This window comes from Jaculus jaculus, chromosome 1 (genome assembly GCF_020740685.1).
Source record: "Jaculus jaculus isolate mJacJac1 chromosome 1, mJacJac1.mat.Y.cur, whole genome shotgun sequence".
NCBI lineage: Eukaryota > Metazoa > Chordata > Mammalia > Rodentia > Dipodidae > Jaculus > Jaculus jaculus.
This window is the reverse complement of record NC_059102.1, coordinates 133,458,820-133,590,018: the sequence shown is the minus strand read 5'-3', so window position 1 is coordinate 133,590,018 and position 131,199 is coordinate 133,458,820. Positions and strand designations below refer to the sequence as shown.

The following is a 131,199-nucleotide window of genomic DNA, read 5'->3' as shown; positions in this document are numbered from 1 at the left end:
GCCATTGATTGGATGAGGCATAGTTTACTTAAACATTTCCTACTGAAGGGAGATGCTGGTCTCTAAGTTTTGGGTAGCGTGAAATCATGTTGCCACAACATCCTCCTACTCTTCCATAAGAGCAGTCAAAACTTACCCCATTTCCTGAGGAAATTATCCAGCAGAGACAAAAGGTTATATTGACAAAGATATTAGTTGCAGCAATTTTTACAGGAATACAAAATTGGGAACTACTTTAAAAGTCCACAGTAAGGGGCTATTTAAATAAATTCCATTGTTTGATAAGATAATGTACAGTTGCTAAAAAGATCATTATAAATATACTATCAAGTGAATGCTAGTCATCTAAAGCTGAGAAAAGAATATATAACAAAATGCAGAAGGGCGTCACTTGTCCATACTGGCTCCCATGACAGCAGGAAGTGAAGCGAGGCAGCACATCCACATTGCTGACCTTGAGTGTCTGATCCTGTCCCATCACTGTGATGAGCGGCAGCCACCCTTCCTCACTAAGGAGTACACTGAATTGACTAAGGGTGCCAGGAGCAGTCTGCACAGGGAGAGATGGACTGCTCCCAGGTCACAAAAGGGAGCTGAAGTCATTGTTCTCTTAAGATCCCCAGAGGTGGACCCCCATCATCTCAATAGCTGTGGAACCAGTCATTAGTAGAGGGCAGGGTAACTTCATGTGATTGGTGCCCTCTGAATCTTGTACATGCTGTGCTGGAGTTCTTTGCAAACATTCAGTATCTAGGGCAAAGGCTGACTGTCAAGTGTTAGCTTTTACCTGCTGTACCTTCCAGGGGAGCAAAGCAAATATATTCAGCCACAGCAATGTGAATGCACTTAACTGAGCCAGTTATGTGGACCTCCTTCTAAAAAGTACACTTTCACCAGGCTGGGTGGTGCATGCATGTAATCCCAGCACTCTAGATGCAGGCATAGGAGGATCATGAGTATGTCATGAGTTTGAGGCCAGCCTGGGAGAGAGAGAGAGAGGAAGAGAGGGAAGGAAGGGAAGAAGAGAGTAAGAGAGGAAAGGAAAGGAAAGGAAAGGAAAGGAAAGGAAAGGAAAGGAAAGGAAAGGAAAGGAAAGGAAAGGAAAGGAAAGGAAAGGAAAGGAAAGGAAAGGAAAGGAAAGGAAAGGAAAAACTGCCAGCCCAGGTTCAATTCCCCAGCACCCATGTAAAACCATTCAGGGGCCAGACTCATTTGTCATGGCAAGAGACTCTGTCTCAAAGAGGGGCACAGACAATTCCTTTGACCTACATAAGTGTGCTATTGCATGAATACACATATGTATAGTCACATACAAATAAATAATTTTTAATTTTTTTAAACAATTTGTTAGAGAGAGATAAAGGGAGGAATGTAGAGAGGGTAGGAGGAGAGGAAAGAAAGAAGGAAAAGAGGAAGAAAGAAACAAAAAGAAGTTTCCCACTGTAGAATAATGTATACACTCACTGCCATTTGACATGCACGTGTAGCAAACCAATGAAGAACACAGAGCCCTCAACATTCTAATGGGAGAACTTCAGCCCCAGTGGAGATTGTTGGTTGGTAGCTCATTTCTTTAAACTTACGGTTTTGAGTTTGTTCTATGACTCTATATTTTGTATGAGTTATAATAAGTTATATTTCTGTCTAAACCCTATGCATATATATATAGTTTTTGTTAAACTCTGTATGAGAATATCAAATATATTTATTTTAGTGTGAAAAAACAGAATAAGGACTAGAGAGATAGCTTATAAGTTAAGGCCCTTGCCTGCAAAGCCTAGGGACCTAGGTTTGATTCCCCAGTACCCAGGTAAGCCAGATGCAAAAAGTGGTGCATGTGTGTGGAGTTCATTTGCAGTGACTAGAGGCCCTGGCATGCACATTCCTGTCTATCTGCCTCTTTCTCTCTCAAATAAATAAATTACTCGATTGATTATATACAGAATAGCTTCCAGGTTTTCTGCTATCAGCTTCCACTGAATCCACAGAATTGTGAAATTGCCACCAAAATGCCCCCAAGTTTAGGGAGAAATTTGAAGTTGTAGTAGTTGGTAGTTCCAGCTACAGTGCTGTAATAGACACGACATAATACAGGTCCAAACCTGATCCAAATTAGTTTTTATCTTCCAAACCTCAACAGCCAGGAGGGATTGGCGAGGTGATACCACTACAAACAGGCAGTTTCCCTGTTACGCTGCCATCCCCTGTGGTGGGGGGTGATCAACCCCTACTGAATCAATGCTAGGCTGCTGCTCCTGGGTAAGAAAAGCCAACACCCAAGGCAAGTCTGTAGGTGACCTGGAAACATGTCCACCTCAGTTCTTTCCATATGTATCCTGTAAGTCCACACTTACTCACATGGCCACACCCAGCTGAAGAGAGGTTCGGAAATACAGACCCTAGCTGGGTAAGTATGCTCAGAAAGAGGAAGAGAAAGGATTTGGGGGAATAAGTTGCCATCTGCTACAGAAGTTTAATTTTATAAACTTTACAACATAAATAATTATGCCACAATCTCATCGTGGAACTACTGACATTCTCTGTGGTGCTTCCCACTTAATATGAATATGCATGACATTTACAAAGGTGTAAAAATAATGTACATGGAATTTTCACATTCTACCAGAAATAAAACAGTATGATCAAATAAATAATACTCAACTGAGACAATGATGAACTGTTTCATTTGTGACATAGGGAAGATCTTTTCAAAATATTTTTTCTTAATTTTTATTTATTTGTGTGTTTGTGTATATGAGCACACCAGGGTCTCTTATCCCTACAAATGAATGTCCATCTGGCTTTACATGGGTGGCTAGAGAATTGAATTTGGGCTAGCAGGCTTTGCAAGCAAGTACTTTTAACCAGTCAAGTCATATCCCTAGCCTCAGCAAAGGTCTGTTTTAAACACAGGAAGCAGCATAGGTGTGAACAATGGCCGCTATCAGATGTTACTAGAAGGAGTACATGCATGTTTGTGCAAACTTTTCTGGAGTGCAAGTGGTGGTGTATTTGAACGTTTTTGCAAGCTTAACCTAAGGAGAACACTCAGAGGTGTGGCTTCAGATGTGTGTAAGCGGAAGGCATCAAAGCCTTGTTTATATTGCTGAACACAGAGTCAGCCTACATATTCAACAACATGAAACTGCCAAAATGGATTACTACTTATCCATGTGATAACATGCAACTCTTAAAGAATGTAAATAATACAGAAACTCTAGGCAGATACTGAGAAAAATACACTGAAAAATAGTATATATGTTCTAATTTTACTTTTTTGGCAAAAACTATCCAAAGATATGAATGGACTAGAAAAGTATACATCAAAACTTCACAATAGGGCTAGATAACATGACTTAGTTTAAGGTGCTTGCCTGTGAAGTCTAAGGACACAGGTTTGATTCCCCAGTACCTATGAAAGCCAGAGGCACCAAGTAGCACACGCGTCTGGAGTTCATTTGCAGTGGCTGGAGGCCTTGGTGCACCCATTTTCTCCCCACCCCCTCTCTATCAACCTCTTCCTCCCTCTCTCCCCCCCCCTCATAAATTAAATGTAAGAAAATATGTTAAAAACATTACAGTGAGGCTGGAGAGATGGCTTAGCAGTTAAGGAGCTAGCCTATGAAGCCTAAGAATGCTTGTTCAAATCTCCAGATCCCACACAGTAGCCAGCCGCAAAAATGACACAAGCATGCAGGGCTGCACATGCGCACCGCCCCCCCCCCACGCGTCTGGAGTTCATTCACGGCGGCCAGAAGGCCCATGGTGGGCCCATTCTCTCTCTTAAAAGAAAATGGTGATGATGATGATGATAGAAACATCACAGTGATCTTTCTGGGTGAGTTGTACTGCTGGTGAATTTTACATCTTTGTGTGTGTGTGTGTGTGTGTGTGTGTGTGTGTGTGCACGCGCGCGCAGGTGTTACATGCACATAATGTGCACGCATGTGGAGGCCAGAGGATAACCTCCGGTGTCATTCCCTAGCGCTGTCCACCTTTTCTTCTTTACTTACTTGAGACAGAATCTTCCATTGCCTGGAGCTTGCCAAGTAGGCTGACCTGGCTGGCCAAGTGAGCCTGGGGACCTGCTGGATCCTGTCTCCCTGGCACTGGGATTAAAAGCACAAGTCACCATGCCCAGGCTTTTTGTGTGGGTTCTGGGGGTTGTCATGCTTGCAGTACAAGTACGAGATCAACTGCAGTACCTCCCCAGCCCCTATTTTTACTTCTTTATTGATTTTAGTATGTTTCAATTTTTTTTTTTTTTTTTTTTTTGAGAGCGACAGACACAGAGAGAAAGACAGATAGAGGGAGAGAGAGGAAATGGGCGCGCCAGGGCTTCCAGCCTCTGCTAAGGAACTCCAGACGCGTGCGCCCTCTTGTGCATCTGGCTAACGTGGGACCTGGGGAACCGAGCCTCGAACCGGGGTCCTTAGGCTTCACAGGCAAGCACTTAACCGCTGAGCCATCTCTCCAGCCCTGTTTCAATTTTTTGTACAAAGCATACAACACATTTATACTAAAAGGGTTATTTAAAACCCTGCATTAGGTGTACAGAATCCTAACATGTTAGAGCAGGAGGACTCCTTCACAGCAGTGCCCTTGAGTTACAAATGGGGCAAGAGAAGGTGAGGGACTTGTCTAAAGTAACACTGCTCATCAGAACAGGTATTCTCTCTCCAGTCTTGGATTCTTTTCCCTATGCCATACAAAGAACTTTTCTAAAAACACTTTGACTAGTATTGAGGTGCAAACAAATTAGGCTTCAAGTAGTCTGATGACTAACAAACAAAATATCTTAAACCTCCCTGCCCCCAAAGTTCGGGTGTTAACTACTGTTGGCAAAATAAACATTCGCTCTGACAGAATACAAACACTTCCTTCATCTATTCAAAATACCTGCTGAACAGCACAGCATGTCATTGTTTTTGACTTGAGAAATCAAGAGGGACAAATATAATTCTTGTTTTCTTTCTCTTTTTTTAAAAAATTTATTTATTTGCAAGCAGACAGAGAAGAGAGACAGAGAGAATGGGTGTGCCAGGGCTTCCAATTGCTGCCAACAAACTCCAGATGCATGTGCCACTTTGTGCATCTCGCTTTACGTGGGTGTTGGGGAATTGAACTCCAGTTGTTAAGGCTTTGCAGGCAAGTTCCTTGACTGCTGAGCCATCTCTCCAGACCCTTCTTTCTCATTTTAAAAAAATATTTTATTTGTTTATTTGAAAGAGAAAAAGAGAGAAGGAGGCAGAGAGAGAATGGGTGCACTAGGGCCTCCAGCTACTGCAAATGAACTCCAGACACATGAGCCACCTTGTGAATCTGGCTTACGTGAATACTGGAGAATTGAACCTGGGTCTCTCCAGCCCCTCTTTATCTTTTTTGCATGTGTGTGTATGCCTGTGTGTGTGGTGCATGTGTGTGTGCATACATATGTCCATATGCTCATGTGTGTACATATGTGCAGAGCCCAAAGATTCACATTAGTGTCTTCCTCAGTCACGTTCCACCTCATTTTGAGACAAGGTCTTTCAATAAACCAAAAGCTCACCAATGCAACTAGACTAGCTAGCCAGCAAGCCCCAGGAATACCCCGTCTCTGCCTCTCCAGTGCTGAGATCACAAGCATGTTATACCAGGCTTTTATGTGGGTGCCGGAGACTGAACTCAGGTCCGCATGATTGCACAGAAAGCACTTTACCCACAGGTCCATCTCCCCAGACCTATGCTTCTTCTTTTTGTGGTGCCTACAGCATCTACCTTCTGCTGAGGTTTGCTGAGTGCCTACTGTACACACATGATATGTTCTCTCAGGCTTTTGTGTATTGTATTCTTCCAGAGATATAAGCTCCGCTTCCTGAGCTAGGGTTAAATGATATACACTATAACTTAATACTATTTCTAATTTCATAATAACCTGTCAGACAGGTATCATTACTCCTAGTCTATAGACAGTAGAACTGAGCATCAGCAATATTAGGTGGATGTCCCACAGTCACACTGACAGAAAGTGGCAGAGGTGTTTTCCAATGCACATCCCTCTGCCTTCAACCTGGGTTCCTTTCCAATACTGTAGCCACATCCTGCAGCACACCACGGAGCCTAAGAGTCTCCATGGAACTAGCAAGACCTACTGCATTCACTTGGATGAAGCCTAGGAATCCTCCATCTTCGTAACATCCCTATAGACATGGTAGCCTCTGCTAAAGATGAGGAAACATGTTGCAGTCAGGTTCGTATTACTGGTAGAAATCACCCAACCCACAGCAGCTTCTGGGAAAAAAGAGGTTTATTTTGGATTACAGGCTTGAGGGGGAAGCTCCATGATGGCAGGGGAAATGATGGCATGAGCAGAGGATGGACATCACCCCTTGGCCAACATAATGTGAACAACAGGATTAGGAGAGTGTGCCAAACACTGGCAATAGGAAACTGGCTATAATACCCATAAGCCCACCCCCAACAATACACCACCTCCAGGATGCATTAATTCCCAAATCTCCACCAGCTAGGAACCTAGCATTCAGAATACCTGAGTTTATGGGGGACACCTGAATCAAACCACCTCAAACCACTAATATCTGTCTCCAAGAACTACCCCCAGGACCCATTTAAAAGCATCAACCCTCTGATTCCACTAGGGGGAAGCATAAGTCAATAACATGTCCACAAAGAGTAACAGGGTTGAAGAATCACTGAGGACATTCATGTATTCATTGGACCTACAGTGCAGGCCTGCTGGATGCTAGGCATCGTGCTGGGCCATGGAGGATGATTCCTGCAATTCTCCTGCTATTGACAAACTGGAAAAGCTGCTTTGTAGCAATGGCGTGGGTTGGAAACAGAGCCATTTTTGGCAGCCTGTCCTTTGAAAAGGTGGAAATCTGCAAGCCCATCTTTTGATTGTGGGAGGTGTCTTGGCTTGTTCTGAGCAAGAGAACATAGAAGTGAGTCCTTAAGTTCCAGGGCGCAGACTTCCAAGCTTTACTGTTTCCACCTCTGCCTCCTTGGAAAGCTTCTACCATTGAGTGCAGAGGCCCAGGGTAAAAGATGATGCAGAGAAGTACAACTGTCCCTTGGAGGTGCCAGACATGTAAGCGAGTGTGTATATAACCATGCATGCCCAGACAAGCCACCACCACCCATTGCTGCCTGGGGAGGCTCAGGTGAGGCCAGGCAACTCATGTAACCCATGGAACTCAGCGAAATATAACCACTCTCTTATTGTTAAATAGATTAGGATAAAGCATTAAATAACTGACAGACAGAACTGAACAGAAGAGTTTTCATTTATTTAAAAATTATGGGAGCAAGAAAGATTGCTCAGTTGTTAAAGGTACTTATTTGCAAAGCATGCTGGCCAGGGTTCAAATCCCCAGTACCCACATAAAACCAGATGAATAAAGTGGCACATGGGTCTGGAGTTCATTTCAGTGGCAAGAGGCCCTGGTGTGCCCATTCATATTCTCTCTCTCTCTCTCTCTCTCTCTCCCCACAAATAAATAAAAAAAGGTTAATTTTTTTCAATATAGAATAACAGAAAAAAACACCTTGAGGCTGTCCTCTGACCTCCACACACGTGCTGTAGCCATGTGCACTCATAAAAAACACATCAGACACATACACAACATATCCGTACACACACATAAATAAAATGAGAAATTGCAAAATTATTTACTAAGGAATACTCCGCAGCAAGTACTATGTCATCCCAGGTTTGGGGGCTCTGTATCTGTGAAATACAGGATGAAAGCCACCAGCCTCTCATGAGGGAAAAGAGATAAGAAATAATTAAGCTCCCTGATCAGTGCTCTCATAGGGAGATAAGTCTGTTATGGGAAATAAAGCAAGTGGTTAAGGATGACAATGGATTAAGGTTTTGGACAAGGTGAGCATGGATAGTTCTAGAAAACTGAAATTTGAGGCTAGTCCTGAGTACCTAAAAGGAGCAAAACTAAGATTTGAAAGAGGAATGTACCAGGAAAATGTTACCATAAGCAAAAAGATCTCCAAAGCAGGTAACTTCCTAGCAGGAAGGAGAATAATCTAGAGGCCAGTGGGATTTGTGTCAGATAATATTTTAACTGACTTACAGCTCCTCACAGTTCCGCCTTCCTACTTCTCCATCCAAGGCAATGCCAGCCGTTTACTTTCCCGAGGTCCTAATTCAAGTGGACGGCATTCTAAAGCACTTGCTGGGCGTGGTGGCACACATCTTTAAAGGTAGGAGAATCGCTGTGAGTTCAAGGCCAGTCTGGGACTACAAAGTGAGTTCCAGGTCAACCTGGACTAGGGTGAGACCCTGCCTCGAAAATACCACCCCCCCCCCGCCAAAAAAAAAATCTCATAAAGCACTTGTCAGAATATGTTTAAAAGATTTTCTGGATTTTTGAACCAGCAAGTTATTTTCTACTTTTCTGTAGTCTTAAAACAGTAGAATAAACAATGGGGCCCTTGTTGAGAGGGTGAACTAATACTCTGTGCTTTCTTTCTCCCCCAAAATTCTTGAGACGTTATTTCAGTGAAATGGAGGGATGGAGGTTGGGAAGATAGTGAGTGCAGTCAGAAAAGTGCTTTCCATTCAAGCATGAATATTTGAGTTTGATCCCAGAACTCACAGGAAAAAAATGGAAAAGCTGGGCATGGGTGCACACACTTGGGGCTTGCTGGCCAGCCAGTTGGACCTACTTAGTGAACTCCAGGCCAATCAAAGACTCTGTCTCAAAAAAGGTGGGTGATATATGAGGAACAACACCTGAGGCTGCCCTCTGGCTTCCACATGCATGTACACATACATGCCTACATGCACATGCACACACACACACACATACACACACACACACGGAAAGATAGAGTTGAAGAACCCACAAGGTAAAATATAAAAAATGGAGGTCTATCTAGAACTAATGTGTATACCTGGGAGCAGGAAATGCAGTGTGGAGAGGTAATGGAGGTGGCAGAGAGAAGAGATTGGAGGAAAGGCCTAAAAGGTTGGTTACTGCCTGACCCGAGGTACTGTCTTTATGACTTCCAACCCTTTCCCTTTATAAACCAGCAGCAAAGCCAGGCCACATGGGCCACACAAGCCAGGGCAGCCAAAGGCTTAGCAGAGGGAAACAGTGAAGAGAGATCACACCCAGAGAGGCTGTGCCTGCCCCTGCTGCTTCCTGTGAGTTCAAGGGTGGATCCCTAAGCAGAAAATGAACCCCACCTAAAATGATGGCATTAGACTCAAGGATCAAAAGCAGTGATTCTGGAGCTCCTGGGGTTCTGTGACCTGAGCCATATCTCTTTCTTTCTCCTTAAATCTAGTAGGAGATACACAGACCAAAGCCTGATCCTCAGTGCCCCCTAAACACTGCCATAGAGCAGTTGTCCTGAGGGAAATGAGCCCACAAACCACACTAATTAGGCTCTGCAGGAACACAGTGCAGCTAGAGGACAGCAAACATCCACCACCCGCAGCAAGATTATTGGAACAGGTCAACCAAGAACGTGCATACACTGAAACCAGTATGTGCCCCTCTCTTCCTGAGTAAATGCCAGGAAAATAAGGACTTTCAAAATATGAAACAAGAATAGAAAACTCATTTTACCTCATCAATGAAGTATAATTACCATGTACATCTGAACTGTTTATTTTGATGAGTTTTTGTATCATATTTCTCCGTGCAACAAATCTGCACTATCATCATGATGATGAATACCTCCATCACCCTCAAAGGTTCCTCCTGCCTCTTCATCTTTGTCCATTTAAGCCGTTCTGTGCTTACAGAATACTAAGTGGGAAGCTTATAATCAGAATTTCATTTCTTACAGTTCTGGGAGCTGGAGGTCTAAGATCAATCAATTTGTTGGCAGCTAGCTTCTTCAGGATACCACACATTAAGGAAGGAACAAAGTAATTGGTCGGAGTTTTTTTTGTTTTTTTTTTACAAAGGCATTAAGAACTCCAGATTCATAACCTCACTGCCTCCTACAGCCCCACCTCCTAATCCCATCACCTTGAGGGTAAGAATTCAGTGTGTGAATTTGACCATGGGGGATACAAACATTCAGGCCACAGTACTCTAGCAAGCCATCCTTCTCTAATCCTCCATCCTAAATAACTGACATATGCTCCTCCTTTGTTTTTGCTGTTGGTGGTGGTGGTGGTGTTGATGGTGGTAGATATTGATTGTGGTGGAATTGGTAGTGGTGGAATTGGTAGTGGTAGTGGTGGTAGTGTTTGTTATTGCTGTTTTTTTATTTTTTTAAGTGTTTTTTTGTTTATTTTTATTTATTTATTTGACAGTGACAGACAGAGAGAGGAAGAGACAGAGAGAGAGAGAGAGAATGGGCGCGCCAGGGCCTCCAGCCACTGCAAACAAACTCCAGATGCATGTGCCACCTTGTGCGTCTGGCTAACATGGGTCCTGGAGAATTGAGCCTTGAACCAGGGTCCTTAGGTCTCACAGGCAAGCGCTTAACCACCACGCCATCTCTCCAGCCGTTATTGCTGTTTTAAGACATAGTGTTGCTACTGTGTAACCCAGGTTGGCCTCCAACTCATGACCCCCTTGCCTCAACTTTCCAAGTGTTGGGAATGACAAGTTTAAGTTCAGCTTGGAGATTAGTTTCATATGCAGAATTTTGTGTAAAAGAATCCTGTAATTTACCTTCTTTTGCCTGGATTATTTAGCATTATTTTTAATATCTTATTTATATTTATTTGAGAAAGAGAGAATGGGAACATAAGGGCCTCCATAAAAGAACTCCAGATGCATGTGTCACCTTGTGCACCTGGATTATGTGGGTCCTGGGGAATCAAACCTGAGTCCTTTGGCTTTGCAGACAAGCACCTTATACTAAACTATCTCTCCAGCCCTGTTTAGCATCATTTTAAGTCTACCCATGTTATTAAATATACAAATGTTTCCTTTTTCTTGTGAGGATCTGAGTTTGGTACCCAACACTCATGCGGCTGTGCATGCCAGTAACCCTAGTCCTGAGGGGAGAGCAGAGACTGCAGGCTTGTTGATAGACTCTGTCTCAAGGAATAAGCAGAAGAGTGATAAAGAACATCCCATGTCTTCCTCTGCCTCTGCACACATGTGCACAAAGCATGTGCATCTGCACATACACCAAAAGACCAATATGTGAGTCCACTTACCTGCTAATAAACACCTGGAATGTTTCCAGTTTATGGACTATTTCGAATAAACATGCTGTAAATTTGTGTACAAGAAATCCCTATTCCTTTGGGGCAATAAAAACTACAGAATAGCTGAGTCATGTGGTAGATACTTGATAAACTTTTTAGAAAACGGACACGTATTTTTCTCAAGTGACCGAACCATTCTGTATTCCCACTAGCAGTGCCTGAGAGCTCCAGCAGCTCCACTGCCTCACCAATACTGCAGTTAATCAGCCTTTTTAATTTTAGCCTTTCTATTGGATTGTAGTGCCATCTAGTGGCCTTTTGTTTTCCCTGATGACTGATGGTAAGCATTTAGGCTTACCCATGCCTATCCCTCCATTCTTGGCAGACTAGTGAAGATATTGTGAAGTAATCTGGTGGCATTCTGTCGTATTATGCATGTTCAATCAAGCCCAATGGGAATAAATACAAAGTGCCCATCCATCGCGGTGGTAGCAGGAAGGTGAGTGGGTACCTGCAGAGACGCTTCTCTCAGGAAGTGATGACTAGGGCTGGAGGGATGGCTTAGCAGTTAAGGCACTTGCCTGCAAAGCTAAAGGACACATACATCTGGAGTTTGTTTGCAGTGGCTGGAGGCCCTGGTGCACCCATTTTCTCTCTCTCTCTCTCTCTCTCTCTCTCTCTCTCTCTCTTTCTCTCTCTCTCAAATAAGTAAAAATATGTATTTAAAAAACTGTCTAAAAATACCTTTACAAAAAGTGATGACTAGGGAGCTGGCTCAGTGGGTAAAGCACTCACAGTTTAAGCTGGAGTACCTGAGTTCAATCCCCAGGCCCAGAAAAAAAAACAGGAAGCTGTGGTGGACTTCTGAATCCCAGTGCCCTGCTACTGATGGCGAGGTGGAGGGCACAGACAGGAGAATTTCCCAGGAGCTCAAGGCGAGTCCAGCAAATTACAGCAGAATGAGAGTCAAGAGTGAGAAAACCTGGCTGGAGGGATGGCTTAGCAGTTAAGGCATTTGCCTGCAAAGCCAAAGGACTCAAGTTCGATTCTCCAGGACCTACAATAGCCAGATGCACAAGGAGGCACATGTGTCTGGAGTTTGTTTGCAGTGGCTGGATGCCTGAGCATGCTCTCTCTCTCCCTCTCCCTCCCTCCCTCTCTCTCTCCCTCTCCCTCTCTCTCTCTCTCTCTCTCTCTCTCTCTCTCTCTCTCTCTCTCTCTCTCTCTTTCTCTCTCTCTCTCTGTCTCTTCTCTCTTTCTCTTTCCCCTCTCTCTGTCAAACAGATAAATAAAATATTTTTTAAAAAAGACTAACATGGGGGGCTGGAGGGATGGATCAACAGGCATGCCCACTTGCTGCACAAGCATGAGGTCCTGAGTCTCATCCCCAGCACCCAAGTAAAAACCAGGCATGTCTGTGGAAAGAAAAAAAAGAGTGAGAAACCCTGCCTCAAATGAGGGGGAAGGTGAGGACCAAAGTTGTCCTTTGGCGTACACGCACACTCACACGTGAACATGCACACACACATTTTTACAAAGGTAGGGTGATGACCCCTTCTCTGAGGCTCCAGGGGAAGCATGCCCACACAGCCTAGTGCTTGGAGCACTGAAAATGTGTCAACCCTTGAGAGATGTCCTTATCCTCTCCCCTCCACCATGCACCACTACTGACAGTGCCTACAAAAAGTTTCCAAGAGCCCGCATTTGAAGAAAAGAGGCTTGGACCAGAGTTCTCTGTAGTGCTCCTCAACCCAGCTCCATCCTCTTCCAGTGGTCCTGATTCCTGAGGAGGCACCTTAGAAATCCCACCCTGCTGCAGGGCGCTCCACTCTCACCAAGGGTTACGTGAATCTCCCTTATGGGATGGCTGGAGATCAATGGAAGCTGTGGCTTCAGGATCTGACAGACCTGTGTACTTGTCTGCTCTGTCATGAGCCACTTAGCCTCAAGCTTAACTCTCTAACTCCAAGCGCTCAAAATAGTAATGGGGACCACAACTTCTAGAGAAGGTCTGGTATAATTTATTTATTTATTCATTCATCCATTTTTAAAAAAATCTTTTTGTTTTATTTTTATTTATTTATTTGAGAGCAACAGACAGAGAAAGAGGCAGAGAGAGGGAGAGGACAATGGGCGCACCAGGGCCTCCAGCCACTGCAAACGAACTCCAGACACGTGTGCCCCCTTGGGCATCTGGCTAACGTGGGTCCTGGGGAATTGAGCCTCGAACCAGGGTCCTTAGGCTTCACAGGCAAGCGCTTAACCACTAAGCCATCTCTCATTCATTTTTTTATTCAATCACTTATTTATTTATTTTTGGTTTTTTGAGGTAGGGGTCTCACTCTAGCCCAGGCTAACCTGGAATTCACTATGTTGTCTCAAGGTAGCCTCGAACTCATGATGATCCTCCCATCTCTGCCTCCCAAGTGCTGGGATTAAAGGCCTGTGCCACCATGCCAGGCTCATTCATTCATTTATTTTGGACACAGGCTGAATTCAAATCCAATATGTAACCTTGAACTGGTGGTCCTCTGGCCTCCACCTCCTGATGCTGGGATTACAAACATACACCACCACACCCATTTATTTCTTCAGTGCTGGGAATGGAACTCAGGACAGCTTGTGCATGCTAGACAATATCTCTGCCTGCTAAGTGCTCTACCCAGCCTTGCACCTCATTTGAGATAAGCCAGTGCTGAATGTCTTTGCAGAAATAGGGGATAAGCAATATTCTAAGCAATATTCTCTCTCTCTCTCTCTCTCTCTCTCTCTCTCTCTTTCTCTCTCTCTCTCTCTCTCTCTTCCTCTCTTTGGTTTTCCGAGGTAGGGTCTCACTCTAGCCCAGGCTGACCTGGAATTCACTATGTAGTATCAGGTGGCCTCAAACTCATGGTTCTCAAACTCCTGCCTCCGCCTCCCAAGTGCTGGGGTTAAAGGCATGTACCACCACATCCAACCTAAGCAATATTCTCTAGGAAAAATCAGAATTTGCCCGTCTTTACTAAGGAAAAAGTATTTAAATGTTGTCAAGATTATGTAGAGCGTGAATAGAAAATTTGTTCTACATTCAGAGTATGTTTAGAATAAAATAATATCAACAGTTCTCCAGTGATTCCCCAGAACAGCTGACCCACCCAACATATTTTACTCTATTTCTATGTAATATACTTTTATCTCTTTTCTAAGTACTTATGTTATGGCACATGAGGGCTTAGCATTACTGAATGACTCATACTTTCCTTTTTGTCTTTTTGTTGTTGTTTTTAAGACATGGCTCACCATGAAGCCCAGGCTGGGCTCAAACTCACCTGTGCATCAGCCTCCTAAGAGCGAGGATTACAAGTGTGCACAATGACAGCCAGCTAGTTGGAATAGTGGGGTTTTTGTTGTTGTTGTTCATTTTTATTTATTTATTTGAGAGCGACAGCCAGAGAGAAAGAAGCAGAGAGAGGAAATGGGCGCACCAGGGCCTCCAGCCACTGCAAACGAACTCCAGACACATGTGCCCCCCCCACTTGTGCATCTGGCTAACGTGGGTCTTGGGGAATTGAGCCTCGAACCATGGTCCTTAGGCTTCCCAGGCAAGCGCTTAACCGCTAAGCCATCTCTCCAGCCATGGAATAGTTTCATTAAGAAGTTCTTCCTCTCATCTACGAGCTGGAAGCTCAAACACTATTTCATTAATGTTTGAAAAATCCCAATGCCAGAGATCCCTCCCCTCTCCCCCCGCTGTAAGTTATTGATCAATGAAGTTCCTAAGCCTCCCCAAAACACTACAGGCTATTACCAATGCTCTTGGTTGTCCACCAGAACTAGATGGTAGGACCCTAGTGCTGAAGACACCACATGCTTCAGTTGCAGGACACTGAGAAATCAACCTGGAACTGAGCTAGAAGCCCCTCCCTGCCGGCTAGCTGCCACAGCGCTGGAGAGTGCAATGTGGCCTGCTGGGAAGAAAGGTCATTAGCAGTCTTACCAGCAGTGGACCCTGTGAGCTACACAACTGACCAAGAAGGCAAGATGTGACCACTGGTCATGTCAGTTATGGGCATAACCAGCTGCTCTCTGATTGGATTCAAAGCCTGCACCATGGGAGGGAATTCCTGCAAATGGTTGAAAACCTAGTGAAAATCCCTAAGGCTTGTGAGGTTGCATGCCCTAGTAGGGAAGCTACTACTGCTATTTGGCAAAGTGGAAATATTGTGCCCATCAAATTGTTCTCTAAATGCTCTCACTTTTGGTCAGAGAAGCTTCTTTTTGCAGATGGTGGTGACTGCTGGGGAGATTCAAAACTCATCAAAATGTTGAGAAGTGACAGTTGAGTGCTTAGCACTAAATGAGACATCTCTATCACACCCTCCAAGGCTCAGGGACCACTGCAGAAGAGGTGGTGGGAAGAATCGAAAGAATGCTGTCTTGCAGACATGAAGTGGAGGAGCCAGGCACGGTGGCACACACTTTTAATCCCAGAACTCAGGAGGCTGAGGTAGGAGGATCGCTGTGAGTTTGAGGCTGGCCTGAGACTACATAGTGAATTCCAGGTCAGCCTAGGCTAGAGCAAGACCCTACCTTGAACAACTAAAGATTAAAAAAAAAAAAAATACAGGGGATATTTCCATTGCTTAGCAATTTTGCCAACTTCAGGTAGTGACTTATATGTGCCTATATTGACCATAAAGATCCCAATGAGCCATATAATCCCACCGAAAACTACATCTAAATTTGTTAGCAACACAGCTCCAGCTGACAAAGACTAGCAATTTAGGACATTTGTACCTATAATGCTAATTAAGGAGAGTCACTTCCCTGGCAAAACCTTGGTTATCACACCTAGGGAGGTGTCTTGCTTCCTTGTGCTTCATTATACCTCCTGCGTTTGTGTGTGTCCTACCTCAGAGTAATAAAGCAGGGACCATGTATAATTTCATCACTTAGCCCTCAGACCCAAACATAATGCTTGATACAAAATGGGGCTTGGGGGCTGGAGCAATTGCTCAATGGGTAAAGACACTTGCTTGCAAAACCTGATGGCCCAGGTTCAATTCCCCAGTATTCACATAAAGCCAGCCACATTGAGTAGAGCTTGATAAATATTTCTGGAAAAAAAAAATTTGAGCTATATGATACCTACAGGTGTTATATTTTTAAATTGTATTTTTCTTTAACATCATGCACATGGTTGGAAGCAGAAAACATTTTTTTTTAAACCTCATTAAAATACTTGTTCTTTTTATTTATTTTTTATGTATTTGCAAGCAGAGAAAGAGGAGACCGAATGGACATGCCAGAGCCTCCAGCCACTGCAAACAAACTCTAGATGCATGTTCCACTCTGCACATCTGGCTTTACATGGGTACTGGGGAATTAAACCCAGGTTGTTAGGCTTTGCAGGCAAGTGCTTAACCACTTAGCCATCTCTCCAGCCCTTACTTGTCATTCTTTTTTTTTTTTTTAAATTTTTTTGGTTTTTTGAGGTAGGGTCTCACTTTAGCCCAGGCTGACCTAGAATTCACTATGTGTTCTCAGGGTGGCCTCAAACTCATGGCGATCCTCCTACCTCTGCCTGCCGAGTGCTGGGATTAAAGGCGTGCACCACCATGCCCGACACATTCTTAAGAGGTAATCACTATCACCCCCTTGATGTATTTTATTTCTTTTTGTGCTTACATATACTTAAATCTTTTAATCTATTTTTCACTTTCTATTTATTTTATATATAACAGGTTATACTTTTATCCCCTTGCCCCTGTTCCTGTTATCCTGGGGCCCTCCTCAGTGGGGTTAAAACCATTGACTCTGAACCATGCTATATGCCATTTTATCTATTTTTCCACTTGGTGTTTCTGCAGTTCTCTCCAGTTATGATTCGATTGTGCATCAATAGCATTATTTGATAGGTATTATTCCAGGGTAGGATACAATTCCCACACAAAATTAAAGGTACCTGGAAAACAGTAAGGACAAATTTATTCAGGTTGCCTAGTGATGTCTTATACGGAAACTGTAAGAAAGAGGGTAGTTAAGTGCAGTAGCAAAACACATCCAGAGTGGGCCAAAACTTTTTAAGTATAAGACAGTCCTTTACATAATTAATTACATAATTAATGTTTTCAGCAGCAACAGAACCCTGCCCAATTCATCACCAGATGCTATTCCCCAATATTCCACCAGGAGGCAGGACAGGTTAGGTAACAGCAGAGATAGCCTTCAGAGGCTCTCACAAACAGGGATAGGCTCCAGCCCCAGATGTGATTATTAGACTGAGCAGTAAATTGCATTTTTTTTTTTTTTTGAGGTAGGGTCTCACTCTAGCCCAGGCTTACCTGGAATTCACTATGGAGTCTCAAGGTGGCCTCGAACTCATGGCAATCCTGCTACCTCTGCCTCCCGAGTGCTGGGATTAAAAGCGTGCGCCACCACGCCCGGCTCAGTAAATTGCATTTTTTCACAAGCTTCCTGGTGATGCTGACATGCTGGAAGGGAACCATGCAGTGGACGTGGATGAATCCAAGCAACCCTTCCTACCGTAAACCACCTAGCTCTCCCCTACCCTCAGAACTATGCAATATGAGCACACGGAAGACTGACATAGCTCTTATTCTCCAGTCTATAGGAGAAAAGCAAAAATGAGAACTGCAACAACAACAAAAAGTTTTTCTATTATTTGCACCTCTCCATTTCTTCTAACACAAACTTGTTTGTTTTGGTTGGTGCGGTTTTTAAACCCCCCATCAGATAGCGTTCATGCCTTGTGCCCTTAAAGCTTGAGTGAGCAACTAACTTGCAAATTGCTTTACAAGGCTGAATCTGCAGAACTAACAAATTCAGGAATGTTGCTATCTTGTGAAAACTTTCAAATGGAAAGGCTCCTCTCTGAAGTTAACAAAAGCCTGTGGCAGAAGGCACTGGACAGCCCATCTCTGTTGTAATGAGTAGACAATTCCAGGATTTTTCCAGTCTGGAAATCTGTATTTGGCTGCTGTCTGGATTAACCCATTTTGAACTTCCATATATTATAGTAAAATTTTGGGGGGGGGAATCTTTGAATTTATGATTGCCTATGTTTTCAATATTATTGATTACATGTAGTATGTCTTCAAAAGTTCATATTAGAAGTCAAAAGAAATAGAAAAAAAACAAACATAAAAATGTCTGTTAAAAGCCGGGCGTGGTGGCGCACGCCTTTAATCCCAGCACTCGGGAGGCAGAGGTAGGAGGATCGCCATGAGTTCGAGGCCACCCTGAGACTCCATAGTGAATTCCAGGTCAGTCTGGGCCAGAGTGAGACCCTACCTCGAAAAAAAAAAAAAAGTCTGTTAAATATCATGTAAAGCAACCCTGAGATACCTGTGTGTGTAGCATGTGGAGCATGGTGTGTGTGTGTGAACCTATGTGTGCAGATACACACCCCATACACATATGTACAAAGGACACAGAACATTCATCTGTGTGTCCTTGTGGTGGAAATCTCTCACTGGCCCCAGAGCTGTCATTTTCAGTCAGACTGGCTGCAAGCCCCTGCAATTCTCCTGTCTCCAATCCCCACAGGACTAGGGTTATAGGAATATATGATTGCCCATCTGTTTATATGAGTGCTAGGGAACTCAGGCCCTCACGCTTGTGTGACAAGCACTCACATCCACTGAGCCATCTCCCCAGCCTGAGATACCTTCTTTATATGTGTGAGATTAGAAATTGCGCTAAAATAACCACTAAAAACTGATGTGGCAGTAAGCACACATCCAGCCAGTACTATAGCAACATCAATTTAACTCACTTGGAAAGCCACATTCTAAACATAATGCCCATAGTATGTTTCTTACTAAAAACAGATTTCTGGGGCTGGAGGGATGGCTTAGCAGTTAACGCATTTGCCTGCAAAGCCAAAAGACCCAGGTTCGATTTCCCAGGACCCATGTTAGCCAAATGCACAAGGGGGCACACGCGTCCGGAGTTTGTTTACAGTGGAGGGAGGCCCTGGTGCACCCATTCTCCCCACTTTCTTTGTCAAATAAATTAATTCATTAATTAAGAAACAGATTTCTGGACACCAAATTGTTCTTTATTGACTTGGACAACAAGTATTAAGTGTCGACTTTGTTAAGTAGTAGATCAAACTGTGGTTGAGCACAGTGGCTCAAGCCTACAAGACCAGCGTTTAGGAGGCTGAGGCAGGGGCATGAGTCTCAGATCAGCCTGGACTATCTTTTTTTACTCTGTCATCCGCCCCGCCCCGCCCCGCGCCACACACACACTCAAAACTACTTTTATGAACTCTGCCTACAAATTCAGGCTGGTGAGATCGATTCCTCAGCACCCATGTAAACAGCTAGGCATGGGCTCCACATGTCTAATCCTAGTCCTGGTGGAGAGCAGAAACTGGAGAACCACTGGGACTTGTGAAAATAGCAAGCTCCAGAGTCAGTGAGACTCCATCTCCAACAATGTGGATGGACAGTGGAAGTTGGACATCCAAAATTTTTTTTTTTTTTTTTTGAGAGCGACAGACAGAGAGAAAGACAGATAGAGGGAGAGAGAGAGAATGGGCGCCCCAGGGCTTCCAGCCTCTGCAAACGAACTCCAGACGCGTGCGCCCCCTTGTGCATCTGGCTAACGTGGGACCTGGGGAACCGAGCCTCGAACCAGGGTCCTTAGGCTTCACAGGCAAGCGCTTAACCGCTAAGCCATCTCTCCAGCCCCCAAAATTCTTTTCTGGCCTACACACACACACACACACACACACACACACACACACACACACACACACACAAAATAATTCACAGTCATATAATGCTATACACATGTGAAAGAATTGGGAGTATAATTAACTGTAATGGCAGAATGTGGGGTAACTTTTCCCATAGGTTTCTATTAGGTTGCCTTTAATAGTGTTTGCCTAGCATGCCCAAAGTTCTGATTTGAGTCCTAGCACACTATAAATGGGGCATGGCAGTACATGCCTATAATCCCAGCACTCAAGATGTGGAGGCAGAATAATCAGAAGTTCAAGGCCATCCTCACCTACATAGCAATTTCAAAGCCAGCCTGGGATACAGGAGACCATGTTTCAATCAATCAATCAAAAATAGGAACAGGGCCTGGCATGGTGGTGCATGCCTTTAATCCCAGCACTTGGAAGGCAGAGGTAGGAGGATCGCTGTGAGTTCGAGACCACCCTGAAACTACATGAATAGAGTGAGACCCTACCTAGAAAAGCAAAAAAAAAAAAAAAAAAAAAAAAAAAGGAAGAGGCTTGGCACTAGCACTGGAGGATAGGAACATATGACATTCCATGAGGAGCAGAGAGAATAAAGTTCCAGGTACAAGGGTAGGAACAAAAAGCAACAATTATTTGCTAGAAAGGATAAACTGGGTTCAGTGTCATGGTTAAGGAATTTTTTTTGGTTAAGAGGAGCCACTTGTTTAGTGGCATAACCATGTGGGGGCATATACCCCCATAAATGCCACGAAACAACTTTAAAGTGCACACAAATTGTGATGGGGAGGCAGCAATCAAATTTTGAAATATTTGACCAACAGAGAAAATAGGGGAACAAGAAGGGTAGGGAAAAAAATCCACGCTTATGGAGACTAACAATCAGAGCTTCAATCTCATACTACTCTCTAGGCATACTCACTGCTCCGTGCCTCAACGGTTGTGCCCAGAAAACAGAAATAACAAGCTGCCCCCATTAAGAATGCTGTGGGGAGACCAAAGGTACTGAGCCATATTGAACAACTGTCAAGGAACCCTACAAATTAAATTGAGAATAATACACCTACTCAGGAACACACTTGGGAGACAGTACAAAAGAGAGGAAGACAGCCGGGCGTGGTGACACCACCATTCGGAAGGCAGAGGTAGGAGGATCACCATGAATTCGAGGCCAGCCTGAGACTCCATAGCGAATTCCAGGGCAGCCTGAGCTAAGTGAGACCCTACCTCAAAAAGCCAAAAGAAAAAAAAAGGGGGGGGGGGACAAGACTCCAGGCCTGGAACCTGGAAAATAGTAATTTTCTTTACATTTGCATCTACTCATGAAGGTTGCCAACATTTCTACTCTGCCCTGTAAACTTACTGGATCTCCTTCAGAAACTGTTGTATTGTTGAGCTTATGCTCTAGGACATGCAGAGCCACCTGAGACCACAGGAAGGGCAGCTCCATTTCTAAAAACATTGTAAACACAGCCTCATTTTTTTCTCCTACCGTGCTGTAATCAAAGCCGAGGCTACACTCATGTCAGAGCAAGTACTCTGCTATTAGGCTACACTCTCCACCTCAAATACACTTTTTTTTAAGTTCCCTGAACTGACTGGGGGTGGAGGTTTGCAAAAAAAGAGTCGTAACTAAACAATTTAAGAAAATGCAGCTTTATTACTTTCAAATACAAACAATACTTGGGCTTGGCTAACCAAATGTTACCTAATTGAGAGAACCTGCTTTCATGTATAATTTATAGTTACAACAGTCACTCATGGATAACAGAATGATTCTAAGATGCGTGCAAATAACTTCTCATCTTGTAGAATCACACATCACTCCACTACTTGCTTAAATAATCTCTTCTTCCCCATACCCAACACAGTTCAAATAGCAACTTCACCTTGTTCCCTCAGACCACAGCAGCAAATTGCTGAGACATGAGTTGATAGATTTCACCTGTTACTTCAGATGTTTGGTGAGAATCCAGCCACGTCCACCTGGGCATTCTCATCAAGCATACTCCATCTAAGTGGGTGAGATCGCTGTTCACTATGTGGGTGCAAGGACTCCAAGAAAGAGATGAGCTGTTGTCTTTGGGATTAATAATTTGCCAGGTTTAAATATGTAAAAACACGTTTAATTTGAGCACACTGATGAAAAACAGAAGCAGCTGGATTCTGTAGGCTGCAGTAAGAGGGTTTATATTGGTCAGGACTCAAATCCTTATGGGATGGAAGTGAACCATGCTGGAGACAACAATCACACCGAAACTAGACAGCCAAACACTTTGTACTGAGCTTAGTCATCATCCAGCCTGACGGGGCTGACGGGGATAGCAGCAGACTATCCAGAAACTCACTGGAGGATTTACTCTGAAGATTTCACATCCCCACAGCAGCTGCAGAGAACCTCCAGCAAGAGACACCACTGAAGATAGCCAGTGGGTGATCTGTCAAGATGACTAACTTGTTCATCCCTCTGTGAAGACTCTATAGTATACTCAAGACTTGGTTGTCTTAACTGTCTTAGCAAAAGCACCGGCATAATCAGGCAGGTGGCAAGGAGACAGAACAGCTTCTCTCCTGTCCTGATAACTCTAGCACACAGCAAACATGTCGGCGTGTGACTGCACCTGTGAGTAGCAACCTGCTCTACTCACTTCCCACAGAGAAAGAGAAGTGGTCCATTACACCAAGGTCCTGAGAAGGCACAGAAAGCTGTAAGAGAGCCTTTAGGAAGATTTATCCATAGGCTCCTAATAAACCAGGACATGTAATTAGATCTTTAAGGAGCTATGTTGGCCAAAGTAACGTGCAAAGTCAGAGTCCACTAGTTTCAGCTGTTCCTGTTAGCTCAAAATGCCTAACCTACATTGGTAAAATTTCTTACTATCTGTGTTTCCTATTTCCTTCTCTCTATTTCACAAATATGTAGTAGTAATTATTCTCTTTGTTAGCAAGTACTAAAACTACATAATCTTTATTCAAACTTGCCTAAGCATTTTCAAAGGCCAGAGTGGAGAAATTGTTAAACTATGAAAAACGAAGTTCAAACCTTTGATTTTTGTAGTAGTGTATGTTCCCCCATATTCCACTTTTGAAAGACTATGCAAATACATATATCTTGCTGTAAAACTTTCTCAAAGTCCAGTCCTTCCACTGGAGGACTTTCTTCTTTTCTGGTAGTGTGTAGGTGCGTATAACCTATGGCCCAACAGCCACTTATGCAGCTGAGGATAGCTATGAAAGTAGCCCAACACAAAAATCATAAACTTACTTAAATCAGGATTTTTCTTGTAACTCAATTGTGTGGTTCCCAAGCGTCAACTTTGAAAATTAAAACATTGTGTTGCAATGTCAAAAAACTTGTTGAAGGGGCTGGAGAGATAGCTTAGCGGTAAAGGCACTTGCCTGCGAAGCCTATGGACACACGTTCAGCAGTCCAGGTCCCACATAAGCCAGATGCACAAGGTGATGCAAGCACACAAGGTCATATATGTGCACAAGATGGCGCACATGTCTGGAGTTTGATTTCAGTGGCTGGAGTCCCTGTTGTGCCTTTCACTCTCTCTCTCTCATTGAATATAAGAAAAAATTACTGGAAGCATCAGGTTAGGACCAGATTTGATCATGTACTCTACTTCACACAGTAAGGCTGGTTCAGGGGAATGGAAACAGTCTTACTAACACACTCACAACCCTTCTCCCCCTGAAGCCATAAGCTGTTACTGTACCCTTGACAAGCAAAGAGGCCTTTCTTCTGACACACAAGGTCACCCAGTAACTCTAATTCTCAGAAAAGAGGAAGGGTCTACTGCTCTAAATTAGAATTTAGAAACGGGAGCATTTACTAAAGAGGCAAAGGCAGTCTCCCTGTCTCTGAACTGCTAAGAAAGCTGAAGTCAGCATATGCACAAGTCAGGCCCTAACTGAATGAAAGCAGCTGAAAGAACTACAACTTTATTTGCCCTGCCCATTTCTGGGACTCCACTTTACCTTATTTTGTAAAAGGGATGAGCCAGTTTTCCAATTCTTTATAAAAGCTGGCAGGTGTATGATTAAAACCAGCATGTATGAGGCAATTATCAGGTGAAATACAAAGAGGAAATCAATGTCAGGACGACTCTGCTGCCTCAAGTACCACTGTCAAAACCCAGCTGCATCCTCCTGGTAACTTCTGTACTCACCACTGAAGACTGAGAAGGGTCACCAGAATTTCAAGGTAATACTATTTTTTGTTTGTTCAAGGTAGGGTCTCACTCTAGCCTAGGCTGACCTAGAACTCACTATGTAGTTCCATGTTGGCTTCAAACTCACAGCAATCCTCTCAAGGTAGTAATGTTTAATCAAGCTTTTCCTGCACATGACTACATCAACTTGCTCTTTGTAGCTACTGAATATGCCTGAAGGTGAGATCAATCATCTCATTTAGGCTGATTAACAATTAAAGTCAGGCACCCCCATCACTGCCCAAAGTCTCCAGGGGCCCCTGCAAGATTCTACTTGCAATCTAGTCCCATTTCTAGGAGGATAAGACAGAATTCAATGAGACATGGATTAAAGCCACACTTGTGGAACTGAGGAAGACGTTCTTTCCCCTACTCCCCATGGAGTTTCAACATAGCTCTTAATTAAACCTATCCCTGAAGCCAACTAGTGATTTGTTAACCTCACAGACTCCGAGGTCCACAGTAACACGAAGCTAACGTGGATTCCGGGAGACTGGGATGCTTGCTCTAGTTTGCCTCATCCACAGCTCTGCCAGCAGTCCTTTGCCCCATCTGTCCAGTGACGTACCTTGCACAGGAGGCAGCGAGGAGGAATGACCCATATTCCCAGGCAGACTTGCACAAAGGCTCTAATCCTTATGTTCAACTTCAAATGACTGTTGGGTCTGTGAATGAAGTATGTTACCCTTCACCCCGCTCCTACCACAAGGGAAACATTCTACTGTTGCTCCCTTGGCTTCTTCTAATGTTTGTGGTGATTATGTTAATTATTTCCATTGCTGAACCACTTACTGCATTACTAACTTCCAAGGGAGAGGACAGAGGACAAAGCTTATAGCCAATAGTCACGTTTTGTTTAGTTCACCTTATTTAAACTATCTCCCATCAACTGCCAACACTTCAACAATGACAGGACAGATTTCTGGTTCCTCCTGTAAATGGCAGGCATATCAACGCTGGGATAAGTGACTGGCATGTTTTAGCCTTTCCAAGGTTACACAAAGTTCTAACCAGCTCTGTATTCATTGGCTACTTGCATGACTACCTTAGGCATTTGAGTTTGTGAACCTAAACCTCAAACATTTGAAAATGAAGAAAACAAGGACCTGGAGAGGGAACATGAACCTGCCTGAGGTCAAAAACAAGGTTAGGGGCCAGGAAGGAAGGTAAATCAGGCTCAGGTACCATTACTTCCTGGTTAGCACATGGACTCCAGTGAACCTTGATTCCTCTCAGTATCTCCTCCACCAATTACTTAGGTTTCCTAACTGGAATCTGTTTTCTCTACACGCCCTTACAGTCATCTTTTTCATATAATTGATTTCCTTACAGATAACACCTTTGATCAGGTATTTATTTCATGTAAATCTTATCCCCAGCCCAAATAAACAAGGATCAGATAAAAAGTGCATTATCATCTTTTGCACACATCAGTGGACACAGGACTGGAAGGAATCCTAGCTGAACACCTGGCTATACAGCTAAGGCAGCAGGGCCCACAGAAATGATATGAGATGAGTGAGGTTGCTGAGTTACTAGGTAATGGATGCCCAGTAACCAATCTTCCAGCTCAGTGCTCTTCTATTACTCCAGGTCACCACTGTGCATTCACCTAGGCTGGGAAACAGCTTTCTCTACATGGAAAAAAACTATTAAAAAAAAAAAAAAAAAACTCAACATTTTAACCATGGCCAACCTTGACTCTGCCAAGAATGACAGTTTAGAATGAGTTGTGAACAATCAAAGGGAAAAATAGATTTTTTTTTTTTTTTTTTGCAGAACCAGTATTTGGTGGAAAGTTCATGAATGCCACAGGACTCAGTGGTCTTTGTAACACTGATTCTTAAAAGAGCTAAGCCCCATGTAAGAGAAGTTGCTAACATCATCATAGCACCTTTGCTTAAACTTCAAACAAACCAAAAAAAAAAAAAATCTATGGTAAAAAGCTTTTAATAAGAGACTGTGATTTCATAGGCAACCAGTTAGCAGATTAATGAATCATTTAACTTTCTTTACTTAAAACCAGTATTCCACTCAAGAATGACAAACCCTAAAATGTATCCTCTTATACTGACCAACGTAACTAAGTACAAAGGAAGTCAACGGTGTGCCCCATTAGCATGCTGCGGTGTATGTCAATAAAACAAGCCCTCCCCGCCCAAGCCCTGGCCCCTGGATAACATCGATAAATGATTGTGCACTGCGTGATGATACCATTAGGTGAGAACTTTGGTTCATGCAGTCGGCTGCCACAGAGGTTGCACCCAAAACCCACAGCCCTGGCATCCAAAGTCAGTCAGTGGTAATGGCTCATGGTGTCAGCCGTGCTCCTTCCACAACACCAGGTGAATACTGTGGTCAGGCATGCTGGTGGCAAAAACCAAGCCCGTGTCATTGTGCCCGTCCAGTCCATTCAGCCAGGACGCTTCGCCTGCCAGGAAGCTGGAGCCTCTCTTTGATTTCCTGTACTCCGGCAGAGGCCAGCGGCTAATCAAGCTCTCTGTCCTCAAGTCCATGATGTACAGGTAGCGGTTGTCAAACAGCAAGGCAAAGACATCTCCAAAGCCAAGCAAGGCCAAGTTTGCTACCTCAGGTGTCTTGATGACCCTACAAAGAATTAGAGTTACGGATCAGGAAGCAGAAGACAACTTTGCATCTATTTATGCAACTTTTCTGGAGACATTTAATATCACTGTAATCTTCTGCAGACATTTAAAAATTCCACAAATTTAGAGTTAAGTAAAAGTTTAGAAAAAGGAAGAAAGCTCAGCCAACCTATAAAAAGTGAAGGAGGAGAACCTTTCAGTCTGACTGGTATTCAGGGAAGAGATAGAATTATGAGTTTGTAAAAACTCAAAATAGCTATACAAGGTACAAAGGATCTTACAGATTACATAAGCAAGTATTCTCATTTTTCAGATGTGAAAACTGAAGCTTGGGGTAAATACTTTCTTTGGCTAAGGATTCACAATCTGCCTCTTACCAGTTAAAACTATAATGTAAGAGTAAGCTTCTACCATTAGGCAAGAAGTCAGACCCACCCAAAGTTATAACACTGACACATTCTGAAACCCAGAACAATAGAGTACCAAAAAGGTTACTCTAGCCCCAGGCAGCAAACAAACAGGGCTAGGGGCTCTCTCTAAAAAGAGCTTTTCCAAAATAATTTAGAAATACAGATTCTGCCGGGCGTGGTGGCGCATGCCTATAATCCCAGCACTCGGGAGGCAGAGGTAGGAGGATCACCGTGAGTTCAAGGCCACCCTGAGACTACAGAGTTACTTCCAGGTCAGCCTGGACCAGAGTGAGACCCTACCTTGAAAAACCAAAAAAAAAAGAAAGAAAGAAAGAAATACAGATTCTGAAGTTTGTTAGAAGAAAGCAAAAAACTGCTGGGCATGGTGGTACACACCTTTAACTCCAGCACGCGGGAGGTAGAGGTAGGAGGATCGCCATTAGTTCAATGTCACACTAAGACTAAACCCAGGTCAGCCTGGGCTACAGCAAAACCCTACCTCAAAAAAAAAAAAAAAACAACAACAACAAAAATTAGTTGGGAGAGCAGCCCCAACTTTAATAAGATGGCAGCTTCTAAACATAAATGACAAGGAAGGACACAAAATGAAAGCAACATAACTAAGCAGAAGCATGAGGGAAGAAGGGAAAGAGAAAGGGAAGAGAGCAAAAAAACACCTTTTATTACCTGCACCCTAGAGAAGCAAAAGATTAAAGAAAAGTCAATGTCTTCTTTAGAGGCAATAGGAAGAATTATGAGACAACAGTATACAAATACTCAACATGGCAACATGGTTAAACTCCTGGGGTTGGGAAGGGCAGCTTAGGTATTAATAAGGACACTACCAGACTAGGGTCTGGTATACATCCAAAAGACCAACCAGAATAGGGAGAACCTGGTTACCATGACAAGTTAAGAACAGACAAATGGTATTAGCTGAGAGGAAAAGAATGACAGGAACAAAGAAACTACAGATCATTACTGTCAAACAGTGGAGGATGCACAGAGACCAAATATTATAAGCTGTAAAAGACAGAACTAGGCTAAAGGCAAAAAGTTACAAATTAGATTTCATTTTGATATTAAAAAGGGAGGAGACATTTTTTCATTTAGCATTTACCATGTGTCAGGCATAAAACCAACATGTTATCTCAACCCTCACAATGGGGTAAGGTAAAGGTACTATTATCAACATTATATTAGTAAGTAAACATGCTAAAATTAAAATGTCTTGCCAGTCACATGACTAGTATGATGCAAACCCATACTTGAACCCAGACTTGACTCCAGAGTCTATACTCTTTTCTCTATATTCCTAAGAGTATCTCTAGTTGAGGTATACAGCTTCCGAGTAAATGGATGAGGGACTAAGTAAGTAGACTTCAACTGAACAGATGTGTTCTGAGTGTCAGACATGCAGAGTGATGACTCGGTCACTGAAAAGAGAGATGTAAACAGAATTTGTCCTTTTGAACCAGGAAAGCACAGCCTACAATGGACATAACAGGAATATGAGGAATATGAGCACATCGTTCTCCCATGCTGCACCCTTCACCAAATGGACTTGGAAAAGTCTTTTTTTTTCCTTCCTAAAAAAAAACTGAAATGGAATTTCAAAGGGGAAAGTGCCGGGGGGGAGGGAGGGAATTACCATGGGATATTTTTTTGTAATCATGGAAAATGTTAATAAAAATTTAAAAATTAAAAAAAAAATGAAACTAGATGGCATACACCTTTAATTCTGGCACTTGGGAAGCAAAGATAGGACAATCACTGTGAGTTTAAGGCCAGCCTGGGACAACAAAATGAGTGCCAGGTCAGCCTGGACTAGAAAAGAAAAGAAACTGTGCGAGGTGTGGTGGCGCACATCTTTAATCCCAGCACTAGGGAGGTAAGGTAGGAGGATCACTGTGAGTTTGAAGACAGCCTGAGACTACAGAGTGAATTCCAGATCAGCCTAGTCTACAGTGAGACCCTATCTCAAACAGAACAAAATAAAACAAAAAAAAAAAAAAACACTGAGGGCTACAGAGATGGCTCAGTGATTAAGTGTGCTTTCTGTGTAAGCATGACAGCCTGGGATCATCAGAGTTTGAATCTGCAAATCTCATGTGAACAGTCATATGCACCTGTAACCTCAGCCCCTCAGGGAAAGCACAGACCTGAGAATTATCAGAGCCCCAAAAGCTCCAGAATCAGTAGAGACTCACTCAAAACAAGACTAGCTGGGACAGCAATGGAGTGAGATACCCAACATTTTGCTACAGCCACTGTAGGTAAGAGTCCCCACCACAGGCTGTACAGAGCGCCACACCACCCCATCCTACCACACCCCCCCCCACAAAACTAAACTGAGCATTATCAATTCAAAGAATATTAAACAGCTGCTCTCAACTTTCTTCTGCCACAGGCATGTGTTTTTCTTGTAATTTATAATCTCTGCTTCAACAAAAAATTCTAAATAGCCAGGCACAGTGACTCAAGCCTATAATGTCCATACTTGGGAGGTGAAGGTGGAAAATCACGTAAGTTCAAGAGTAGCTTAGGTTACTTGGTGAGTTGCAGGCCAGCCTGAGTTACAGAGTAAGACTGTCTCAAGAAGAATTTTTAAAAATTCTGTGATACTAAGAATATACAATGGGACAACATGTCTATGAGACTGACAGGAAATGCTGGATCTCTGCATGCATACCAGACCAAAGAATGATCTCATCTTCCTCAACTGAAAATGAAAGAAACATTGCTTCTAAAGGAAGGCCATCAGTTAGATGGTTATATTCAAGAACAGTATTTACCCAATCACTAAACACTCCCTCTGGGACAGGTCTTCATAAGCAGAACTACAAGATGGATCCTGATCCATGTAAAAGGATAACTGAGGTTCTGATCAATGCATTCCAGAGGAGTTATAGCCAAAACCACATTCATCATTTTCCACATTATATTCATTTATTCCACAAGTATTTACTGACAACCTTATGTCTGCTAACCACTGTTGGAACCAGGAGTAAGTAGTGAAGAAAACAGTTTCTTAACACAATCTGTCCAGAACTGAATTTATTAGTCAAATCTGTTTATCCACTTCCTCACTTGCTCATTCAGCCAATTGCCCAAGAAGGTAGCACAGCAGTTACCTAACTTTCTCTAATGACAGATGAATCACCAAGTCTGAATGATTTTACCTTCTAAAGTTTGCTCTAATGTATACACTACTATCTCTAAGCTCTGGTCCCAAAACACCATTTTGGCTTGCAACATTGTCAACAGCTTTCTACTAGTTTCTCCGTATCTACTCTTAGCCCCTTTCATTTGGGGAGGGGATCTTGGTGTGTAATATACACTTGCTGGAGGCAGGAGATCACGATCACCTACAGAGGCCAGAGTGGAATGTTGTGTATCTTGCTCCACCACTCATGTCTTGCATCCTTTTGAGCCACCCAAGCTCCAAAATCAGTAGACTCTGGCTTGAGGGGCAGGAAACTCCAATGATTCTCAGGTCTCTTGCTCCCCTGTGGGACTGGGGTTACGAAAGCCCAAGTGGCCATGCCCAGTGTTTACATGGGATCTAGCCATTTGAACTCAGGCAGTCTCAAGCCCCCTCAAAGCCCTCATGCTTGTGCAGGAAGAGCACTTAATTGCTGAACCATCTCTCCAGCCTACTTAGCCCCTTTCAAAGTTAACAGATTGAAAATCTGATTCGATATGATGACTCCCTATGGCTCACCCATCTCCACTCACATTGGTGACTTCCACAAACAGATCAGTCTTTCATTCACACCTTACTCCACACCTAGCCCTGGCACTTAATAAAGGAGATATATTTTCAACCTTTAGACTCAGCTCAAAGATATTTTCCTCAAGGTAGTACCAAATTATGTCACATTTAGTCCAGCCATTTAAACATGTGTATATAATTACTTTATTTTTCTGTGTAGAAGTGGAAATTAAAACCAGTCCCACCAGCTAGGCAAACTCCACCACTAAGTTATACCTAGTCCCTGAAATTAGCTACTATATGTTTGTCTTCCCTCTTGCTGATCAGTAATTTCCATGAGTTGGTAAGTATTTCTGCTGCTTCCCAGTGTACATCAGAATGCCTGGAACACAGACAGGTACTCAGTGAATACCTGCTAACAAATGAAGCAGTGGAACAAAGAACACAATTTCCTAAACAACCAACACAAATTCCTAAAAGAGATCCAAAGCAAGCTGGGAAAAAAACAACTAGACAATGTAGAAAACCTTAGCTATACATTCATTACCTCTCAGATTTATTGAGCAAACATGCTATTATTTGTGCATTGCTTCTTTTCAATTAGTTTCTAAGCTTAAGTAGCACTACAAGGTTATATCACAAAGTTTTCACTAGGATTTCTGAAGAGTATGGTTTATTTGTTTTTGGAAGAAAAAAAAAAAGCAGGCAAAATTGCCTCTTTTCAACTGTGGACCTAGCATTTCCTCCAGCAAACAATGGTGCAAGTTCATTACTTGAAGACAATGTACCCAAATAATAAACACCAACAAAGCTTTTTACTGGGATTCTAGACTAACCAGGAAGCATGCGTAAGACAGCCAAACACAGGACCAGCTGGAAACCTTCCTTAAACTTTAGCTAAGCATCAAAAATAATACCTCTGGGATGGAGAGATGGCTTAGTGGTTAAGGTGCTTGCCTGCAAAGCCAAAGGACCCAGGTTTGATTCCCTAGGGACTCACATAAACCAGATGCACAGGTGGTGCTTGCATATGGAGTTCATTTGCAGCGGCTGGAGGCCCTGGTGCACCCATTTATTGTTTTTCTCTCTCTCTCAAATAAATAAATACTAATACCTCTAACTCCACCTTACCTATGTAACCATCTACTTCCAAATTTTCAATAACAAATTTTTAAAAATTCAAGTAAATTCTTTCATTTATCATAAACACTGACTACCAGTAGCTTCAAATATACTAATAGATACTGCAAGTCTCTAAGAAGGATCTATAATATGTAGGACATAAAATTATTTATCCATGGAACTCTAAACTTTCTTTGGAGAGGTCTGGGGAGGTAGCTCAGTGGCTAAACACACTGGTCCAGGTACAATTCTTCAGCACCCAAATGAAGTCAAACACAAAAAGTGATGCATGACTCTGGCATTAATTTGCACCAGCAAGAGAACTTGGTATACCCATACAGACACACGTTGCAAAAAAAAAAAAAAAAAACTTTTTAAAGGCTGAAGACATGGCTCAGTAGTTAAAGGTGGCTGCCTACAAAGTCTGAAGGCTCCAGTTCAAGTTCCCAGTACCTGCATAAAGCCAGATGCACAAAGTGGTGCATGCATCTGGAGTTCATTTATAGTGGCAGAAGATCCTGAGGTGCCCATTTTCATTCTTTTTCATTCTCTGCTCTCTCCCCCTCCTCTACCTCTCTTTTGCAAATACATAAATTTACATATAAATTTCTTTGGCAAGGAGTGGTGGTAAACACCTATAATCCCAGTGAGAGGCTGAGGTAGGAGGATTGCCATGAGTTCCAGCTCAGCCTGGGCTAGAATGAGAACCTGCTTCAAACCAAACCAAACCAAATTTCTATGGAGGAAAAACTTGCAAATTATTCTGAAAGAGGAAGAGGCTCAGGAGGGTTTCAGCACATAATCCTTCCTCATTTGCTTACTGCTTCTGACACATCTGGGTATACTATTTCATATGTGTATGTAAATACGTATATATACATACACACACTGTCTTGTTCATAATTGATGCAGTGTTTCCTACAAGCAAGCAATTGTCTTGTATATTCAAATATTTAGTCTTTACTATTGAACTGCAGCAGACTTTCAAAGGTACAGTATACGACCAAAGGAAATATTACCTGAGAATATCATAACTGGCAAAGTCCCACTGGTAGAGACCAAGGGCCGAACTGCAGACAATGTATTTGCCATCAAAATGAAGTCTTGGCTGCAAGCAGATACTTCTATCTTCAGAGACAGACAACGTCTTCAAGCACTTGCAATTGATTTCTCTCCCAATTGGCCAAATCTAAAGGAAAAAGAAAATAAGATGATAAATCACAACCTTGTCATACAATTTGACTGAAAAAAATTCAAACAAAAAAACCGAGGTAAGAGCAGGGCATGGTGGTTCACACCTTTAATCCCAGCACTTGGGAGGCAAATACAGGAGGATCACTGTGAATTCAAGTCCAGCCTAGGACTATGGAGTGAGTTCCAGGTCAGCCTGGGCTAGAGCAAAACCCTAACTGGGGAAATGGGGGTTAACAGTTGCTGATGTAAAATGCAAATATCCTGGTTTTATAGTCAAGAGGGTCATGAGTTTCATCATTCTCCTATATAACGTTAGGTAAAATATGTAACTCATGAATGAAGATAATGCCTACCACAAAGTGATTTTTTTTTAAGTCTTATAAATCCTTGGCAAGTTGTTAAAATAGATAAATGCTTTCATAGTTCAGATCTAAGAACTGAGAAAGGCAGGAGGTATGTGTTTTAGGAGAACAGTCTAAAAGGCTGAGGCAAGACAATTTCAAGTTTAAGACTAACCTGATCTACAAGGTAAGACTCAAAAAAATAAATAAATAAAAATAAAAACTGAGTGGAAAACAAATTGTTATGGATTTCTCTTTCATTTACTACTGAGCGTCAGAAATGGCATAGAGTACAGAGATAGTGAGTCATACTCTTTTCCAATGGGTTTAAGATGACTTTGACTAATACATTTATTTTTATTTTTACTTATTAATTTGAGAGGGTGAGGGAGAGAATGGGAGCACCAGGGGCTCTAACCAATGCAAACAAACTCACAGATGCATGCACCACCATGTGCATCTGGGTCCTTAGGCTTCACAGGCAAGTGCCTTAACCAGTAAGCCATCTCTACAACCTAATACATTTTTATCCCTCCCTGGCAATAATTTCCCTTTGTCATATCTCCTTAATTTTTTTTTTATTTAGCAATTTTTCTTTCATGACACAAATTAACGGAGGGGGGAAAACTCACCTTGATTTCATATTTGTCTGCACTTAAGAGAATATAATCCCCAGGACTATGCAGGAGAGATTTGACTTTGCACCTCTGCAAAACCACCTGCAAATATAAGCATTTGCATTAGAGAAAGAGCCTTTTCATGTTCTCCTTACATTTTTTTCATATTTAAGTTAAAATATGAAAACAAGCTTAAATAAATATAGTATGCTAGATCCATCGGATTTTTTTTTTTTTTTTTTTGAGAGCGACAGACACACAGAGAGAAAGACAGATAGAGGGGGAGAGAGCGAATGGGCGCGCCAGGGCTTCCAGCCTCTGCAAACGAACTCCAGACGCATGCGCCCCCTTGTGCATCTGGCTAACGTGGAACCTGGGGAACCAAGCCTCAAAAGCACTTAACCGCTAAGCCATCTCTCCAGCCCATATTTTCTCAATTTTTATTAACATTTTCCATGATTATAAAAAATATCCGATGGGGGCTGGAGAGATGGCTTAGCGGTTAAGCGCTTGCCTGAGAAGCCTAAGGACCCCGGTTCGAGGCTCGGTTCCCCAGGTCCCACGTTAGTCAGATGCACAAGGGGGAGCACGCGTCTGGAGTTCGTTTGCAGAGGCTGGAAGCCCTGGCGCGCCCATTCTCTCTCTCCCTCTATCTGTCTTTCTCTCTGTGTGTCTGTCGCTCTCAAATAAATTTTAAAAAAAAATTGAGAAAATAAAATCTTTAAATAAATAAATAAATATAGTATGCTAGAATACCTAACCTATAACTCTATTTATCAGTTTACTGCTTAATTCCTACTATTTTTTTTTTTTTTTACTACAATTCTCTCTGTTAGCTTTATCAAGAAGCAATTAGGACAAGGGAGATGGCTCAGTGGATAAAGCACTTGCCATGCAAGGTTAAGTAATTACCTAAGCTTGGATTCTCTAAAAGCCACATAAAGTCAGAAGCTATAGCACACGGGGTCTGTAATTTCAGCACACCTATGGCAAGATAGGAGGCTGAAATAAGAATCTGCCCAGCAACTTTCAGGCCAGCTAGCTTCACAAACAAAGCAGTGAATGAGAGACCCTGCCTCAAATGAGGTAGAAGATGAGGAGTGACACCCAAATGTTGTCCTCCAACCCACACACACTTGCTGTGGCAAGTTTATCTGCATCCATACGCGCGCGCGCGCGCGCACACACACACACACACACACACACACACACACACACACACATATATCCTGGCAGCATTTAATCTTACCTTTAATCTGAAAATATGGGGGAAGGAATAGGCATGCCAAGGCTTTCAGCCACTATGAATGAACTCCAGGCCATGTACTCCCTTGTGCACTTGTGCTACACTGCATGCACGTATCACTGTGTCTGGCTATGTGGGACCTGGAGATTTGAACATGAGTTTTTAGGCTTTGCAGGCAAGTGCCTTAACTGCAAAGCCATCCCTCAAGCCAAGGACTAATTTTTAAAAATTATAAAATGTGGGCTGGGGATATAATTTAGTGGTGCAGCACTTGCCTAGCATGCACAAAGCCCTAGGTTTAAGTCTTAACACTGCAACAGTATTTAGGTATGAATATAAATATAAATAAGTATATATAAATATGACAACATAAATGTAAGGAACAAAAAAAAGCCCAGACACAGAACACAGAAATGATTTAAAACACTTGATCGTAAGTTCTAACTGCTTCCTAGGACACTTCTAGTATCTACTGTCACTTCTATGGCCTACTTCTTCCTACATGACGACCACCTCTCTCTTACTTCCCCTGCTATAGCACAGATGCATTGTCCTTCTTAGATCATCAAATGTTCCCAGTTCTTTCCCATCCCTGACCCTGCTTGGGTGGGTGGGTGCACTATATTACACCCTCTGCAACTTGCTTTTCTGCTCCTCTTTCTACATGTACCTCCTATTCATGTTTTGCCTGTTCTTAAAAAAAAAAAAAAAGGCATTTTTCTGAACTAATACTTTCCTAGATGTTCCAATACAACACCGTTCTTCACAGAAATTAATTTGTAATTATGCAGCATTTATTTGTGAAAGTACTACTTAGCAACTGTTTCTTTCCTGAAACTAAAATCTACTGGACAACACCAAAGCCTACTGTGCTCATTTCTATATCCTCAGCCCTGCAAAGAATAGCACAGAAAGATCAAGGTTTTACATATGACATATTCATTATCAGTATTCCATTTGAAACTCACAACCACCTTGTTCTGAAAAATAGAAAATATCACAATAGCTTGTTGATTTGTTTTTCTTTGTCCCACTTGTTTTGTTTTTGCAGAGCTGGGGCCTCGTACATGCTAGACAAGTGTTCTATCACTAAGCTATACACCCAGCCAATCCTACTTTTTTCAAGTACTATGGGTTGTTTTGATTTTTTGTTAGTTTGTTGTTATTGGTTTGGTTTTTAGCTATGTTGATGATAAAACCAGAAGCCTCATGTCTAAGTACTTCATCACCAAGCTATAGCCTCAGCCTACAAGCACTATTTTTACAAAATGAAAATTGCATTTCTAATTAAAAGAGGGTCTCCTTATCCCAAGGTGATCTCAATCTTGTGATGGTCCTTGTACTTCAGCCTTTTATGTGCTGGGATTACAGGTATGTGCCACTACACCAGGTAATTTTTTTAGACTGTTTACTAAGTGGATTCTACTGTTGTCCACTTTCACGATGTTGTATCAATTATGTTGATGACTCGTCTACCATTATACAACAGTGTCTACCACCTCAATTTCCCAACAGTAAGGAGCCTGACATCAAGGTGTCTTGGGGCTAGAGATATGGCTCGGAGGTTAAGACACTTGACTGCAAAACCTCACAATCCAAGTTCAATTCCCCAGTACCCATGTACAGATGCACAAAGTAGCACATGCATCTGGAGCTCATTTGCAGCAGCTAGAGCCCCTGGCATGCCCAGTCATATTCATTCTCTGCTGACCAAAAAAAAGAAAATATTTTTTTAAAAAGATGATTTTTTTAGTTTTCCTACCTTGGTGACCCACTCCGTATGCCCAGTGAGTGTGTTCAGGCATGTCCCAGCAGATAAAGCCCATACTTTCACAGTGAAGTCTGCAGAGCCACTCACCAAGATATCCAGTTCATCATTGTAGTCCACACTAAACACTGATACACATAACATACACAAAGTTAAAACATGCCTCTGTCAATGGATCATTTACAATAAGGATTCAATATGCTTGTTCTCCCCTAGCTGTCCTATTATATAATTCCATAACCAGAATGAAAGAACTCAACTGACAATCTTATAATAAAAATAAAACCTATTTTAAAATTTGTATTATAGAAAAGTAACATATTCTAGTTATTAGTCTAAGGTTGTAAAGTCCTAATAACAATTTCTTATACTTGTGTCAGTTTCAGAGTGACAGGCAAAACCAGTGATGGGTACAATGACATTCCTTCTTAAGTATGTCTGCTTGTTGCTACACAAAACTGTGCAGAAAATCATAACATGTATGTAGCCCTATTTAGATGTGCAATGATAAGACAAAAATGTAAAGAATATAAGCTGCAAAACAGTACTCAGAAAAAGCTGGGCCAGGCCTTTAATCTCAGTACTTGGAAGGCAGAGGTAGGAGGATCTTTGTGAGTTCAAGACCACCCTGAGACAACATAGTGAATTCCAGGTCAGCCTGAGCTAGAGTGAGACCCTACCTCAGAAAAAACAAACAAACAACAACAACAACAAAAAACTCAGACTGGGCTGGAGAGATGGCTTAGCAGTTAACCGCTTGCCTGTGAAGCCCAAGAACTCCGGTTCAAGGCTCAGTTCTCCAGGACCCACGTTAGCCAGATGCACAAGGGGGCGCATGTGTCTGGAGTTCGTTTGCAGTGGCTGGAAGCCCTGGCACGCCCATTCTCTCTCTTTCTGTCACTTTCTAAATAAATTAAAAAAAAAAATATTTTAAAAAACTCAGACTGAAGAAAAGCCAATGTAAAGAAACAAGTATCTAAAAGTTCAACTAAGTCACTCACTCAAAACAGAGTGTGAATTTCTTCATACACCTAACACCTAAGTCAATGCAGACAGTACAAATACTCAGCATTTGTTTTGAAATGTCTGCCAAGCTCTAAAGGACATTGAGGGCCCACAGATGAAGATGCTGGTCTTTCCTTTAAGGAACTATATACAAGAGGCTGGAGAGATGGCTTAGTGGTAAAGCACTTGCCTGTGAAGTCTAGGGACCTAGGTTCAAGGCTTGGTTCCCCAGGACCCACATTAGTCAGATAGATGCACAAGGGGGTGCATGCATCTGGAGTTTGTTTGTAGTGGCTAGAGGCCCTGGTGTGCCCATTCTCCCTCCCTCCCTCCCTCTTTCTCTCTCTCTCTCCCCCATCTGCCTTTCTCTGTCACTTTCAAATAAATAAAAATAGAAAAACATTTTTTAAAAAGAAACTATATATGAGGGATGTGAAAAAAGGTTATCTCTTTCTAGAGAAACACAAAGGAGAATGACTACTCTGCCCAGAGCTATCAGAAAGAACTTGGGCTGCATTCACTAATAGACTGGGAACAGTTTGTGGTTCTTTTGGTTTGCACTAGGATGCAAAAGGAAAGAATCCCTGTGCTTTCTGCCTATCTTTGTAGCAGCTCAGATTGAACTAGGGAACACATCAATACGGTAGAAAGTTGTGCTCAAGTAGGGAAGAGGTATTAATGTCCTCTCCTGTTTAAAAAAAAAAAAAAACACTTCAGGGTAAAGGCAATGAACAGGATAATGTGGGTAAATAGAAGAGCAGAGGCATGAAATTAAGAAAAACTAAAACAGTGTCTAGGAAACAGCAAGCAGAAAATTTTTTAGAGCTAAACACTAATTCCCAAAATAAGTGGCAGCATATAGCAAAGACTGAAAAAAAAAGGTGATAAACAAAATAAGGAAAACTGCTATTAGCAGCAAAACAGCTAGGTTTAAAGAAACATTAGGACCAGATACAGTACAGTAGTACAGTACTGTTAATAAGAGTGAATGAGACAGGCAAGATCCGCATCCTATGGGGTTTATGAACTGGTGAGATAGTAAGGCTGTGTGTGTGGCTGAGTATTAGAACAGCAACAGTTACGGGGAACCTACAGGACAGGAGCGCAGGCTATTCAGTCACAGAAGGCCAGTCACAAACATGATACTCAGGAACAGACTGAGTGGAAGAAACAGGGCCTGCTGCACACAGCTACTCACAAACACGGTCAGGAATAGACTGTGGCTCCTGGAGGTGAAAGCAGTGCATGGGTGGAGAGGGGTGGAGAGGAGCTGCGAAGTGGCCTGGAATTATTTCTACAGTGTATTCTGAAATAAAATGCAAAAGCAGAAGCTCATGCCCAAAAGTACAATGCTCTGCAAAATAAGGCCTCTGTGCATTTATAGGCAAAACTCAGGTATGTTTATCTCAAGGTAGCTACTTATGTTACTCACTGACTGAATCCAATCTGTATAGACCACACAGTATATGAACCATCTTCCCTCTTAAGGATTTTCAGTTCTAAATCTACAAATAAAGTGGTATAAATTTACAAGTATAGAATTACTTAATTTCAGCCAGGCATGGTGGTGCATGCCTTTAATCCCAGCACTCAGGAGGAATAAGTAGGAGGAGTACCATGAGTTTGAGGCCACCCTGAGACTACAAATTCCACATTAGCCTGAACTAGAGTGAGACCATACCTCAGTGAGGGGTGGGGGAGATCCAGACTTACTGAATTTCAAAGTATGAATCCAATAAAAGTAAATATAAGCAATTGTTCAGCAGGGCATATAGGACTAGAGGAAGACTACTCCCAGCATACAAATATGTAGAGGAATTTTTCAAAGGGCCAAAGGAAAAGCAAAATAGTGGGAAATATTTCAAATAAGAATGACCAGAATAAGGCCAGGCATAGTAGTGCATGCTTTTAATCCTAGCACTCAGGGCACAGAGTAGAAATATTGCTGTAAGCTCATTAGCTCAAAGTCAACCTGGGACTACAGAGTGAGTTTCAGGTCAGCCTGGGCTAGAGTGAGACCCTACCTCAGGGGGGGAAAAATAATAACTAGAATAAAAGAAAAGCAATGCCGTGACTGACAAAGAGAGGGAAAATGTTAGGCTAAATTAAGAAAAAAAAAAAGTTCGATATTCTTGACACCTGGTTCTAAAGACAGGGTTAAAGTAATTGTAAAAACCCGTGAAAAAGGAGAACCCACCCGCCCCAGTGTGCCCCCGGAAGTGCTGGGTTCTGGCTCCGGTACTCCATTCCCAGCAGGCCACAGTGTTGTCAAAGGAGCCTGTCACAAGCTTCTGTTCATCGAACTTCACCGCTGCACAAGTGTGGGTCTGGATACCATAAATGCACTGCCCTGTGCTTACATCCCATAGTTTTGCAGACAAGTCATCTGACCCTTCAAGAGAAAAGCAGAGATAATAATGTGAAACAGGCACCCTAAAGGAAAATCAGCCCCCCAAATGTCTATTTTCTCTCAAAAGAGGCCCTCAATAGTCACATTCTGTAACCATCCTTGATCCTTTCCCCTTAACAGTCTAGTTATAGAAGGGTATTAGACTAAATCATCCCTTCATGCTTCTACTTGAGACATTCTATTACATCTCTGGTTACTGTGAGTTTTCTGATTTCACCTTGAAATAGGTAGACATTTCTTATGACTGCATGTTTACACTGGCATGCATGTCCACTAACCAACAATCCTAAATAAATAAATGTTGACTAAGAAAGTTGTTTGCTGGAGCACAGTACACTCTAAGGCAAGTCAAAGATAAGCCTCAGATCACTGGCTAGCTTCTACAAAGCTAAATGGTTAATTCTTGAGCCACCTTTGAAATATGTCAAGAACCTAAAAGAAAACCAGGGGTCAATTACCCCTAGGCATTCATATCAACTCCACAAAGAGCTTAGTTGTAGGGGAATATAGGTTTATTCTGCCTCTGATAAAAATGTTAAATTAATCACTGTGATAATTCAGTATTTTGCTTAAATTAAGCTTAAAATCCTACTAATTATCTCTTGCTTCACAACTTACTTTTAGAAACTCAATAAAAAAAAAAAAACATTTTGAGAAAAGGTTAAATAAAGTCATTATGATCAGGACATAGCATTATAGGGAATCGCCAAATAGCCAATTTTCTAAAGGCTGAAATGGCTAAATAAAACCAGCCACAAAAATTCTACCTTTAGCCAGGCTGGTGGTGCACACATCTTTAATCCCAGGACTGGGGAGGCAGAGGTAGGAGGATTGCTGCATTCGAGGCCAGCCTGGGACTACAGAGTGAGTTCCAGGTCAGTGTGGGCTAGAGTGAGACCCTACCTCAAACACACCAGACACGCACATGCACACACAAACATGCATGCACAAATTACACCTTTAGTCAAGAGCCACCATTTCAAACAATAAATAGCCATTGTTTATGACAGACCACAAGCAAGACTTAACATGGGCAAACTGAGGGCACATTAAAATGAAGACCACATTTACTGTCACGTTGCTATTTTTGTCTTGAGAGTAGGACTTGGTTGGTAATTCTCGATGGGTGTATGAAACATCAGAATCATCCAGAAAGTTTTATTGACACATATAAGCAGTACACTGCAGATATAGTCCAGAGCCTAACATATGTGTGAGGCCCTGGGTTCTATTCCCACACACAAACTGAAAAAAAAAAAAACAGACATTCATACAACACATAGGGAACCATCTTCAGAAATTCTAATTTGGAATATCTGAAGTAGAATTCAATAGTCTTAAAAGTTTGTCAAGAAATTCTCTATTAATATTCTGAGAACCAAAAGTCTACAATAGCGCTATCAAACAAGAATATAACGTAAACCAGATCTATAGACATTCTAACAATTACTTAGAAAAGTTTAAGGCACATGAAAATCATTTTTATGGGCTGGAGAGATGGCTTAGCAGTTTAAGCGCCTGCCTGTGAAGCCTAAGGACCCCGGTTCGAGGCTCGATTCCCCAGGACCTACATTAGCCAGATGCACAAGGGGGCGCACGCGTCTGGAGTTCGTTTGCAGTGGCTGGAGACCCTGGCGTGCTCATGCCCTCTCTCTCTATCTGCCTCTTTCTCTCTCTGTCTCTCTCAAATGAATAAATAAAAATTGTATAATTTTTAAGAAATAAAAATAAAAAAGAAAATCATTTTTATTTAACTCAGCATGTCAGAAGCATCAACACTGCAATATGTAACAAACATAAAATTAATGAGATACTTTTATTCTTATTCTTTGAATTCTAGTATTTCACATCTCAATTTGAACTAGCAATAGTTCAAGAACTCAAAAACCAAACAGGGCTTGTGGCTACTATACACTACCACAATCTAGAATGTGTGTCCAACCTTTTGACAATGTGGCACAAATGCTGTCATCTATAAAGTTCACATTCAAGAACCATGTAATCATGGGCTGGAGCAATGGCTCTCGGCTAAGAGACATGCCCATAATGCTTAACAAACAGAGTTCAATTCCCTAGTGCTCAAGTAAAGACAGATGCACAAAGTGGCACAAGCATCTGGAGTCTGTTCACAGTGGCTAGAGGCCCTGGTGCACTCATATTCATATTCTCTATCTATCTGCTGAGCATGGTGGCATATGCCTTTAATCCCAGCACTCGGGAGGCTTAGGTAGGAGGATCACTGTCAGTCTGAGACTACATAGTAGTCAGCATGGGATTGAGCAAGACCCTGTCTTGAAACCAACCCAACCCCCCAAAAAGAAAAAGAACCATTATAATCAGGTTGGGGATATAACTCAGTGAGTAGAGTGTCTGCCTGCAACGCATGAAGTTTTGGTTCAGTCCTCAGCACCACATAAACCAGGTGTGGTAGTGCATATATATAATCGCAGCACTCTCAGCCAGGAGGTAAAGGCAGGAGGATCTTAAGTTCAAGGTCACTCTTGGCAAGTTCTAGTCTAGTCTAGCCTAGCTATAAGAGACTCCATCTCAAAGGAAAAAAAAAAAAAGTTCACACAACTTAGCTGGCAAAGCAACTCACAAAAATGTTATTTGTTTTAAAAATACATGTTTGTTTGAGAAAGAAGGAGAGAGAGAGGTAGAGAGAGAGAGAGAATGGACAAGCCAGGGTCTTCAGCCACTGCTAATGAACTCCAGACACATGAGCCACCTTGTACATCTGGCTTACATGGGTACTGGGGAACTGAACCTGGGTCCTTAAGCTTTGCAGCCCACCTTACCTGCTAAGCCATCTCTACAGCCCCTCATAAAAATATTTTAAGTAAGGACAATTTTGCATTGGACTGCACTCATAGTGATATGCAGCCCTTGAGCATAAGGTCAGACATGCCTAGAGGTCTTTCAGCTTATGCATTTGGTAGCTGTATTCTGAGGGAGTAGGAAAAGGAATCACATTAGGTCCTATATGAGATTGGTTTCTGATTTACTGTTGGTGTTTAGCTGGGATCTCATCATTCACTAAACATATAGTGAAAAAATTTTTGTGTCAGGCAGAGCATCAAGTCTATATAGAAAGACAAAAAGGGTAATAAATGTGCTTAACAACATCACAGACTATACACTTAAAAATGGTTTCAAGACAGGCATAGTGACACACACCTTTAATCCCAACACTCCTGGAGGCAGAGGCAGGAGGATCGTCGTGTGAGGCCACCCTGAGACTTCATAGTGAATTCCAGGTCAGCCTAGGGTACAGCAAGACCCTACCTTCAAAAACCAAAAAAAAAAAAAAGATTCCAATGGGGTAGGTGTATGCTTTGTATGTGTAAGGCACTGGATTTGATTCGTCCCACATACCGAAACAGCAAAAATAACTGAAAAGGTAAATGGTAAAATTTGTACAATTTAGGAAAAAATAATAACAAAACCAAACTGTTTCAAGTAGTTTATACAGGAAAACATGTCCATAACAGATTTTTTTTTAATTTTTATTTATTTATTTGAGAGCAACAAAGAAAGAGGCGGGGGGGGTGGAGAATGGGTGCTCCAGGGCCTCCAGCCACTGCAGAAAAACTCCAGACACATGCGCCCCTTTGTGCATCTGGCTAACGTGGGTCCTGGGGAATCGAGCCTCAAACCAGGGTCCTTAGGCTTCACAGGCAAGTGCTTAACCGCTAAGCCATCTCTCCAGCCCCATAACAGATATTTTTTAATAACTGACAAGATGGCTCAGTGGATAAAACACACTGTTCAAGCATGAGTTCAGATCTCTAGACTCCATGTAAAAGCCAGAAGCCATTGTAGTCCTAGCACAGAGACAGGACATTTCCCAGATGCTTACAGACCAGCTAGCCTGGCAACTCAGCAGCAAATGAGAGATGCTGCTTCAAACAAGGTGAGGACTGAGACACCCATAAACTGTGACTTGAGCAACATCCACACACACACGTGCTGTGGCACAAGCTTCCTCCATACACACACACACAGAGTACACACACACACAAATATATATATAAATATATATATCTTCAAGTTGAGTTCCATTTTATAGCGGTAGAAGTCTATTCCTAACAGATAATCCTTTAGGAGTCACTACTAGACTCTGTCTCGACTCCCACTTGCTGCACTTGCTTTTTTTTTTTTCATGTAACCTATAAATGAAAGAGAACTAAATAAGTGGAAACTTTATCACAGTTAATAAAAGAAGTCCCTATTACGTCAGAAAATAGAAGGCAAACATTTTTCTAATAAAAATGTTCAGGATGGGTACATAACAAACCTAGGCAGAAAAATGAACTGTAACCCAAACACAGTAAACAATCTTATCAAGTTAAGTTTAGACATGTAACTGAGTCAGTTCTCAAACGCCTCCCCAATGCCTTTGATTGTTGACCAACTGAATAAACATATTCCAGTTCCTCATTAAAATAGGTTGTAATTCTACTTGAAATTCTTCATTGCCTTTCTGTTTCTTCCGCTTGTTTCCCTAAGCATACTTGTAAAAGATCTTCCACTTTAGGCTCTATTTACTCTTTTTTCCCTCTCTAAATCTCCTTTTAAAGTTTTATTGTTCTAGCCCTAAGTAGGAAGGTATTTCTTAATTTTTCTCTAGCCCCAAGTACTCTTCAAAGTTCTGACCCTGTAGTTCCAAATGTCTTAGGAATTCTCCATTTGATATACATCAGGCAATTAAGTTAGTTCATCCTAAATTGAACTCCCATCTATTCTTTCAAATTCACCCTGTGATTTTTGATGTCATCATTAGTACTATTATAAATCTAAAAACCTCAGCCATTTCTGAAATCTCTCTTCTCCTTGCCAAATATTTAATCCACTGTCACATCCTGTCAACCCTAATAGCTGCTCTTACACTCAACTGTTTCTTTTTAATATTTTTAAAATTACATCTACCCTTCCTATCTCTATTCCTATTTCCAGACCTATTTATCCTGACCTACATTCTAAAAAAGTTAATACTCTAATTTGGAAGTTCAGAACCTAGAGGCTGTAAAACCTCCCTAAGAGGTCTAGATAGTGTGGTATCTCATTTTAGAAATAGGCAGGAGTTGTTTCAGTTGTCACAATGATGGCAGTAAGTAACATTACTGGTATCAGGCAAAAGTCAGGAATGATGGAACATGCAATATTTTGGGAAAATACATTTTCTAAAAAGTCTTCCACTTTGCAAGACATTCTTGATGCCAGATATTTGCTAGTGAAAACCTTGTTTTTAGAAAGGAGAGAGCTGAACTGAGAAAGTACTGAAGGGTTCCCTGCTGGAAACTAAATACCAGAAGTGTTTTCCTAGGTTCAGCCACCAAGGCACACAGCAGCACCAAAACTATAGTGGGTAGGGACTACACCACATCTCAACATGGCAGCAGATCTTAGCAGCATCATAAACATACTAGTTTTTCAGGGGTACAAAATTCAAGAGTTTTTGGGTCATGGAAGCCTACACCAAGGTTCAAGCAAGCCACCAAGGTCAGACATGTGTAGCAGGGTTGGATTCCCCACAAGGAGTCCCTTAATGGGCCACTGCATGAAGCTGTGAAAGTGAAGCCCAAGTTGCAATGACAATGCCGGACTATGTGACATCTGAAGGAAGCTGCCAGCAAAGTCAAAGGACTCAGGTTTGATTCCCTAGTAACCACATAAACCAGATGCACAAGGTGGTCCATGTACTTGGAATTCATTTGCAATGGCCAAAGGCCCTCATGCACCTATTCTCTCCCCCTCCCCCACCTAGCTACCTCGTTCCCTGTCATATCAATAAATATTTTGAATAATAAAAAAGCAGGAAAAATATTGTAAGCAAGGAGACCATTTAGGATAATAAACTAAACCATGAAATGCCTTAACTCAAATGTACTTTATAAAATTGTCAAAGTAATATGTATTTCAGAGATGTATCACCACATGTACTTTATACAGAATGCAATTCTAAAATAATCTTGAGTAATTACACAAATCAACTTTTATAAATATTAAAATTGTGGTGAGACTGAAAAAGCAGCAAACTAAGATGTTTCTGTGGCCAGGGCATCAATTCAGAACATCTGAAAAAGCCATAAAATCACTCATGCTTCTAGATCTGCTAATTCTATTTTTCAGTGTTTGCTTCAAGTAAGTAATTCAAGGGGGCAGACGAAGGAACATAAACAAAGGTATTTATAAAAATAGATACAACCTGAATATGCACTAGCATGGCTAAATGAGGATACATTTGTACAAAGGAACAGCTTATACTTATTAAAAGTGACAAATACAAATATTAGGCAATATCTCTACTAATGGACTATGATTTTTTTTATTAGAAATGAAAAAGAAATAAGTTCTAGGAAGAATTTAAGAAGTAATTATTCAAGTAAGAGGTGTTAAGGGACATGTTTGTATGGAAACTGTCATCAAAGAAGAGGAAACATAATTGCATAACAAATTCTAACATGGTGTGATTACAATATTAAAAGAGAGAACGCATGAATGTTAAAAATAAAAAAAAAAAACAAATATTGGGCAATACACTAATGTTCATCAAGAAATATTTCTGAGGGCTGGAGAGATGGTTTACTGGCTAAGGTGCTTGTCTGTAAATCCTAAGGAGCGATATTCTACTCTCCAGATCCCATATAAGTCAGATACACAAGGTCACTCAAGCACACAAGGTGGCACATGTGTCTGGAGTTAGTCTGCAATGGCTGGAGCCCTGGCGCACTCATATTCATTCTCTCTCTCTAGCTCTCTCAAATAAATAAATAATTTAAAAAACCAACAAAATATGTCATCTTAAAATGTGGACATGGCCAGGCGTAGTGGCACATGCCTTAAATGCCAGCAAGTGGGAGGTAGAGGTAGAAATGTCATAGATTCAGGTCAGGTTGGGGCTGCAGATTGAGTTCCAGGTCAGCTGAGTTACAGTGAAACCCTACCTCAAACAAACAAACAAGAAAGCAAAGCCAAAAAAAAAAAAAAAAAGAAAATCAGGCAAGACAGGAGATCATGGCCATAAGTTCAAAGGCAGCCTGGAACTATAGAGTAAGTACTCTGTAGCCTACCCTGGAATGAGATCCTACCTCGATAAAGCAATAAATAAACAAACAAACAAACCAGCATTGTGGACATGGATTATTAAAATCATTTGTAGACATACATACCCACTATAACTCAACATTAACAAACAAAATTCTAAATTTAACAATTATGTCATAAACAATCAATTTCCGACTTTAAAAATACCCAACTTGGGCTGGAGAGATGGCTTAGCAGTTAAGCACTTGCCTGTGAAGCCTAAGGAACCCAGTTCGAGGTTCAATTCCCCAAGACCCAAGTTAGATGCACAAGGGGGTGCACGCGTCTGGAGTTCATTTGCATTGCTGGAGGCCCTGGCACACCCATTCTCTGTCTCTGTCTCTCTCTGTCTCTCTGTCTCTCTGTCTCTCTCTCTCTCTCTCTCTCTCTCTCTCTCTGTGTGTGTGTGTGTGTGTGTGTCTCTCTCTCTCTCTCTCAAATAAAAAAAAATGAATAAAAAAAAGAAAAGAAATGTATCTCTCCCCTAGCACCAAATAATCCCTCCCTATTTAAAAAAAAAATACCCAACTGCCGTTTTTCCCATGACAACTCTCAGCTTCTAATTCTTAGGAACAAGTATCTTAAGGGAGGAAATAACTCCCCCCTTCCAGGGCTAAGGAGATGATTGGATCGCATGCTATGTAAACCAGAGAACCTGTGTTCAGATTCCCAACATTCAGATAAATGTTAGGTCAGCACGGTGGCCCACCTGTAACCCCAGGGCTCAGGAGGTGGAGAAAGAGTCCCCTGGGTAGGCTAACTAACTATACTAGCCAAATCTGGGAGCTCCGAGTTCAAGTAAGAAACCCTGTCTCTGTAAGTAAAGTGGAGAGAAACTGAGAAAAACAGCAAACATCAACCTCTGGCCCATACACGCACACACACTTGTACCTTGTTATCTGCATGTGCCCACAACATACAAACATGCATACACAGATGCATGTACATCACATAGATATACACACACAGAGAAAAATATCTTCCTTCCCCTTATTGCACAGACAAGGAAACAGAAGTAATTTGTCCAAAATCAAGTAACTACTTGCTAGAACTTATATTGCAAATATCTCACAAAAGCAACACCTGCCATTCTTAAGCCTGAGTTTAAGAAGTTATTAAGATTATACCCTTAGTAAATGTTAAAAAGATATGCTTGACTCTCCCCATCCACAAATACTTCCAGTTATCTCTCACCTGTACAGAGAAGTCCATCTTTGTAGTAAAGTGCATACACTCTGGCACTATGTCCAATTAATGATGAGGTCTCAAAGGCTTCATGGTCCTCCAGTTGCTTCATTCTCAAAATAGCCTTCAAATAAACCTTCTTCCAGTGCAAAGCGTCCTGAACAGAATCATCTATCTGCCAGCCCAAATTTCTACACGCAGTCTGCCACACCTCTGTACAGGCACTTATCACCTTATTCCACTGCTTAGAGACGAGGCAGCACGTGAGTAAAGTCTGAGGATCGAGCCACTTTAACAAATAAAAACTGAGCTCCAAGGGAAGGAGTTTGAGGAAGTCCCGCTTGAGGAGAGTCTCCAGGTTATTGGAGAGATGTCTGAGCTGGACTGCCCCACTCAGACTAATCAGGTGATCCAGAGTTTCATTTTTCTGCAAGTCCGTCAGAGAAAGAAATGTAACAGAAATGTTATCAAGCCATGTCTCAAAGTCCTTTCTCTCCATAAGGTTATGGAAATATTTACCTGTGGCACATCAAAATATTGTATTAGTTCTGCTCAAAAAGACCATTCAAGCAAGACTGCTAATAAAGGAAGTATTAAAAATTAGTATTAAAACCTTGGCATCATAACTTTACACTTAGTTATATTACAACTTTATAGTTAATTCACTGTACCTAAAAATTTTACATGCACACAAAAGAACATACATCTAAGAAAACATACTTTAACAAACTATGATTTTTTAAATATAAGCCATTGAAACTTGGATCTGTGTGTGTGTGTTGTTCCTTTTGAAGTTTAGCACATGCCACATGCATTGCTGCCATAAAAGATTTGTATAGCATTCATTCACAATGAGTGTATTCTATAATACAATTGCCCATCAAAGTCATTATTAAATCACTTTTTTAATGAAGTCCGTAATGCACTCTACTTGGACACTAAAATCAAAGAAACAAGTACCAAGATGTAACACGTACATAGCAAATCTCCATAGTAGTAACCTACAACATTAGTTAGGTTTGTTAGGCACAATCGGATTTGTTACCACAATTACACAACTATTTGTTTCTATAATCGCTCTTCAAGTAAAAAGGTGCAAAAAAAAAAAAAATAAACAAATGGAAAAAGTTACGTGCTTCAGGCTCTAACACCCATTAGAAATGAATAGTTTGCTTTTGTAAGTCTCATGTGAGCTACTACCAATTCTTAACCATATGCCCTAGAGCCATGAGGGTCCCAGAAGTCTGCAAAATAAGGCAAATTACTAATATTGTTGGGCACAATGGAATGTGCCAGTATTCCTAACTACTCAAATGCTCAGGGAAGATTAAGTTTGAGACCAACCCAGGCAACAGAACAATCTCAAATCCGAGCAGACAGAAAACAAAAACAAAACAAACCAACAACAACAACAAAAAAAAAACAAGTATTATTTTCACTTTGCAAATGAAGAAACTACAGAAAGAAGATAAACTACCTACAATTACAAAGCAAGGGAAAAGCAGAGCAGACTGATGCCTTCATCCTCAAGATCAGTGTACCAACTGGCATGCCTGTAATTCCAACACTCAAGAAGTGAGGTTGGGAGGACTGAAGTTAAAGGCTATAAGGCTGCAAGAGCTAGCCCTAAAAAAAAAAAATAATAAAAGACCAAAAGCACTCCCTCTTTTTCTCAAGTCAAGAACAACCAAATTACTATAACTTGATAATAAGATGTGAGGTACTTTGTCTATCTGATTACACCATTTTCCCTTTTGAGAAAGTGATGGATTATTCTAAAGATAATTGGGACAAAAAATTTTCAAGTACCCTGGACTTAGGTCAATAGATAACAACTTTCTCTTAATAATGGGGACTGAGAAAGTGGAAAAGAAAATAAAAATATAACATCAACTATTAAAATTGGCTATGGGGAGCTGGAGAGATGGCTTGGTAGTTAAGACACTTGCCTACAAAACCTAAAGACTCAGGTTTGATTCCCCAGTACCCATGTAAGCCAAATGCACAAGGTAACACATGTGTCTGGGGTTCCTTTGCAGTGGCTAAAGGCCCTGGTGTGTCTGCCATTCTCAAATAAATAAATAACTTTTTCCCTTGTTTTTTTCCTTTCGAGGTAGGGTTTCACTCTAGCTCAGGCTGACCTGGAATTCACTATGTAGTCTCAGGGTGGCCTCGAACTCATGGTGATCCTTCTACCTCTGCCTCCTCAGTGCTGGGATTAAATTGCTATGGGTTGATAGATGATGTTAACTCTGAGTGGCAGGTACAGAGGGGTTATTTTTTATGTTTAGACATTTCCATGGCTTTTTAAAAATAAATTGCCTTTCTAATTTATCTAAAAACGGTTAATTTTAAAAACTATGCCCATATTAATCAGGAAGAAAATAAATTTATTTCTAGATATGTCACCTAGACTAGATCTATACAAAAAGCCAGATATTATCTTCCAACCTTGTGTCAAGTGAGTAAAAACTAACTTTCTAAGCTGGGCATGGTGACGCACGCTTTTAATCACAGCACTGGGGAGGCAGAGGTAGGAAGATCACCATGAGTCAAAGGTCACCCTGAGACTACACAGTAAATTCCAGGTCAGCCTGGGCTAGCATGACATCTTACCTTGAAAAACAAACTAACCAAAATATAAATAAATAAATAAACTTTCTAGTACCTACTTTAGCAAGAACATTCTTAAGACAAAAAGCAGCATGATCTACTAGCAGAACAAACTTTTTAATCATATCATCTGCTATCCACCTAGTAGTTTCAGTTTCTAGAACTTGACTGACTTCAAGATAATGCTCTTGAAGTCAAAAGGTTTTGAGCTAGAGGACAGACTAGTTTATATGAAAATTTTAACTGCTTAAAAATATTCAGCTCACATAATTTTACCAAGTTACCACAAGAAAACAACTTTTTTCCTGTTCTTAGCAACCCTTTAAAACATTTCTAGAAAACACTGCTTTTAAGAAAAATTATTCACAAAACAATGCTTTTCTTTAGTTATCTGCAATTAAAAACACATGCTCTGAAATCTTTCTCTCTTAATATTTTATTTTATTGACATACAGTATCACTATGTAGCCCATGCTTATATCACGATCTTCCTGGCCTCCACCTTCTGAGTGTAATTATGGGTATGTGCCACCCCATCTCCCTTTAGAATCATTTTTTACAGCGAAAGTTAGAGGGCTTTGTCATCTCAAGCATATACACCATGACACACATCTGTCACAGAAAGACTTATTTTATGTGATCTTCATTATTAAATGGCCACAGGGAAAATTTTACTCAGTAAAACATTGCCAGGTTCTTATCATTCATGAATGTTTTTGTGACTATCTAAGAGATATCCACAGCTTTCCATGAGGCACCTGTAAAAAGCCCAACCATTTCTGAGATTTACATATTCTCCTAACAAGAATTTTTTTGTCCAGTTCTTAAAAATTATCCTGTAGGGCTGGAGAGATGGCTTAGCAGTTAAGTGCTTGCCTGTGAAGCCTAAGGACCCCGGTTCTAGGCTCGGTTCCCCAGGTCCCACGTTAGCCAGATGCACAAGGGGGCGCATGCGTCTGGAGTTCGTATGCAGAGGCTGGAAGCCCTGGCGCGCCCATTCTCTCTCTCTCCCTCTATCTGTCTTTCTCTCTGTGTCTGTCGCTCTCAAATAAATAAATAATTTAAAAAAAAAAAATTATCCTGTAAAACTTTTCAAGTCCTTATGATAAGCTGTTTTCTAGTTCATCTCCATTATGAAATACATGTTAAATAAATAAAGTATGTACTAATAAGAAACATCAATTTTTACTCTCCTAAAAGAATTAACTAACTTTGAAGGAGACTCTTTAAGGCCGCCGGAATAATTGGAACTCTTTCAAGGTAGAATCCAGGAATAAAGGTTTCAGGAAGTGGGATTTCAAATCAACAAGTGGAGCTTTGAAGCCATCAGAGCACTCCAACAATGGAATAGCCACCTCCAGAGTGGGTGACTTCCTATTACTGTGAAGACTCAGGACAGCAGGACAAAGAGGCAAAAATGGGATAAATGAAAGTGCTGGACAGTCAATTGTTTTTACTGATTCAGCCACTTCCTATGTGATCACAGGAATGTACAACTAAAGTCTAAGCTATAGTACAATGTCAGCAATGTGAGAGCCAGAAATAATGCAGGGACTGGATTGTGTAAATGATACTCTTACATCCATTACTATGAATACTGGGAATAATCTTTTTTGTGGCACAGGTTGGAAATGGACAGGACCTACTAACATCCCTTTCAACCTCATGGCCTTATCAAAAGTTTTTCTTTCTATCTAGAAGAAAAATTCAAGGCCTCTAGCATACTGGGTTTAATTTTACAATTAAGGGCATTTATTAGCTTGAGATTGCAATTGCTTGAAGGTTCCCTTTGCTCTACACACCATACATCCCTTATTATCTTGCCCTTTCATTCCCTTCTCAAAGCTAAACATTAGCTTGTTTTCCAGTTCCCAACAGCAGCAATAACAACCAGGAAGTTCTAAAGAAATGTGTGGTGTCATGAAAACACTCCTAACTTGGGAGGTGGGAGTTTGAGTTTGATCTCTGGCTCTGCCATGAAATCCTTATGTCCTTTTAGGCAACTCTCACATTGACATAGGTTTTAAAGATTGCAGTATTGCCCACATAACATCACCTCATCTGATCTTAACAAAGTTCATGGAAGGCACCAGTACTACTGCCCTTAACTAACAACTGAGAAAATTTACAGCCCAAAAAATGGACTGGCTTTCCAAGAGTTGCACAGAAAGTAGCAGCACAACATCTTACCTAGTCCCCACTGTCTCAAAGTTAAACAACAACAACAACAAAAAAAAAGCAGGGCATTTTAGATGAAAGTGTGAATGCGTTCCCTCCTTCATAATCTGGGCCAGTAAAAAGTGAAGGCCAGAAGTTTGCTGTTGGGAAGGAGGCTTAATCTTCTCCTTTGCCTATCAGATAAGGCCAGTTAAAAATCCAGATATTCTGAAAATACATACACATATATACACACATAGATAAGCTTACATGTGCACAAAACATTTTTGAATAGTCAAGAAACCAGTAATGCTGGTAGCTTGCAGACAGAATAGGGCAGTTAAGGAAAAAGGATGAAACCTCCCTTAATTGCCTTCTTATTTCCTTTTTTACTTGTTCTTTCTTTTGTGAAAAGGTCTTGCTAAGCAGCTCAGGTTGGTCTCAAATTCACGATTCTCTTGCCTCCGTTTCCTAAGTGATGGACTACAGGAGTCTACCATCATCCCGAAACTAAAAGTCTTGAGTTTTAAGATTAATATTCCAAGTTTTGAAACAATAAAAATGTTTATAAAATATGAGCTCTGCAATTTCTCTTGTGACTAGGTGACCTTGGGCATTTAAGTCAAGCCTGATTTCCTCACTTAAAAAAAGGTATCCAAGGTTTTTGTGAGGATTAAACGAGATAAGATACATTAAGGCGTATCTGCACAGCACTTGGCACATTGTAACCGTACAACAAACGTCAGTTACTGTTACTGTTTTTGATTAATATTATTCTTGCTTCTTTTAAAGCAACATACCACACACACACCTGTTTCCAAAGCATCCCCACAATTACTACACACAGTACAATTCACCGTATTCACAAACTACCTGTCCACACTTCATCATCTTTCAAACTCCTAGTAGCCCTGAGGCACCGACCCCACTTAACAAATTTCGCAGCCAAGGAAACTGAGCACACCAGGAGGCAGGATCTTGAGACCCAATTTTCCTGTCTCTAAAATGAACTCCAAAACCCTCGGCCCCGTTCGCGGCTTCTCTGGTGCCCGGCTCGGGGCCGTGTTCCGCGCGGCACTGACCTGAGCGAGCGCCCCGGGGCCCGGGACCTCGCGCCCGGCTCACACCGACTAGGCGCGCTCGGGCCGCCAGAGCCTCGCAGCGGCCGGGTCCGCTCCGCAGCCATGGCGCCTGCAGAGAGAGAAGGGAAACAAGCCGAGGCGCGGCGGGTGAGCAGGGGCGCGGCTGCGCGAGACCCCCGCCCGGCCGGGCCCCGCCTCGCATACAGACCTGGACCTGCGGCCGCCGCTCAGGGTCCGCAGCCTCACAGGGGAGCGGCTTCCGGCGTCGTCGACGTCATCTCCGCGCGTCGCTCCCGCGCCCGGCGGAAGCGGCCGCACTTCCGGTCTCCGCCCGAGGGGGAAGTGGGAAACGGAAGCGGGGGGGAGGGCCGGTGCGTGGAGGGTAAGAGCGCGAGCCGTGCGGCCTGTGTGTGCTTAGAGCTGGACTAGAACTGTTCCGTGCCTTCTGTCCAAATGTACCTGGAGTACGTACTTTAGCCAACCTCATCTTGCACCCGTTTAGCGGGAATTTTTCTTATTATTCTCACTTCACAGGAGAGAGGGAGCTGTAGCTTAAAAAGTGAGATGTATCTAAATTCGAATAATCCATCCAATGCTTTTTATAAAGAAAATGGGAAAGACACGAGAGAAAAGACTTGACTCAACAGCAGAGACAGGCTTTACTCAGGAAAAACCTGGAAAGGGTTCTGACCAGGTAGGGCAGAAGCCATTTCCCTTACACACTAGGGAACACTTATGGAGCGGGAGGGTCATTGGAATTCTTTGGTTGAAGGATAATCCACCTTGCCTCGGGGCTTGAGCCACTTCACAGGGAAATGACAGGTGCACAGGTGGTTTGGGGCCATTCTAGGAAAGTGATCATTGGGATGGGTGGTCTGGGCCATTCTTGGGAAACAGAGTTAACAATGAAATGGCAGTGTCAGAGTCCAGAAGTAGAGACATTCTCGTTCTAATAGTTCTGGAGTTCAGGTGAGCGAACCACAACAACAAAAAGCCAGGCGTGGTGGCGCACTAGGGAGGCAGAAGTAAGAGGATTGCCGCGAGTTCAAGGCCACCCTGAGACTACATAGTTAATTCCAGGTCAATCTGGGCCAGTGAGACTCCACCTCAAAAAAAAAAAAAAAATCCTTGCCTGCCCCGAGCAGTTGGGGGAAGAAAACAGATAACACCTAAGGAAAGTGTGAAGCACATTTCTGCAAATGCTATTCAGGGAAGAAAAAAAGAAGAATGTTCAGGGAGTTGGGCAGAATCACAATACACTGTGCTTAAAACCTAGTCACTTAGCCTCTGGGATTGTTTTTCTCATCTTGATAACATGTTATCAGCTGGCTGGAGTTCTTTTAGTTGTTCTATGCGGGTAATGTGTGGTAAGCCTGCAGAAGCTATTCAAGTGCTCTCTGACAGCTGTTGTTTACCTTGGTTTGAAGGCAGCAACCAGCGCCAGCAGGCCGATTAGCCCGGGTGGCGCCCTCTTGCGTTACAGTCCTCATACAGTTCTTGAGTATTTGTATCCTGAGCTCCACCTACAAGTGTTGCACCTCTCACGGTAGGCCTAGGAAGTCAGGATGCCTCTAACCCTGGCAGTACCTGCCCTTGCAGCTTTTAGAAGACCCGGACATGGATATTCCTCAGCCCTGTCACAGCTCTTGTGTAGGCCAAGAAAGTAGAGATTCCTTAGCCCTTTACTGTGTCCAGTAATGCCGCCCATGGCCAGGAGTGCCTGAGACCTTTGGCTCTAAAGACTTGACAGCGAGCTACACCAGGTAGGCCCAGAATTTGGCGGGTGGAGGCAGGAGGATCAGGAGTTCAAAGTTTTCCTTGGCTACATAGCGAGATCAAGGCCAGTTTAAACTACATGAGACTCTCAAAAATGAAAAGTAGAAAAGATTTGACAGCTCCATAATATTTTCCCATAGACCAGATCCTGGATCATTATAGTCTTTTATTCATTTCCAGCTCTCTGATCTCTTACCATCCATTTCTGCTGTCCTTTGTCCTCCTGTCCTTGCCACTCTTATTACGGCTCAGCTGCTATTTTTTAGCTGTCATACGGCAAATGTCTTGCCACTTTTGCAACTCACCCTCCCAATTACTCAGCTGTTGCTGCCACTGCTGTTTCACTGCCTCTACCAGCACCACCTCTATTGTCAATGTTGCTTCACGTTTATATGTTGGGGGAGGCATGTGGAGGTCGGAGGACATCTTTGAGGGATTGTGCTCCACCTCCTTCAAGACAGAGTCTCCTGCCACTACAAACTAGCCGGCCCGTGAGTTTTGGAGTCTTCCGGGTATGGCTCCCATTGTCACAGGTGCATTGGGATTACAGATGCATGTTTCACTTTGCATCCCACTTTACATGGGTGTTGGGGAATTTAGCCTCAGGCTGGCAGGCTTTGCAAGTAAGTGCCTTTAACCACTGAGTCGTCTTATTGACCTCTCTGCTGTTTCTTCATGTTACCAGCTTAGTGCCCACACTACTGAAAGAAAAGACCCCTTGAAAGAAATCTTTTACTGTGCTTAATGTTGCAACACTAGGGGAGACAGCACAAGAGAGTATCTCTCAGCCAATTCACTAAGTGAGCCTGAGCAGCTGGCTCCTGTAACTGGAGAAAGGGTATTTGGATCAAGCACAGCCAAACAAGTTTGTATTTGGCCAATCACAACCTGTGTATCTTTAGTCTGCATCCCAGTGGACCCTCTCTCCCAAGTTACCATGGGAAGTGCTCCTCTCTAGCCTAGGAGAATAGTCATAGGGTCATCAAGAGTTTACTTAAGGGCCAGGCATGATGGCACACACCTTTAATCTCAGCACTCAGGAGGCAGAGGTAGGAGGATCACCGTGAGTTCAAGGCCACCCTGAGACTACATGGTGAATTCCAGGTCAGCCTAAGCTAGAGTGAAACCTTACCTTGAAAAACCAACATAAAAAAAAAAGAGATCACTGAGGGCTGGAGAGATGGCTTAGTGGTCAAGGTGCTTGCCTGTGAAGCCTAAGGACCAAGGTTCAATTCCCCAGTATCTACAGAAGCCAGATGCACAAGGTGGCACATGCATCTGGAGTTCCTTTGCAGTGGCTAGAGGCCCTGATGTACCCATTCTCTCTCTCTCCCTTTTTTCTCCTTCTCAAATAAATAAAATATTAATTTTTTTTAAAAAGGTGTACACTGAAGCTTGTGATAGCAAGTGTGGTACAAACTTCAAACAGCCTTGGCTGAGACTGGACCTTCATTCAGGAGCTGCAACAGTCAACTGCAGTCATTGTGTAATTTTCTCAGGGAATCCTTGGAGTGCTCAGGATACCTGGTTGGGGCATACAGATAATCTAACTTGCTGTTTGATTGATGGTCCCTTTGCTCAAGGCAACGAGGACAGCTAGGGGGAATTCAGCTGCTAATCAGAGAGTCTAATTGCCTCATAACCCACCTTTACTTACTTAAAGGAAAATGAACATCAAACAGGATTCTTATAATAAAGGCTTAAAGGGGCTGGAGAGACTGCTCTGTGGTAAAGACCCTTGCCTGAAAAGCCAAAGGACCTAGGTTCAATTCCCCAGCACCCACATACAGACAGATGCACAAGGTGGCACATGTGTCTGGAGTTCATTTGCAGTAGCTTGAAGCCCTAGCATGCCCATTCTCTCTCTCTCTCTCCCCCTTCTTTATCTCTCAAATAAATAAAAGTTTAAAAAATACTCAAAGGAATTTATTACTAACTTATAGAGAGTTTAATGGATTCAAACAGTGCTTCACACAAGCTCAGAGCCCAGGGAGAGGGGAGCCCTCATGTCTGCCTCATCCCTAGTACTGTCATCTCACTGTGCTCAGGAAGAGGAAGCAGACAAATCTTTAGCATCAAGAACTAAAATGGTGTGTGGCATAAGCCAGATGCACAAGGTGGCACATGTGTCTGGAATTTGTTTGAGTGGCTAGAGGCCCTGGCACACCCATTCTCTCTCTCTAATTAATAAATAACATAAAATGTTTTTTAAAATACTGAGCTGCATTCTCTATGTTTAATATAACAGTGAAAATAGCAGAAGTAGTGATAATGGCATCTGAATAGCTAGCAAATTAATGAATAACACATAAAAATGAAGAACATGCCCTCTGGAATATAGTGTTTCAATGGTCATCTAAAAACTTGCATAAGCCATTGATGGCTCAGGGTCTAGCATAGCGCCTTGCTAGTCCATTGCTTGCTCTGCATGTTTTGTTTAGTTGGTGTTGGTAACTTCCCTTTTCTTTTTGTAGAATGTTCTGAGCTCTGTAAAACGCTGGGTAAACATGAGACATTAAACACTAATTTCAACCTAAAAAAAATAAAAATAAATAAAATAAAATGGTGTGTGGCTGGGAAGATGGTTTAGCAGATAAGAGTGTTTGCCATGTGGGCTGGAGAGATGGCTTAGTGGTTAAGCTCTTGCCTGTGAAGCCTAAGGACCCCAGTTTGAGGCTTGGTTCCCCAGGACCCACGTTAGCCAGATGCACAAGGGGGCGCACACGTCTGGAGTTCATTTGCAGTGGCTAGAGGCCCTGGCACACCCATTCTCTCTCTATCTGCCTTTTTTCTCTCTGTTTGTCACTCTCAAATAAATAAGTAAATATGTACAAAAAAATTTTTTTAAAAAGAGTGTTTGCCATGCAAGCATGAGGACCTAAATTTGATTGCCAACTCCCATGTTAAAAAAAAAAGTTGGCCATGGCCTCACATGCCTGTAACCCTCCCTAGTCAGGTAATCTGACTGAAAAATGGCAGCTCCATGTTCAATGAGAGACTGTCTCAGGGAATAAACCAGATGTATAATAGAGGAGTATAGAGACACACACACCTAAAACTGTCAGATGCTACATACTTGTAAACACTCTATATGCCTTTATCTCAATTCCTAATAGTTATTAGCCCCACATTGAGAGATAGGGAGCTAAGGTCAAGTTGAAGGATCTTGCCTAAGGTTACAGTAAATGGCTGTCATAGGATCTGAACCAAAACCAACTGTAGACCACAAACTGTCTTTCTGTTTCTATAAGGTCTCATAAGCCACACTCATGCACACATATGTAGATATGCATTCACATGTGTGGTAGTTTGATTCAAGTGTCCCCCATAAACTTAGGTGTTCTGAATGCTAGGTTCCCAGCCGATGGATATTTGGGAATTAATGCCTCCTGGAGGGAGTGTATTGTTGGGGGTGGGCTTATGGATGTTATAGCCAGTTTCCCCATGCCAGTGTTTGGCACAGTCTCATGTTGCTATGGTCCACTTTATGTTGGCCAGGGGTGATGTCCACCCTATGCTCATGTCATTGTTTCCCCCTGCCATCATGGAGCTTCCCCTTGAGCCTGTAGGCCAAAAAAAATCTCTTTTTTCCCAGAAGCTGCTCTTGGTTGGATGATTTCTACCAGCAATGTGAACTGAACTGCAACAACATGTATCTTTTTTTTTGTTTGTTTGTTTTTGTTTTTGTTTTTCGAGGTAGGGTCTCACTCTGGCCCAGGCTGACCTGGAATTCACTCTGTAATCTCAGGGTGGCCTTGAACTCATGGCGATCCTCCTACCTCTGCCTCCCAAGTGCTGGGATTAAAGGCATGCGCCACCACGCCCGGCTCAACAACATGTATCTTATAACCTTATAGCTAACAAGGCTCTCAGCAATGATGAAAATGTTCTCTTGAGCCAGGTGTGGTGGAGCACACCTTTAATCCCAGCACTTGTGAAGCAGAGGTGGGAGGATCACCATGAGTCCTAGGGAAGCCTAAGACTACATAGTGAATTCCAGGTCAGCCTGAGCTAGAGTGAGACCCTGCCTCGAAAAATACAAAACAAAATAAAACGTTCTCTCTTAGTGCTCTCCAATAAAGTAGTCACTAGTCTCTTGTAGCTTCCAAACAGTTGAAAAGTGCCTAATATAACTGAACAAAAATTTAAGTTTATTTTATTTTTGTTAATTTAACTTAGGGCTGGAAAGATGGCTCAATGATTAAGGGCATTTTGTTTGCAATGCCTGATAATCTGGGTTGGACTCCTCAGGACGAAGGTAAAGCCAGATGCAGAGTGGTGCATGCATCTGGAGCTCAGTTGCAATGGCAAGAAGTACTGGTGTGCCCATTTCTCCCCACTCCCTCCGTATGTCTATTTCTGTCTCTCTACTTGCAAAAAAGTAATACATTTTAAAAATTACATAAAAATAATTTAAATTTATATAGCCACATGTGGCTAATTGCTGCCATGCTGGAGATCATAATATGCAGATATACAATCTAGACAATGAGTCACATATGCAGTTAGTAGCAAAACACAGCCAGATTCTATGTAGAGCACTTGAAGCATGGAAAATGAAAATGGTTTGGAATGGAAATCAAGATTATGGTTCTTGGGCTGGAGAGATGGCTTAGTGGTTAAGCGCTTGCCTGTGAAGCCTAAGGACCCCGCTTCGAAGTTTGATTCCCCAGGACCCATGTTAGCCAGATGCACAAGGGGGCGCATGCATCTGGAGTTCATTTGCAGTGACTGGAGGCCCTGGTGTGCCCATTCTCTCTCTCTCTCTGTCGCTCTCAAATAAATAAATAAAATTTAAAAATTTAAAAAAAAAAGATTATGGTTCTCAAAGTCAAGTCCCAACGGAGAAAATTTGATTTGGTAGGCAACAGGAAGCCACTATAGATTTCTAAATCAGAGATTAGCTGGTGACATCAGAAGACATGTGAAAAGATATGGATGCACCAATTTGGATAACCCATATGAAAGTAAAGGATTAGAGAAAACCAAGCACCAATATCTGTAGCAAGTGGTCTCAACCTCAGTAAGGTAGAAGTTTGATAAATCAAAGTGCAAATTTTAAATGGTGTTTCCGTAGAAATAATATTTCTTGAGTCTGTCATGCATAGAGAAACTAAACTGAAATTTTAAGGTTCAGAAAATAATCCAGGAGTAAAATGTATGATTGTAGGGCTGAAGAGATGGCTTAGCAGTTAAGACACTTGCCTGTGAAGCCTAAGGACCCAGGTTCAATTCCCTAGTACCCACGTAAGCCAGATACACAAGGTGGTGCATGCATCTGGAGTTCGTTTGCAGTGACTGAGGCCCTGGTGTGCCTATTCTTTCTCTCTGTGTCTGCCTCTTTCTCTCTCTCTATCTTTCATATAAATAAAGTATCTTTTTTAAAAATTGTGACTATAAAAAAGAGGGCTAAGGAGATGGCCCAAGGGCTAAAGGTGCTTGCTTACAGGACCTGCAGATCCACAGCTCAATTCCCCAGCACTCAGAGCCAGAAGCAAAAAGTGGCTCAGGCATCTGACATTTCTTTGCAGTGGCAGGAGATGCTGGCATGCCCATAGACACACACACACACACACACACACACACACACACACACACAAATAAATAAGTAAAAGAAAAAGAAAATTGCAAAGTAGAATTTATGTTTCAATAAATATTTTCCAAGCTTCATTTAATTGCTAACTTTAGTACCTATAAAAATTCCTTTTTAGGGCTGGAGAGATGGCTTAGCGGTTAAGCTCTTGCCTGTGAAGCCTAAGGACCTCGGTTCGAGGCTCGGTTCCCCAGGTCCCACGTTAGCCAGATGCACAAGGGGGTGCACGTGTCTGGAGTTCGTTTGCAGAGGCTGGAAGCCCTGGCGCGCCCATTCTCTCTCTCTCCCTTTATCTGTCTTTCTCTCTGTGTCTGTCACTCTCAAATAAATAAATAAAAAATTTTAAAAAAATTCCTTTTTTGTTTGTTTGTTTGTTCTTTGAGGTAGGGTCTCACTCTAGCTCATGCTGACCTGGAATTCACTATGGAGTCTCAGGGTGGCCTCGAACTCACAGTGATCCTCCTACCTCTGCCTCCCTAGTGCTGGGATTAAAGGGTTGTGCCACCATGCCCCAGCTTTTCAAAAATTCATTTTAATTTAATTTTATTTTATTATTTACTTTTTTGTTTATTTTTATTTATTTATTTGAGAGTGACAGACAGAGAGAGAAAGGCAGATATATATAGAGAGAGAATGGACGCACCAGGGCCTCCAGCTACTGCAAATGAACTCCAGACACATGTGCCCCCTTGTGTATCTGGCTCGAACCGGGATATTTAGGCTTCACAGGCAAGCGCTTAACCACTAGGCAATCTCTCTAGCACTCTTTTTAATTTTAATCTTGAGGTTAGATTTTTCATTTTGTAAACATTTGCAAGATTGAAAAGATTATACTAAGTGAGGTAACCCAGACTCAGAAAGCCAAATGTCACATGTTCTCTCTCATAGGTGAATCTTTGCTTCAAATGTTTGTATTTGTATGTGAGTTGGAATAAAAGTCAGCAACAGAGGCCAAGAAACTAGAAAGGGGCTATGGGAAAGAGAGGGGAGAGGAACATCTAAAGGGGAGGATATAGCAGATATCTAAGTAGAGGGACAGAATACTGGAGGTGGAATGGTCTAAGTGGGGCCAGGGAAGGAATGGAGGAAAAGGAGGGTGGGAGGAGGCTTAATCAAAATTAAAGATGTTACAAATAAATCATATGGAAACTATTTCTTTTCTAGCCAATATACATGTTACAAAGAGAGAGTTTGGGCAGAAGCATCCTGTGGAGGTGGATAATGTACCCAGAAACATAGATTGTTAATAGAACATTTTCAGTGCTGGGGTGGGATACCTTCCAGCAAGTTTTGGTCAGGATGGTCCTGATGCCCCCAAAACATCACGGCCTATTGCCAAGGCTCTTAGTTGCCCACAAGAACTAGATGGTATGACCCTATTGCTGAAAACTCCACATGCTTGGGTTGCAGGTCACTGAAAATCAAGCTGTAGCTGAGCTGGAAGTCTCCTCCCTGTCAGGATGCTGGAAAGAGCTTTGCAGCATGTTGAGAGAGAAAAGTCATCAATGGTCTTAACCAACAGTAGACTGTTATCTTTGTAGCTAAACAGCCTGGCCAAACACAAGTGCTACAATAGTGGCATGTCTGTTGTGGATGAAACCAACTGCTCTCTGATGGGACTTGCAGTCTGCTCCACTCACTGGAGGGAATTCCTGCCTGGTACTGAAAACCTAATCAAGATCATAAGCCCTAGGGTATAAACTACTACGGTTGCCTGTCTAAATGGATATATAATGCCCACCAAATGGCCGTCTAATTATTTATGCTTATGCCTATATAATAATGCTATTCTCACTGTTTTTACCACTGTGGAGACTCAAAATTCACCAAAGTACTGAGAAGAAATGACAGTGGTGTGTTCAGCACCAAATAAGACATCTCTATCACACCTTCCGAGGCTCAGGGACACTTTCTAAAGAGGTATCAGAAAGAATATAAGAGTCAAAAGAAGGGAGGAGTGCTTTGCAATACTGTGTTCCAAACACAAAGTGGCCATGGCCTTATGTCTTGATGCTATCTACACAAGACTTGCATAATAGGAGGGAAAAAATAATGACATCAAAATAGAAGAGAGACTAGTTGGAAAGATGGGATTCAATGAAGAGATTTGGGATGGGGAAAATGAGGGTAATGGAAAGGGATTGTGATCATGGTATATTGATGATATGTGTGGAGGTTATCAATAAAAAGCTTAAGTTTTTTCAAGATTGCATGATTTTTTCCAAAAATATGGCCAACTTTAAATATAAGGACCAAACAATTATAATAGCGGCTATAAATGGATGATAAAAAAAGGTCAACTTGTGGAGGAAAAGATAAAATATTGCCTGGCATGGTAACAAAATTCTCAATATAATTACTAATGTGGCAAGAACACAAAAATATGTTGCCTATCATTTCTTTTTTTAAATTTATCCATTTTTAAGAAAGAGAGAGAGGCAGATATAGAGAGAATGGGTACATCAAGGCCTCTATCCACTGCAAAGGAACTCCAGATGCATGGCATGAATGCAATGGCCTTGTGCACCTGGCTTACATGGGTACTGGGGAATTGAACCTGGGTCCTTAGGCTGTGCAGGCAAATACCTTAACTTCTTTTCCGTTGTTGTTGTTTTGTTTTTTCAAGGTAGGGTCTCAATCTAGCCCAGGCTGATCTGGAATTCACTCTGGAGTCTCAGGGTGGCCTCAAACTCATGGTGATCCTCCTACCTCTGCCTCCATAGTGCTGGGCTTAAAGGTATGCACCACCACACCCGGCTAAATACCTTAACTTCTAAGCCATCTCTCCACCCCAGTCATTTCTCTTTCTTTTTTCTTTCTTTTTTTTTGTTTTTTTTTGTTTTTTGAGGTAGTGTTTCACTCTGGCCCAGGCTGACCTGGAATTAACTATGTAGTCTCAGGGTAGCCTCAAACTCATGGTGATCCTCTTACCTCTGCCTCCCGAGTACTGGGATTAAAGCTATGCACTACCATGCCCAGCCACCCCTGTCATTTCTTAAAACAATAATAAAAAAAAAACTTGCAGGTAAACTGGGCATGGTGGCTCAGACTTAAGTCATAAGTTCAAAGCCAGCCTGAGGCACAGTGTGAATTTCAGGTCATCTTGGGCTTGAGTTGAGACTCTGCCTCAAAAACTAAAATAAAGTGTTCTTAACACTTGCCAGGAGAAACAGTACTCAACATAATTCCTACATGCTCAAAAAAATAAAAACAGCCAGCAGGCTCCAAATGCTTAGTTTCTTCAGTTCAGGATAAAATGGGCTATGTGAAGCCACTTATTTGAAGATAAACTTACCTGAGAGATGTCAGAATGTTCTATAATTGATTTAGTAGAGATTTTATATATCTGAAAGCAGAATTCAGAATCCTTTTCAATGAGACATTCAATGATCAGATCCCACTATATGATGTACCCTTTTGGGGGGGGGGGACTACACTCACTAAGGGTCCTAAGTATTCCTTTTTTGTTTGTTTGTTGAGGTAGGGTCTCACTCCAGCCCAGACTGACCTGGAATTAGTTTCAGGGAGGCCTTGAACTGGGATTAAAGGTGTGCACCACCACACCCAGTTCTAAGTATTCCTTGATGTTTAAAATAGTTTTAATTGTGCATATACCAGGAATTGGACTAAAAAAAAAAATCAGTTTTCCTCCTTGGGTGGTAATGCTATGGAAAGGTGATGTAGGTGAACAGTCCTTATAACTTTTCCTCATCTTCTACCAGGAACTCAGCATGAAGTCAAGGATTCACTTTCCCAAGATACACAAGGTTGGAGCTTTCTCTATTCTTTGTGCTGGATTCACTCTGGCTGTAATACGATCAGCGCTCACTTTCCTATGCAGCCTGTTGGTATTCTGGGATAAAAGCTCAGGTTGATTGGCAAGAAACCTTATCCTTAAAGACTGTAGCACAAAGTACTGTACTGCAGTTGTTGTTAGACTGGAGTTATCCTGACAGACATTTGGGCACAACTTGGTATCTGGACTTTGTAATTTTCAAAGCCTTGATATTTCTCATAGACAACATGCAGGTAAGCTTTTGATATTTTTTGGAAGCATTAAGGCTGCTGAAGTTCAGCACTAAGGAAAATGAAAATGATTGCAGATTGTAACTGTAAGAGTGTCTTTTGTTACTTTGTTTCCTATTCAATAGACATGGACAAGGAAACGATATGGGTCAGGATTCTCCAGTGGTTAAGAGTGTGCCTTAGGGCTGGGCTTGGTGGTGCATGTCCTTAATTCCAGCACTTGGGAGGTTGAAGTAGGAGGATCACTGTGAGTTCGAGACCACCCTGAGACTACATAATGAATTCCAGGTCAGCCTGAAAAAGAGTAAGCTTTAGAATCTGACAGTTTTGAGTTCAAATCATGACCCTACCCTAATCCCTTTTCCACTGTGTGTTCTTAGGCAAATTATTAAACCACTCAGATGCTCATCTTAATTTTGAAGTTAATCTATCTGAAAGGGGGTATTCCCTTTTTGATTAAAACTCTAACAAACAGGGCTGGAAGGATGGCTTAGCAGTTAAGGCATTTGCCTAGAAAGCCAAAGGACCCAGGTTCAACTCCCCAGGACCCATGTTAGCCAGATACACAAGAGGGTGCATGTATCTGGAGTTCGTTTGCAGTGGCTGGAAGCCCTGGTGCACCCATTATCTCTCTCTCTCTGTCAAATAAATAAATATAAAATATTTTTTAAAAACTCTTAACAAACAGATTTAATTCCCTTTATGTCCTCCTGGCTGTGTTACAATTCTATACATTTCCTTCCAGATAAAAGTTTCCATCCCTTTGGATGATGTGCAGTAAATTTGGCACAGGCCCATCCTAGGTCTCTGAGAAGTTCTGCAAATAGTAAGAATCTGCCCATGTGGACCAATGTATCTGATGGGTTAGATACTGTCAAACCAGACTCTGACTCAGTGTTAGATTAAATTGAAAGTTATACTACAAGAGTGTAAGTGCTTAATAAATAGCCAGTGCATGCTGGCTACCACAAGCAGTCGCACCATGGAAAATAGCCCTTGACCTCTGAAATTAGAGAAGAAACTGATCCAAGTGCTTCCATTCAAGAAAGGACAACATATATTTTCCTTTAAGTTTTAGTCACAATGGCACCACTTGATATGTGATCTCTGTGTGTCTGTCTTGAATCTTCTTTTCATTCCCAGTGTCTCAAATAGTATCTTGTATATAGTATTTTTTTTTTGTGGTTTTGTTTTATTTTGTTGTGTTTTGTGTTTTGTTTTTTGTTTTTTTTTTTTTTTTTTTTTTTTTTGGATTTTTGAGGTAGAGTCTCACTCTAACTGAAGCTGACCTGGAATTCACTAAAGTCTCAGGGTGGCCTCGAGCTCACAGCAATCCTCCTACCTCTGCCTCCCAAGTGCTGGGATTAAAGGCGTGCGCCACCACACCCAGCTTTGTTTTGTTTTTTAGATAGGGTTTAATTCTAGCCCAGGCTGACCTGGAATTCACTATGTGGTCTCAGGGTGGCCTTGAACTCTTGGCAATCCTGCCTCTGCCTCCCAAGTGCTGGGACTAAAGGTGTGCACCACCACACCCAGAACTACATAAATTCTTATCCAGATAATAAATCATGAAACTAACACTTTTGTTCAGTGCCTACTTTCTGCCAAAGACCAGCTCAGCAGCACTGGAGTAGAGAGACACATAATGCTTGTGGTCGAGGAGACAACAGCCAGGAGAATAAACAGATAATAACAATAGTTAAACCCTTTAGAATATACTGCTAAGTACTGTCAAATGTTCACATAGGGTTCACTGTGGGAGGTAAATGGGAGTGGCACTGACCCTGGAATGAACATGTCTCCTCTTCATACTCAGGTGATGCTCTGCAGACTGCGGACCCACCAGTGGTGCTTCCTTCTCTTTAATGTCATACTATTTCATGCCCTGCTTTTTGGAGCGGACTTTGTGGAAGAATACTTTCTGCATTCTTTGCCTCATGTAGATATGAAAGTTCTTGAAATTAAGGATAAGGCGAGAAAATTGAACATGGAACCCCTAAGAAGTAATCCCTCAAAATACTATGTCCTGAGCCAGTCAGAGGTGTGTGATGAGAAGAACATTTTTTTGCTCTGTCTCATCTCCAGTAGTCCAGGAAATAGAACAAGACGGAACCTCATCAGGAAAACCTGGGGTAATGTGACCAGTGTCCAGGGGCATCCTATTCTCATACTATTCACTTTGGGAATGCCTGTTTTGGTAACTATCCAGAAAGAGATAGACAAAGAGTCTTATAAGAATAATGATATAATTGAAGGAATCTTCTTGGACAGTACTGAGAACCAAACCCTGAAGATCATCACAATGACCCAGTGGGCTGTGACTTTTTGCCCTAATGCCCTGTTCATTCTCAAGGCCAATGAAGATATGTTTATTAATCTACCAAGCATTGTAGACTATCTCCTCCATCTGAAAGACCACCTCGAAAATGTCTATGTAGGAAAAGTTATCCATCAGGATATACCCAACAGAGACCCCCACAGCCCAGGGTTTGTCCCTTTTAGTGAGTATCCAGAAAAATACTACCCCGATTACTGCAGTGGCGAGGCCTTTATAATTTCCCAAGCTGTGGCTAAGATGATGTATGTAGCTTTCAGGGATGCACCTATTATGGTACCTGCTGATGCGTTTGTAGGAATCTGTGCTAAGTCCATTGGTCTTATACCCATCCATAGTTCGAGGTTTTCTGGGAAAAGACACATTAGATATAACAGATGTTGCTATAAGTTCATTTTTACATCCTCAGAAAACACAGATGCTGCAGTCTCCCTGGCATGGAAGGAAATTAATAATGGGAAAGAATGTTCACTGTTTGAGACTTACTATGGGCTCATTTCCTGCAAGCTTCTAACATACCTTGATGATAGCTTTGAACAGTTTCATATAGGGACCAAAAAAAACAGTGTTATGTATTTTGGTGATTAATATACCTTTGTTTTTATTTTAAGTCTATTATTTTTAAGTGGTTCTGTTCCCATTACAGAGAGCCACCCTCTGCCCCCATGTTTTATGTAGTTTGTCTAAACTGTTGTCCACACTTAGCACAAATACAAAATGTTCTTAGTGTTTCAATGTACTGTCTTGTTGACATCTCGCTTTAAAGAATTTAGTGCTGTGATCCTTTTCCAAATAAAATCTGTTAGACCACTTCAATTAATTATAACACATATACTATGTATATAAGTTGTATATATTGTGGTGTACAATATAGTTATGATATTTTGACACATGTGTAATGCAGTCTCAGATGGCTAAATCCATATAGTTAACATATGTTACCTTACATATTATTCTGTGGTGAGGACACTTAAAATCTATTCTCCTAGCAGTTTTCAAATAAATAATCTAGGGCTGGAGAGATGGCTTAGCGGTTAAGCACTTGCCTGTGAAGCCTAAGGACCCCGGTTTGAGGCTCGGTTCCCCAGGTCCCACGTTAGCCAGATGCACAAGGGGGCGCACGCGTCTGGAGTTCGTTTGCAGAGGCTGGAAGCCCTGGCGCGCCCATTCTCTCTCTTTCCCTTTATCTGTCTTTCTCTCTGTGTCTGTCACTCTCAAATAAATAAAATTTAAAAAAAAATTAAAAAAAAATAATCTATTGCTGCTAACTATCCCTTACCATGAAATGTAACAGATCTGTGCTTATTCCTCCTGTCAAACTGAGTTTTTTTTGTGTCCCTTCACTAGCACCTCCCTGGTCCCCTTATCTCCTAGCATCCAGAAAAGCATCACTTACATATATAAGTGAGAACATGTGGCTATTTGTCCTTTGTACATGATGTCCACCCGTTCATCCGTGTTGTTTGCAAATGATGGGATTTCCTTCCTAGGGATGAATGGTATCTCACTGTGGATATAATCCACATTTTCTTTAACTGTTCATCCAGTGTTAAACATTAGGTTGATGCCTATTGTGAGAATGCTGAATGATCACGGGAGTGTAACTGGCTCTTCAAAATTCTGATTTCATTTCTGTTATGGATAAATTTGGGATTCTGAGGTGCTTCCTGGAACCCCATGCCCTGAGCTCACACCTATAAACTAACCAAAGAATTGGCAATTCTAGGTTCAAGAAAATGATTTTTAAAGTACCACACTTTACTCAGATATCACAATGAAAAGGGCTGAAGATGGGAAGGGAAGGAGGGGAGGAGGAAGACCATGGAGCCCTGGGGCTGGGGCCCATCTATAACAGGGGAAAGGGCTCAAAATGGGAAGGGAATGTAGGGAGAAGGGAGATCATGGAGCCCAGGGGCCCATGTACACTACGTGGAGCCCAAGGGCCTATGTACAAACATGAATCTTAGAAGGAAAACATGAAAAGGGGTTTTAAAATGTGCACTTCCAAAAAGATAAGTGAAGGACTGGAGAGGTGGTTTAGTGGTTAAGGTGTTTGCCTGTGAAGCTAACAACCCATGTTTGACTCTCCAGATCCTACATTAGCCAGATGCACAAAGGTGAGGCAACCACAAGGTTCCACATGCCCACTAGGTGGCACAAGCGTCTGGAGTTCAATTACAGTGGCTGAGGCCCTGGTGTGCCAATTCTCTTATCTCTCTTCTATCTCTCTTGCTCACTCTGGAAAAAAAAAATTGCTGACAAAAAGATAAGTGAAGACAGTAATAAAAGTAAATGGTGTCTCTTTCTACCCTGGCAGGGAGAAAGGGAGAGCTTACCAGGCGAGGGCCCAAGAACTTTGCTGCCACAGTTCCAGAGAGAGAGATAGAGAATGGGTGAGTCAGGGAAGATCACAGAATTCATGCCAGCCCACCTGAACACACCTACCCTAGGTGTCCCAGCCTATAGGCCTGGGCTTAGAGGAGAAATCCACCCACAGCTGGGCAGGTTGCAGGCTCAAGAGAGCTCTAAACACTCAATCCTTTGACTGAAGCAGGTGGGGAGAGCTGAGATAGGCATGGTGAGCGTATGATGTGCTAAGGTCCCTGCCCTTAAGGGCAGTCCTGGTTCTGCCTAGTTAAATTAACTGCCTACAAAGGAGCCCCCTACATTTCCTTTGAATATATTTCCAGAAGTGGGTTTGCTAGTTCTATTTTTCCCTCCCTAGGTAGGGTCTTGCTTTAGCCCAGGCTGACCTGGAATTCACTATGTAATCTCAGTGTGACCTCCAATACATGGTGATCCTCCTACCTCTGCCTCCTGAGGACTGGGATTAAAGGCATGCACCACCATGTCCAGCCTAATTCTGTTTTTTAAAAATACTTATTTATTTAGACAGAGGAGGGAGAGAGAGAGAGAGAGAGAGAGAGAGAGAGAGAGAGAGAGAGAGAGAGACAGACATCAGAGCCTCCTGCCTCTACAACCAAACTCCAGATGAATGTACCACTGTGTGCATCTGGCTTTATGTGAACTGGGGAATAGAAACCAGGCCTGAAGGCTTTGCAAACATCTCTCTAGTCCATAATTCTAATCTTAATTTTTGAGGAAATGCCATATTATTTTCCATAAAAGTTGCAAATATTTTTGCTCCTAGGCTAGAGAGAAGGGTCAGCAGTGTGCTTTCTGCACAAGCATGAGGGTCCGAGAGACTACCCGAGCTTAGATGTGTTTTCAGATTCCATGTCAACCAGCTGAGCGTGGCCATGTGCCAGTAACCCCAGCCCTGCAGGGGAGCAGAGACCTGAGAATCTTCTGAACCCCACAATGTCTGGAAGTAATAAAAGGAGGCTCCGGCTCAAAACAAGACCAGTCCGAAGAGCAGTGGAGTGGCTCATCATACATTTCACTCCAACCTCCTCAGGTGGGTGAGCCCCACTGCCGGGGAGCATCGGGGGCACCACGAGGGCACATGCATGTGCACCCACATGCAAGCAAGCAAAAGAAGATTTGCTCCTACTGTGTGCAAGGGTCTCCCTTTCTCCACATCTTCAACAACATTTGCACTTTCATTCTTTTTATATTAGCCATTCTGACAGATATGAAGTTAATATGTCACTATGGTTATAATTTACATTTTTCCTGGTGATTGGCAATGTGAAACATTTTGATCATTCATGTTTCTGTGGGGAGAGATTTTTTTTTTTTTTTTTGAGACAAGATCATGCAAGATGCTCAGGCTGGTCTTGAACTCCTGGACTCATCCACTCCAGCCTTCCAGTAGCTGGGACTTCAAGAGCGCACCACTGTGCTGATTCTGTTCACTATTTCCATGTCATCTTTGAAGAAATGTCTATATAGGGCTGGAGAGATGGCTTAGCAGTTAAAGTGTTTGCCTGCCAGCCAAAGGACCCAGGTTCAATTCTCCAGAAGGCACATAAGCCAGTTGCACAAGGTGGCATTGTATCTGGAGTTCATTTACAGAGGCTGAAGGCCCTGGCATGTCCATTCTCTATTTACTTCTTTCTTCCTCTCTCTCTCTCTCCAGTAAAATAAATAAATAAAAGAAATGTCTAAAGCCAAGCGTGGTGGTGCACACTTATAATCCCAGCACTAAGGAAGCAGAGGCAGGAGGATCACTGTGAGTTTGAGGGCACCCTGAGACTACATAGTGAATTCCAGGTTAGCCTAAGCTAGAGTGAGACTCTACCTTGAAAAACCAAGTCTATATAGATCCTTTGCTTGTTTTTACAATTGGGTTGTTTCTTTGGTATTGAGTTCCTTGTATATTTTGGCCAGTAACCTCTTACCAGATGATATATATGAATTTTAATGTGGTACTGGAGATTAAACTCAGGTTCTCATGTTTGCAAGGGAAGCACTTTACCAGCTCAGCTCTCTCTCCAGCCCTAGTTTGATATCTCATTTGCCTGTTTTTGCTTGTGTTGTCAGTGCTTTGAGTGTTACTGTTACATACCAAAAAAAAACCAAAAGACAAAAAACAAAAAACCCTTTGCAGGCTAGAGAGATGGCTTAGTGGTTAAGCGCTTGCCTGTGAAGCCTAAGGACCCAGGTTCGAGGCTTGGTTCTCCAGGACCCACGTTAGCCAGATGCACAAGGGGGCGCACGCGTCTGGAGTTCGTTTGCAGTGGCTGGAGGCTCTTGCACACACCTCTCTCTCTCTCTCTCTCTCTCTCTCTCTCTCTCCCTCTCTCTGTCACTCTCAAAGAAAGAAAAGAAAGAGAGAGGGAGGGAGAGAGAGAAAGAAAGGAAGAAAACTACTAAAAAAAGCTTTGCCTGGATCAATGTCATGAAGATGTACTGCTGCTTCAGTCTTGCTTTTGCAAAGTTTCTCATCTTGTGTTTCAGGTTTTACTTTTTAAATTTTTTTTAAATTTTTGAGGTAGAGTCTTAATCTAGATGAGGCTGACCTGGAATTCACTATGTAGGCTCAGGGTGGCCTCGAACTCACGGTGGATCCTCCTTCCTCTGCCTCCTGAGTGCCTGGGATTAAAGACATGCACCACCACGACCAGCTTTTAATTTTTTTTTTGTTTGTTTGTTTTGGGTTTTACTCTTTTGTATATTGATTTTCATATATGCTATGACATCAGAGTCTAACTTCTTCCATCTTTCTAGGTGTAGATATCAATTTTTTCCAGTACTGTTGAAGATCATTTTCTTTGGCATCTTTTGGAAGTGGAACATGCTTAAGGAATTTTGTTTTGTTTTGTTTTGTTTTTTGTTTTTCAAGGCAGGGTCTCACTTTGGTCCAGGCTGACCTGGAATTCACTATGTAGTCTCAGTGCAGCCTCGAACTCTCAGCAATCCTCCTACCTCTGCCTCCCGAGTGCTGGGATTAAAGATGTGCGCCACCATGCCCAGCTAAGAATTTTTTGTTTTTTCAGGTAGGGTCTTTCTCTAACCCAGGTTGTCCTGGAATTCACTATGTAGTCTCAGGCTGGTCTCAGACTCACTGCAACCCTCCTATCTCTGCTTCCAGAGTGCTGGGATTAAAGGTGTGCACCACAACACCGGGCATACTTAGGGTTTCTGAGTCCTTTGTCCCTTTTTATGGCAGTCCCATGCTGTTCTGATTATTATGGCTTTCTAGTATATCTCAAAGTCAGGTAGTGTTGCAGTCAGGTTCGCATTGCTGGCAGAAATCACCCAACCAAGAACAGCTTTTAGGAAAAAAGGGCTTATTTTGGCTTATAGACTCCAAGGGAAAACGATGGCATGAGCAGAGGATGGACATCACCCTCTGACCAACATAAGGTGGACAATAGCAACAGGAGAGTGTGGCAAACACTGGCGAGGGGACACTGGCTGTAACACCCATAAGCCTGCCCCCAACAATACTACTGCCTCTGGGAGGCGTTAATTCCCAAATCTCCATCAGTTGGGAACCTAGCGTTCAAAACACCTAAGTTTATGGGGGATACCTGAATCAAACCACCACAGGTAGTGTGATACTTCCTGCTTTGTTCTTTTTGTGCAACATTTATGTGACTATCTACTGTGTTTTTAAACATACTTAAAAATTTATTTATTGGAGAGAGAGGGAGAGAAAGAAGCAGAGAGAGTGGTTGTGCCAGGGCCTCCAGCCACTGCAAACAAATTCCAGACGTCTGCACCACCTTGTGCATCTGGCTTACTTGGGTACTGCGGAATCAAACCTGAGTCCTTAAACTTCGCAGGAAAGTGCCTTGACTGCTAAACCATCTCTCCAGCACTATTTACTGTCTTTTATGCTTCTATATTAATTCTATATATTTTTTCTATTTCTGGGAAGTGTCTGAGATTTTGACAGCTTGCATTTATTTAACCTGTTGATAGATTTTAGATAGCAGTATAAACATGCTCTTGGTTTGAGTCAGGACCTCCCTATGCAGTCCAGGCTGGTTTTGAAATTGTGATCCTCCTGCCTTAGCTGAGACTCAGCTCCTGAGAAGTGGGACATAGCTGCAATTTGAATTCCAAACCCAACGAGGCAGTGCCAATTTGAACTGCAGTGATGTGGGTCCTGAGATGGTGGGAAGCAGCAATGGCACAGACTTTGTGAGGCAAAGAGAAATGTGTCTGAGGAACTGCAGAACACAGTGAACAGTGCGATGTTGATTTTAATCCCCATGATAGTGAGATACCTCTACAGCTCAAACTCTGAAAGGCAGATTCAGTGGGATGCTGAGGATCTTGCTCCCAGTGTGGGGAGGAATAGATCAGCCAAGGCTATATCCTGGGGTCGAGAGGTTGGCACACAGGTTCAAGCACATAGGTTGCTCCTCTAGGCCACTTCTCAGGACTCAGGCCAACAGGTTGGCTCAGGACCTGAAGAAGCATGGATGGCTCTTCCACTAGGCCTATCTATTCCTTGAATAGAGCATTATATGGGCTCGAGAGGTGGAATCACAGTTGCTGTGCAAGGCCTAGGTTCCAAATAGCAACGGGCAGGATACAGAAGCAACTGGGATAGGAGAGATGAGTGCTTCTCAGCTTATTACGAGGAAGCAAATTCAGCTAGGAAATGGTGCACTGCCATGCATGAGCATGCCAGGATGGCAGAGCCTCAGGATGGAGACGAAATGGCTATTGGATCTCCACCTCAAAGCACGATGAATTCTAGCATTGGCTCTGGTTTTCAATACTGCTTGGAGCCTTGAGAAGAAGATCTAGGGTGTGAGCAGCAGCCTGAGATGCAAGCTAGCTCTCTGGCAGTGGTGCCATAGCTGAAGTGCTGGCAGGCTGGGCACAGCCAGAGTGCTGGAGTGTGGTGCGGCTCAGCTCTGCAGCCAGCCTGCGAGTTGAGAACCTTTCCCCCAAAGAAACTCCACATGACAACAGCTGCTTCAGGTGTAGTAGGGGAAGGGCATAGTTTTGACTTCCTCTCTGGGGCTTCCTGGCAGGAAAGGCTGATGGTCACCCCAGCAGCAAGTTATGCAGGTGCCCTTAGAAAGCAGGCCACTGGGGAAACAGTGACGGATGCTCACGACCTGCCTTTAAATTTTTTTGTGCGCACAGATGTACGGGCACACATGTATGCCAAAGTATTCATGTGCAAGTCAGAAGCCAGCCTCAGGGTGTTTCTCCTCTCCTTCCACCTCCAGCTCTGCTTTCCATTGCCATGGGTGGGTCGGGATTACAGAGATCATGTGCCACTTTGCATCTGCCTTCACGTGAGCACTAAGCCATCTCCACAGCCCCTAATAACCATAACCTATGCCTTTCTTTACTCCTTGCTTTTTTTTTTTTTTTTTTTTGGCCTTTGGGCAATATTTTTGGTTGTGAAAAGCTAGACCCACATATAATTTACTAGATGCAAAACAATGTAGAAATAAAAAATTCACAAGTACAAAACTAGAATGAGTATACAGGCTATATACAAAAGAGGGGTTCTTCGCTGAATCTGCTAAATAAAATCATTGTCATGATTTAAAATGGTGGTTCCCATTGAGCTGGGGGAAAACAGGGAGTGGGAAATGAGTATAAAATTTTAGTCTTTTAAAATAAACAGAACAGGAGCACAGTGGTATATGCTTTTAATTCCAACATTTGGGAGGCTGAGGTAGGAAGAGTTTTCTCATTAACATATGGTGTTCCCTTCTCCAAAACCACAACAGGGCAAAATGTATTGACAAACATCAAAATAATACATAAGTGATAGAGATTTGTTTTTGTTTTATTTCATTTTATTTACTTGAGAGAGAAAAAGGTAGGGAGGGAGGGAGGGAGAGAATGGGCATGCTAGGGCCTCTAGCAGCTGCAAACATACTCCAAATGCACGTGCCACCTTGTGCATCTGTCTTACACAGGTCCTAGGGAATTGAACCTGGGTCCTTAGACTTCACAGGCAAGTGTCTTAATGGCTAAGCCATCTCTCCAGCCCTTTTTTCCCACTTCAAGGCAGGGTCTCATTCTACCCTAGGCTGACCAAGAATTCACTCTGTATTCTCAGGGTGGCCTCAAACTCAGGTCAATCTTCCTACCTCTTCCCTCCACCCCGCAATGATGGTATAAAAGGCATGCACTACCACAACCAGCCTATTACAGTTTTTAAATTTTTTATTTTATTCAATTAACTAATTAATTTTTTTGAGGTCAGGTCTCACTCTGGCCCAGGCTGACCTGGCATTCACTGTATTCTCAGGGTGGCCACGAACTCATGGCAATCCTCCTACCTCTGGCTTCTGAGTCCTGGGATTAAAGGTGTGCACTACCACATCAGGCTTTTTTTTTTTTTTTTAAAGTATTTTAAAAAATATTTTTAGGGCTGGAGAGATGGCTTAGCGGTAAAGCGCTTGCCTGTGAAGCCTAAGGACCCCGGTTCGAGGCTCGATTCCCCAGGATCCACGTTAGCCAGATGCACAAGGGGGCGCATGCGTCTGGAGTTCGTTTGCAGTGGCTGGAAGCCCTGGCACGCCTATTCTCTCTCTCCCCCTCTTTCTCTCTCTGTCTGTTGTTCTCAAATAAAAAATAATAAATTATTTTTTTAAAAAAATATTTTTATTTATTTGCAAGTACAGGGATAGAAGATGAAGAGAAGGATAGGTACACCAGGGCATCTGGCTGTGGCAAATGAACTCCAGAAGCATGTGCCACCTTATGCATCTGGCATTATGTGGGTACTGGGGAATTGAACCTGGGTCTATTGGATTTGTAGGCAAGTGCTTTAACTGGTAAGCCATTTCTCCAGCCCTTAATTTTATTTTTAAACATTTTTATTTATTTGCGATCTGAGAATGAATGAATATGAGCACAATAGGGTCTCTTGCAGCTACAAATAAACTCCAGATATGTACACTACTTTGTGGGTACTGGGGAATTGAACCCAGGCTGGCAGACTTTGCAAACAAGCACCTTTGTCCACTGAGCCATCTCCCCAGTCCTATTCATTTTTTTCAACGGAATAAAAGTAACAAACCAACAATAGCAACAACAACAACAACAAAAAAAAAGCAAGAAATTTTCTTTAAAGTATTTACTCTTTATACAGACAACATAATTTAGTAATTCCAGACTACTTACATTTTAAAGGATATATCCAAATTTTGAAAGTGCTATCAGAAGAAAAAAGACCAAATTAAAAAAAATGAGAAGAATTCAACAGATTTTTAAAAATAAGGTTATGAGTATGTCCATAAAATTTTTCTGACAACAAAACTTTTATCTTGTTGCAAAGATTATGGCAGTCACAGAATCTGAAAAACACTAATTCTCATGTGTTCACGACTGCCTTTCATCTATTCCAAATTCCTGGTTCCACTTGGTGTTTCAATGTAGAAACATAACAAAGTTGCTGATAGCATTGTATCAGATACTCCATGACAGCTCTGCCACGGGGAAAAGGCCTTGTTTTATAAAACACAGATGCAATCCAATGCCTTTGGAGACATTCTGGTCCAAACATGGTCCTCTATATGAGACTCTAGAAGTCATTCAGCTCCTTCCACTGCTGTCGTGGCAACAGACTTCACATAGTATGGGCCTTCACTCAGGTAAGCTCTGAGCCTCAAATAATTTTGGTTCCCAAAGATTTCTGCTATTGTTTTGGAATTGGCAAGTGCTTTTACCAGTTCATATTTTGAATCCTTTGAAACTTTGTCACGTTCCACAGATCGGTCCATCACATACTCTATAAAACCTGGACTGTTAAACATAAGCTTCTGAGCCCAGGGCTGGTTTGCGATGGCCTGAAATGGAAGACAGAAACAATGCAATTTGTCTAGGCCTTAAGAAGTTAGGTTTGTTAGTGGGGGTGACATAATAGAAATAAATCTGGCAATACAAGTCTTAAAAAAAAAAAATCATGTTTTGCCTAAGTAACAAATTCCTGAGTTTTTAAAACATTCTGAATATTAAAAAGCTTCATTATAGTGCTGGAGAGATGGCTTAGCAGTTAAGGTGCTTGCCTCTGAGGTCTATGGACCCAGATTTGATTCCCCAGTATCCACTTAAGCCAGATGCACAAGGTGGTGCATGTGTCTTGAATTTGTTTGCAGTGGTTAGAGGTCCTGGCGTAGCCATTATCTATGTACCTGCCTCCATCTCTTAAATAAATAAATATTTTAAAAAGCTTCTTTACAAAACCTTTCATCATAGTGTAAAAGTTATAAGATACTTCTTAAGTAAATTAATTATAAGTCATGCATACAGAAGCTAACACTAAACAATTACTTACAAAGAATAATGACATGAATAAATCTATTATATGAAAAAACAGATATAGTTTATACATAAGGCCTGATTATAATAGTGGTAAAATAAAAGTACAGAAGTATATTTTAAAGAAACTCTCATACATGTACAGGATAATGTATTTGAGAGCACCCACACAGCATCATTTGTAATATATGCTACCTAAATGTGCATTTGCAGAATGACAGAGTATGACTATCCAATGAAAAGCTGCCTTTCTTTTTGTTGTTGTGCTGTTTGTTTGTTTCCGAGTAGGGTCTCACTCTAATGCAGGCTGACCTGGAATTCACTATGTAGTCTCAGGGTGGCCTTGAACTCACGACAATCCTACCTCTGCCTCCTGAGTGCTAGGATTCAAGGCGTGTGCCATCATGCCCGGCCAAAAGTTGACTTTCTAACTCCTTTTAAGATAGATATATTTTAAAAACATAATGTTGAAAAGTAAAAGCAAACAGCATGATGCTATAAACAGGTTGATACAATTTACAATGTTTAAAAATATGCAAAATACTGTATTTTATACATATGATATGTAGTAGAAATAGGAAATCATTATGGGCCTACAAATCCTGCATTTTATGATAGCAATTAGATTCAAGAGAAGGAAGAATGGGACTGGGCAAAGGTAAACATAAAGCAAGCACTTTACTCTTGAAATATTTCATATTTGATGTAAAATAAATACTGAAACTATAAATAAACTTCATGGTTTAAAAGTCCTACCTTTCAGTCATTATCACATTTGGGGACGCACACACACATGGCTTATTTTACACTGGCTGGCAGAGAGCAAAGTGGCCAGAACAGAAGGGAGAATGGAACACCTAATCAAGGACAGAAGGAAAAGAGGCAGGTCCAAGTACCCCACAGGAGAGTGTTCTAGGGAACTTTGGACCCCAGAAGGCGGGGAAGGGAAGTCCAAGCTTAATGCCAACGAGAGAGGATGATACTGAGAAGCAGAGAAAACTGAGAGAAGGAAACAAAAAGAAAAGAGAAACAGAAACAAAGGGAAAGGGACAGAAAGAGGGAGGAAGGTGTATGCAGCATAGGGAAAAAGAGACAAAAAACCAGCACACAAGATCAAAAAGAGGCCAAGGAGAAAGAGAGCCTTTCTCAAAGTTTTAAGCAGTTTTAGGGCTGGAAAGACGGCTCAGCAGTTAAAGGCACTTGCTTACAAAGCCCAATGGCCCATGTTCAATTCCCTGGTGCCCACATAAAACCAGATGTGTCTGTTTGTAGTGACAGGAGGCACACCCATATTCTCTCTTTCCATCCCTCTTTCTCTTAAATAAATCAACAAAATATTTATAGAGACACTTATTAAATTTAATAAATAACAAGCACATTTGTAGCCTAGTTTCTTTCTGTGTATTCTACAGACCAGCAACAACAATAATACCTTAGGATTGTTATAAATTTAGGATCTCAAGTGCCAAGAACCATCTTAGGATTACAGAATCAAAATCTATACTTCAACAAATTAATTAATGTTTGGGCAACAATGGCCTATAAAGCAGCAGCCAAGGATGAAAAGTAAGCTCAAAGAAAAACAGTTGATACTAGGGAGATGGCTCAGTAGGTATGAGTGCTTACCAAGCAAGTGTGAGGGACTGCCTACCTGAATCTGATTTCCTAGCACCCATGTAAAAAGCAGAAAAGGGACTGGAGAGATAACTTAGTAATTAAGGTGCTTACCAGCAAAGCCAAAGGACTCAGGTTTGATTACCCAGTACCCATATGAAACCAGATGTACAAGGTGGTCCATGTGTCTGGAGTTCGTTAGCAGTGGCTAGAGGTCCTGTCATGTCCATTTTCTCTGTCTCTTTTTCTCTCTCCCTCAAATAAGTACATAGGTTTAAAAAAATAAAGTAACAGCTGGGTGTAGGGCGCACGCCTTTAATCCCAGCACTTGGGAGGCAGAGGTAGGAGGATTGCCATGAGTTCAAGGCCACCCTGAGATGACAGAGTTAATTCCAGGTCTGCCTGAACCAGAGTGAGACCCTACCTCGAAAAACAAAAACAAAAAAACCAACCAACCAAAATAAAATAAAATAAAATAAAAAACTTTTGGGCTGGAGAGATGGCTTAGCAGTTAAGGTGCTTGGCTACAAAGCCTAAGGACCTATGTTTGATCTCTTTCCAGATCCCATGTAAGCCAGACACACAAAGGTGAGGCAAACACAAAGTCACATGTGCTCACTAGGTGGCGCAAGTATCTGGAGTTCGACTTCAATGGCTGAGGTCCTAGCATGCCAATTCTCTCTCTTAAAACAAAACAAAATAAAAAACAGAAACAAAAACAACCAAACAACAAAAAAAGCAGAGCGTAGCTGGGCATAGTGGTGCACGCCTTTAATCCCAGTGCTTGGGAGGCGAGGTAGGAGGATCACCATGAGTTCAAGGCCACCCTGAGACCACATAAAAATAAAAAAATAAAAAGCAGAGCATAGCCACACACATCTGTAATCCCAGTCCTGTCAGGACAGAGATTGGAAACACTGGAGCTCCTTGAACGGCAGCTCTAGGTTGAGGGAGTGACTTCATTTCAAGGAAATACACAGATGAGCAATAGAGGAGGACACCCAGAATTCTTTTCTGGCCTTTGCACATGTGGTGTATCTGCACACAATGTTACACACAGAACCCATACTCTATACATACATACACTGAAAAAAAATCCCATCTAGTAAATCAAAATAGCCTTTACATTTATAGTCAACTAAGCAGATGATAGGGAAGAGCAACACTAAAAAAACAATGATGTATTCAATGAAGAAACCAAAATAGCTATCTCACCTGATGACATTTACAAGGTGAAGCACTACAAAAGCCTATTTAAAAATATTTAGATTTACTAAATTTGCATAGTCTTTAAAAGCACCATATATCTTTGCAAACTTAGACCACTTTACTATACTCTCAGGAAGCCTTTCTCTTTTATTTCCTCCTAGCTAGGGCTTGTATGCTGTTAAGACTTTTAAACTGACAACTATAGATCTTTTGAGCTCAGGCACTGTAACTGCTGGGATTACAAAGATAAATAGATACAGCTCCTACTCTCCACAAACTCTGCCTGAAAGGGAAAGAGATCAATTAATAAACAATTTCAAATAATTAGTATAAAAAACATAATATCCTTGTTTCAGCTACAATTATAACTAACTTTATAATATATACTGCATGGCTCCCTCAATAGACAGGGAAGTTCCAGAAAATGCTCACATTTAGCACGGGAAAAACTCACATGTGTCCTGAATGTTCATGTTATGAGTAGGAACCTCATTTAGCATAACCTTGCCAAAATGGGCAAATTGCCCAGAAGACACCTGAACTAATTCTTAAGAAAGTAAGGAAGGTTAACAAACAAAAACATGCTGGAAAGCATGTTGGATGCAGAAAGCACAGCAAAGGCCCCAAAATAAGAAAGCAGCAAACTTGAGCCAGAGAGAGAGCACAGCTGGTGAAGTGCTTGTCTTTCAAGCAAAAGACCTGAATTCAATCTGTAGTACCTACATTAAAAAAAAAAAAAAAAAATCTCAAAAAAACAAAAAAATTAGCCAGGCATGGTGGCACATACCTTTAATCCCAGCACTGGGGAAGCTGAGGCAGGAAGAGAGCCATGAGTTTAAGGCTAACCTGAGCTATAGAGTTCCAGCTTAGATTGAGCTACTGAGACCCTACTAAAAAAGAAAAAAAAAAAAAAAAAAAAAAAATGAAACCAGCAAACTGGCCTTACTGGAACATTAAGTGCAAGAGGAGAATAGTAGGAAATAAGGCTCAGGAAGGTGAGGGTTAATTGGTTAATTGATCATGAAAGATAAAGAGCTTGAAATTACTTTTTGTAAGGAATGGCAGTTCCAGAAGGACCTATGGAGACGAAAATACCTACTGTGAACACTTTTAAGGCAGCACAGTGTAGTTCAGGGAAAGGCTGATTACTGATGCCACGGAAGAGCTCCAGAGAGTCCCGGGATAAAGAGGAAAACCAGGATTCTGTCATCCTCAGGAGGTCATCAGTCTGCTGCTCAGGCTGTAGGACAGAAAAGGATAATCTCATGACAATGTCAGGGTATTTAAGAAGAGCATGCATCCTAAGTCAAACACCCAGGTTTAATTATACCTACATTACCCATGCTTATCAAAGCACTCTTCACAATAGACAAGTAATGGTATCGGCCAAGGTGCTCATCAGTAGGTGAATGGATAAAGAGAGTATAACATATACACACAATGGAGTCATATTCAGCCATAAAGAAAAACAAAAATCATGTTGTTTGAAGAATGGATAGAATGGGAGATCACCAATAAGCAAAACAAGCCAGAATCAGGAGGCGGGGTAATAAGACAGGGTATGAGGGGAGTGTCTATGATCCAAGTATGCTACATACATACATGAAAATAACACAATGAAGCCTATTATTTTGTACAGCTAATGTATGCTAATAAAAATTGAAGCCAAGCATGATGGTGCACGCCTTTAATCCCAGCATTTGGGAGGCAGAGGTTTTAAAAAAAAAAAAAGAACAGGTTTAAATGGCACTCAGCAATTTACCTGCTATGTGATTTTTCTTAGTTAAATCTGCAACACTCACCCCCAAACCCAGGGTAGAACTTTTCTATTTTTGTTGGCAGAAGTTAAGCAATCTGTAGGGTCTCTTTAGTTCTACTTCCCTATGATTGTATTTTAACTTAGATGTCACTAGTCATACGAGGGTTATCTTCTTTGTAAAACTAAAAAACATACCATTTACTTAGTCAACATTTATATTAACTTGTTTTATGCTGACTTTCTCCCAAACATTTCCCATGGTGACTCATTAACTTCACCATCTACTTACTGGTAAATACAGGAGAGATGAAACTGCATCCAAACACCTAATCTTTAGCTCTGTGGATGCATTCTTTGCTTGATGTCCTATTCTCATGAGCAGGCGTTCAAAGCGTGTTCCTTTGAAGAATAACAGCAATATTTTTTTGTAAGTGGTAAAATATACATGGGATAAAACCATTCTCTTTTTGTATTTTTTTGAGGTAGGGTCTAACTCTAGCCCTGGCTGACCTTGAATTCACTATGTAATTTTCAGTGGCCTCAAACTCATGGAGATCTTACTTTTGACGCCTGTGCTGGGATTAAAGGCATGCACCACCATGCCCAGCATCTTAAAAACACAACTCACTGTCATTAAGCACACCCATTTATGCAACCACCACCTCTACCCCTCTGCAGAACTGTTCTAACAACCCAGACTGAAACTCTGTAGCCATTATACAGTAATCCCCATTCTCCTTATTCTCTTCAGGCCCTGGATTTTGTTTCTATGGATGACTATGCTACATGCCCCAAACATCTCATAAGTGGAATAACACAGTAGCTGTCTTCAATGCCTGGCTTGTTTAAATTGAAATAGTATCTTCAAACTTCCTTTTTTTAGGGGGGGAGGGTTTCGAGGTAGGGTCTCACTTTAGCTCAGGCTGACCTGGAATTCTCTATGTAGTATCAGGGTGACCTCGAACTCACGGTGATCCTCCTACTTCTGCCTCCCGAGTGCTGGGATTAAAGGCGTGCGCCATCACACCGGGCTTTCAAACTTCCTTTGTACTGTAGCATGTGTCACCATTCTCTTACTGTTACAAAGCAAGATTCTATTGTATATAGATATTGTTATCTTATTCATTTACCCATCAGGGAGCCTGGGGTAGTTTCTACTTTAATAATGTTTTTATGAAGAGGGTGTACAAACAACTGCTGAAGTCTTTGTTTTTAGGACTTTTAAGTTTAGCACATTCCCAGAGTGGAACTGCTAAACAAAATAATTTTTATGGAACTTTGATAAAAAATTGCACAATTTCACATTCCTATGAAAAATACAAGATTTATGGCTAGAATTGGCTTAGCAGTTAAGGTGTTTGCCTGCAAAGCCAAAGGACCCAGGTTCTATTCCACAGGACCCCTGTAAGCCAGATGCACAAGGTGGCACATGTGTCTGGAGTTTGTTTACAGTTGCTGAAGGCCCTGGTGTGCCCATTCTCTCTCTCTCTTTCTCTCTAATAAAATAGAATAAAGAAAAACGTGAGATTTTATTTCAACACCCTAAGTTTAATTTAACACTTAAATAATGGCTACTCTAATGTGTATGAAGTGAAAAATGTAATTCTTAAAAGATATTTTATTTATTTATTTATTTATGAGAGGAAAAGACAGAGTAGATATTACGATGTTATAAGACTGGTATCAAAGGACCTGGATATGAGTAGCAGCTGCCCCAGTCTATATAATCTTAGAAAGATTTCTAACTTCTCTGAGTTGTAGCTACCTTATCTGAAAAAAATGAGAATGGGGCTGGAGAGATGGCTTAAGTGATTAAGGCACTTGCCTGCAAAGCCTAAGGACCAAGGTTCAACTCCCCAGAACCCACATAAGCCAGATGCACATGGTGGCACATACATCTGGGAGTTCATTTTGCAGTGGCTAAAGGCCACTGTGCACCCATTGTCTCTCTCCCTCTCTCTGCAACAAATAAATAAGTATTTTTTAAAAATAGGAATAACAATGGATATTCTATGAAGGACTATATATGGGTTATAAGTAAAACCACTTAAAAAAGTACATATAGGACTGGGGAGATGGCATAGCAGTTGAGACACTTGCCTGTGAAACCTAAGGACCAAGGTTTGATTCCCCACTATCCATATAAGCCAGATCCACAAGATGGTACATGCATCTAGACTCCGTATGCAGTGGCTAGAGGCCTTGGAGTGCCCATTCTCTCTATCTGCACCTCTCTCTTTCTCTTAAATAAACAAGATAGGGCTGGAAAGATGGCTTAATGGTTAAGGCACTTGCCTGAAAGCCAAAGGATCCAGGTTCAATTCCCCAGATCCCATGTTAGCCAGATGCACAAGGGGACACACGCATCTGGAATTTGTCTCCAGTGGCTAGAGGCCCTGGCATCCCCATTCTCTCTTTCTCTCTCTCCCCCTCTTTGTCTGTCAAATAAATAAATGAAAAAAAATATTTTTTAAAATAAACAAAATGTATTTTAAAATATCAAAAAAGTACATAAATGTCACATAACATATACTTCATAAGGGTTTTCAAAATAGTGCCATATTATTTTGGGGGTTGTAGAATTTGTACTGGGGTACAACATTCATGGATATATCATAAACATCTTTAAAATCTTGTTATAAAATTTTGTATCTTTTCTGGCATTCAATATGCAAATAATCTCAGGAAATATTCAAAAGCCTGAAAAAAGTAACTGTTGCGCCTTTTAATAAATGAGGAAAATGAGGCTGAGAGACGTGGCATAAACAGAAACTCAAAAAGCTACTGTCAGTACTGAAAGTAGTGCACAAGAGTCTGCATAGCCTAAAAACTAATCAAGGGAAATGTAGAAGTAAAACAATGTTTTATCCTCGTTAGTTGATAGAACCTAAACAGCGAGAAGTAAAAGCACACAAAGGTTTTTAGTAATAACTGTGAGACTTTGAGAGATGAGTCCATAGTCATGGATAAGATCTCCACCCATAAAATGTAATTTCTACAACAGAATTAATTCACCCGTAAACTAACCTAAGCACTGAATCCTGGCCTCAAACTAAAGTACATCAAGAAAGAGTCAAGACAAAGCATACCGACCTGCTTTTTGTAAAACCTGTTTTCCTTCAACACTGGATCCCAGGACTCCAACAGTGTCTACAGCTACACCAATCATGGTGGGGTCCTGACTTTCGGTCATTTCAAACACTTTTTCCAGAAAGACAGGGTAGCGCTCACAGATTTGTTGAGGACTATCCATAACAGCCAAGTTCCCAAAAAACTTCACAAATCCTAAAGATACAACAGTATTTTTTAACACAGGAGAAATCAAATTGTTTTCATAGGAAGAGTAATAAATTACAGGTTAGAACGGGAAACAGACTAGAATAGGATGTGGACATTAGAGAGCACAAAGATACTGGAGCACATTTTTTAAACATAGTTTTTATAATAAAAGATGAAAACAAAAATTTTAATTTTTATTTATTTATTTGAGAGTGACAAACAAATAGAAAGAGGCAGATAGAGAATGGGCATGCCAGGGCCTCTGGCCACTGCAAAAGAACTCCAGATACATGAGCCACTTTGTGCATCTGGTTTATGTGGGCCCTGGGGAATCAAGCCTTGAACTGGGGTCCTTAGGCTTCATAGACAAGCGTTTAACCACTAAGCCATCTCTCCAGCCCGGATGTAAATTTTTCTCAAATGCCTCTTTGGCTTCTAATGGGATGCCATGCTTTTGTACTTTATTCTGGTCATTCAGTGTTTATTGATTTGCACATCAGTGCTACTTAATTGTGATTCATGATTCTTTTAATGTACTGTTGAATATGATGGCTGTGGGTATCTGTGAACAGGAATCAGTTCTAAGGACAATAATCCTTATCCTTCACAAGTTAATATACTTCAGAATCAAAATTCATACTCTTACCTGGCAAATAGAAGCCGGAGAAAGGGTCCGAGTCTGCTCCAACAATTATATTGGAAACTTGGTCAATTACTCCTTCTTGAGCGAGGTATTGCCGTCCATGCTGGGTACATGCCAGTGACGTCACCATTTCTATACAGGTGGATCTAAAATAAAAAAGGAAAAAAATAAGAGTTTGCATATGATCTGCACCCTTTTATAATTGTCTTTGTATGGGATGTATTTGATTTGATTCTGCATACCACATCTGAAATGTCCATAATCTTAGGTCTCCTTTTCAGATGAAGACAAAAGAGCAAGTTTAAGCATCTTATTGGCAATCACATTTATTATTACAAGGTAAACTTCAGAATCAAATCCTGCCCTTCTTATTGGAAACCCATTATTATTTCTACAGCAAACACAACTGTTTCCAAACAGAATTTTCTGAGGTTTTGTTTTATTCTGCAATGTCAAACATACACAAAGGCAAAAGTAGCACAATAAGGCACCATGCATCCATAACCCTATTTTTTCCCCTTCTTTACTTTCTTCTATTATCGTCAGTCTCCGCATCAAGATACAAAGCAACAATAGCAGGTTTCTTCTTAAAGCTTTGTAAGCATTAAATATCTTTCCACATTTTAATTTTACAAAGAAAAAAACCAAAACTCAAGTTATTTGAAGTCTGAACTTACTTCCATAATTAGCTGAGCTATGTAAAAGTTAATGGATTTATTCTTCCTGCTGCATAAACAGGTCTTGTCCCTAGAAAGATTGCTTTGAAAAGTGTGCTACAAAAATGGATGTCTCGGGCTGCAGAGATGGCTTAGCAGTTAAGCACTTGCCTCTGAAGCCTAAGGACCCCGGTTCGAGGCTCAATTCCCCAGGACCCACGTTAGCCAGATGCACAAGGGGGCACACACATGTGGAGTTCGTTTGCAGTGGTTGGAGGCCCTAGCACACTCTTTTTCTCTCACACACACATAAATAAATAAGTCCAACACACTTTCATGATTAAAATAAATTTTTTTTTTAAATGGATGGCTTGCCGGGCATGGTGGTGCAAACCTTTAATCCCAGTACTTGGGAGGCAGAGGTAGGAGTATCATACTGAGTTTGAGGCCATTCTGAGATGGCTTGTTATAAGCCAGGTTACAAAGTAAGGAAAGGGGCAACAGAGGGATACTTTCTTCAAGGAAAAAAAAAACAAAACAACCAAATATAGTGTATGAAGAGACATGGGCTATGATTTCCCTCCCCCCCCCCCCAAATGTTTGGAGCGGCTAACATCTCAATGTAAGTGAGCTCTAGAATCGTGTCTGTGGAGGACCAGTAATTGCCTTGTTGGGACAGTAAGTGCTGAGAAGGGGGATGGCTGTGTTGATTATTCACACCTTCCTCAGGCAAGGAATGAAAATGGAAAGTTCATTGACCAGTGGCTGTGAAAGTGAGCTGAAGCTTCACTGGTACTGAATTCTCTAGCTTCTTCTAGAAACAAACAACTCAGACTTTTCCTCTTGCTTCAGCAAAGAGGTTATTTTTGTTCCAGAAATTAGAACTTGATTATAAATATTCCAGAATAGAAACTGATTTTGTGTGAAGACTGTATGAAACTTTTAGAACTATATATAGGATAGGCTTATGATAACGTATTTCACTCTCCAATGCTGCAAGTTAGATCTAACAAAGGAAATCTAAATTGTCAATAAATGGTCTCCGAAGGGAAAATAATTCCATCTTAACAATTTGGCAAAGAGCAGAGTCACTACCATAAATGGAGATTTTATATAAGAAATATGTATTGATGCTTTTAGAAAATGTAATTTTCATACTGGAAAAAAAAAAACATACTCAATACTTTATGCTCACTGTTAGAAATTAAAGTACCTCTTGACATAGGATAAGTGGCATGATTATCATAAAACCAAGCTCAAGTATTGTTCAATTTAATTCCAGGAGAACCAATTAAAGAGCTTCAAAATCCAAGGACAGACTGGTCCTAAAGCATTTCTTCCTCTGTCCTTTCTTCACCTTGCTCCTTCTCTTTCCTGCACTTGCAGTCCTCTTTCTTAGAGGCTTCATCTCAGCTTTTTTTTCCTCTTTGATTCTTAAGCTTTTCTATACTGACTGGTTCAGTTTCTGTTTCTCCCTTCATTTTCTTTCTTTGGATGCTCTTTTGTTTGTTTAAATCTACTTCCTCAGAACTTCTTTTTCTTTCATGCTTGGGCCATTCTTTCTCAGTTTTTCCCGTCTTAGTCTAGGTGCCTTTTTATCTTTTTCCCTCCTCTGGTTTTATGAGGCAGGGTCTCACACTAGCCCAGGCTGACCTGGAATTCACTCTGTAGTCTCAGAATGGCCTTGAACTTTTAGAGCTCCTATCTCTGTCTCCCAAGTGCTGGGATTAAAGGTGTGCGCCACCATGCCCAGCCCTTTTCCTTTTTTTTTTTTTTTAATTTTTAAAAAATTATTTATTTATTTATTTGAGAGCGACAGACACAGAGAGAAAGACAGATAGAAGGAGAGAGAGAGAATGGGCGCGCCAGGGCTTCCAGCCTCTGCAAACGAACTCCAGACGCGTGCGCCCCCTTGTGCATCTGGCTAACGTGGGACCTGGGGAACCGAGCCTTGAACCAGGGTCCTTAGGCTTCACAGGCAAGCACTTAACCGCTAAGCCATCTCTCCAGCCCCCTTTTCCTTTTTTGATACATGTTTATGACTAGCTTGAGAATCAGTGGCGCTATAACCTGAGTAGAGGTGTTTGTGAACTCCAAACTCTATGCTGCATGAGCCACAATTGTATTCTTGCTGACTAAAGTTCAGGGGCATTGGTTTTTCTGAGAAACAGTCCCTGGTAAACTGACAGTAGCCCAGAGTCTTGTCTCAGCTTGCTGTCACGAGCTGGGAACTAGTTCTCTACTTTTTGTGAAATACTGCATGATCTTGGAGATAGGTCTGGATGGTTCCACATGAAAATCTTGGGTCTAACATTCTATACCTGGGTCTGGAATCAACCTCTTCTCTGTACCCATTTCTTAAACAGTCCTCTCTCATTCTTCTGAAAGAAGTCTCTGCCTCTAGGCATCTGGCTTTCTGTACTTCAATGTAATTTTCAAGTTCATCTTGGACTTGTTTGAATGGTTCATTAGGTTGATAAAAAGGGATTTTCTTCTTTGAGGCAGCGGCGGGCATCTACAATTATCATCTGCCCCCTCCCCGCCAATGCTGCCAGCTGGCCAGGAAAGAGGCTGCAGTGGAGGCAGCAGCGAGCAGGTGGGTTGGGGAAGGACAGAAGTTATTTGTTAAAAGCACCTGGGAAGGTCCCTCTCCACCCCTCAGGTGGGAAAGCTCAGAGGAGGGAGTCACTAGTTCAGCCACCGTCTGGCCCATAATGGAATTCCTGAATGTTGGAAACACCATAGAAGTGAACAAAATCTGCTGCTACCACCAGGATGAGGAAAATCTGATGAGAACAGAGCTATGTGTCAAATTTTCCAGGACAGAAGTGTTCAGGAATGCAAGCAGCAGCATATAGACCAGCTCTAGTGATGTACATCACAGCCCAAGGAAGAACCTGTCCATCTGGCCCACTGTGGAGGCCCTGACAAAGCCCACAGCAACAGTAACGTGCATGGAAGGCACAGCACCGCTCAAGCCAAGTCCCAGAAACACTCCTGCTCTTGTCTGCTGGTGCTTAAGAGTGGAAAACTGGTCCCACTGTGCCACAATGATGGCAGAAATGCCCAAAACACACAATGGTGAGGTAGATGAATCTAAGGTTTGGGGAGCAGTAGAAGTAATTATAGAGCCAGAGGATAAAAATCCCCATAATGAGTACAGCAATCTCTGAATAGTCCAATTTGGAAAAAGTCCAGGCAACTTTGAATGACAATACACAGTGTGGAAGAGTCTGGAGAATCAGAGGCAGAGCACTGCACCCAAGAACAACATTCCCAAAACCACCTTCTCCTGCAGAGAAGCTATGAAGTACATATTTGGTCTGAGCATGGTCAATATTCTCAAATACATTAACAGAACAAAACCAAGCAGATGGGTCCAGATATTGCCAGTTTCTGTGTGAATGTGGAAAATAGTCTTGAAGCAAGTTTTAAGAGAGGACATAGGTGGTCTATGGCCATGAAGCAGGTACTGTCTTTCAGACAGTCAGGAAGTACATCACATGGGACAACCCTCTAACCTCGCTCCCAGATCTTATACACAAACTCCTCCATCCACTCCATAGCACGGTGGGCCTGCAGGGAAGGTGTCAGTACGCGCACCTCCTCTTCTTCCTGGGGCACTGGGCAGCTTTGCTCTTCTTCATGGTGTTGGCAGTTCCTCGCTGGCCCTTCTCCTCCAGCAGTTCAGCCAGTCAGTTTCCCTATTATGGCCAGAAGCTCCAGTGCCCTGTGCCACCACAGATGCTCTGTGGGACGACATCTGGCTAGTACCTCAGTACCCTACGGCTTCAGATTGGGAAAAGAGTGGGGTCTCCCAGGCTCAAGGGCAGATTTTCCTGTGGTGATGGATAGGGTGGGTGCGATGCCTTGCAGGGAGACTGCAGACCCCACAGCTACATTCTGTGGTGCTGGAGGTGGCTGCACCCAAGCAGTGCCCAATCCTCAGTGGTCGCCCAGCACCAGAAGGGGTGTGCGGCCGCATCCACATCGCCTCCTTCACACTCCCATAACCTATTTTTATAGTAATCACAAATTTGATGTGGGTGTGATGGCACACACCTTTAATCTCAACACTCAGGAGGCAGAGGTAGGAGGATCGTTTTAAGTTCAAGGCCACCCTGTGACTACACAGTGAATTCCAGATCAGCCTGGGCTAGAGTGAGATACTACCTCAAAAACAAAAACAAAAACGAACAAACAAAAGTTTTGAGGGGTATGAAGAGATGGCTCAGCAGATAAGGCACTTCTCTACAAAGCCAAAGGACCTAGCATCAATTCCCCAGTACCCATGTAAAGCCAGATGTACAAGATGGTGCATGCATTTGGAGTTTGTTTGCAGTTGCTAGAGGCCCTGGTGCCACCCCATCCCCGCCTCCTACTCTCAAATAAGTATTAAAAAAAAGTTTGAGGGGCTTGGGAGATGGTCAGCATGTTAAAGGTACTTGCTTGTAAAGCTTGGTGGTCATGGTTCAATCTCCTCTTCACCCACATAAAAGTCAAATGCAAAAAGTGGCACATGCATCTGGTATTCATTTGCAGCACTCTTAAGATCCTGGCATGCAGGGGTGCATACCCACACATGCATATAAAATCCTAACATCAAATCATGATCAAATATCTACAAACAGCATTTTGAAGTTGTTACTAAAGCTTATTATCTTACCACCTGCAAATTCGGCTATGTCAGCAATAGATTCAGATATTCAAATGCTTTGAAGCAATGTAACTAGTGAATGACTTACATGTAACAACTGTAACACTATTATAATGGCAGAAGCAGGAAAAAGGTGCTCAGCAGTGAGGATGTAGTAAGTGCAGTAAGAAAACACTGGGCTAATAGTAAGAATCTAGAAAATAGAAAAACAGGGAGCACCAAGAAACTGGAATATCATTCATTTGAGGAGGTATATCAGCTACTACTAAGTTTCTATGGTTAATTTGCTTAATCCTATTTTCTTTTCAGAGTTGTTACTGGTCTGAGAGATAGAAAACTGAGGTATGCTGGGCATGGTGGTGCACACCTCTAATCCCAGCGCTTTTGGGAAGCAGAGGTAGGAGGATCACTGTGAGTTCAGGATCACAGTGCATTAGACACCACCCTGAGACTACAGAGAATTCCAGGTCAACCTGGGCTACAGTGAGACTCTACCTAGAAAAACCAAAAGCAAATAAATAAAATAAGAATAAACAAAACTGAAGTGTAGTCAGACCTGGGGACATGAGCCTGTAATCTCAGTTAATCAAGAAGCTAAGGCAGGAAGATTGCAAATTCAAGCCCTGCCTTGGCTAGAGTTCAAGGCCAGCATAGGCAACTTGGTTGTGAGAGATAATCTCAAAATAAGTAGCAAGGGGTATGGTAAAACAGTTCAGTGGTAGGGTTTTTGCCTAAAACATCTGGGTTCAATCCTTGGTGTTGTCCCAAACAAACAAAATCAGACACTGAGGTATAGAAAGGCTATACTGGTCTGTCCAAGGTCAAACAGCTAGTGAGTAGAAGAGCAGTATGCAAGCTCAAGACTTTTTTAAAGCCCATATTTTAAAATACATTTTATTTATTTATTTATTTGACAGGGAAAGAGAGAGAGAGCGAGGGAGAGGGAGAGAATGGGTGTGCCAGGGCCTCCAGCCAATGCAAACGAATTCCAGATGCATGTGCCCCCTTGTGCATCTGGCTAACGTGGGTCCTGGGGAATTGAACCTCTGTCCTTTGGCTTTGCAGGCAAATGCCTAAACCACTAAGCCATCCCTCCAGCACCATATTTTTTTCTATCATGTCACAGAGCTGTTATTTGACAATGTCCAAAGAATCTACTTGAAAAATGCTAAGTCATTCAAACTGCCAGGTATCATGCCATTACAACTGTTCAAGAGTAGAATTTATCAGGGACAGAGAATATAGCCACTTAAAGATAGCTAAACTGTCTTACAGGGCTTTGCTAACATGGTAACATATACAATGACATATTTTCTAAAAGCCCTTCCTAAAGACACATGTCAGTCATTAAATTGCAATCTACATTTTCCTAGCAAAAATCATGCTACGTCCCCAAGTTGTTTCCTGACCCTCTGGAAGAAGACATTTTACTCTATGCCCTCTCAATCAACACACCTGACCAGCACATCGTCACCAGTCAGCTCCCTTAAGAGCTGGGTCACCAAACCACTCGTGGTACAGTAGTTCAAAGATTCTGATGACACAGAAGAGATCTTCACAATCAGCTGAAAGAAAACAACAGAACAGAAAAGGAAAAAGGGTAAAAACAGTCTCAAACCTATTAGATCTCATTGTAAGTTAAATGCATAACTGTGGACTACATGTAACTGAATCCTTAAGATCTATCATTTGCCTCTAGGAAAACTTTACACAACAAATTATTCCATTTGAATCTATCTACTTTAAAGAAATCAATAATTACAGCATAAAAGCTTACATTAGTACCAGCAACCATAAAAACCATTCATTCAGACTGGGCTTATAGCTGAGTAATAGAACACATTCCTAGCACACACCAAAAAAAAAAAAAAAAAATCATTCATGTATCTGTCAGTACCTCTTCAATTGACAAGTATGTCTTGAAGGCTTATTAAAGAACATAGGTGGTAGAATCAGGTAGGGGTTTGTGTGTGCATACATGTATCTGGTATATATCTTTATAGTATATGCATGTGTGTGCAGATGTGCATACCTGGTGCACACAACTGTGAAGGCCAGAGCAGAATGTTAGGGGTCCTCCACTGCATTTCTGTTTGTTTCCTCAAGTCTCTTACTGAACCTGGAGCTGCTGATTTTTGGTTAGACTAGCTGACCAGCAAGCCCCAGTGATTCTCCAGTCTCTGTTCCCCAACAGGACTGGGGTTACAGCATTTGTGGCCATGTCCAGTCATTTATGTGGATGCTAGGGAATCAAACATGGGATGAAATACGGCCTTCATGGTTGCACAGAAAGCATTCTTTTTTTAAAAAAATTTTATTAGCATTTTCCATGATTATAAAAAAAATATCCCATGGTAATTCCCTCCCTCCCACCCCCACACTTTCCCCTAGAAAGCATTCTTAACTGCTAAGCTATCTCCTCAGCCCCCAAGCAACAGATTTTTAAAAGACCACTCTTACATATGATACAAAACATCATAGTATACATGATAAATACGTATAATTTTTATCTATCAATTACTTTAAAAACAAGCCATCATGAGCACAAGTAAGATACAGTGATGGTTAATACTGTGTGTCAGTGGACATCTATCTAGGGTCACTCAGGAGAAGGCCTATGGGCGTTTCTGTGAGGGTCTCTAGACTGGGGAGAGGTAGAAGATGGACAGCACCAGCACTCACTGCTTTCTGCGTCCTGACTGTGGACGCAGTGTGAGCAGCCACTTCTCACTTCAGCTAATTACTCCTTCAAAAATAAGATTAACTACTACACATAATAAATAGGATACTGTAAGTGTTTTAAGACTGTACCACACACTAGACTGGGAACACATTCCTGTATCACCAGTACTTTATATATACGTATGGACTAACTAAGATTACACACCTGATAAATACATGTAAAATGAGCCATCTTGCCTTCCTAGTAAATTTACTACTTTTTTTTGGTAAGCATAATAAGAAAGTATGGTTTTAGGGCTGGAGAGATGGCTTTGTGGTTAAGGCACTTGCCTGTGAAGCCTAAGGACTCAGGTTCAATTCCCTAGCACATAAGCCAGATGCACAAGGTGGTGCATGCATCTGGAGTTTACAGTAGCTAGAGGCCCAGGTGTGCCCATTCTCTCTCTCAAAAAACTTTTTTTGAGGTAGGGTTCTATTCTAGTTCAGGCTCACCTGAATTCATTACGTAGTCTCAGGATGGCCTTGAACTCATGGAGATCCTCCTACCTCTGCCTCCCGAGTGCTAGGATTAAAGGCGTGCACCATCACGCCTGGCTCTCTCATATTTTTTTAAAAAGAAATATGGTTTTAGGGAATGAGGAGATGGCTCAGTAGTTAAAGGTGCTTGCTTGAAAACCTGATGGCCTGGGTTTGATTCCCCAGTACCCATGTAAAGTCAGAGGCACAAAATGGTGGTACATGCATCTCGAGTTTGTTTGCAATGACAATAGGCCCCAGTGCACCCATGTTCTCATTCTCTCATTCAAATAAATTTTTAAAAAAGTTAAAACATAAGCATGGCTTTAGTCTTACCTCATACACTCTGTATCGAACAATGTCATTTGTTTTCATTACATTTTTCAAATCATCCAGCAAATTGCTTTCAAATAAAGCCTCCAGTCCAGCTTGGGTGAGTGAGATCCTTGACAGGGATTTGATAGCCTTATAAAGAAAGAGATTATTTCTTAAGTCATAAAGATACAGACTATTGGGCATGGGAGATGGCTCAGTGGTTAAAGGTGCTTGCCTGCAAAGCCTGCCAGTCAGCCCAGGTTCAATTCCCCAGCACCTGCATAAAGCTGGACGTCAGATGATACATGTGTCTGACAGTTTGTTTGCAGTGACAAGAGATACTATGTAGACTATGTACATCTATTTCCCAAGACTGAAGTGAAAATGAATTCATAAAATGCACAAACCTGGGCTGGAGAGATGCTTACCTGCAAAGCCAAAGGACCCAGGTTCCATTCCCCATGACCCATGTAAACATGTGCACAAGGTGGCACATGCACCTGGAGTTCACTTGCATGTCTGAAGGTTTTGGTGCACCTATTCAACCTCTCTATTTCTCTCTCTCAAATAAATATATTTTTAAATGCACAAACCCAACTGAGTAGTGTCACTGCATTTCAGCTCTTGCTATACTTAAGTGGAAAAGATCAAACAACCCAATGAAAATCTGATAGATGATGTAGATATGTCTCTTAGGAGCTTACTACTATTTGATAACATCTATACTAGATTAGATTCAATTCCACTTCAATTCTCATTATTTCATGTCCTGTCAGACTGGAAGCAGTAACCTAAGAGTTAAAGCTTGTCTCAATGAAAATTTCTTCCATAAAGACTTTTCTTCAAAATAGCAACTTTAATTCACTCATTAAATACTTGTACCTACCAACCATCCTTTCTAACACCTCTCTTAATTCAAAAGGCCTTTTCTGACTCAGTGCATGTAGCAGACAGCTTTGGGTTTGCTGAGATGAACTTCCAGACCAGGTAAAGTTATGGAGAAAGGGATTTTTATTGAAGCTTACAGACCCAGGGGAAGTTCCATGATGGCAGAAGAAGCTGGCCTACTTTCACAGAACCAAGTAGACAGAGAGAAGCACAAGCCAAAAGCCACACAGCACAGCACAGCACACTTCAGGAACTCCAGCTAGGCACACATTAGATTGAAATCTGAAACCCACCACCACACCTTAAGATCCGCCCATTGACACCAACTCCAGCCAGGTGGCTGCAGATGCAAACTACAAACTAAAAAAAAAAAAAAAGAATGTATTGGGGGCCATCTATTCAAACCACCATAGGGATTCAATGTCTGTGTGTTTAACTGACAGTTTTAACTTACCGCTTCAGCTACAGATAAATTTTCTCCACCAATGCAATAAACAATCTGTTTTAATAGTTCAGCATTATTCAGAATCTCAGGAACAGCCTCAGAATTCTCAACAATTCTTCCAATCTGAAGGAAAAAGAAAAAAACAGACACTCTTCCAAGGTACCACAAAATGGAAGCACATGATATCCAAATTTCCCTGGTGTCCAGAATTCACAATGACCCAAATTTATTGAAGTCAATAACACAGTACAGTCACACCTTTAAGTGGAAAGAAACAAAGAATGGATAAAGAATAGAAACAGATAAGTGAATACAATATATATCCTAGTATGTCAACTTTTAATTGTGTTAATCTTGGACAAATTTAGTGACTTCAATACTTAGCCATAAATCTACACTCAACTAGTATGATGTTTTGGACACCAGGGTAAGAGTTACTATTTTAATTTGTTGCCTTATTGAACATTATAATTGCACTAAGTTCATGCCACTACAAAAGGATCTAATATGGCAAAGTAGCTGTATGCATACCTGAAAATCATTTAAATAATCTTCTTTAGACTAAGAACTCCTTTAAGAAAATAGATTTACCTTGATAACTCCAATGACATATAGCACAATACCTGGCATGTCAATGGAATGCAGTCATCAATGGACAAGTAAATGAATGAGGTGCTTCTTATGAGTTAGTAAGATTTCATACCTGGGACAGAACGAGGATTTTTACAGAATCATCACGGTGAGTCAGTCCCTTCTGTAGGTCAACCCTGAGGTTTCTGGCCACATGAATTGGCTCCACAGCTTGGAGCAAACGCTCCAGAATGGATACACACAAAGTGGTCTGCTCCCTAAAGGAGATCACATAGATCTCATTAGTTCTTTTCCTGTAAGACTGGAAGCAACAACTAAAACAACCCAACACCTACAGCAGTTTCTACTCAGTCACTGAACACTTGTTATATGTCTATTATCTGCCATGCCTGTGTTGGGGCTACAAAGAAAAATAGGACATATTCTCCAGCTGCAGAGAGCTCCTTCTAATGAAAGATAGAAAAACAAAAGGTAGATGCTACAGTCTGTGGCCAGGAGCTATGGAAGCTTTTGAAAGTTTACAAAGAAGCCAGATGTGGTAGCACTCCTTTAATCCTGGCATTTAGGAGGCTGAGATAGAACTGCCATGAGTTCAAGGTCAGTCTGGGCTACAGAATGAATTCTAGGTCAGTCTGGGCTAGAGTTGAGACCCTGCTTCAAAAACATTTTTTTTTTTTTTTTTAAATAAGGAAGGCTGGGGAAATAGTTCAGCAGCTAAAGGCACATTCATGCAACCCTGGCTGCCATTCCAGTTTTCAATTCCCAAGCACCCAAGTAAGCCAAACCCAAAACATGGAAGGAGTATCAAGGCAGGTGTGGTGGCATATGCCTTTAATCCCACTACTCGGGAGGCTGAGGTAGGAGGATTACCATGAGTTGGAAGCTACCCTGAGACTACATAGTGAAGTCCAGGTCAGCCTGGGCAAGAATGAAACTCTATCTCAAAAAAAATAAAAAATAAATAAAAGTAATTTTAAAAAATGTTTTGTGCATCTGGCTTATATGGATCCTAGGGAATCGAACCTAGGTTATTTGGCTTTGCAGGAAAACGCCTTAACCACTAAGTCATCTGTCCAGCCCAAATAAAAATAATTAAGTTTACAATGTATAAGGAACATTTCTAAGGACTAACCCCTGAACTAAGTTTTAAGAAAAAAAAAGGAGTGATGTAAAAGAAAGGAATAGAAGCCGAGGGAGGAACAGCACATGAGAAAGCAGAGAGAAAATAGACTACTAGTACTTCAAATGAACCATACACACGAAGCCAGTCAGAACAAGAGAGGGGTAGAGAGAAGGCAAAAGGGTAAAATGAATGACAAGAACTGCAACTGAGAAAATGCACAGAAGCCAGATTCTAAGCTGTCTTTTTTCATGGCATCCTTGGAATTTAGGTTTTTTCCAGAGAAGCAATAGCAAGCAATAAAGTGATATTAGGCAGAGAAGTAACAAGAGAGGGGTAGAGAGAAGGCAAAAGGGTAAAATGAATGACAAGAACTGCAACTGAGAAAATGCACAGAAGCCAGATTCTCAGCTGTCTTTTTTCATGGCATCCTTAGAATTTAGGTTTTTTCCAGAGAAGCAATAGCAAGCAATAAAGTGATATTAGGCAGAGAAGTAACACACATGACATGTGGTTTAGATAGGTTATTTTTTTCTCATTTTGTTGTAGTACTGGGGATGAAACCCAGGACTAGCCATGCATTTTACCATTGAGCATCCCAGCCCACATTTGGTTTCTGCGAAGTAAATTAATTAATTAATTAAGAAAATTCTGTGGGGCTTGGGATATAATTCAGTGGTGCTACATATGCTTGGTATGTACAAAGTCCTAGGAACAATCCTTAGTGCCAAAAAAGGAAAGAGACCTGGAGAGATGTCTTAGTGATTAAGCGCTTGCCTGTGAAGCCTAAGGACCTTGGTTCGAGGCTCAATTCACCAGGACCCATGTAAGCCAGATGCACAAGGTGGTGCACGTGTCTGGAGTTCATTTGCAGTGGCTGGAGGCCCTGGTATGCCCATTCTCTCTCTCTCTCTCTGCCTCTTTCTCTCTCTGTCTGTTGCTCTCAAATAAATAAATAAAAATTAAATATATATTTAAAAAAATTTTTTTTTGTTGTTGTTGTTTATTTATTTGAGAGTGACAGAGAGACAAAGAGGCAGAGAGAGAGAGAATGGGTGCGCCAGGGCCTCCAGCCACTGCAAAGAAACTCCAGACACCTGCGCCCCCTTGTGCATCTGGCTAACATGGGTCCTGGGGAATTGAGCCTCGAACTGGGGTCCTTAGGCTTCACAGGCAAGCACTTAACCATCTCTCCAGCCCTAAATATTTTTTTTTTTTTAAAAGAATGAAAGATCAAAGGAAAGACATCCACTCTGCATCAGTGTCAGTGAAAAGGCAGTTAATGCATGTGAAAGGTGAAGTAGTAAGCCAGTAAAGTAGCAATAAAGATGAGAAAGGGGAGAAGATATGAGTTATAGGTAAAAAATAGGTGAAATAAGCTGGGTGTGGTGGTGCACACCTTTAATACCAGCACTCACGAGGCAGAGATAGGATCACTGAGAGTTTGAAGCCAGACTGACTAGAGAGTGAGGTCCAAGTCAGCCTGGGCAACAGTAAGACTCAACACCTCAAAAAAAAAAGTAAATTAACCAAACTTGATAACTACTAGTTACAGTTACAGGCCCTGTTTCAAGAACAATTTATTTTTCTTAAAAGGCTGTACAAATAAATGGGTCAATAGATTGCTAACAAAAGTATGTAAATATATTAGCTTAACTGTTTTAGACTGTGACCAAAGAATACAAATCAGCTGAATGTGCTGGTGCACACCTTTAATCCCAGCACTCAGGGGGCAGAGGTAGGAGGATCCCTGTGAGTTCGAGGCTAGTCTGAGACTACACAATGAATTCCAGGCAGCCTGGGCTAGAGTGAGACCCCACCTCAAAATAAAGAAAGAAAAGAAAAAAAACTAAAGAATGCAAATCAAAAACCTTAAAAATGGGCTGGAGAGATGGCTTAGCGGTTAAGTGCATGCCTGTGAAGCCTAAGGACCCCGGTTTGAGGCTCGGTTCCCCAGGTCCCACGTTAGCCAGATGCACAAGGGGGCGCACGTGTCTGGAGTTCGTTTGCAGAGGCTGGAAACCCTGGCGCGCCCATTCTCTCTCTCCCTCTATCTGTCTTTCTCTCTGTGTCTGTCGCTCTCAAATAAATAAATAAATAATTTAAAAAAACCTTAAAAATGAAAATGCTCTTTTAACTTAAAAAAGTCTATTTTACATAACTGAACCTAAGGGAACAATGTTTTTACATTAAAAAAATAATAAATGGGCTGGAGAAATGGCTTAGTGGTTGAGAGGCTTGCCTGCAAAGCCTAAGGACCCAGGTTCAGCTCCCCAGATCCCATGTAAGCCTGATGCACAAGGTGACACACGTGCACAAGGTTGTGCACATGCACAAAGTGGCACATGCTTCTGGAGATCAACTGCAGTGGGTAGAGTTAAAAGTACTCATACTACAATACAAATGCACATTAAGAATATTACACAGGGCTGGAGAAATGGCTTAGCGGTTAAGCACTTGCCTGTGAAGCCTAAGGATCCCGGTTCAAGGCTCAATTCCCCAGGACCCAAGTTAGCCAGATGCACAAGGAGGTGCACGCATCTGGAGTTTGTTTGCAGTGGCTGGAGGCCCTGGTGCGCCCATTCTCTTTCTCTCTGTGTCACTCTCAAATAAATAAATAAATAATATTACACTAAGAAGCCAGATGCAAAAGGTTTCTTTCTGATGATAATTCTACTTAAGTGAAACGTCCACAGCAAACAAACTAATACAGACAGAAAGTTGATTCTAACTGCCAGGGGGCCAAAGGGAGATGGAAAATGACTGCTTCTGATTTTTCAAATCATGATCAAGGCAGCTGTAGTGGTGCACAATCTAGCATTTGGGAAGCTAAAGTAGGAGGGTCACAGCATTTCCAGGACAGCCTGGGCTAGACAGAGACCCAGTCTCAAAAACAAAACAAAACAAATGCTATTAAAGCTAGGTTGAGTTGGTATGTGCCTACAATCCCAGCTATTTGGTAGGCTGAAGCAGGAGGGTGGCTTGAGCCCAGGAGATTAGGGCCAGCCTACACAACAGGAGACTGTTTCAAATTCATAACAATAACAACAATAATAAAAACAAAGTTTGGTCATATAAAGTTCACTCATTTTAACAATTTTTTTTTTGGTTTTTTTTTGAGGTAGGGTCTCACTTTAGCCCAGGCTGACCTGGAATTCACTATGGTGTCTCAGGGTGGCCTCGAACTCACAGCAATCCTCCTACCTCTGCCTCCCAGGTGCTGGGATTAAAGGCGTGCGCCACCACCCCCGGCTCATTTTAACAATTTTTAAGCTGGATTGGTGGCTTAGTGGTTAAGGTGCTTACCTGCAAAGCCAAAGGACCTAGGTTTGATTCCCCAGGACCCACGTTAAACCAGGTGCACATGGTGGCACACATGTCTGCAGCTTGTCTACAGTGGCTGGAGGCCCTGGCACACACAATCTATCTATCTTTCTCTCTCATAAATAAATAAAAATTTAATTTTTTTAAAAATTATGATTGCTAACAAATTTTAACATGTACAGTCCTGGGCTGGAGAGACAGCTCAACAGATAAGGCACTTGCCTATAAAGCCTAATGGCCCAACTTCAATTCCCCAGTATCCACAGAAAGCCAGATGCACAAACAGCACATGTATATGTAGTTTATTTGCAGTGGCAAAAGGCTCTGGCACACTCATTCTTTCTCTATCTCCCTCCCTTTCTGTGTTTGCAAATTAATAAATATTTTAATTATTTTCTGATATATTTTATGTATTTATTTTATTAGAGAGAGGGAGGGAGAGAATGGGCACGTCAGAACCTCTAGACACTGCAAATGAACTCCAGATGCATTCACCACCATGTACACCTGGCTTACGTGGGACCTGTGAATCGAACCTGGGTCCTTAGGCTTCACAGGCAAGCACTTTAACCACTAAGCCATCTCTCCAGCCCTAAATATTCTAAAGACTTACCATTCTCTGGCAGTAAATATATTCACACTGGTGCAACCATCAATTGTCAATCACCAATGATTTTTACCCACTGACTATTCACCCCCCCCTTTCCCAGCCCCTAGCAACTTCTATTCTACTTTCTAGCTCTCCAAATTTGATATTCTAAATATATAAGTGGAATCATGTAACATTTGTCTTTTTATGTCTACTCACTTCATTTAGTATAATGTCTTTTAATTCATTCTTTTCTTTTCTTTTCTTTTCTTTTCTTTTCTTTTCTTTTCTTTTCTTTCTTTCTTTCTTTCTTTCTTTCTTTCTTTCTTTCTTTCTTTCTTTCTTTCATTCTTTCTTTTGCTGTTGTTTTTGTTTTTTGAGGTAGGGTCTTAGGAAAGAGAGAGAATGGGCACACCAGGGCTTCCAGCTGTTGCGAATGAACTCCAGACACATGCACCATCTTGTGCATCTGGCTTACATGAATCCTGGAGAATTAAACCTAGGTTCTTTGGCTTTGCAGGCAAGCACATTAACCACTAAGTCATCTTCCCAGCCTTTATCTACTTATTTGAGAGAAAGAGAAAGAGGGAGAAAGAAAACAAATCAAGAAGAAAGGAGGGGGGAAGAGAGAAAATGGGCATGCCAGGGCCTCCAGCCACTAAAAATGAACTCCAGAAGCATGTGCCACCTTGTGCATCTAGCTTTATGTGGGAACTGGGGAATGGAAGCTGGGTCCTTTGGCTTTGCCAGCAAGCACCTTAGCTGCTAAGCCATCTCTCCATGTCTTCTTGATCAATTTTCTTGCCCAGTTTATTTTTATTTTTGTTTATTTATTTGAGAGAGACAGACAGACAAAGAGGCAGAGAGAGAGAGAATGGGTACACCAAGGCCTCCAGCCACTGCAAATGAATTCCAGACGTGTACGGCCCCTTGTGCATCTGGCCAACATGAGTCCTGGGGAATTGAGCCTTGAACCGGAGTCCTTGGGCTTCACAGACAAGTGCTTAACTGCTAAGCCATCTCTCCAGACCCCCAGTTTTTTTTTTTTTTTATTTGAGAAAGAGAATGGGTGCACCAGGGCCTCCAGCCACTGCAAATGAACCCGACACATGGGCCACCTTGTGTATCTGGCTTATGTGGGTCCTGGGGAATCTAACCTGGGTCCTTTGGTTTTGCAGACAAGTGCCTTAACCATTAAGCCATCCCTCCAGGCCTTTGCCCAATTTTTTGGCATGTGCAATGTGTTTGTGCACATGAGTGGATGCATATAAAGGCTAGAAGTTGATGTTGGATGTCCTCCTCACTCTGAACCCACTCACTATTTAGAGCAGGCCCTAAGCTCACAGCAATCGTCCTGCCTCAGCACACGTCTGCAGTTTGTTTACAGTGGCTGGAGCCCTGGCGTGCCCATTCTCTCTCTCCCTCTTTCTCAATCACATAAAAATAGTTACCTACTTACAGAGAGAAACAGGAAGACAGAGAGTGAGTATGGGCATGTCAGGGCCTCCTGTGACTGCAGATGAACTACAGATGCATGTGCTACTTTGGGCATCTAGCTTTACATGGGTACTGGTGATTTGAACCCAGGCCTTTGCAAACAAGCACCTTTAAACATTGAGCTATCTTCCAGACCAATTATAACTTTTTAAAAGCTCTGAGGAACAGTCACTTGCAAATGAAGTAATGAAGAAATACTTTCTGGAGGGAGATGGAATGTCTGCCAAGCCTTAAAAGACAAAGAGGAGGGAGGGCATTTCAGTTGGAAGGACTGGTGTGAATAAAGTTAAGAAAGTGCAAGTCATGCTCTAGGAACATTAGTGTTGTTACATGGGTGGTGAAACAGTAGAACTTAAGTGGAGTAAAAGAAAAAGATGCTGGCAAAAAAATAAATAAATAAATAAAATAAAAATGGAAATCTACTAGAAAGGGCTCAAATACCAAACTAAGAAGTCACGATTTCACATTGTAGGCAAGGGAAACTATAGAAAAAAAATATGACCTGACTGACCTGAAAAGTTTACTGTAGTTGCAGGGTAGGAAAGACTAGTTAGAAAAGGAAATTTAAAGAGGGAGAGCATGAGAGCCTAAGTTTAAATGAGAAAAAGGGGCTGAGGAGATGGCTCAGTAGTTAAAGGTGCTTGTTTGCAAAGTCTGCTGGCCTGGGTTCTATTCCCCAACAACTCACACAAAGCCAGATGCAAAAGATGGTACATTTATCTGGCATTTGTTTGCAGTGGAAAGAGGCCCTGGCATAACCATACACAAACATATACAAATTAGAATAAATAAAAAAGACATTTCAGTACTGGGTAACAACTCGATCACACCTTCCAAGGCTCAGGGTCTAATGCGGAAGAGGTGGCAGAAAGAATGTAAGAGCCAAAGGAAAGGTAGGACTCTGTACAATGTGCTCCCTCCAGACATAAAATGACCTGGACATCCATGACCTCATAGTGCCTGACACTACCTCTACCTACACAAGACCATCATAAGAGGAGGAAAAGACCATGACATCAAAATAAAAGAGACACTGATTGAGATGGGGAGGGGTATGATGGAGAATGGAATTTCAAAGGGGAAAGTGGGGGAGGGGAGGAAGGGTATTACCATGGGATACTTTTTATAATCATGGAAAATGTTAATAAAAATTGAGAAAAAAAATCAAAATTTTAGCCACACACAGTGGCATACACTTTTAATCCCAGCACTGAGGAGGCTGAGGTAGGAGGACCACTGAGAGTTGGAGGAAAGCCTGGGACTACAAAGTGAATTTTACAGTCAGCCTGGGCTAGAGTGAGACCTTCCCTGAAAACAAAAAACAAAAAATGAAAAAATAAACCAAAATTTTGTTTAAAGAGATGTGTCCAATAACTCAAAAAATTCTAGGTTGGAGAGAAAGCTCAGCAGTTAAGGAACTTACCTGCAAAGCCTAAGGACCTGAGTTCAATTCCCCAGTACCCACATAACAACAGAGGTACAAGGTGGCACATACATCTGGAGTTCATTGTTTGCATGGCTGGAGGCCCTAGCATGCCCATTCACTCTCTCTTTCTCTCTCCCTCTTTCTCAAATAAGTAAATAAATTTGAAAAGAAAAAAAAAAAGACATTTCACATGTAGGTCTGAATCATGGATTTAATGAAGAAATATGAAGAGAGAGGAATCTTGGGCCACAGCCAATAAAGCCCTCTGAAATGACCCAATGTTTATTCAGTGGTTCATTGTCTTTTCAAGTTAAAAAGGCTATTTTTAAAATCTGGACCTTTTATTAAAAAATATTTTTATCTGAAAGAGAGGAGGAGAGAGAAAGGAGAGAAAGAGGCAGACAGACAATCAGCACATCAGGGTCTCCAGCCAGTGCAAACGAACTCCAGACATGTGTCCCCTTGTATATTTGGCTTAAGTGGGTCCTGGGGAGTTAAATATGGGTCCTTTGGCTTTGCAGGCAAATGCTAAGCCATCTCTCCAGCTCCCCTCACCTTAACTCCTTAAACTAGGCATGGCTTAACCCAGCATTCAGGAGGCTGATGTAGGAGTAGGTGGGATTGCTCTGAGTTTGACGCCAGCCTAGCCTCAAGTGAGTTCCAGGTCAGCCTGGGATAGAGTATGACTCTATCCCAGGCCTAGTTTTCTGTCACATACATCACGTTTTGAATATTCCTCTGTATGCGTTTTATGCCAAGTATACTGGCATCCTTACATTCTTGTAAGGACAATGACGTAAAAAGAGTAAAGGTGTGGAGCTGAAGAGACGGCTTAGTGGTTAAGGCATTTGCTTGCGAAGCTTTAGGACCCAGGTTCTATTCCCCAGTACCCATGTAAGCCATATGCACAAGGTGACACATGTGTCTGGAGTTCAATTACAGTGGCTGGAGGTCCTGGCACACCCATTCTCTTTTTCTCTATCTGGTGCTGGCTCTCCTCTTTCTCTCTCAAATAAAATAAAATAAAGGTGTGTGATGAATACTGCCATGTTGCCCAGAGAGGGTCCGTTTTGAATAGGAGGACTGCCAAGCGTTTGTACACATTGGTGGTGGTGTGTTGTTTTTTTTAAAAAATATTTTTTTATTTATTTGCAAGCGGAGGGGGGCGGGAAGCATGGGCATGCCACTGCAAATGGACTCTGGCTCTAGGTGGGTCCTGGGGAATTGAATCGGGCCGGCATGCTTTGCAAAGAAGGGTCTTTAACCACCGTTGATGGGAGTTTTTGCAGTTGAGCAACCTTATTTTTAATTCTCCAGTTCTCCTTTATAAGGTGAAGCCAGGTGACCATGAAAACATGCCCAAGGGGCTTCCGTCAGAGGGTGGACTTGAGGTCCCGCCACCTTCACCCATTCCTGCCTCCATGCACGGAGTTCTCTCACCGATTGTGCTCGTCAAGCAGAGAGAAGAGCGGGCCGAGGCGCAAGTCCGCCGCTTGCTCTCGAAGCTCGCTGAGCGGCACGGCCTGCACCACGGACTGCAGTGCACGTAGCTCCTCCAGCGGCGCTTCCAACCGCGTCACCTCCCTCAGGAGCGCCATCGCCTGCGCAGCCATCTTGCCAGCTCCAGCCCGCCCACTCACCAGGTTCCGGTGCAGGTCTCCAAATTTCGCGAGATCTGCGGGCGCTCAGCAGCTTTTAAAGGTGCCAAGTCTCGCGAGATGAGACCCTCCGTGAAGCGTGACAGGGTGGAGGCGGAGGAACTTGCCAGTCGGTCTGGCGTCACTGGGGTTTTCCCTCAGCTGGCTGCGCGCGCTTTCCCTTGGTAAACTGGTGCGCATCGCAGTCTGTCGCCTCGCAGACGCGGACGCACCGGGAGTAAACGGCCTTGAGCATGGCCTCCTGGACCCACGAATCCCGAGCCGGGCGCTCATCTAGAGGACGTGGCGGAAATTCTCGAGAAGTTAGACGAAGGGAAGCGCGAGTCGCCCGGACGTGGGGCACGTTCTGGAGACTTTGCGTCAGGAGGACGTCCGATGAAGGAATCTTGTAGGCCGGCTGGGAGAAAGTTTCTGGAACCTGATCCAAAATGCTGCGACTCCAAAGGCCATTTGAATCTAGGCCAAGTGCATCTGTAGGTATCTGGTCACTGCGACCCAGATCCGTTTCATGCAAACAAGAGATGATTGGGGAAGTTTCAAAATCGCTGTCACCTTGAAATATTAGGGTACTTGGAGGGGCAGCAAGAACCACTTAAAAAGCTGCTTGAGGCCTGGAGAGATGGCTTAGCAGTTAAGGCACTTACCTACAAAGCCAGTGGACCCAGTAAGCCAGATGCCCAAGGTGGCCCATGTGTCTGGAGTTCCTTGCAGCAGCTGGAGGCCCTGACGCGCCCATTCTCTCTATATGCCTTTTTCTCTCTCCCTCCCTCCCTCTGTCAAAAATAAAAATAAAACATTTCCTGTCCCTCTCCCCACTTCGTTTCCCCATTCTCCCTCTTTTCAGCCCTTCCTCACTTCCCAGCTGGCTTGCACCCTCTACTCCCCTGACCCACTGTACACTGCCTCCAAGTGTGTCTCAGATCCTCTTCTGCTGTTCTAGCAGCAAGCAGCAGAGGCACACTCCATCCTCTCCCTCTCCAAAGCCAGGTCACTCCAGAGCCGTCAATAAATGCCCCCATTTCTTTTTTTTTTTTCAAATTTTCATTAACTTTCATGATTTATAAAAAATATCCCATGGCAATATCCTCCCTCCCCCCACTTTCCCCTTTGAAACCCCATTCACCATGATATCCCCTCCCCATCTCAATCTCTTTTATTTTGATGTCATGATCTTTTCCTCCTCTTATGATGGTCTTGTGTAGGTAGTGTCGGGCACTGTGAGGTCATGGATATCCAGGCCATTCTGTATCTGGGGGGAGCACTATAAGGAGTCCTACCCTTCCTTTGAAATGCCCCCATTTCTAAAAGCGTGGTCTCAGAACTTAAAGACGTGGTTGCTGTCTGCAATTTGGCATGCCTATGGCAAGAAGGAGCCAGAGACAGAATCCTTGGAAGCTTGTGGAACAGTGAGCCTGGCTTACACATAGGCAAGCAAGAGACACCCTGCCTCAAGACAAGGTGGAAGACAAGAACCAACATTCTTAAGTTGTCTTCTGACCACATACATGCCATAGCATGTGCACACATGAACACACATGTACACATCACACAAAGATTAAATATAAATACAAGTTGAATGAGCTCAATGGTGTGAACCATAACAATATATACCCACAAACCAGGAAGGAGACCAGTCCCTGTAACTAGAGATAAAGATAAGCCTAAGGAACAAAAAGAAAGAAAAAAAATTTTGAGCCGGGAGTGATGGCACACGCCTTTAATCCCAGCACTCGGGAGGCAGAGGTAGGAGGATTGCCATGAGTTCAAGGTCACCCTGAGATGACAGAGTTAATTCCAGGTCAGCCTGGACCAGAGTGAGACCCTACCTCAAAAAAAAAAAAAAAAAAAAGATAAGCCTAAGGAAATTTACTGCTGTCTTATGCTGCAATTGATATTAATCCTTTACTGAATCAAAGTTTGGCTTTCAGCCAGGCATGATGGCGCATGCCTTTAATCCCAGCACTTGGGAGGCAGAGGTAGGAGGATCACTGTGGGTTCAAGGTCACCCTGAGACTACATAGTGAGTTCCAGGTCAGCCTGAGCTAGAGTGAGACCCTATCTCAACCCCCACCCCCGAAAAATATTTTTGGCTTTCAAAAATTATTTCAGGGGCTGAAGAGATGGCTTAGCGGTTAAGCGCTTGCCTGTGACGCTTCAGGACCCCAGTTCAAGGCTTGATTCCTCAGGACCCACATTAGCCAGATGCACAAGGGGGCGCATGCGTCTGGAGTTCATTTGCAGTGGTTGGAGACATTGGCATGCCCATTCTCTCTCTCTCTGTCGCTCTCAAATAAATCAATAAAACAAAAAAAAAAAAATTTCAGTAAGTTTCTTTAGACTTACCAAGAGGTGGAAAAGAACCTTCAGATGAAGGAGTTGGAGAAAAGAAAGCAAATAGTGGAATAGATGATGGAGATGAATGCAATATCTGAATCTGAGGAGAAGGCTGAGTCCTGCTCTGGGTCTGAGACTGTCATTTCATAAGGGGGGAAAAGGTAGATGCTGAGAAAAAAGGTTCATAAGTAGCACCTGGACTCTTAGCAGCACTAAGATTGGATAGATTTGAAGATACTATCAAAGTGATTTAAAAAATAAAATTGGGGCTGGAAAGATGGCTTAGTAGTAAGGCACTTGCCTTCGAAGCCTAAGGACACGTTTGACTCTCCAGATTCCATAAGCCAGATGCACAAAGGTGAGGCAAGCGCAAGGTCACATATGCCCACTAAGTGATGTTTCTGCAGTTCAATTACAGTGGCTGAGGCCCTGGCCCACCATTCTCTCTAAAATAAAATTAGGAGCTGGGAGGGGTGGCACATGCCTTTCATCCCAGCACTCAGTAGGCAAAGGTAGGAAGATTGCTGTGAATTTGAGGTCACCCTGAGACTACATAGTGAATTCTAGGTCAGCCCGGGATAGAGTGAAACCCTACCTCATAAAAACAAAGAGATGGCTCTGTGGTTAAAGGTGCTTGCTCGCAAAGTCTGCCAGCTCAGCTTCAAGTTCCCAGTGCCTATGTAAAGCCATATGTCTACAGTGGTGCATGTATCTGGGGTTTGTAGTGGCAAGAAGACCTGGCATACCTATTCTCTTTCTCCTTTCAAACAAAAATACTTAAAAAGCACTCATTAGGAATTTCTGGGGGTAAACCAAAAACCCTTCTGGAATCTAACTTCAGAATCAAATATGAAGAACTTACAGATATCTGTGTTGACAGCCAAAGGACATAGAGATTGCTCCTTACAAATAACAGCTCATCAATTGTCAACATCAGCAGCACCCTTCCTTTCATCCTTATTTTTTTAAAATTTTTTGTTCATTTTTATTTATTTATTTGAGTGTGACAGAGAGAGAGAGAGAGAGAGAGAGAGAGAGAGGGGGAGAGGGAGAGAATGGGTGCTCCAGGGCTTCCAGCCACTGCAAATGAACTCCAGATGCATGTGCCCCCTTGTGCATCTGGCTAACGTGGGTCCTGGGGAATCGATCCTTGAACCAGGGTCCTTAGGCTTCACAAGCAAGCGCTTAACCACTAAGCCATCTCTCCAGCCCTCCTTTCATCCTTATTATCAGCAGGCACACATCCATGGCATTTAGTCATTAACAAACTCTCAGTGAGAAAGAGTCCTGTGTGAAAGTTGGAGATAACATCTCAGGAAAATAATTTGAGGGTCTGAGATAAATGGCCATTGACAATGCCTATTCTTACTGTCATAGCTATGAAAGATCATGGCTCTGATTTTCTTTTTTTTTAGTGGGTTTGTAAAGGTTTTCTTAGAGCCATTTAACCTTATTTTCTCTAAGCTTATGTATTCTACAGATACTAAGCTTTTGAGTCATAAGTAGAAGTTGTTAGTCCATATACTACTTGCTCTTGGAGCTGGAAGGATGGCTCAGTAACCACTTGTTTGCAAAGCCTGCCAGGCTGGGTTAAATTCCCAAAACCACCCACATAAGCCGGATGCTAAAAGTGGTGTCAGCATCTGGCATTCATTTGCAGTGGCAGGAGACCCTGGTGTGGCGCACGTGTGTGCACATACACACAGTTTTCTTTTTTCTTTTCTTTTTTTGTTTTGTTTTTTAATTCTAGATCTTGGAATTGTGAGATGGTCAATGTTTCATGAAGTACTTACTAGTATTCTTCTCTGTTAGTTCCTCATGCCTATAAAGAATTAGCTCTTTCTTTGCCACCACCACCACTCCAAAATTCACAGAGGTTAAATCATTTGCCTAAGTTTGTGCAGCTAACAGTAATGTCAGGACTACAGTTGATTCACTACTTAGTAGACACTTTGCTAGGAAGTGTATCAGGCCTTTTAGAATTTGTAGCCAGGCTGGAGAGATGGCTTAGCAGTTAGGGTCACTTGCTGGCAAAACCTGATGGCCTTGGTTGATTTCCCAGTACTCATGTAAGGTCAGATACGTAACGTGGCACATGTGTTTGGAGTTCATTTGTAGCAGTACTATCCTAGCATGCTCATGCTCATATTCTCTCTTTCTCTGTGTTTATAAGTAAATAAAGATATTTAAAACTAAAAGATTTTGTAACCCCAAGGAATTAGGCAGACAGGTGAACAGGGAATTACAATAAATGGGGCTATGAACTGGTAATTTGTGGGCCATATTTGGTTAACAGGTACATTTTGTTTCTTTGCCCAGTTTAAAATAATTTTCAATTTGTTTCTAGCATTCTCCCCCCTCCCCTTTTTATGTTTGTGAGGTGTGGTGGTTTGAATTAAGTGTCCCCCATAAATACATGTGTTTTGAATGCCTGGGTCCCAGCTGATGGCAATTAGGAAGTAGGTCATTACTGGCAAAAGTGTATTACTGAGGGCGGGCTTAGGGGTGTTCTAACCAGCAGCCCTTTGCTAGAGTTAGCTCACTCTCCTGTTGCTGTATTCCACCTCATAGTGGCAAAGAGGCGACATCCAGCTTGTACTTGTGCCATCCTTTCCTCTGTCACTATGGAGCTTCCCCTAGAGACTGCCAGCCAAAAATAAGCCCTTTCCTCCCATCAGCTGCTACTGGTCAGGCAGGTGTTTGTCCCAGGAATGTGAAGGTAACTACAAAAAGAGATTACTTACATACAATAAAATTTAACAGAGCTGGTGAGATGGCTCAATGGTTAAAGGTGCTTGTTTGCAAAGCCCACGTTCCATTCCCTAGTACCCACGTAAAGTCAGATGCACAAAACAATACATGCATCTAGAGTTCATTTGCAGTGTCAGGAGGCCCTCGTGTGCCCATACACACCCTCTATCTGAATCTCTTGTTCTCTCTCTATCTCAAATAAATAAATAAAACATTCACCTGTTCAAGAGCATAGTCTATTGAACCTTTAAGCTACCACCAGAATCATCAGTCATCTGACATAAAATACTTCTTTAACTTAAACACTTTAACCTGTAACTCTGTACACTAAAATCTCTTCCCCTGTGTGTGGAGTTATTATTTTTTTGTGTTTTTAAAATTTATATATTTGAGAGTGACAGAGAGACAGGAAGAGGCAGATAGAGACAGAGAGAGGGAATGGGCATGCCAGGGCCTTCAGCCACTGCAAACGAACTCCAGACACATGAGCCCCCTTGTGTATCTGGCTAACGTGGGTCCTGGGGAATCGAGCCTCAAACCGGGGTCTTTAGGCTTCACAGGCTAGCACTTAACCGCTAAGCCATCTCTCCAGCCCTGGAGTTATTATTATTATTATTATTATTTTATTTTTATTTTTTAATTATTTATTTATTTATTTGAGAGCGACAGACACAGAGAGAAAGACAGATAGAGGGAGAGAGAGAGAATGGGCGCGCCAGGGCTTCTAGCCTCTGCAAACGAACTCCAGATGCATGCGCCTCCTTGTGCATCTGGCTAACGTGGGACCTGGGGAACTGAGCCTCGAACCGGGGTCCTTAGGCTTCACAGGCAAGCGCTTAACCGCTAAGCCATCTCTCCAGCCCAAGGAGTTATTATTTTTTAAAAATATTTTTATTTATTTATTTATAAGGAGAGAGAAAAGAATGGCCACACCAGGGCCTCACACTGCTGCGAATGAATTACAGAAGCATGTACCACTTTGTGCATCTGGCTTTATGTGGGTACAGACAGTCAACTTTGCAAGTAAGCACCTTAACTGTTGAACCATCTCTCCAGCCCTGGAATTATTATTTTAAATTAGGATATTTCATCTTAGAATTTTGGCAGCCCTAGCAGCAGAGAATTCTGCAGTCCCAAAGGACAGCAGTCAGCCACTTGCTTGCTGCTTTTCCAGTTTGCGGCAGCTCCCTACAATAAATGTTAAATGCTTCTGCTTAAGTGTGAATGCTATGTGTTAAGAGGACTATGGCACTAACTCTAGTAAAGGCTGTCCAAAGCAGCTGGCCTGGAAAGAGAAATGACTTCATACAGAGAGAAGCAAGGAACAAAAGTTAAGCCAAGGAGAATTAGAAGGGAGGTCCTGGAAAAAAGGTTATGGGGACAGAGAGGCAACTATATTTGGGCTCCATTTGTTTGCTTTTGTTGGTTTGGGAGTCTTTAGAGAAGAGGTTTGTGTGTGTGTTGTGGGCTTTTTAGGTTTTATATTCTAAAAAGTTTTATCCTTTCATCTGTACATCTCTAGGGATGTCATGTTTTTTGTTGTTGTTTTTTTTTTGTTGTGTGTTTGAATGGGAAAAGAAAATAGCACATATTTTTGCAAGGGTTGTGGGTCTGAAAATGGTGCTTAGATTGTAAGTGTCGGAGGAGAGATGTCTCCAATAAAAACAACTCCTTTCCCAGCTGGTCCCAGTCTTTTGGCCAACCTAGTTGGGAGGGGCAGGGCTAGGCAGTATACAGTGAGAAGGTGGTGGGGAGGTGGCAGTTAAAGCCGGCCTACCAGTGGGCACCTTCCCCGAAGATGTAATTCATTGTCATTGCCTTGTGCTAAATTACCAGCAGCACCATGGACAGGCCAGAATCACGGTGCCCTACATCCACTGTCCTTACATGCCTCCTGGTGAGTGCCTCAGTTTACAACACTGCCAGTGCCCCTCACTATTAAGCCTCTACCTTGGGACCAAAGGAGGAGGAGCGAGGGAAGAAGATGTATTTCTTTTCAGTGCTTTGGGGAGTTACAGTATGGGCAAGTCACTAGGGGGTGAACTGTAAGTTCCTCAGAAGCACTACTCAGTCCTTGTGCAAGCTATAGAGTGTGCTTCTTGATCACCAGCAACCCCTTTATTTCTGCTTTGTGGTGGCAAATGCCTGGGCTGTGTTTCATTGCTAGAGTGAGGGATTGAAAGAAGGGTTTGCTGGCGACTTCTCCCGTATGTGTTCTGTGATATTTCCTTTTGTCTATTGCAGTTACCTCTGTGTTTTTCCTCCAGTTGTCTGCGGGCTGTTTTTTCATCTGTGAAACATCTTAAAAAGTTAATGTTGCAAATGAGAAGAGTTAATGCCAATGAAGAGAGTATAGAAAGAGCTGTAGGCTCAGAAGGCTTAAGATTCTAGCAGCCTGCTGCTCTCTTTTGTAGTGATCACTCCCCTTCTCTGTCCATTATATCCTCATTTGTGAAAACTTGCACAAATCGGCAGCTCTTCACTTTTGGGGATGGCAAATCTCTGTGTTATTTTTTGAAAGTTCTGGATTTTCACCCCAGGAAAATGTACAAACCATTATTAAATGTATAAATGTTGATCTCATGGTGTTTGCAGATTTCTTAAAGCTAGGTGGATTAAAATTTAATACCAGTTAGGTGAAGTCTTTATGCCTTGCCACAGACTTGTGAAGTCAACCTTAACCTCTTTAAGGTTATGTATGTACTCTAGGACAAAAAAGGAAGAAAGAATCCAGATGTGGTGATGTATGCTTATAATCATAGCAAGTGAGAAGTAGAGGCAGGAAGATTGCTACAAGTTCAAGGCCAAGAAAAATAAAAGTGCTGGGTGAAGCAGGAAATACTTGAATGGAATTATAAAATGCTTATATAAAGGTAAGCTTTAAGCCGGGTGTGGTGGCATGCGCCTTTAATCCCAGCACTCAGGAGGCAGAAGTAGGAAGATCACCAGGAGTTCAAGGCTACCCTGAGACTCCATAATGAATTCCAGGTCAGCCTGAGCTAGAGTGAGACCCTACCTCGGAAAAAAACCCAAAAACTAAAGGTAAGTTTAGAGAGGTTATATAATAAAATGTATAGATATGAAAAGGTATAAAGGCTAAAATATAAAAACTTCAAGATGTAAAGATATTTTTGTTGTGTGTTCATATGTGTGTGTAATGTATACATGTGTGTGTGCAGATGCACATGCCTCATATGCCTACATGCAAAGGCCTGAGAAGTATATTAGGTGACCTCCTCTATTACTCCGCCACCTGATTTTCCAGAGACAGAGTCTCACAATGAACCTGGGGCTAGCTGGTTTTCAGTTAGATTGGCTTAATTAGGAGTCCTATTTCCATCTGACTCAGTTCTGGGTTTACAGGCATGAGAATCCACACCCAGCTTTTTGAATGGGTCTTGAGGACTGAACTCTGATCCTCAAGATTGCACAGCAGGTGCTCTTGCTCGCTGAGGCATCTTCCTAGCCTCATAAAAACATGTCTTTAAAAGCTGTGGTCTTTTCCCATCATAGTAAAATGTGTGATATGGCATTAGTAGGATGGTGGTGAGTATAGCTGCCTTCTGTTACAGATAGTGTACCTATTAGGGAAAGTTGAGTGTACTTTATATTCATTTCCTTTCACATTGTAAATTATTGTTATCCACTGTTGTGTCCAAACTGATCTTTCATGCTTATAATATTTTGTAATTGCCCATAATAGTTTTTCAAACCCATACAAGGTGGTGGGAATACAGAAATGAATGAGAGTAAAGACTATCTTATTTAAAAACATTTTTTATTTATTTGAGACTGACAGAGAGAGACGGGGGGGGGGGGAGGTAGGGAGGGAGGGAGAGAACGTGGGTGCACCAGGGCTTGCCACCACTTCAAATGAACTCTAGATGCATGTACCACTTTGTGCATTTGGCTTTATGTGGGTACTGGAAATTTAACCTGGGCCATCATTGTAAGCAAGCACCTTAACCACTGCACCATTTCTCCAGCCCAAGAGTAAAGACTTTCTGTCCAAAGGTGGGAGGCACATAAAAACTGCTTTATATTTTAGTGTGATCTGTGGTACAACTTGAGGAGGATTAACAATAGTCTTGGTCCCTACCCACAAGACAGTACCTCCTTCCAAGTCATGAATCATCATTTTCTACAGATATTGCCAAATGTCCCTAGCAAAGTAAAATTGCAGAGCTGGGAAGATGGCTCAGTGGCTAAAGGTACTTGCTTACAAAGCCTGCCAGCCCTGACCCAATCCTCAAGGCACCTACACAAGCCAACTGCAAAAAGGGCACAAGTATCTGGTGTTTGTTTGCAATGGCAAGAGGCCCTGGTACACTCACGCATACACACTGGGTTGGGGTGGGGAAATGTCACAGAGCCTAAAGACTTTCAAAGTTGGCTGGCCCGGGGTTCAATTACCCAGTACCCACATAAAATCAGACACACGAAGCAGCTTATGGTCTGGGGTTTCTTTGTGGTGGCAAGAGTCCCTGGCATGCCCCTACTCTATCTCTAGTACACACTCTCTCTGTCCTCTCAAATAAGCAAAAAGTGCTAAAGAGGACTGGATTAAATAAAGTTGAAAATGTCCCTTTACACAGTTTCCCAGACATTCTCATTATAATGCACAGGGGCCAGAATGGTAGATTCTGGACCCAAGTTTCCTTGCCCTCTGCCTTAGTGACTTCATCTACTAAATTCAAAGTTGTATAAGTAGTATGGGGGCCCATTTACCTCAGTGTTTTGTTTTTTTGTTTTTGTTTGTTTTTTCGAGGTAGTGTCTCACTCTAGCCTAGGCTGACCTGGAATTCAGTATGTAGTATCCGGGTGACCTCAAACTCATGGTGATCTCCTACCTCTGTCTCCTGAGTCCTAGCATTAAAGGTGTGCGCCACCACGCCCAGCTGCTCTTCTGCTCTTCTTTGAGTCAGAGGCTCTTGCTGTTGCAAATGAACACTAGTCTGGCCCAGAAGTTTTGGATTGTCCTGACTCCACTTCCCATTGTTGTAGGGCATTGGGATCACAGATGCATGTTATATCTCAAATGACTTTTCATCCTCCATGGTCACTGTCACCATAGCTCAGGAATTTAATGTCTTTTTCCGGAATTGAAAGAACTTACAAAGTAGGCTTCTTTCTGGTCAGTTCTCATTCCCCATCCTCTTGTTACTTTACTTGACTATATTGCTATTGTCTGACTTAAAAACCTCCACAAGCATCTGTAACCTGAGTCTAAGCCCCAGATTCCCTGGCCTAATCTTTTTCTTTATAATTCTATCCAGGCTCATTTCCTCCTTATCTCTTCTTAACCCCCACCCCCCCCCCCCCACAACAAAGGTCCATGCAAACAGGCTATTTTATACCTCTTGAGTTTGTACTTGATTAGTGTTTCCCTTCTATTTTATTTATTTCTGATCCAACTCATATGATGTTATGGTTTGACTGTGAAATACCCACCACAGACTCATGTGTTTGAATACTTGGTCCCCAGCTGGTGATACTTTTTTGGGGGAGTGGAGACTTGCTGGGAGGAAGTGGGTCACTTGAGGCTGGTCTGGAGGTTTACAGCTTGGCCTTACTTCCTGTACAGTCTCTGCTTCCTGGTTTGACAAAATGTGAACTTGTCTTATATTCCCATCACCACAGAACTACCTATCTTCCTTGCATGAGGCACTGTGTGTTTTCAAATAAGCCAAAAGAAATCCTTCTTCCTTTAAGTTGTCAGATATTTGGTCACAGAAATATCAAAGGTAACTAATATAAAAAATTGGTATTGAGAAATAAGGTCATTGGTGTGATGACCCTTACCTCTTCATAGGCCTCTAGAACTGGTGTGTGGGAGGAATCTTAGAGTTTGGAGCTGTAAGATAGAGAAACCCTAGAATAGTGTTAGCATACTATGTGGATTATTGAAAACAAAACAAAAAAGAATGCCTATAGAAATGTGGGTAGTAAGGAGTATCCTCACAATGTTCAGAACTAAGACTGTTGGGACCTGGGCTAGAGACCATTCTGTCAAAGAATCTGGCTGCCATTGACCCAGGTCCTGAAATTTTGAGAGGGTGAACTCAAAAGTAATGGACTAAGCCAGGTGTGGTAATGCACACCTTTAATCCCAGCACTTGGGAGGCACAGGTAGGTGGATCGCCATGAGTTCGAGGCCACCCTGAGACTACATAGTGAATTCCAGGTCAGCTTTCGCTAGAATGAGACCCTACCTCAAAAAAAAAAAAAAAAAAAAAAAAGTAATGGACTAATTTATTTGGCAGAGAAAATTTCACCACAGCATAACTTTCAGGCTGTGGAATGGTTGTTACTCGTTGAATTTACTCAGACTAACAATGACAGCAGAAAGTGGAGCAGAAAGATGTGAAAAATATGAAGTTTAGCAAGGGAACAAGCATCAACCCAATTAAAGTTGCTGTGCACTTTGATGAGGAAAATAACTTAAACCTAGTTAAAGTCTAGAGAAGGGTGGGTGTGGACAAAGTGGCAGTCACTGTTAAAAGAGATTAGTGTCAATAGACTCACCCATAGAAAGTTCTAGGGTTTAACAGTGCCAACTCATTTGGGGAAAAAAATTTCATTTGAACAATGAGTGCTTGAACAAAGGGAGCCTCTGACATCCTGCTGGAGCAGGCTGCTTAGGGAAATATTTTCTTGGGTTCAGACTCAAAGGTACACAGAGACTATGGCTGCTCTGTCCAAGGGGACCAGCCTATATCTTGAGCTTGCAGCATGCTGAGCTTGGCTTTATCTTAGTGGTGCTGGTTTTGGAGCCATGCCACATGCAAGAGTTTTGGTCATGGAAACTTGTAGCAAGGCTTCAGAAAGCTATCAAAAACAGTAAATGTGTAACAGTGTCAGATTCCCTGTATCGACACCTCCTGAGTGGACTGACTGTACAGGAAGCTGTGAAGGAAAGCCTAAGTTGCAGTGGAGACACCAGTATATTGGAGAGTCCAGAAACAAGGAATTTTTGCCAAAGCAAGTTGTAGGCACTGAGTGGAGCCAACCCAAGACAGAGGTCATGAGTACAAAATGCAGCAGAGTTAGAGAAGTGAGACTACCCAAACCCACAGTTGGTACTGTGATGATGCCAGATGCTGGACATATTGCAGCAGGATTTGGTGTTTGTGCTGATGGTTTTTCAATCTGGCCATAGTCCAGTCTTTTCTTGTTGTGCCCCCTCACCTCTCTCTCTCTCTTTTTTGTTGTTGTTGTTTATTTTTAGTTATTTGAGAGTGACAGAGAGAGAGAGAGAATGGGTGCGCGAGGGCCGCCAGCCACTGCAAACGAACTTCAGGTGCATGTGCCACCTTATGCATTTGGTTTACATGGGTCCTGGGGAATTGAGCCTCAAACTGGGGTCCTTAGGCTTCATGGGCAAGCGCTTAACCACTAAGCCATTTCTCTAGCCCCTATTTATTTATTTATTTATTTACTTATTTATCTATTTATTATTTTTCTTTGCAAGCAGGGAGAGATAGATATGGAGGAGAGACAGAGAGAGAATGGGCACACTAGGGTCTCTAGTCACTGTAAATGAACTCTGGACACATGTGCCCCGTGCATCTGGCTTATGTGGGTCCTGGGGAATCAACCAGCATCCTTTGGCTTTGCAGGCAAACGCCTTAACCGTTAAGCCATTTCTCCAGCCCTCACCTCTCTCTTTCTTTTTCCTTTTTTATTTTTCAAGGTAGGGTCTCACTCTGGCTCAGGCTGACCTGGAATTCACTATGTAGTCTCAGGGTGGCCTCTAACTCTCGGTGATCTTCCTACCTCTGCCTCCCAAGTGCTGGAATTAAAGGTGTGCTCCGTCATGCCCGGCTTCACCTCTCTTTTAAATGAGAGTGTTTACTTTAGGTATTACTTTCATACTATGTTGGAAGTATGTATTTTTAAATTTTATAGAGATTCACACCTAAAAGAGATTGTTTTGTGTCTCATAATTGAACAGCCTTGGAACTATAAGATGATGAAGACTTTTGAAGTTGAATGAAATGCACTTTGTATTATGGGATGGTCATGAACCTATGGAGCCAAGTATGGAATGTTTGGGTTTGAAGGTGAAATGTCTCCTGTTGTGGTTTGAATCAAATGTCTCCCATAAACTCATTTGTTCTAAATGCTCCAGCTAGTAGCAATTTGGTAGAAGGATCCTTGCTAGAGGAAGTGTGTTGTTGGGGGTGGGCTTAAGAGTGTTGTAGCCAGCTCCCCATTGCCAGAGCTTGTTTCTCTTGTTGCTGTTTTCCCCCTGCTCACAAGGGGTGATGTCCAGCTTCTACTCTACCAGTTTTTCCCCTGCCATCATGAAGCTGCCCCTAATAAGCTGCCAAAATAAAATATTTCTTCTCATCAGCTCCTTTTGGTCAGATGTTTTGTCCCATCAACATGGAGGTGGCTCCAACACTCTCCATAGGCTCATGGGTTTGAATATGTGATCCCTAGCTAGTGGTTCTGTTTGGGAGACTATAGAAACTTTAGGAGGTAGCACTTTGCTGGAGGGCTGGTCAAGAGGTTTGAGCCCAGCTCCTCCATATCTAGTCTCTGTTTCCCGGTTTGCTGAACATGAGCCACCAGCTACTGCATGCTCCTACGGCGACAGAGATGTCTGTTGCTATGTCTTCTCCATCGTGGTGTGTCATATCAAGCTGTAAGGTATTTGGTCATGGCATTGAGAAAAGTAACTAATACAGATGGTATATAGTCTCTTCAAAGCCTGCTGTTGCTCCCCACAAAGCCTTCCTCTTGATCTTCCCAGCCCTTTGTCTTAGTAACACATATTACATTTTTCTTTAGAGCTAGCCTATTTGTACTAAACTAGGCACAATACCTAGTACACATACATATGAATGCAGGTGAATTTTCTCTAAAGGTAGAGCTAAGTGCTTATTCAGTAATCTGCACAGGATGGTGGCTGTTCAGTGGGTGCCAGTCCAGAATTTTGGCTTCAACAATTAAAACTATAATTTTGAACACATTTGTTTTAAATTTATGAACCTCCTTTTTTCCTTATTTACAAAATGTAAACAAAACGTTTAAACCTGAAAACTTCGAGCACTAAAGCTCAATGTAGATCTGGAATTATTTTGTGCATGGGGGTGACAAAATGCTCTCAGCCTTGGTTCCAGTCTGCTTGAGCTGGGAGTCATTAACCTATTGTTTTCTTTTTTATCATGTAGATCCTGACAGCTTCTTTTCTGACATTCCCTATGCTCAGGACCCTTATTCTACAGCTCCACTCATCCCTCACCAGCAGCTATGTGTCTGGTACTCCATCCTCTTCATCAACTGTCCCAGTGAGCAAATTGCCAGAGACATTGCTAGGTATAGTGCAGGGGCCAGCGACTGCCCCAGAATGCCTGGGAAGCTACCAGGATGCTCTAAAAGGCTGCTATGAGGCTCTTATCTTTTTTTTCAATTTTTTTTATTAACAACTTCCATGATTATAAAAAATATCCCATGGTAATGCCCTCTCTCCCCCCACTTTCCCCTTTGAAACTCCATTCTCCATCATATCCCCTCCCCCTCTCAATCAGTCTCTCTTTCATCTTGACATCATGATCTTTTCCTCCTATTATGATGGTCTTGTGTAGGTAGTGTCAGACACTGTGAAGTCATGGATATCCAGGCCATTTTGTGTCTGGGGGGAGCACATTGTAAGGAGTCCTACCCTTTCTTTGGCTCTTACATTCTTTCCACCACCTCTTCCGCAATAGACCCTGAGCCTTGGAAGGTGTGATAGAGATATTGAAATGCTGAGCACTTCTCTTTTTTCCAGCACCATGATGCCTTCTGAGTCATCCCAAGGTCACTGCCAGCTGAAAAGAGAAGGTTCTCTACCAAAAGTGAGAGTAGCATTAATATATGGGTATGAACATTAAGAGAAGTGCTTACTGGGCAGTTTGATAAGCATAATATACACAGTTAGCCAGACAGCAGCAGATGTTACACCCCTAGGGCTCATGACTACCCCTGTTTTAAGTTTTCAGTATCAGGGGTGTATTCCCTCCCATAGAGCAGGCCTCCAGTCCAATTAGAGGGCAGTTGGTTTCCACCATGACAGACGTGCCACTATTGCACCTGTTGGTTCATTTGGCCTGGCTGGCCAAATATAAGGCTTGCAGTGTCCACTGGGTGATTGCTCTCTCCCATTGAACTGCATGCAGAATGGCTTCTTCTAGCTTTCTGTCAGCTGGTCTACATGGAGGAGTTAATCAGCTCAGTTCCAGCAGGATTTCTCAGTGGCCTTGCAGCCCAAGTATGTTGAGTCTTCAGCAATAGGGTCTTGCCATCTATTCCTGGTGGGAAACCAAGGGTGAGGCTCTTCTCTTATGGGATAACATTTTCTGTCCATTGATATACTGCACTGCCCCCTTTGGGTAGTATGAGGACTCAGGCTGAATGGTAAATAGTGAATGGGAGTAGAAAAGAGACATGAGATCTATAGAGATCACTGGGGTGTTGCTTGCTGAGCACTCTTCAGTTCTGTGTCTTGGTGGTGGTCCAGTCACTGTGACTCGTGTAGGTGTTGCCCAGGTGAAGGCTATAGCAGGTCTGACCTCTCATTTCTACTCCATTAATTTCTTTTCAAGGTCTCTGTCCATAATCACCATTAACACAAAACTTTTCCTATTAAATTTCTATTTGCTATTAAATTTCACAAAATTCTTAAAACACACCAAACTGTAGCAGGGGAGGGACATGGTAAATGAATGCCTAATGAGACTCAGATTTCCAAGGTAATTTCCCTTGTTTATCATTCCTACTCTTAAGACTTCTAAGACGCTGCGACTAGCCTCAGTGACTGTCACCCTCTGTTTTTGTCCTAGGGCCATATTGGATAAAAAGCTGGCTGCCTCTGTGAATATCCTGCCCAGAGCATCTTCACTGTGAGTTTTGCCACAGTTGATGGAGGGGATTTAGTTGTTTGTTTGTTTGTTTTCGAGGTAGGGTCTCTCTCTAATCCAGGCTGGCCTGGAATTCACTATGTAATCTCAGGGTGGCTTCGAACTCACAGTGATCCTCCTACCTCTGCCTCCCAAGTGCTGGGATTAAAGGCTTACGCCACCATGCCTGGCTTGGAGGGGATTTAGGAATGTTTGGGTTAGGTCCTGGCTAGTAAGAAGATCATTGAACTAATGTTGAACTGTTAGAGAATGTTTTAAAGACATTTAATCAACAGTTCACAGTTGACTTGTATTCAAAAATTAGTCATTGTATGTCATCTGAGAAACACAAAACTATTCTGTGTATTGAGAAAGGAGGAAAAAGGTTATAAATTCCCTCAATTGCTCACATCTTTAGGCAATGACTCCCAAACTTGGCTGCCATTTTGACCCCTGAGCTCCAGCCCAGATCTATTCAATTGCTCTCCCTCAGATGGGGCCCAGGTTTCTGAATCTTGAAAACATTGTAGGGGCTATATATGTAGCTGAGTGGTAGTGTGTTTGCCCAGCATACATAAAACCTTGGATTTGCTCTTTAGCACAATATAAAAAAAAGGACAAAGGGAGGAGAACGCCTCATGTAAATCCTTTAAGTTAGACTTCTTCAAGAGATGACAAGACTCCAGGAATGTTCTGTAGATGTTCCATGAATGTGTTAGAATGGTTGGATTAAATGAAGGACTTTGATCAAATCTAAACCTTTTTTAAAATATGGGCTTGGAAAAGATTTTTAAGTTACCTCCTCAGTAACTCATCTCGTTGCGCCAAGTTTGACAATTCACCAGTCTCTTCTATGACCATTGAAATTCGAATTTTATATATATATATATATATGTGTATATATATATATATATATATATATATGTATTATATATATATATATGTGTATATATATATATATATATATATATGTATTTAGTTTTTTGAGGTAGGGTCTCACTCTAGCTCAGGGTGACCTGGAATTCACTATGTAGTCTTAGGGTAGCCTCGAACTCACAGCAATCCTTCTACCTCTTCCCCCCCCGGGTGCTGGGATTAAAGGTGTGAGCCACCATGCCTGGCTGGAATTTGATTTTGTTCTCATCTTCCAGGTACTTTTGGAAGGGAGAAATAGAAGAAACCACTGAGAGCTTGTTGGTAAGTGAGAGTAGAGACAGAAGATATTTTGGTAGGGAATGAGCAGCACCAAGCCTTTGTCGAGATTCCAATTAAAAATGAGCAAAGATTGGCCTGGAGAGATGGCTTAGCAGTTAAGGTGCCTGCCTACAAAGCCAAAGGATCCCAGTTCGATTCTCCAGGACCCATGTAAGCCAGATGCACAAGGGGCATATGCATCTGGAGCTCATTTGTAGTGGCTAGAGGCCCTGGTGGGCCCATTCTCTCTCTCTCTCAAATACATAAATAAATAAAATATATTTTAAAAAATGAGCAAAGATCGTGTTAGAAGTGTAGCTCAGTAACAAAGCACTTGCATGGGTGAGCAGTCAGTCTTCACAAAAGAAAACCAAATTACCAAAGACCAACTGAGGTTTTATTAAATTTGGTTTTGTTGATGTTATCATCATTATTTTACAATTATTTTGTTAATTCTCAGACATAGATAAAAATCTTGGAAAGGCTAGAGAAATGGCTCAACGGTTAAATGTACTTTCTTGCAAGGCCTAATGGCTCTGGTTTGATTCCCCAACTCATGTAAAGCCATATGCACAAAGCAGCACATATGTCTGGAGTTCATGTGTAGCAGCAGGAGGCCCTGTCATGCATCCATTCTCTCTCACTCTCTCTTCCTACCTCCCTCTTTCTCATTCTAGTGCAAATAAATAAATATTTCAAAATATTTTTTGAAGAGGCACTTGCTTGCAAAGCCTACTGGCCTGGGGTTCAATTCTTAGCTGCCCATGTAAGCCAGACACAAAAAGTGGCACAAGTATCTGGTGTTCATCTGCAATGGCAAGAGGCCCTGGCATGCCCCACCCCCTCACATGCAAATAAATTTTAAAAAATCTGGTGGAAAATAGTCTGCTTAGTTCTTCTTTATCCTATATTGAAACTAAAGCAACAAACTAGGGCTCTGTTTGACTTGGGTTTATCTATGCTGGCAGGGTATACATACATGAGGCCAAAGGGACAGAGCCCAATATCTATCCAAATCCCTGACACAATGTTTGGTGATTGAGGCTGTTTGTGAGCAAGTGATCTGGCCTGGTAACCTGGGAAGAATGCTGTCTCCTAAATGGCCGGATGAATAGATGGGCAGAGCTGGGGCTCAGGTCCTGAGTTAGTGGTGATGTTTTCCTTCTGTTACAGTTAATAAAGACAAAGACTGCCAAGGTCCTCATGCTGTTCAGCTACATCAAGTAAGGCTGGCATCTCTTCTTTCTTACGTACCACAGGACCAACCCAGGACATTCTAGGTACCAGGTGAATGAGCCTGGAAGTGGAAGGCTGGGAGCATGGCCACTGCCTCCCCTAAGACTCTGGGCAAGTCCCTGTTCTTCTCCGAGCGTCAGTTTCTCCATCTGTAAAGCAGGGAGCTATAATTAGATTGTTTAAACCCAGTTTCAAAATATTGGTCTTGGGACTTCTTCACACTTTCAAAAAATTTACTGACACTCAAAAAAGCTTATGAGTTAATCTAAGTTATGTTTCAAATATGAAAACTGAGGAATTATGACACTTATTTTAAAATTTATTTAAAATTTAGAATTTATTTATTTATTTATTTATTTGATAATATAAGAAATATAAACAGAGAGAGAGAGAGTCAAAGAGAATGGGCTTGCCAGTGCTTTCTGCCACCTAATGAACTCTAGATGCATGTGCTGCATTGAGTATCTGGCTTTATGTGGGTACTGGGGAATCAAACCCTGGGCTATCATGCTTTGCTAGCAAGCACCTTTAACTACTGAGCCATCTCCTCAGCCCTTATACACTATTTTAGGGCTGGGAAGATGGTTCAACAGTTAAACACTTGCAAAGCCTTTGGACCTGGGCTTAATTCCCAAGTCACTCACATAAACTGGACTCCAAAAATGGCACAAGCATCTGGACAACTGGTATTGGTTTGCAGTGGCAAGAGTGCCTGTCATGCCCCTAAACGCATGTAAATAAATAAAAAATATTAAAAAGTTAAACACCGGCTGGAGAGATGGCTTAGCAGTTGAGCGCTTGCCTATGAAGCCTAAGGACCCCAGTTCGAGGCTCAGTTCCCCAGGTCCCACATTAGCCAGATGCACAAGGGGGCGCATGCGTCTGGAGTTCGTTTGCAGAGGCTGGAAGCCCTGGAGCGCCCATTCTCTCTCTCTCCCTCTATCTGTCTTTCTCTCTGTGTCTGTCGCTCTCAAATAAATAAATAAATAAATAAATAAATAAATAAATAAATAATAAATAAAAATTTTAAAAAATTTTTAAAAAGTTAAACACTATTTTAGTTCATTCAATATAATAAAATGATTATATAGTAATAACAGTATATTTTTATGGAAAGTAGTTGTATTTTCCAAAAGAAGAAATGAATGAAAATTTTTATAAACTGTGGCTTAATAGGATGGCTAGATCTCCTTAGAAGTATCCGTAAGTATAGCCGGGCTTGGTGGCACACGCCTTTAATCCCAGCACTCGGGAGCCAGAGATAGGAGGATCTCCGTGAGTTCGAGGCCACCCTGAGACTCCATAGTGAATTCTAGGTCAGCCTGGGCTAGAGTGAGACCCTACGTTGAAAAACTACACCCCCCAAAATAAGTATCCTTAAGTAGTAAGGCAATTTTAAGCTTATTATAACAAATACAAAGTTTCAAAAATTCTTTTACTTGAAAAATGAATTTTATTACTGGCAATAAGGAGGTTATCCTTTCTTCCCCAGTTTTGGGGATGGAACTCAAGGCCTCATGCATGCTAGGCAAGTGCTGTTTCACTGAGCTATGCCCCTGGCCTCTAAGTTGCTTTTTTGTAGAGTAACATGCTCACTCTGTTCATATTTCAGAAAACGTTTAGCTCATACTCAAGGCTGAGTAGCCATAATGAGTAAAAATAACAAATTATGGTCATGGAGAGTTGCAGGTAAAGATGGCACTCTGTCTTGTCAAGCACATGCTTGTGTGCACATGCATGTGCATGCACACACACATGCACACTAACACACACACATTCACACCTACTTCAGCTTGTGACCTAAAAAATCAGGTAAATTTTCAAAAATACCTTATGTGTATTTCTACCTGTGTCACACAGACTACTAAAAAGATAAGGGTTAAAATACAGTAAAAATAATAATTCTTATCACTTCAGATATGTGACATGAAATGACTTTTTAAAACTGCCAGCATGTGGCAGGAAAGAACACAATGGCAGCAAGTACATTTCGGTGCTCCTGTTTTGACTTATGCTAAGTCAACTGTAGTTCTATTATTGCTTTTGTACCAACATGATATAAAATGTTAGTGCAGTAAAAAGATAAATACTAAATTAGCATGACTATGAAAATAGTTTTACCTCATGGACTCCATGAAAGTCTTCGTGGTCCCCAGAGGCCAATGGACCTCACTTTGAGAACCGCTGGCACAAACCCTTGTCATCCACAGTGTGAGTTTTAGAACTGGCAGCACTGGGAGTTAGCTAGAAGTGCAGAATCTTATGCTCACTCCAGACCTGCTGACTCAATGCTACATTTTAACCAGATCTCCAATGATTCCTATACATGCTAGCACTTGAGATGTACGGATCTAAACTAGAGGTTTTCAAAGCTGCTATGTATTAGATCACTTGGAAACCTGTTTCAAATTACCACTGGAGTCCCACCTCACAGACTCTGACTGAATTAATCTCATGTGGGGTTAAGTAGTTATTCCTAAATATCACCTTGGGTTGGCTGTAATTGCAGCTGGGCTACAAACCACTGCTGCAGATGTTAAATCCTTTTCCTTCACATCTTATAGAACTAGGCTTTTGTGGTCATACGGCTATAGCTGAGTCTCAAATCTAGCTCCAGAGAAGGCCCTCATGTTACCTCAGCAGAGGTGAGGAGACAAGACACCTTTGGTCTAACTAACAACTTACCCAGTGAAGGGTAACTTCTGGGTTAGGAGAGAGCTCCAAAGTTTTACTTCCTATGCTGAAATATGACTCTGCCTGCTTGTTATACCATAATATTTTTATAATACTATTTTCATGCCTCATTTGTCCTGTCTATAAATAACATGGGATTCATACAACTGGGATGTGACATGTATTGAAGTTAATATTGGGAATTTAGATATGCAGTGCTTTAATACTTTATTTTATTACTAAAGTGACACATATATATGGAGAGAGACAGACAGAGAGAGAGAGAGAGAGAGAGAGAGAGAGAGAGAGAGAGAGAGAGAGAGAGGGAGAGGGAGAGGGAGAGGGAGAGGGAGAGGGAGAAACTGGCTAAGGTGTTCATGAAGTGAGTTAACCACATTCATCGCCTTCAGGCACTGGACAAAATTACCCCACTTATTCTACATGCTTAAGCACCTGTGCTCATATTGTGAGCACAACATGTTCTCTCATGAGGACTTTAGAGTGGCTCATTTAGCAGAAAGGAAGCAGAGAATTATGACTAGTATTTGAAACATGGGAGATAAAATTGCCAATGCTCACACTTTTTTTGCTTTAGTCCAAAAGTGACAAGAACTTGGGCTGTATAGAGGGCCATGTAAAAGAAGCAGGAGGAATGAGCTATGAGCTGGGGGTGTCCTATGAGCTGGGGGTGTCACTCAAGGTCCTTTGGAAAATTCAGTGGTTGTGAAGGGCTTTTGATTGATCAACAGTAGTGAGACCTTTCTAGATGGGAAGACATCTAGGAGGAGGAACAACATAAAGGTACAACATGCTGGACATGGTGGTGCATGCCTTTAATCCCAGCACTCAGGAGGCAGAAGTAGGAGGATCACCGTGACTTTGAGGCCACCCTGAGACTACATAGTGAATTCCAGGTCAGCCTGTAGTAGAGTGAGACCCTACCTCAAAAACAAAACAAAACAAAAAGGTACAACACAGTGTATGGGATGGTGATGACAACAGTAACATTTAATGTGTGTGCACCTCCAGTCACAGTGTTAGGTAAGTGATTTATATGTTGTCCCTTATTAGTCCTCAGCAATCCAACCACGTAGGTATATATTTCTTGCCTCTGTAGGGCTATTTGGAGAAACTAAGTGACTTGTCCATAATTACATAGCAAATAAGGGCACACACAGAATTTGAGTTCATGTCAGTAAGACTCTAAACTGGGAAACATACTCATGAGTGTTGGACCGTGGTGCTGGCCAGTAGACTGTAGCAGATAGCAGAGGGCCTCTGGTGAGCCAGTGAGTGGGCCTTCTGGGTGTCATCACGTAGCTGATTCTATTATATCTACTCACAAGGCTCCACTTTCTTCCCAAAGGTTGGTGCATCCTTTTGAAATTCCAGAGGTGTTCAGTCTTCTCATGAGGCAAGGAGATGTACACTACTTAAAGTGGCTTGAGGAGGCCATGGAGAAGTAATGGAGGAAAGTTCTCGCACAGGCTGCCTCTAGCTTTCAACTGCTCTCCAGGAAAAGCAGGCCTTCTTCTACCTCCCGGCATCTGTGTCAGCACAGAGGTGTTAACAGACCTGCGCAGGCTGAAGGTTTGAGGCTCCCGAGGCTGGAAGAAGCTGGGCCAGTGAGGCCTACAGGAACTCAGTGGAATTTGAGTGCTGCACGGCTAAGGGTGGCCAGAAGGTGTGCGGGTGAGGGTATTTAGGTGCAGAGACTGAGGGGAGGTAGCAAAGAGGGTGAGATTTGTTTTCTTTAGATGCTGGGCCTACCTCGAGCACCGAGGATGTCATTACTCCCTTGCTTTTTATGCTGTGGAATGGAACAAGGAATGAACCTTGTTCACCCAGAAGAGTGTGGGATGGATTCTTCTTCTAGAGGGACTGTCAAGTACTGTATTCAAAAGGATAGGTTGGGACTGGAAAGAGAGCTCAGCACTTTTTTTGCAAAGCTTGATGGCCCAGGTTCAATTCCCAGGTTCAAGTACCCATGTAAAGCCATTGCACAAAGTGACATATGTGCCTGGAATTTATTTGCAGTGACAGTAGGCTCTGGAATGCCCAAACATAGTCTTTGTGTGTGTATCAAATAAATAAAAATATCTGTAAAAAAGAATGGTGGTATTTGGGGAGTCAGCAGGAAGATTTCTCTTAAGCTTTCATAGCTCCTTGAACCTTGAAGAGGAGGGACTGGGAATGGGCTTACTGAACATGTGTGCAAGCCAGGGAACTATTTGGGTT

At 42.1% G+C, this 131,199-nt stretch overlaps 3 protein-coding genes, 1 non-coding gene and 3 pseudogenes across 6 annotated transcripts; 3 read left to right on the top strand and 4 right to left on the bottom strand.

The window, feature by feature from the left end:
* Positions 1-26,010: 26,010 nt before the first annotated feature.
* On the bottom strand, positions 26,011-54,860 carry Fbxw2 (F-box and WD repeat domain containing 2). 3 transcript variants are annotated; one of them, XM_045149644.1, is made up of 7 exons: positions 54,842-54,860; positions 48,791-49,300; positions 40,298-40,492; positions 37,090-37,223; positions 34,097-34,183; positions 32,949-33,118; positions 26,011-26,683 (listed from the first exon to the last, which is right to left on the bottom strand). In XM_045149644.1, the coding sequence occupies exons 2-7, from the start codon at positions 49,278-49,280 to the stop codon at positions 26,395-26,397; spliced, it is 1,365 nt and encodes a 454-aa protein (XP_045005579.1). In that variant the 5' UTR covers positions 49,281-49,300; positions 54,842-54,860; the 3' UTR covers positions 26,011-26,394. The 3 variants fall into 3 exon arrangements, with proteins under 3 accessions (XP_045005579.1, XP_004662800.1, XP_045005573.1); XM_004662743.2 differs by lacking the exon at positions 54,842-54,860 and adding an exon at positions 54,634-54,742; XM_045149638.1 differs by lacking the exon at positions 54,842-54,860 and adding an exon at positions 54,425-54,443.
* Positions 38,612-38,738, top strand: LOC123457815. Its single transcript, XR_006635179.1, has one exon. It is a non-coding gene; the product is annotated as a small nucleolar RNA SNORA31 (small nucleolar RNA).
* Positions 54,861-56,271: 1,411 nt separating the features above from the next.
* On the top strand, positions 56,272-68,951 carry B3galt9 (beta-1,3-galactosyltransferase 9). Its single transcript, XM_004662686.2, has 3 exons — positions 56,272-56,396; positions 65,725-65,769; positions 67,845-68,951. Exons 2-3 carry the CDS (start codon positions 65,734-65,736, stop codon positions 68,949-68,951), a joined length of 1,143 nt encoding a protein of 380 aa, XP_004662743.2. The 5' UTR covers positions 56,272-56,396; positions 65,725-65,733.
* Positions 68,952-77,840: 8,889 nt separating this feature from the next.
* Psmd5 (proteasome 26S subunit, non-ATPase 5) lies at positions 77,841-107,860 on the bottom strand. The gene is made up of 10 exons (XM_004662748.2): positions 107,670-107,860; positions 98,386-98,530; positions 97,692-97,805; positions 96,371-96,499; positions 94,292-94,401; positions 87,527-87,669; positions 86,695-86,886; positions 83,891-84,000; positions 82,942-83,082; positions 77,841-78,547 (listed from the first exon to the last, which is right to left on the bottom strand). Exons 1-10 carry the CDS (start codon positions 107,840-107,842, stop codon positions 78,290-78,292), a joined length of 1,515 nt encoding a protein of 504 aa, XP_004662805.2. The 5' UTR covers positions 107,843-107,860; the 3' UTR covers positions 77,841-78,289.
* LOC105944342 lies at positions 89,481-90,694 on the bottom strand (annotated as a pseudogene).
* Positions 90,873-91,942, bottom strand: LOC101601643 (annotated as a pseudogene).
* Positions 107,861-114,815: 6,955 nt separating the features above from the next.
* LOC101602422 lies at positions 114,816-130,427 on the top strand (annotated as a pseudogene).
* Positions 130,428-131,199: the final 772 nt, after the last annotated feature.

Coding starts and splice junctions, on each gene's coding strand:
- Fbxw2 (XM_045149644.1), bottom strand. CDS start 49,280: ATGGAGAGAAAGGACTTTGAGACATGGCTTGATAACATTTCTGTTACA. Junction 34,184..37,089: donor ATACGGAGTGGGTCACCAAG/GTAGGAAAACTA, acceptor TTATATTTGCAG/GTGGTTTTGCAGAGGTGCAA. Junction 26,684..32,948: donor GCCAGTTATGATATTCTCAG/GTAATATTTCCT, acceptor AATTCTTTGTAG/GGTCATCAAGACACCTGAGG.
- Psmd5 (XM_004662748.2), bottom strand. CDS start 107,842: ATGGCTGCGCAGGCGATGGCGCTCCTGAGGGAGGTGACGCGGTTGGAA. Junction 84,001..86,694: donor ACAGGTTTTACAAAAAGCAG/GTCGGTATGCTT, acceptor TATTCTTCAAAG/GAACACGCTTTGAACGCCTG. Junction 83,083..83,890: donor CATCTCTCCTGTATTTACCA/GTAAGTAGATGG, acceptor TCTGTCCTACAG/CCTGAGCAGCAGACTGATGA.
- B3galt9 (XM_004662686.2), top strand. CDS start 65,734: ATGAAGTCAAGGATTCACTTTCCCAAGATACACAAG. Junction 65,770..67,844: donor ACTTTCCCAAGATACACAAG/GTTGGAGCTTTC, acceptor CTTCATACTCAG/GTGATGCTCTGCAGACTGCG.